Source organism: Salvelinus fontinalis, chromosome 5 (assembly GCF_029448725.1).
Source record: "Salvelinus fontinalis isolate EN_2023a chromosome 5, ASM2944872v1, whole genome shotgun sequence".
Classification (NCBI taxonomy): Eukaryota; Metazoa; Chordata; class Actinopteri; order Salmoniformes; family Salmonidae; genus Salvelinus; species Salvelinus fontinalis.
Genome location: NC_074669.1, coordinates 1 through 109,338, shown reverse-complemented (window position 1 = coordinate 109,338; position 109,338 = coordinate 1). Strand labels below are relative to the sequence as shown.

General features: G+C 45.0%; 4 protein-coding genes and 1 non-coding gene across 10 annotated transcripts; 4 read left to right on the top strand and 1 right to left on the bottom strand.

Moving 5' to 3' along the window:
- Positions 1-9,818: 9,818 nt before the first annotated feature.
- Positions 9,819-30,614, top strand: LOC129854868 (transcription factor 12-like). 4 transcript variants are annotated; one of them, XM_055921994.1, is made up of 9 exons: positions 9,819-10,089; positions 16,288-16,494; positions 17,204-17,389; positions 19,320-19,463; positions 21,032-21,190; positions 25,393-25,625; positions 29,036-29,271; positions 30,035-30,199; positions 30,502-30,614. In XM_055921994.1, the coding sequence occupies exons 1-8, from the start codon at positions 10,018-10,020 to the stop codon at positions 30,184-30,186; spliced, it is 1,389 nt and encodes a 462-aa protein (XP_055777969.1). In that variant the 5' UTR covers positions 9,819-10,017; the 3' UTR covers positions 30,187-30,199; positions 30,502-30,614. The 4 variants fall into 4 exon arrangements, with proteins under 4 accessions (XP_055777969.1, XP_055777968.1, XP_055777966.1 ...); XM_055921993.1 differs by having other exon boundaries at positions 25,345-25,625; positions 29,039-29,271; XM_055921991.1 differs by having other exon boundaries at positions 25,345-25,625.
- Positions 30,615-31,211: 597 nt separating this feature from the next.
- Positions 31,212-61,712, top strand: LOC129854867 (cingulin-like protein 1). Of its 3 annotated transcripts, none has more exons than XM_055921989.1 (20): positions 31,212-32,746; positions 34,183-36,531; positions 36,798-36,910; positions 40,815-40,920; positions 43,861-43,965; positions 44,334-44,482; positions 45,211-45,355; positions 47,052-47,264; positions 47,844-47,951; positions 48,465-48,563; positions 48,681-48,785; positions 49,037-49,189; positions 49,546-49,716; positions 50,799-50,951; positions 54,564-54,653; positions 56,975-57,058; positions 57,256-57,380; positions 59,200-59,308; positions 60,169-60,354; positions 60,968-61,712. In XM_055921989.1, exons 2-19 carry the CDS (start codon positions 34,294-34,296, stop codon positions 60,334-60,336), a joined length of 4,434 nt encoding a protein of 1,477 aa, XP_055777964.1. In that variant the 5' UTR covers positions 31,212-32,746; positions 34,183-34,293; the 3' UTR covers positions 60,337-60,354; positions 60,968-61,712. The 3 variants fall into 3 exon arrangements, with proteins under 3 accessions (XP_055777964.1, XP_055777963.1, XP_055777965.1); XM_055921988.1 differs by having other exon boundaries at positions 31,212-33,410; XM_055921990.1 differs by having other exon boundaries at positions 31,212-33,410; positions 60,169-60,358.
- A 4,479-nt stretch (positions 61,713-66,191) lies between these two features.
- On the top strand, positions 66,192-66,355 carry LOC129856368 (U1 spliceosomal RNA). Its single transcript, XR_008759771.1, has one exon. It is a non-coding gene; the product is annotated as a U1 spliceosomal RNA (small nuclear RNA).
- A 2,547-nt stretch (positions 66,356-68,902) lies between these two features.
- On the top strand, positions 68,903-85,462 carry LOC129854866 (aquaporin-9-like). The gene is made up of 6 exons (XM_055921986.1): positions 68,903-69,247; positions 69,922-70,048; positions 71,421-71,558; positions 72,110-72,228; positions 78,536-78,753; positions 83,446-85,462. Exons 1-6 carry the CDS (start codon positions 69,146-69,148, stop codon positions 83,654-83,656), a joined length of 915 nt encoding a protein of 304 aa, XP_055777961.1. The 5' UTR covers positions 68,903-69,145; the 3' UTR covers positions 83,657-85,462.
- An 8,997-nt stretch (positions 85,463-94,459) lies between these two features.
- Positions 94,460-108,819, bottom strand: LOC129854865 (disintegrin and metalloproteinase domain-containing protein 10-like; the record flags this gene model as incomplete). Its single annotated transcript, XM_055921985.1, is given in 6 exon segments — positions 94,460-99,626; positions 100,758-100,884; positions 102,144-102,364; positions 103,666-103,777; positions 105,776-105,959; positions 108,669-108,819. Coding segments are annotated over 6 exon segments (1,028 nt in total), but the record flags the coding sequence as incomplete, so codon positions are not given.
- Positions 108,820-109,338: the final 519 nt, after the last annotated feature.

Sequence of the window (109,338 nt, the reverse complement as noted above, 5' to 3'; positions counted from 1 at the left end):
TGTGATACTCTGATATTGTGATACTGTGATGTTGTGATACTGTGGTATTGTGATACTCTGATATTGTGATACTCTGATATTGGATATCTTCATGATCATGCACATGATTTGGGCTTAACCAACTAGCCCTTTTTCATGCCTGCAGCAATTGCAAGTAATAGCCAGGACTGCGTAGAGACCAGGAGAAGGAGGAGAGAGGAGCCAGGACTGCATAGACCAGGAGAAGGAGAAGAAAAGAGAGAGGAGGTGTCACGACTTCAACCGAGGCAGGCTCTCCTTCCCGTTCGGGTGGCACTCGGCGGTCGTCGTCACCGGCCTACTAGCTGCTACTGACTCTTTTTCCTCCCCCTCCTTATGTGTTTATGGTTATCACCTGGTTTGAGGGATTTGGCAATCAGGGTGGCTTTATTAGTCAGCCAGCCTGTCTGCTTCTTTGTGCGGGATTGTTCGTCTGTTTCTTTGGATTTCGGGAGTGGTTCGTGTGTGTGTACTGGTTTTGTCTTCATGTTTGAAGACAGGTGTTTATTTGACACCCAGTAGTACGGTTTGGACATTGTTTGTTTACGAGTTGGGAATTAAAACTCAACCTATTGAAGCTCTGCTGTTCCTGCGTCTGATTCCACAAACACCCCGACACCTAGAGCGTTACAGGAGGAGAAAAGAGGAGTAGGAGAGAGGAGCCAGGACTGCATAGACCAGGAGAAGGAGAAGAAAAGAGAGAGGGGGAGAGAAGAGGAGCAGGAGAGAGGAGCCAGGACTGCATAGACCAGGAGAAGGAGAAGAAAAGAGAGAGGAGGAGAAAAGAGGAGTAGGAGAGAGGAGCCAGGACTGCATAGACCAGGAGAAGGAGAAGTAAAGAGAGAGGAGGAGAGAAGAGGAGCAGGAGAGAGGAGCCAGGACTGCATAGACCAGGAGAAGGAGAAGAAAAGAGAGAGGAGGAGAAGCAGGAGAGAGGAGTAGAGAGGAGCCAGGACTGCATAGACCAGGAGAAGGAGAAGAAAAGAGAGAGGAGGAGAGAAGAGGAGCAGGAGAGATGAGCCAGGACTGCATAGACCAGGAGAAGGAGAAGAAAAGACAGAGGAGGAGAAGCAGGAGAGAGGAGTAGAGAGGAGCCAGGACTGCATAGACCAGTAGAAGAGGAAGAAGACAGAGGAGGAGACGCAGGAGAGAGGAGTAGAGAGTAGCCAGGACTGCATAGACCAGTAGAAGGAGAAGAAAAGACAGAGGAGGAGAAGCAGGAGAGAGGAGTAGAGAGGAGCCAGGACTGCATAGACCAGTAGAAGGAGAAGAAAAGACAGAGGAGGAGAAGCAGTAGAGAGGAGTAGAGAGGTGCCAGGACTGCATGGACCAGGAGAAGGAGAAGAAAAGACAGAGGAGGAGAAGCAGGAGAGAGGAGCCAGGACTGCATGGGGACCAGATGGTGACATTCCACATGACCAAACTGATCACTCAGCCTGCGGTGACCCAGGTGCAGCACAGAACCCCCCCCCCCCCCCCCCCCCCCAACCCATCTCTAACCATCTACAGGGCACCGCTAACACATGGACACCACACCAATCATAACAGGGCACCCTGAAGCACTACTTTTTCCACAGTCTGCTTGTATGCTCGTGTGTGTGCGTGTTTGTGTGTGTGTGTGTGTGTGTGTGTCCTGCAGTGCCGTAGCTGATGACATCAGAGTTTCCCCTCCACTCTCCCACCAGAGATCACAATAACCAGAGTCTAAAAACCTCCAGGACAACAGAAAGGTGTGGGCTACAATAGGGAAGTGACATCATAGCCAGGGTCTCCCATAAAAATATAACCACGTTTCCACCCAGACAAAATATTTGAACTCAATGTTTGGATAAAAGCGTATGTTCAGTGGTATATACAGGTCATATATCGTTTTAATACCCGGGACAGGAATGTTGTTACTCGTCCTCCTTTCAGGACCCATTCAATTGAAACTAAAGCTTTTGTCCTCCACCCTGAAACTAAAGCTCTTCCACCCTGAAACTAAAGCTCTTCCACCCTGAAACTAAAGCTCTTCCACCATGAAACTAAAGCTCTTCCACCCTGAAACTATATCTGTTCCACCCTGAAACTATATCTGTTGTCCTCCACCCTGAAACTAAAGCTCCTCCACCCTGAAAGTAAAGCTCTTCCACCCTGAAACTAAAGCTTTCGTCTTCCACCCTGAAACTAAAGCTATTTTCCGCCAGCCTGAAACTAAAGCTATTTTCCTCCACCCTGAAACTAAAGCCCTTGTCCTCCACCCTGAAACTAAAGCCCTTGTCCTCCACCCTGAAACTAAAGCCCTTGTCCTCCACCCTGAAACTAAAGCCCTTGTCCTCCACCCTGAAACTAAAGCCCTTGTCCTCCACCCTGAAACTAAAGCTCTTGTCCTCCACCCTGAAACTAAAGCCCTTGTCCTCTACCCTGAAACTAAAGCTCTTTTCCTCCACCCTGGCCTGAGCCAAAACAGTAAATGACCCCAAAATATCCTCATCTACAAGACATTCCCTCTCCTTTAAGATCCAGTTAGTTAAAGCTAATGTTGACAACCAGAGACATGCACTGACCCAATGACCCGGTTTACAGAAGCAGTGTACGTACATGTGTTGCTTAGAAAGCTCAGGAGACTCAGGAGTTGGATTAAGACCGCAGGTGTGCGTCCCAAAGGGTGCTATGGGCCCTGGTCAAAAGTAGTGCACTATATAGGGAATAGGGTGCTATGGGCCCTGGTCAAAAGTAGTGCACTGTATAGAGAATAAGGTGCTATGTGCCCTGGTCAAGCAGTGCAATATATAGGGAATAGGGTGCTATGTGCCCTGGTCAAGTAGTTAACTGTGTAGGGAATAGGAACCACAAACCAGAGTAGGCAATAATGCTATAGACAGGCTTACTATACCTTGAATGGAACAGTGTTTAGGGGACATGAGAGGAGAGGAGGGTCCAGTAGACCTCGTGCTGCATGTAATGCCCTGGACCAGAGCTACGGTGGACCATATGTAACAGATGTGATTGTACTTCGTAACTCTTTATATATAAAGAAAGGAATGCCAGCCAGCGGTCCTAGTTGATCGGTAGTTTATTCGTATAAAAATACATTTTTATTGGTCGCCGAACACATATTTTACAGATGTTATCGCAGGTGCAGTGCAGCAATACCTGACAATGCCCTCTCCTTCCCCCTCCTCCGCCTTCTCTTTCTCCTCTTCCATCTCCTCCTTGGTGGTTAGCATGCAAGACAGAGGAGGTCAGAAAAAACATCATGTCAGAGATCTACAAGTTACCTCTTCCTCCCTACAAAAGTTACCACTTCCTACCTACAGAATCTTACGTTTTCCGCCCTACAGAAAGTTACCTCTGCCTCCCTACAGAAAGTCAGTGTTACAGAAGAGGCGCCTCCCTCCTCATCTTAATCTTCTTCGTCTTCCCCCTCCTCTTCTCCTCCTCCTCCTCCTAGGCTTCTACCAGTGTTGGGGAAGCTATTCTGAAATTATAGTTTTACCAAGCTGTAAATTACCTCACACTTCAAGAAGTTATGCTACACTAAAGCTACCATTAAGAAAAATATAGTTTACTTTGGAAAAAGTAGTTCACTACACATGTGAAAAAAATATCATACAGTACTTACACTACCGTTCAAAAGTTTGGGGTCACTTAGAAATGTTTTGTCCATTAAAATAACATAAAATTGATCGGAAATACAGTGTAGACATTGTTAATGTTGTAAATGACTATTGTAGCTGGAAACGGCTGATTTTTAATGGAATATCTATATTCTCAACATGAACAGTGAAGAGGCGACTCTAGGATATTGTCCTTCTAGGCAGAGTTCCTCTGTACAGTCTCAGTGTTCTCTTGCCCATCTTAATCTTTTCTTTTTATTGGCCAGTCTGAGATATGGCTTTTTCTTTGCATCTTCACTGTTGACATTGAGGCTGATGTTTTGTGGGTACTATTTAATGAAGCTGCCAGTTGAGGACTTGTGAGGCGTTTGTTTCTCAAACTAGACATTCTAATGTACTTGTCCTCTTGCTCAGTTGTGCACCGGGGCCTCCCACTCCTCGTTCTATTCAGGTTAGAGCCAGTTTGCGCTGTTCTGTGAAGGGAGTAGTACACAGCGTTGTACGAGATCTTCAGTTTCTTGGCAATTTCTCTCATGGAATAGCCTTAATTTCTCAGAACAAGAATAGACTGACAAGATTCAGAAGAAAGTCCTTTGTGTCTGGCCATTTGGAGCCTGTAATCAAACCCACAAATGCTGATGCTCGAGATACTGACCTAGCCTAAAGAAGGCCAGTTTTATGGCTTCTTTAACCAGTTTTCAGCTGTGCTAACATAATTGCAAAAGGGTTTTCTAATGATCAATTAGCCTTTTAAAATTATAAACTTGGATTAGCTAACACAACGTGCCATTGGAACACAGGAGTGATGGTTGCTGATAATGGGCCTCTGTATGCCTATGTAGATATTCCATAAAAAATCTGCCGTTTCCAGTTACAATAGTCATTTACAACATTAACAATGTCTACACTGTATTTCTGATTAATTTGATGTAATTTTAATGGACAAAAAAATGTGTTTTTCTTTCAAAAACAAGGACCTTTCTAAGTGACCCCAAACTTTTGAACGGTAGTGTACATCTGAAATGTCTGTAGTCAGATGTTAACAGAATGTAACGTAATTTATTTAACACAAAAACTATGTTTCAAATGAGAATTAGGCAGGTTTGATGCAGAAATAGAAAGGAAATTCTTGCCTATGTCAACCATATTTTTTCTGCAAATAAAGTAGTGTGTAGTTCCAGTAGTTAGCTACACCGCTACATGGTAAACAGTAGTGTGTAGTTGCAGTAGTTAGCTACACCGCTACATGGTAAACAGTAGTGTGTAGTTGCAGTAGTTAGCTACACCGCTACATGGTGAAACAGTAGTGTGTAGTTCCAGTAGTTAGCTACACCGCTACATGGTAAAACAGTAGTGTATAGTTCCAGTAGTTAGCTACACCACTACATGGTAAAACAGTAGTGTGTAGTTCCAGTAGTTAGCTACACCGCTACATGGTAAAACAGTAGTGTGTAGTTCCAGTAGTTAGCTACACCGCTACATGGTAAAACAGTAGTGTGTAGTTCCAGTAGTTAGCTACACCGCTACATGGTGAAACAGTAGTGTGTAGTTCCAGTAGTTAGCTACACCACACCATGGAAAAACAGTTATTAATTACTGAAAACACTACCAAGATTTGAATTTAATTCAACTTTCACCAAGTTACTGCAAAATGTAGTTCAGTTACTAGTAGTTTAGTTACTGAAAGTAGTTCTGGCTTCTACAGTAGGTCAACCTGCTTGCTAGCCCGGGCTAACATGCAGACAGTACTCACAGGGCACAAACTGGTTGACTCAACATTGTTTCCATGTCATTTAAAAAAAATGCGATGACGTTGAATTAACATGGAAAATTGGATTTGAAAAAAAAACATCAACGTAAAATAATTTGTGCAATTCTTTCTTCTTCTTCTTTATTTCACCCAATTTCACCTAATCCAATTACACGGTTCATGTTTTTTTCTTGATTTTTAGTTGAATTCACTTTAGTTGACAACTCAATCAAATTTAAATCAAAACTAAGAGCCAAAGAGATTAGAGATCACAGGAAAACCTGAAAACCTTACTTCCGGCGCCGACCGAGATGGCCGCCTCGCTTCGCGTTCCTAGGGAACTATGTAGTATTTTGTCGCTTTGAGGACAATACAGCGCCACTGACACGGCCCGCTACCAAAACCTGCGGCTCTCCTTCACTGCAGCCGAGGTGAGTAAAACATTTAAACGTGTTAACCCTCGCAAGGCTGCAGGCCCAGACGGCATTCCCAGCCGCGTCCTCAGAGCATGCGCAGAACAGCTGGCTGGTGTGTTTAAGGACATATTCAATCAATCTTTATCCCAGTCTGCTGTTCCCACATGCTTCAAGAGGGCCACCATTGTTCCTGTTCCCAAGAAAGCTAAGGTAACTGAGCTAAACGACTACCGCCCCGTAGCACTCACTTCCGCTATCATGAAGTGCTTTGAGAGACTAGTCAAGGACCATATCACCTCCACCCTACCTGACACCCTAGACCCACTCCAATTTGCTTACCGACCCAATAGGTCCACAGACGACGCAATCGCAACCACACTGCACACTGCCCTAACCCATCTGGACAAGAGGAATACTTATGTGAGAATGCTGTTCATCGACTACAGCTCAGCATTTAACACCATAGTACCCCCCAAACTCGTCATCAAGCTCGAGACCCTGGGTCTCGACCCCGCCCTGTGCAACTGGGTCCTGGACTTCCTGACGGGCCGCCCCCAGGTGGTGAGGGTAGGTAACAACATCTCCACCCCGCTGATCCTCAACACTGGGGCCCCACAAGGGTGCGTTCTGAGCCCTCTCCTGTACTCCCTGTTCACCCACGACTGCGTGGCCATGCACGCCTCCAACTCAATCATCAAGTTTGCGGACGACACTACAGTGGTAGGCTTGATTACCAACAACGACGAGACGGCCTACAGGGAGGAGGTGAGGGCCCTCGGAGTGTGGTGTCAGGAAAATAATCTCACACTCAATGTCAACAAAATAAAGGAGATGATTGTGGACTTCAGGAAACAGCAGAGGGAGCACCCCCCTATCCACATCGACGGGACAGTAGTGGAGAAGGTGGAAGGCTTTAACTTCCTCGGTGTACACATCACGGACAAACTGAATTGGTCCACCCACACAGACAGCGTTGTGAAGAAGGCGCAGCAGCGCCTCTTCAACCTCAGGAGGCTGAAGAAATTCGGCTTGTCACCGAAAGCACTCACAAACTTCTACAGATGCACAATCGAGAGCATCCTGTCGGGCTGTATCACCGCCTGGTACGGCAACTGCTCCACCCACAACCGTAAGGCTCTCCAGAGGGTAGTGAGGTCTGCACAACGCATCACCGGGGGCAAACTACCTGCCCTCCAGGACACCTACACCACCCGATGTCACAGAAAGGCCATAAAGATCATCAAGGACAACAACCACCCGAGCCACTGCCTGTTCACCCCGCTATCATCCAGAAGGCGAGGTCAGTACAGGTGCATCAAAGCAGGGACCGAGAGACTGAAAAACAGCTTCTATCTCAAGGCCATCAGACTGTTAATTAAACAGTCACCACTAACATTTAGTGGCCGCTGCGAACATACTGACTCAACTCTAGCCACTTTAACAATGGGAATTGATGGAATTATGTAAAAATGTATCACTAGCCACTTTAAACAATGCCACTTAATATAATGTTTACATACCCTACATTACTCATCTCATATGTATATGTATATACTGTACTGTATATCATCCACTGCATCTTGCCATCTTTATGTAACACATGTATCACTAGCCACTTTAAACAATGCCACTTAATATAATGTTTACATACCCTACATTACTCATCTCATATGTATATACTGTACTCTATATCATCTACTGCATCTTGCCATCTTTATGTAATACATGTATCACTAGCCACTTTAAACTATGCCACTTTATGTTTACATACCCTACATTACTCATCTCATATGTATATACTGTACTCTATACCATCTACTGCATCTTGCCTATGCCGTTCCGTGCCATCCCTCATTCATATATCTTTATGTACATATTCTTTATCCCTTTACACTTGTGTGTATAAGGTAGTAGTTGTGGAATTGTTAGGTTAGATTACTTGTTGGTTATTACTGCATTGTCGTAACTAGAAGCACAAGCATTTCGCTACACTCACATTAACATCTGCTAACCATGTGTATTTGACAAATACATTTGATTTGATTAGATTAGATTTGGTTGGGTGGCATTTACTCAGTGCTTTAGCACCCAATCCTGAGAGCAACTTTATAAATATCGTTACTCCAGACAGCAACTTTATGAATGACCTTACTCCAAACAGCCTTAGTGAGGAGGAACTTACCCAGCCACACGTGTCTAGAAGTTAAGAACTCACGCCAGGCATGTCTGATTTGGGAATATGGGTCAGACAGTCAGGGGAGGGAGAGAAGGGAAGACGCTAATGTACAAGAGGTGTTTTTTTAGGGTGTGATTAGTTAGGAGTGTGTTTAGTGAGGGATGTGTTTAGTGAGGAGTGTGTTTAGTTAGGAGTGTGTTTAGTTAGGGTGTGTTTAGTGAGGGGTGTGTTTAGTTAGGAGTGTGTTTAGTTAGGAGTGTGTTTAGTGAGGGATGTGTTTAGTGAGGCGTGTGTTTAGTGAGGGGTGTGTTTAGTGAGGAGTGTGATTAGTTAGGAGTGTGTTGAGTTAGGGTGTGTTTAGTGAGGCGTGTGTTTAGTGAGGGGTGTGATTAGTTAGGGTGTGTTTAGTGAGGGGTGTGTTTAGTTAGGAGTGTGTTGAGTTAGGGTGTGTTTGGTTAGAGTTAGGAGTGTGTTTAGTGAGGGTGTGTTTAGTTAGGAGTGTGTTTAGTTAGGAGTGTGTTTAGTGAGGAGTGTGTTTAGTGAGGGGTGTGTTTAGTGAGGAGTGTGATTAGTTAGGAGTGTGTTGAGTTAGGGTGTGTTTGGTTAGAGTTAGGAGTGTGTTTAGTTAGGAGTGTGTTTAGTTAGGAGTGTGTTTAGTTAGGAGTGTGTTTAGTTATGAGTGTGTTTAGTGAGGAGTGTGTTTAGTTAGGAGTGTGATTAGTGAGGGTGTGTTTAGTTATGAGTGTGTTTAGTGAGGAGTGTGTTTAGTTATGAGTGTGATTAGTTAGGAGTGTGTTTAGTTAGGGTGTGTTTAGTGAGGAGTGTGTTTAGTTAGGAGTGTGATTAGTTAGGGTGTGTTTGGTTAGAGTTAGGAGTGTGTTTAGTTAGGGTGTGTTTGGTTAGGAGTGTGATTAGTTAGGGTGTGTTTAGTTAGGAGTGTGTTTAGTTAGGAGTGTGTTTAGTTAGGAGTGTGTTTAGTGAGGAGTGTGTTTAGTGAGGAGTGTGATTAGTGAGGAGTGTGTTTGGTTAGGAGTGTGTTTAGTGAAGAGTGTTTTTAGTTAGGAGTGTGATTAGTTAGGGGTGTGTTTAGTTAGGAGTGTGATTAGTTAGGGGTGTGTTTAGTGAGGAGTGTGATTAGTAAGGAGTGTGTTTAGTTATGAGTGTGTTTAGTTAGGGTGTGTTTAGTGAGGAGTGTGTTTAGTTAGGAGTGTGATTAGTTAGGGTGTGTTTGGTTAGAGTTAGGAGTGTGTTTAGTTAGGGTGTGTTTGGTTAGGAGTGTGATTAGTTAGGGTGTGTTTAGTTAGGAGTGTGTTTAGTTAGGAGTGTGTTTAGTGAGGAGTGTGTTTAGTGAGGAGTGTGTTTAGTGAGGGTGTGTTTGGTTAGAGTTAAGAGTGTGTTAAGTTTGGAGTGTGTTTAGTTAGGAGTGTGTTTGGTTAGAGTTAGGAGTGTGTTTAGTTAGGGTGTGTTTAGTTAGGGTGTGTTTAGTTAGGAGTGTGTTTGGTTAGAGTTAGGAGTGTGTTTAGTGAGGAGTGTGTTTAGTTAGGGGTGTGTTTAGTTAGGGTGTGTTTAGTTAGGAGTGTGTTTGGTTAGAGTTAGGAGTGTGTTTAGTTGAGGTGTGTTTGAAGGGAATCCCTGTCTGCTCTGCCTTTTTTAATCAGTTATTTTGAAGTTCACTCACTCCTATTGTTTGAAAGACACCCTATTATATAGTAGTAAACCAACGGGTTACTAGATATGTAGGTAGCGTGTGTGACTGTGACTGTGTGTGTACTAATGGAACCTCCCCAATCCCTCCCTAAATCACCCCTCACCAATTCCTGGAATGGACCAGCCCTCATTTGCATAAGTTGTCTGTGACAGAGTAGTTAAGCGAGCTGCAGGGTAAAGGGTCAGAAGAGGAGGAGGAGTGTATGTTGACTACAGAGCATATGAACAGAGACTGGAGCTGTGGACTCACAGGTCTATACTGAGACACTACTGACTACTGGAGTCTATACTACAGGACTACGGACACACTGCTGAAACTACTGGACTGTTGGTCTGAAACTGAACAGAATCATGTACTGCGCTTCCTATCCGGTCTCTTCCGGGACCACCAGCAATAACCTGATGTATTGCTACATCAAATCGGTGAGTGTGTTCCCCGCTCTAGATAAAAAAAAAACGGGTGCACCGGTCGGCATACTGTCTTTGTGAATGATTGGATGTAATTAGATGTTCTTCTATTATCTCTCCTTGATATTTACTATAGCAGGAGGCATTCAACTCTGACCCTACGAGGTCCGGGGTCTGCTGCTTTTCTGTTCTACTTGATAATCAATTTCACCCACCTGGTGTCCCAAGTCTAAATCAGTCCCTGATTAGAGGGGGAACAATGAAAAAAATTGCATTGGAACTGGCTTGGAGGTCCAGAGTTGAGTTTGAAGGTCCTATAGGAATATAAATAAACAGACATCTCTACATAGTTCTTTTTAATGGATGTACACTCCGTTATCTCGATATACTCTCCGTTATCTTGATATACTCTCTGTTATCTTGATATACTCTCCGTTTTCTTGATATACTCTCCGTTATCGTGATATACTCTCCGTTATTGTGATATACTCTCCGTTATCGTGATATACTCTCCGTTATCGTGATATACTCTCCGTTATCTTGATATACACTCCATTATCTTGACATACACTCCGTTATCTTGATATACTCTCCGTTATCGTGATATACTCTCCGTTATCTTGATATACTCTCCGTTATCGTGATATACTCTCCATGATCTATTCTCTGTCACGTGTTATCTTCATTATCCTCATATACACATAAGACATGGAATAAGGCATAGATCATTTAAATACATTATCCATATGTTCACTATCGATGTAATAACACCTTATCGTAGAATAGTACAGTATTGACGCATCAAAGTAAACCTACTCTATCCACTGTGTGTACTAGCTAGTCCTTCATCTGTTTCTATTTTATTGTCATTTATCACACCAGGGAGTCCATGCAGACTACATTCTATACCAGCACAGGAACAGACCCTTTGATATACAGCTACCCAAAAGTTATTGCAGCAACCATGTGTTTGAGTGTTTTAAGGGTTAGGAATGGGCACATATGGCTGTGTGTGTGTGGGAAGGGATATTACTGTATGGTGAGTGGGTTTGGGACTCTGTGTGCTATTCAGTCAGTGTTGTCGGTGTTTATTAATTAATTTTGGGAAAGTTCCCAAGTTTATGAATTTCGATGTACAAATTATTTTGATTTCTTTGATCATCTTTAATGCATACTGAAGTGACATTGACCATTTTACTCTTGGCTGTGTGGTCAGTGAGTTCAGTAACGCACATCAATGATCAATACACTGTGTTAATGATCAAGATTCCTCTTTCAGTTCAGACAGACCTGAGAACACAACACATATCATTCTAATTTTTTACCGTCTACCATTTTTTTGACGTGAAGCAGATTGCTGCTCTGATCTCTATTTGATTTAACCCGTAGTCTGTTTTAACACGGGTCCCTATACGGATCATTATCAGGCGCTATCAAAGACTGCTTTGATCTCTGGGAGAGTAACTAACTAGAACCAGACGTTCGTACTAGACGCAGACGGGCAAATTGACTGCATGTGGCTAGAGTTGGATGTGGTGTTACTATAGAGCAGAGGCAAATTGAATAGTTGGTCAATATTACACTCATTTCAATCTTCCTGTATATGATTGAAAGTATATTTAGAGTGTAAAATGTGGTCTTGTCCTCTTTTATTGTCTTCATAATATATTTAAGCCATTTAGTTTTTGTTGCTATCAGAGATGCTAGCATAACACAGAACTATTTAGTTTTTGTTGCTATCAGAGATGCTAACGGAACACAGAACTATTTCGTTTTTGTTGCTATCAGAGATGCTAATGGAACACAGAACTATTTCGTTTTTGTTGCTATCAGAGATGCTAACGGAACACAGAACTATGAACATGTCTCATATACTATGTGTCTGTCTTCCTTCAATTGTGTTCTTCACATATGGAGAGTCTCTAATCTTTAATGATGCCGTTATTGATGGTTAGTAAATCAATGCAGTACTAGAAGAGAACACCATGTTGACGGTTTATGTATGCGTTTTTCAGGGTGTGTGTCGAGGGGGATTTATTGGGGGACAGCGGGGGACAGCGAGGGTGTGCTGGGGCGGGGGTGTGGCCATTATTAACGGGTCGCCTACTACGTCCAAGGAGTGCGCGAGTGTGTGTGTGTGTGTGTGTGTGTGTGTGTGTTATTAACGGGTTGCCTGCTCCGTCCCATAGTAAGGAGTACAATTGGCTTTATCCTGTACCATATGCTACCCATGGAGGTTTAGACAGGGCTAGTGTGTGTGTGTGTGTGTGTGTGTGTGTGTGTGTGTGTGTGTGTGTGTGTGTGTGTGTGTGTGTGTGTGTGTGTGTGTGTGTGTGTGTGTGTGTGTGTGTGTGTGTGTGTGTGTCTGTGTGTGTGTGTGTCTGTGTGTGTGTGTGTCCTGCAGTGCCGTAGCTGATGACATCAGAGTTGTGTGTGTGTGAGTGAAACAGGGTTGGCGACGGCAGGGGCTCCTATATTTGGCCTGTTCCCACTATCACCACAGGACTCGTACCAGCCAGGGTTACGGCTAGAGTTGTGTGTATGTGTGGGAAGGGGAGTTGTGTGTATGGTGTGTGTGTGTGTGTGGGGGGGGGGGGGTTGTGTGTATGGTGTGTGTGTTGGGGGGAGGGGGGTTGTGTGTATGGTGTGTGTGTGTGTGGGGGGGAGTTGTGTGTATGGTGTGTGTGTGTGGGGGAGGGGGGTTGTGTGTATGGTGTGTGTGTGGGGGGGAGTTGTGTGTATGGTGTGTGTGTGTGGTGGGGAGTTGTGTGTAGGGTGTGTGTGGGGGGGGAGTTGTGTGTATGGTGTGTGTGTGGGGGCGAGGGTGGTTGTGTGTATGGGGGGAGGGGAGTTGTGTGTAGGGTGTGTGTGTGTGGGGGGAGGGAGGTGTGTGTATGGTGTGTGTGTGTGTATGGTGTGTGTGTGTGTATGGTGTGGGGGCGGGGGTTGTGTGTATGGTGTGTGTGATCATGTTCAACAGAGTCTTTAAGGGGCCAGTCTGCTTTACAGTGCGTTGTCGTCGGGGTAACAATGGTGGGTGTGTAGGTGGGTGGGTGTTTCATTTCACATCCTACAATGATACTGTGGTTCATTCTCATTTTTTATTAATATAAAAAGTATTATTATATTATAATTTCCCTGGCAGTTCTTTTCTAGGTGATACAAAAGTATCATACCCCATTACATCTGTGGTCCTGTGGTGAGGTCCTGTGGTCAGGTCCTGTGGTGTGGTCCTGTGGTGTGGTCCTGTGGTCAGATCCTGTGGTGTGGTCCTGTGGTGTGGTCCTGTGGTGTGGTCCTGTGGTGTGGTCCTGTGGTGTGGTCCTGTGGTCAGATCCTGTGGTGTGGTCCTGTGGTGAGGTCCTGTGGTGAGGTCCTGTGGTGAGGTCCTGTGGTGTGGTCCTGTGGTGTGGTCCTGTGGTCAGATCCTGTGGTGTGGTCCTGTGGTGTGGTCCTGTGGTGTGGTCCTGTGGTCAGATCCTGTGGTGTGGTCCTGTGGTCAGATCCTGTGGTGTGGTCCTGTGGTGTGGTCCTGTGGTGTGGTCCTGTGGTGTGATCCTCTGGTGTGGTCCTGTGGTCAGATCCTGTGGTGTGGTCCTTTGGTGTGGTCCTGTGGTGTGGTCCTCTGGTGTTGTCCTGTGGTGTGGTCCTGGGATCAGATCCTGTGGTGTGGTCCTGTGGTGTGGTCCTGTGGTGTTAAAAAAAGTGTCAAACAAATCAAAATATATTTCATATTTGAGATTCTTCAAAGTAGCCACCCTTTGCCTTGTTGACAGCTTTATCAAGTTTAAAATCAAATCAAGTTTATTTTATATAGCCCTTCGTACATCAGCTAATATCTCGAAGTGCTGTACAGAAACCCAGCCTAAAACCCCAAACAGCAAGCAATGCAGGTGTAGAAGCACTAGAGGGATATCTTCAACCACCAACTTACCATCCCGAGACAAGGCCGAGTATAGCCCACAAAGATCTCCACCACAGCACAAACCAAGGGGGGGGCGCCAACCCAGACAGGAAGATCACGTCAGTAACTCAACCCACTCAAGTGACGCACCCCTCCTAGGGACGGCATGAAAGAGCACCAGTAAGCCAGTGACTCCCCTGTAATAGGGTTAGAGGCAGAGAATCCCAGTGGAGGGATTTTACACACTGTTGGCATTCTCTCAACCAGCTTAATGAGGAATACTTTTCCAACAGTCTTGAAGGACTTCCCACATATGCTGAGCACTTTTTGGCTGCTTTCCCTTCACTCTGTGGTCCAACTCATCTCAAACCATCTCAATTGGGTTGAGATCGGTTTATTGTGGAGGCCAGGTCATCTGATGCAGCACTCCGTCACTCTCCTTCTTGGTCAAATAGCTCTTACACAGCCTGGAGGTATGTTGGGTCCTGTTGAAAAACAAATGATAGTCTCACTAAGTGCAAACCAGATGGGATGGCGTATCACTGCAGAATTCTGTGGTAGCCATGCTGGTTAAGTATGCCTTGAATTCTAAATAAATCACAGACAGTATCACCAGCAAAGCACCCCCACACCACCACCTCCATGCTTCACGGTGGGAAACACACATGTGGAGATCCTCCGTTCCCCTACTCTGCGTCTCACAAAGACACAACGATTGGAACCAAAAATCTCAAATTTTGACTCATCAGACCAAAGGACAGATTTCCACCAGTCTAATGTCCATTACTCATGTTTCTTGGCCCAAGCAAGTCTCTTCTTATTGGTGTCCTTTAGTAATGGTTTCTTTGCAGCAATTCGACCATGAAGGCCTGACTCACGCAGTCTCCTCTGAACAGTTGATGTTAAGATGTGTCTGTTACTTGAACTCTGTGAAGCATTTATTTGGGCTGCAACTTCTGAGGCTGGTAACTCTAATGAACTTATCCTCTGCAGCAGTGGTAACTCTGGGTCTTCCTTTCCTGTGGCGGTCCTCATGAGAGACAGTTTCATCATAGCGCCTGATGGTTTTTGCGACTGCACTTGAAGAAACTTTTAAAGTGCTTGAAATGTTTTGCATTTACTGACCTTCATGTCTTAAAGTAATGATTCGTTTTTCTTTGCTTATTTGAACTGTTCTTGACATAATATTTACTTGGTATTTTACCAATTAGGGCTGTCTTCTGTATACCATTCCTACCTTATCACAACACAACTGATTGGCTCAAATGCATTAAGAAGGAAAAACATTCCACAAATTAACAAGGCACACCTGTTAATTGAAATGCATTCCAGGTGACTACCTCATGAAGCTGGTTGAGAGAATGCCAATAGTGTGCACAGCTGTCATTAAGGCAAAGGATGGCTACTTTGAAGAATCTCAAATTTAAAAGATATTTTGATTTGTTTAACACTTTTTTGGTTACTACTTGATTCCATTTGTGTTATTTCATAGTTTTGATGTCTTCACTATGAAGAGAATAGTAGAAAATAAAGAAAAACCCTTGAATGACTAGGTGTGTCCAAACGTTTGACTGATACTGTATATTCACATGCATTCATAGGCTTTACTGTATATATATTTATACCCACTATTTATACCTACAAAACATTAGGAGCACCTTCATAGTATTGAGTTGCACACTCCCCCTTTTGCCCTCAGAACAGCCTCAATTCGTTGGGGCATTGACTCTACAAGGTATTGAAAGCATTCCACAGGGATGCTGGCCCATGTTGACTCCAATGCTTCCCACAGTTGTGTCAAATTGGCTGGATGTCCTTTGGGTGGTGGACCATTCTTGATACACACGGGAAACTGTTGAGCGTGAAAAACCCAGCGGCGTTGCAATTCTTGACTCAAACCGGTGCGCCTGGCACCTACCATACTCCGTTCAAAGGAGCATAAATATTTTGTCTTGCCCATTCACCCACTGAATGGCACACATGCACAATCCATGTCTCAATTGTCTCAAGGCTTAAAAATCCTTCTTTAACCCGTCTTCTCCGCTTCATCTACACTGATTGAAGTGGATTTAGCGAGTGACATCAATAAGGGATCATAGCTTTCCCCTGTATTCACCTGGTCAGTGTATGTCATGGAAAGAGAAGGTTTTGTCCACAGTGTGTACTGTATGTCTGGTCTCTAGTCTCTACTAGGTCAATGATCGCTTCCAGTGACGAGGAAGAGTCACTTTTTGAAGTCATTGTTTCAGTATTATAGATGTTTACTTCACAATCTTTAATTTAGCTGTTTTTCCCCCTCTTCTTCTCAGGTTTACGATCAATCTCCAAGTCACCACGACCTCAACCTTGACTCCTCCTCACACCCCTCCTCCTGTGGCGAACAACAGGGGATTAACAGTTCACCTGACATGTGGAACTCCAATGGAATGAACCAGGCTGGCTATGGAGGAATGGGAGGGGCCTCAGCCCACCAATCAGGAAGCTACAGTAACCTGCAACCATCACACAATCACCTGGTAAGTGTCTAGTTCATTTGTCATATGATAAAACATAGTACATATTAAAAAGTAAGAAAGTTTGGGACAAATATGTAAAAATATACTGTATATACAGTGAGTGTACAAACATTAGGAACACCTTTCTATTATTGAGTTGCACCTCCCCCTTTTGTTTTCAGAACAGCCTCAATTCATCAGGTCATGGACTCTACAAGGTGTTGAAAGCGTTCCACAGGGATGCTGGCCCATGTTGACTCCAATGCTTCACACAGTTGTGTCAAGTTGGCTGGATGTGCTTTAGGTGGTAGACCATTCTTGATAGACACAAGAAACTGTTGAATGTGAAAAACCCAGCAGCGTTGCAGTTCTTGACTCACTCAAACCGGTGTGCCTGGTACCTACTACCATACCCCGTTCAAAGGCACTTCAATATTTTGTCTTGCCCATTCACCCTCTGAATGGCACACATACACAATCCATATCTCAATTGTCTCAAGGCTTAAAAATCATTCCTTACCTGTCTCCTCCCCTTCATCCACACTGAAGTGGATGTAACAAGTGACATCAATAAAGGATCATAGCTTTCACCTGGATTCACCTCTTCAGTCTATGTCATGGAAAGAGCAGGTGTTCATAATGTTTTGTCCACTCAGTCTATATGTACTGTACTCTGCTGCACCGTCACCAAGACAAATGTAACATGTGTATGTGTTTGATTGCTTTGCAGGTCTATTCTCCCCATTCAGTCTCACCTGTAGAGGTGAACAGGGGTCTTCCTCCTATGTCTACCTTCCACCGTAGCAACCCTGCTTCATCTCACTCCCTGTCAGCCAACAGCTCAGAGAACACCACAGGAAACCCCTCTACAGGATGGTCTCAGACCGGAGCAACCCTGGGGAAAGCACTGGCTTCTGTATGTACTGGGACTACTTACAAAGCCAACTTCAAAGTGAAACCACGATGATCAATAGGGAAATGTCCCTAGAACAAACCACTGTGTATTATTATCAACCCAGCCCTGGGCCATGGTGCTGGACTGTTTATTGGCCATCTGTCCAACCAGTAAAATATTATTGAGTCAGCTCGGGTTACGAGCCATGCTACAAGGCCTGAGGTGGTGGATATAAAACCACACAGAGAAATTACAAGTTGTGCTTTTAAAATGATGCATGGAGTTGCTACTCACGGTCCTCTACCCCTCCTCTACCCCTCCTCTACCCCTCCTCTATCCCACCTCTATCCCACCTCTACCCCTCTAATCCTCCTCTATCCCCCCCTCCTCTATCTTTCCTCTATCCCCCCTCTACCCCTCCTCTCCCCCTCTAATCCTCCTCTGCCCCTCCTCTATCCCTCCTCTATCCCACCTCTACCCCTCCTCTACCCCTCCTCTATCCCTCCTCTATCCCACCTCTACCCCTCCTCTATTCCTCCTCTCCCCCTCCTCTATCCTTCCTCTCCCCCTCCTCTATCCCTCCTCTCCCCCTCCTCTATCCTTCCTCTCCCCCTCCTCTATCCCTCCTCTAACCCTCCTCTCCCCCTCCCCCTCCTCCTCTATCCCACCTCTACCCCTCCTCTATTCCTCCTCTCCCCCTCCTCTACCCCTCCTCTACCCCTCCTCTATCCCTCCTCTATCCCACCTCTACCCCTCCTCTATTCCTCCTCTCCCCCTCCTCTATCCTTCCTCTCCCCCTCCTCTAACCCTCCTCTCCCCCTCCTATCCCCCTTCTCTATCCCTCCTCTACCCCCCCTCCTCTATCTTTCCTCTATCCCCCTCTCTACCCCTCCTCCTCCCCCTCTATCCCTCCTCTCCCCCTCCTCTCCCCCTCCTCTATCCCTCCTCTATCCCACCTCTACCCCTCCTCTATCCCTCCTCTCCCCCTCCTCTCCCCCTCCTCTATCCTTCCTCTCCCCCTCCTCTAACCCCTCTCCCCCTCCCCCTCCTATCCCCCTTCTCTATCCCTCCTCTACCCCCCCTCCTCTATCTTTCCTCTATCCCCCTCTCTACCCCTCCTCTCCCCCTCTATTCCTCCTCTACCCCTCCTCTATCCCCCCTCTACCCCTCCTCTATCCCTCCTCTACCCCTCCTCTATCCCTCCTCTAACCCTCCTCTATCCCTCCCCCTCCTCTACCCCTCCTCTATCCCTCCTCTAACCCTCCTCTATCCCTCCCCCTCCTCTACCCCTCCTCTATCCCTCCTCTACCCCTCCTCTATCCCTCCTCTATTCCTCCTCCTCTACCCCTCCTCTATCTTTCCTCTACCCCTTCTCTACTTCTCCTTTCCCCCTCCTGTATCCCCCCTCTACCCCTCCTCTGTCCCCATCCTCTATCCCTCCTCTAACCCTCCTCTGTCCCCCCCATTCTCTATCCCTCCTCTAACCCTCCTCTATCCCTCCCCATTCTCTATCCCTCCTCTACCCCTCCTCTATCCCCCCTCCTCTATCCCTCCTATATCCCTCCTCTATCCCCTCTCCTCTATCCCTCCTATCCCTCCTCTACCCCTCCTCTATCTCTCTTCTACCCCTCCTCTACCCCTCCTTTCCCCCTCCTCTATCCCTCCCCCTCCTCTATCCCTCCCCCTCCTCTATCCCTCCCATCCTCTATCCCTCCTCTACCCCACCTCTATCCCTCCCCGTCCTCTGTCCCTCCTCTACCCCTTCTCTATCCCTCCTCTACCCCTCCTCTATCCCTCCCCGTCCTCTGTCCCTTCTCTACCCCTCCTCTACCCCTCCTCTATCCCTCCCCGTCCTCTGTCCCTTCTCTACCCCTCCTCTACCCCTCCCCATCCTCTGTCCCTCCTCTACCCCTCCTCTATCTCCCCCTTTTACTCCTCTGTCTGTGTTCAGATGTATTCTCCTGGCTACACTAGCGTCAGTGAAAACTCCTCCACACCAGAGAGGTCTCCATCTCCACACACAGGGTCTGCAACGGGTCCCCCAGCTAACCAAGCCTCTCTCTCCTCCAGCTACCAGGCCTCACCTATATCACTGGTAAGGACATGGAGCTCTGTGACACGTCTTTGTTTGATAAGTTTTGATAGGTCACAAAGAATGTTCAAATACTGTACCCACACATTCTATCATTGATTTTTGTCTGCTGGAGTCACATTTTATCTAAATGCTGCTGTCTTTGAATTGATCCAACTCATTAAATACAGAAATGTCCCTTTTTCAGGACCTGAGATCCTTCGTAAAAATCCAAATAACTTCACAGATCTTCATTGTAAAGGTTTTAAACACTGTTTCCCTTGCTTGTTCAATGAACCATAAACAATTAATGAACATGCACCTGTGGAACGGTCGTTAAGACACTAACAGCTTACAGATGGTCGGCAATTAAGGTCACAGTTATGAAAACTTAGGACACTAAAAGAGGCCTTTCTACTGACTCTGAAAAATACCAAAAGAAAGATGCTCAGGGTCCCTGCTCATCTGTGTCCGAAAGTGCCTTAGGCATACTGCAAGGAGGCATGAGGACTGTAGATGTGGCCAGGGCAATACATTGCAATGTCTGTACTGTGAGATGTCTAAGACAGCGCTACAGGGAGACAGGATGGACAGCTGATTGTCCTCGCAGTGGCAGACCACGTGTAACAACACCTGCACAGGATCGGTACATCCGAACATCACACCCGCGGGTGTGATGTTCGGAGTTACACCAGGAACGCACAATCCCTCCATCAGTGCAATAGGCTGACAGAGGCTGGACTGAGGGCTTGTAGGCCTGTTGTAAGGCAGGTCCTCACCAGACATCACAGGCAACAACGTCGCCTATGGGCACAAACCCACCGTTGCTGGACCAGACAGGACTGGCAAAAAGTGCTCTTCACTGACAAGTCGCGGTTTTGTCTCACCAGGGGTGATGGTCTGATTCGTGTTTATCGTTGAAGGAATGAGCATTACACCGAGGCCTGTACTCTGTCCGGGAACTTGCAAGTGCCTCGGTGGAAGAGTGGGGTAACATCTCATAGCAATAACTGGCAAATCTGGCGCAGTCCATGAGGAGGTTTTGCACTGCAGTACTTAATGCAGCTGGTGGCCACACCAGATGCTGACTGTTACTTTTGATTTAGACCCCCCCCCCCCCCTTTGTTCAGGGACACATTTTTCCATTTCTGTTAGTCAAATGTCTGTGGAACGTGTTCAGTTTATGTCTCAGTTGTTGAATCTTGTTATGTTCATACAAATATTTACACATGTTAAGTTTGCTGAAAATAAACGCAGTTGACAGTGAGAGGACGTTTCTTTTTTTGCTGAGTTAATCTTATTATATTATAGCCTCAAGCACTGCAATGTTTCATTCTCAGCATGATAATAACACCCCCCTCTCTCTCTCTCTCCTCTCTCCTCTCCTCTCTCTCTCTCCTCTCTCTCTCTCTCTCTCTCCTCTCTCTCTTTCCTCTCTCTCCTCTCTCTCTCTCCTCTCCTCTCTCTCCTCTCCTCTCTCTCTCTCTCCCCTCTCTCTCTCTCCTCTCTCTCTCTCTCTCTCTCTCTCTCTCTCTCCCCTCTCTCTCTCTCTCTCCTCTCTCTCTCCTCTCCGCTCTCTCCTCTCTCTCTAGTCTCCGTTGGAGGATCGTCTAGACAGACTGGATGATGTGATCTATGTGCTGCGTAACCATGCGGCAGGACCCATCCCCGGCCTGCCCTCTGACATCCACAGCCTGTTAAACCAGGCTAACCTTGGACACAGACCCACCATGGCACATGACACAGCCATGGTGAGACCCATTCATTACTTTGTGAAAGTGTTTCAGATTGTGCCTGTTTTATGTATGGGAAGCGTATAGGGAAAGGCTATTGGTGTGTGTGTGTGGGTGCAGGGTTGGGTAGGCTACTTTCTAAATGTAATCCGTTACAGTTACTAGTTACCGGTCCAAAATTGTAATCAGTAACGTAACTTTTGGATTACCCAAACTCAGTAACGTAATATGATTACTTTCAGTTACTTTTGGCTTACATTCCGTTAACAGGCATTAGAAGAAGTCAAACCGGATCCATTAAAATCCTCTGGTGTGTTGTCATAGGGACTTGACTTGTGGTCAGACTCAGGTGGAAAAAAACTCAATGCTGAATTGAATGTCATTGAGAAAACAGAAAACAGCAATCTGTGTGTGTGTGTCTGTGTGTGTCTGTGTGTGTCTGTGTGTGTACCCTGCCATCACTGCTCTACAAATCAAACCAGACACATGTCATTTTGACATATTTTCCATAAATCAAATCAAATTGTATTTGTCACATGTGCCTAATACAACCGTGAAATGCCTACTTACAAGCCCTTAATTAACCAACAATGCAGTTTCACGAAATAGAGTTAAGAAAATATTTACTGGATGTCAGGAAGCTTGGCCCCAGTGATGTCCTGGGCCATACGCACTACCCTCTGTAGTGCCTTATGGTCCAATGTCGAGCATTTTCATACCAGGCGGTGATGCAACCAATCAGGATGCTCTCGATGGTGCACCTGTAGAACTTTTTAAGGATCTGGGGACCCATGTCAAATCTTTTCAGTCTTCTGATGGGGAAAAGGTGTTGTCGTGCTCGCTTCACGACTGTCTTGGTGTGTTTGGACCATGATAGTTTGTTGATGTGGACACCAAGGAACTTGAAGCTCTCGACCCGCTCCACTACAGCCCTGTCAATGTTAATTGTGGGCTGTTCATCCCTCCTTTTCCTGTAGTTCACGATCAGCTCCTTTGTTTTGCTCACATTGAGGGAGAGTTTGTTGTCCTGGCACCACACTGCCAGGTCTCTGACCTCCTCCCTATAGCCTGTCTCATCGTTGTCTGTGATCAGGCCTACCACTGTTGTGTTGTCAGCAAACTTAATGATGGTGTTGAAGTTGTGCTGGGCCACGCCGTCGTGGGTGAACAGGGAGTACAGGAGGGGACTAAGCACGCACCCCTGAGGGGCCCCAGTGTTGAGGATCAGCATGGCAGATGTGTTGTTGCCTATCCTTAACACCTGGGGGCGGCCCATCAGGAAGTCCAGCATCCAGTTGCAGAGGGAGGTGTTTAGTCCCAGGGTCCTTAGCTTAGTGATGAGCTTTGTGGGCATTATTGTGTTGAACACTGAGCTGTAGTCAATGAACAGCATTCTCACATAAGTGTTCCTTTTGTCCAGCTGAGAAATGGCAGTGTGGAGTGCAATTGAGATGGCATCATCTGTGGATCTGTTGGGGCGGTATGCGAATTGGAGTGGGTCTAGGGTTTCTGGGATGATGGTGTTGATGTGAGTCATGAACAGTCTTTCAGGCTACAGACATGAGTGCTACGGAGCAGTAATCATTTAGGCAGGTTACCTTCGCTTTCTTGGGCACAGGGACTATGGTGGTCTGCTTGAAACATGTAGGTATTACAGACTCGGTCAGGGAGAGGTTGAAAATGTCAGTGAAGACACTTGCCAGTTGGTCAGCGCATGCTCTGAGTACATGTCCTGGTAATCCATCTGGCCCCGCGACCTTGTGAATGTTGACTTGTTTAAAGGTCTTGCTCACATCGGCTACGGAGAGCATGATCACACAGTCGTTTGGGACAGCTGGTGCTCTCATACATGTGTCAGTGTTGCTTACCTCGAAGCGAGCATAAAAGGCATTTAGCTCGCCTGGTAGGCTTGCGTCACTGGGTAGCTCGCGGCTGGCTTTCCCTTTGTACTCCGTAATAGTTTGCAAGCCCTGCCACATCTGATGACCGTCAGAGCCGGTGTAGTAGGATTCACTCTTAGTCCTGTACTGACGCTTTGCCTGGTTCGTCTGAGGGCATAGCAGGATTTCTTAGAAGTGTCCGGATTAGTGTCCCGCTCCTTGAAAACGGAAACTCTATGGTACGGACAGTGCCGGCAATCCATGGCTTCTGGTTGGGATATGTATGCACGGTTACTGTGGGGACGACGTCGTAGATGCACTTATTGATGAAGCCGGTGACTGAGGTGGTATACTCCTCAATGCCATTGGATGAATCCCGGAACATATTCCAGTCTGTGCTAGCAAAACAGTCCTGTAGCGTAGCATCCGCGTCATCTGACCACTTCCGCCACTGGTACTTCCAGCTTAAGTTAAGCAGGAATCAGGAGGATAGAGTTATGGTTAGATTTGCCAAATGGAGGGCGGGGAGAGCTTTGTATGCATCTCTGTGTGTGGAGTAAAGGTGGTCTAGAGTTATTGTTCCTTTGGTTGCACATGTAACATGCTAGTAGAAATGAGGAAAATCGGATTTAAGCATGCCTGCATTAAAGTCCCCGGCCACTAGGAGAGCCACTTCTAGATGAGCATTTTCTTGTTTGCTTCTGGCCTTATACAGCTCGTTGAGTGCGGTCTTAGTATCAGCATCAGTTTGTGGTGGTAATTATTTATTATTATTTTTTTATTTTTTATTTGTATTTATTTTTCTCAATAAATAAATAAATAAATAAATAAATAAAAAATTATTATTATTATTAGACGGCTATGAATAATATTGATGAAAACTCTCTTGGTAGATAGTATGGTCTACAGCTTATCATGAGGTACTCTACCTCAGGCGAGCAATAGCTCGAGACTTCTTTAATATTAGACATTGCGCAACAGCAGTTATTGACAAACAGACACACGTCCCCACGCCTCGTCTTACCAGCCAGTTCTATATTATCCATGTCGTTGTTCAGCTACGACTCTGTGAAACCTAAGATATTACAGTTTTTAATGTCCCGTTGGTAGGATAGTCTCAAACTGAGAATATCCAGTTTATTCTCCTGTAATTGCACATTGGCCAATAGAACGAATGGTAGAGGAGGGTTACTCACTCGCCGACCAATTCTCACAAGCCACCCCGACCTCCGCCCCCTGTATTTCCGTATTTTCTTCACGCGAATGACAGGGATTTGGGTCTGGGGGAAGTAGTATATCCTTCACGTTGGATTCATTCAAGAAAAAAATCTTTGTCCAGTTCAAGGTGAGTAATCGCTGTTCTGATATCCAGAAGCTCTTTTCGGTCCTAAGAGACGGTAGCATTATGTACAAAATAAGTTACAAACAATGTGAAAAAAACAAACAAAATAACACAGTTGGTTAGGAGCCCGTAAAATGGCAGCCATTCCCTCCGGCGCCATTATCCTAACGGGAGGGTTAATGTTCTGGAAATAGAGAAAAATGGTGAACGCCACATTCAATTTAATTTGCTGCGGTCTTAAAAGTCGATCTATGTGTGGATACTGACCAGGTAACGATATGGACAAGGGGAAAGGGGAATGCCTCCACCATGGCACTTAGGTAGCAGTGTCAGAATTGCCTGGTATAGTAGAGCCAATAGAATGGTTTCCAAAAAGTAGCAAACCCTGCCCATCCGCAGATGTTGGTTTAGTTACCTTTTTGTCATTGGGGGTAGCGTCAAGGAAATGAAGGCAACGTATGTGTAATGTATGTATTTTTTATTGACCGTTTTCCCACTAAGTAGATGATAATAAAATACACTACATGGGCAACGGTCCTTCCGTGGGGAGCTCAAATTGAAACTTTTAATAAAACCTTTCATTGAATACAACCGCCCATTTTTTTCCTCATTTGGATTTGCTCGTACTACTTACTACATACACATAGAGTACCACAGTATGAGTCATAATACCCATTAAGAAAAAATAAGAGCTGAATATATTGATGAAAGTCACCTTGTCTGAGAGAGATTCACATTTTTATCTTTTAGTAATACAGCAGACGCTCTTATCTAGAGCTGCCAATGTTTGTCTATGGAGATTGTGTGGCTGTGTGCTCGATTTTATACTCCTGTCAACAACGGGTGTGGCTGAAATAGCCAAATCCACTAATTTGAAGGTATGTCCACATACTTTTGGCCATGTAGTGCATGTGTATATTTATTGCACCTATTCTCTTGTGTGTGTACAGGTAGAGGCTGTCAATCTGAACAACAACAACCACCACGCTGTGTTGCAGAATAAACATGGCCACTCCTTCCCAGCGGGTCTCCCTGCAGGACTAGGTGGCTTGGAACTGAAGTCGGAAGGTCTGGAGAAAGATGAGCAGTATGAGCTACATCACAGCCATCACAACCAGGGTCACAGCCACAGCCATCACAGCCAGGGTCACAGCCACAGCTCTGACTGCCACAGCCAGCGCTCCGACGAGGAGAGCGTGTCACACAAGACACAAGGAGACAGCATGACCAGGTGAGGACAGCAAAAATTGCTTTACGCTATCTCTCTTTGCCTCTAGCCTGATCCCAGATCAGCTTTATGCTATCTTTCTGCCTCTAGCCTGGTCCCAGATCAGCTTTATGCTATCTTTCTGCTTCTAGCCTGGTCCCAGATCAGCGTTATGCTATCTTTCTGCTTCTAGCCTGATCCCAGATCAGCTTTATGCTATCTTTCTGCCTCTAGCCTGATCCCAGATCAGCTTTATGCTATCTTTCTGCCTCTAGCCTGGTCCCAGATCAGCTTTATGCTATCTTTCTGCTTCTAGCCTGGTCCCAGATCAGCTTTATGCTATCTTTCTGCTTCTAGCCTGGTCCCAGATCAGCTTTATGCTATCTTTCTGCCTCTAGCCTGGTCCCAGATCAGCTTTATGCTATCTTTCTGCCTCTAGCCTGGTCCCAGATCAGCTTTATGCTATCTTTCTGCCTCTAGCCTGATCCCAGATCAGCTTTATGCTATCTTTCTGCCTCTAGCCTGGTCCCAGATCAGCTTTATGCTATCTCTCTTTGCCTCTAGCCTGATCCCAGATCAGCTTTATGCTATCTTTCTGCCTCTAGCCTGGTCCCAGATCAGCTTTATGCTATCTTTCTGCCTCTAGCCTGGTCCCAGATCAGCTTTATGCTATCTTTCTGCCTCTAGCCTGGTCCCAGATCAGCTTTATGCTATCTCTCTCTGCCTCTAGCCTGGTCCCAGATCAGCTTTATGCTATCTTTCTGCCTCTAGCCTGGTCCCAGATCAGCTTTATGCTATCTCTCTTTGCCTCTAGCCTGATCCCAGATCAGCTTTATGCTATCTTTCTGCCTCTAGCCTGGTCCCAGATCAGCTTTATGCTATCTTTCTGCCTCTAGCCTGGTCCCAGATCAGCTTTATGCTATCTTTCTGCCTCTAGCCTGATCCCAGATCAGCTTTATGCTATCTTTCTGCCTCTAGCCTGGTCCCAGATCAGCTTTATGCTATCTTTCTGCCTCTAGCCTGGTCCCAGATCAGCTTTATGCTATCTTTCTGCTTCTAGCCTGGTCCCAGATCAGCTTTATGCTATCTTTCTGCCTCTAGCCTGATCCCAGATCAGCTTTATGCTATCTTTCTGCCTCTAGCCTGATCCCAGATCAGCTTTATGCTATCTTTCTGCCTCTAGCCTGATCCCAGATCAGCTTTATGCTATCTTTCTGCTTCTAGCCTGGTCCCAGATCAGCTTTATGCTATCTTTCTGCCTCTAGCCTGGTCCCAGATCAGCTTTATGCTATCTTTCTGCCTCTAGCCTGATCCCAGATCAGCTTTATGCTATCTTTCTGCCTCTAGCCTGGTCCCAGATCAGCTTTATGCTATCTTTCTGCCTCTAGCCTGGTTCCAGATCAGCTTTATGCTATCTCTCTCTGCCTCTAGCCTGGTCCCAGATCAGCTTTATGCTATCTTTCTGCCTCTAGCCTGGTCCCAGATCAGCTTTATGCTATCTTTCTGCCTCTAGCCTGGTCCCAGATCAGCTTTATGCTATCTTTCTGCTTCTAGCCTGGTCCCAGATCAGCTTTATGCTATCTTTCTGCTTCTAGCCTGGTCCCAGATCAGCTTTATGCTATCTTTCTGCCTCTAGCCTGATCCCAGATCAGCTTTATGCTATCTTTCTGCCTCTAGCCTGGTCCCAGATCAGCTTTATGCTATCTCTCTCTGCCTCTAGCCTGGTCCCAGATCAGCTTTATGCTATCTTTCTGCCTCTAGCCTGATCCCAGATCAGCTTTATGCTATCTTTCTCTGCCTCTAGCCTGGTCCCAGATCAGCTTTATGCTATCTTTCTGCTTCTAGCCTGATCCCAGATCAGCTTTATGCTATCTTTCTGCCTCTAGCCTGATCCCAGATCAGCTTTATGCTATCTTTCTCTGCCTCTAGCCTGGTCCCAGATCAGCTTTATGCTATCTTTCTGCTTCTAGCCTGGTCCCAGATCAGCTTTATGCTATCTCTCTCTGCCGCTAGCCTGGTCCCAGATCAGCTTTATGCTATCTCTCTCTGCCTCTAGCCTGGTCCCAGATCAGCTTTATGCTATCTTTCTGCCTCTAGCCTGGTCCCAGATCAGCTTTATGCTAACTTTCTGCCTCTAGCCTGGTCCCAGATCAGCTTTATGCTATCTCTCTCTGCCTCTAGCCTGGTCCCAGATCAGCTTTATGCTATCTTTCTGCCTCTAGCCTGGTCCCAGATCAGCTTTATGCTATCTTTCTGCTTCTAGCCTGGTCCCAGATCAGCTTTATGCTATCTTTCTGCCTCTAGCCTGGTCCCAGATCAGCTTTATGCTATCTTTCTGCCTCTAGCCTGGTCCCAGATCAGCTTTATGCTATCTTTCTGCCTCTAGCCTGGTCCCAGATCAGCTTTATGCTATCTTTCTGCTTCTAGCCTGGTCCCAGATCAGCTTTATGCTATCTTTCTGCCTCTAGCCTGAACCCAGATCAGCTTTATGCTATCTTTCTGCCTCTAGCCTGGTCCCAGATCAGCTTTATGCTATCTTTCTGCCTCTAGCCTGGTCCCAGATCAGCTTTATGCTATCTTTCTGCCTCTAGCCTGGTCCCAGATCAGCTTTATGCTATCTCTCTCTGCCTCTAGCCTGGTCCCAGATCAGCTTTATGCTATCTTTCTGCCTCTAGCCTGATCCCAGATCAGCTTTATGCTATCTTTCTGCCTCTAGCCTGGTCCCAGATCAGCTTTATGCTATCTCTCTCTGCCTCTAGCCTGGTCCCAGATCAGCTTTATGCTATCTTTCTCTGCCTCTAGCCTGATCCCAGATCAGCTTTATGCTATCTTTCTGCCTCTAGCCTGATCCCAGATCAGCTTTATGCTATCTTTCTGCCTCTAGCCTGGTCCCAGATCAGCTTTATGCTATCTTTCTGCCTCTAGCCTGGTCCCAGATCAGCTTTATGCTATCTTTCTGCCCCTAGCCTGGTCCCAGATCAGCTTTATGCTATCTTTCTGCTTCTAGCCTGGTCCCAGATCAGCTTTATGCTATCTCTCTCTGCCTCTAGCCTGGTCCCAGATCAGCTTTATGCTATCTTTCTGCCTCTAGCCTGGTCCCAGATCAGTTTGTGCTGTCTTGTCAGAGTTGAAACAGATCTAGAACGAGGCTATTCTCCCTCTACCCAGCAGTGGAAATGGTTGTTATGATGTCATTTTAACCAGCTTTGCCTGCTGGCTGGGTAGCTCCCTATATATTTGTTTGAGTGGTAAAAACTGGTAATGAACTCAATATTCAACGCATTTTTGGGGGTGCAAGCATAATCAGAATTCCAACTCAACCCCCCCCCCCAAAAAAAGAAAAATCAAAAGTGTTCATATAATTCCCACCAGAGGGCGCCACATGGCAACTGCCAATTCTAATACTAACCCCCACTTTCTTTTCTCCCCTTCAGCAGCATCCATGAGGATGAGGACAACCTGAGTCCGGAGCAAAAGGCTGAGCGGGAACGAGAGCGCCGGATGGCCAATAACGCCCGCGAGCGCCTTCGTGTCCGTGACATCAACGAGGCGTTCAAAGAGCTGGGTCACATGACCCAGCTGCACCTGAAGAGCGAGAAGCCCCAGACCAAGCTGCTTGTTTTACACCAGGCCGTGGATGTAATACTTAGTCTAGAACAACAAGTCAGAGGTCAGTACTGCTACCATCTTGAACAGGTCTCTCTTGCAAAAAGAGATTATGTCTATTTCTTAATTCATCTTTCCTCGAATCTTTCCTCGAATCTTTCCTCGAATCTTTCCTCGAATCTTTCCTCGAATCTTTCCTCGAATCTTTCCTCGAATCTTTCCTCGTATCTTTCCTCGAATCTTTCCTCGAATCTTTCCTCGAAGGTCTGAGAAGAGGAACATTGTATTTTCTCCTCCAATAAGAGATTGAGAAGGAGATGTAGAAAAGACAGAAAGATACATTGAGATATAGTTATTATCTAAATAATCTGTATAAATAGAAGTTGAATGAGTACGTACTTCACTACAGTGGAACATGAATCGATGGGAGGGGCTGCGTAGAAGAGGATATGTCCTGGTTCCCTGTCTGGTCCATGGGACAGTACTAATGTTGATGTCCTGGTTCCCTGTCTGGTCCATGGGACAGTACTAATGTTGATGTCCTGGTTCCCTGTCTGGTCCATGGGACAGTACTAATGTTGATGTCCTGGTTCCCTGTCTGGTCCATGGGACAGTACTAATGTTGATGTCCTGGTTCCCTGTCTGGTCCATGGGACAGTACTAATGTTGATGTCCTGGTTCCCTGTCTGGTCCATGGGACAGTACTAATGTTGATGTCCTGGTTCCCTGTCGGGTCCATGGGACAGTACTAACGTTGATGTCCAGGTTCATTGTCTGGTCTATGGGACAGTCCTAACGTTGATGTCCGTGTGATCTGCTACCTCTAGAGCGTAACCTGAACCCTAAGACAGCCTGTCTGAGGAGGAGGGAGCAGGAGAAGATGTCAGCTGGGTTAACAGATGCCCAGGTCCTGCAGCAACACCAGGCATCACAACATCCTGGACTAGACGCTACCAACCCCATGGGCCATCATGTCTAAGCATCTAAAACAGGCACAGTACAAAGATCTCTCATTCTTCTCCTTCTTCTTCTTTTTTTGGCTGTTTAGGAAGCCCAATTCTAAAAAAATTTTTTTTTTTAAATGTCACTTTGATTGGTCTTTTGACCAATCAGATCAGGTCTTAAAATGATATGCTGTGAAAAGATCTGATGTGATTGGTGGAAAGAGATCAGATTTGGGCTGCCTGTCTAAACGCAGCTTTCTTCTTCTTCTATGAAAGCGTGTGTTGATCCAAGTTGATGTAATCTATATTGTGAGAAACGTTATCAACACATTTTTTCTTTCTTTCTACAGATGAAGTGTGTAGAAGGATCATCTCAAGATGGTGAAAGACCATCCAATGACATTCAGTGTTATCTCTGGGACCCAGTAGCGAAGAAACAGAAGGATTCTCGTGGGGGAGGAGGAGGGGGGGGGGGGGGGGGGGGGGGGGTTTAAAGTGTTGCAGGAGCTAATTAATCACGACAGTAGTGACAATTTCCTCCTGATCGACTTTCACTTGTGCCTAAACTTACTTGTAACCAGCAAATGATTTGTACAAAATGTTTTATATTCGTTAGTACGGTGAAAGAAAAATGTACAGTGAAAAAAACTAAAAAACAACAACAATACTGTCCTGTGTAAAACAATGTTTATTTCATTATTTTTTATTCTCCTCTGTCAGTATTGACCTCTTATAAGGCTCTGCATGGTCAATCCAACATCTGCAGTGGCCGTGCAGCATTTAGAGAAAGCATTGAGCTTTCATACTTGTTGCACTTCGTGGTGCTGTCATACGCATCCAATAAATTGGTCTGAACCGCACAATTCACAGTGATTCAGGGCTAATCTCTATAGGCATCCAGCTAATTTACAGAGCAACTGGCTAAATGAAAAGACAGGACCTTATCTCTACTGAGATGTTGGAGTCCGTTTCCCGGTGCTCGACATAGGAGCTCAGCCAAAATAGCATGAAGTAAAAAGGCTGCATCTCCATCCCGAATCTCCCCGTTGCCCCCCCCCCCCCCCCCCCCCCAGCAAAACTAGTCTACATTTAAGGCTATTGTTTATTTGTGTATTTCACACTATGTTGAGAAAAAAGTGCTTTGACTACCACCTCTGATGTCTGTATGCTAGCTATGTGTGTGTGCCAATCCAGCGTCCTTCTATCCCCAGCAGTCTTCATTCCATTGACCTCTTTACCCTTCTATCCCCATTACCTCCCCGATCTCTTTCCAGGAGTTCAAACTCATTTTTTGTGTCTTAGAAATCCCTAGACGAGGTATCATAAAGATGTTTTTTATTTGTGAACTTGTTCTGATAGCCTGTCGTCAAAATTCTACATTTTTTGTTGTCAAGGAAGTTGTCAAAGAAGTTAATTTGTGTTTATACAGGATGTACCGCCCCACTTACCGTCAACCAATCATGTCAATCTGGAGCTATACGGATCCCTTCGCATTGTTACAAAATTTGGGAGGCGCACGGTATCGCCATACGGAGCTCGATTTGCCCTCCTCGAGCCTCCAGAGGCACTGCAATTGAGTCAAACTCTCCATATTGAGACTCATGCCAGATCAAGCTTAAATTGGCTTTAAGGCTGAAACAAGGCTTGAAACCAATTTATGCTTGCTCCAGCAATATGAGCTGGAGGCCCCTTATGGAGGGTGTGACGCAATGGCGGAGGCTCCGGAGGCACGAGGAGGCTAAATCGATCTCCGTGCTCCTCCCAAATGTTTTGACGGAAGGTGAGGGCTGGAGGTCCTGCATAAACACAAACTCACTTCCTTGACAACTTCCTTCACAACAGCTCTACTCTGCTCCACGAAGTGATGTATGGCCACTGCAGATGTCGGCTTGACCATGCAGAGCCTTTTAGTTGTATGTACATGCTTGTGTTTAGGCAGAGTCAGATTTTTTGGAGCTAAGTGCACTTTTTGGTTAGGCTACAGATGGATTAATACTTAATTGTTCAATTTTTATAGAAAATATTGATTACTTTTTACTAACTTGCTGTAGTTTATCTTTTCTACAATTACTAATAACAAAATATCTGAATTACAGATTTGTAATTTTAACCCCCCCCCCCCCCCAAAAAAAAAAATCCGAAATATTTTGTGGTCATATATTTTACCAGACATTGTAAATAATGATACGCTAAACAAGCCACAACTTAGTGTATATTGGAGAATTCAATAACGGGGGATGTCTTTGTAAAACCCATACCTTTCTGGTATGTACAGTTATGTTGATGAGTGTCACCTATGTCATCTACAGGAAATGTAAAACATAAAAGTATTTCTTATTTTTTCCCTACATTTTTTTTTCTCAGAAAAGACATCCGGTATGTATTATTCGAGGAGTTAATGGTCATAATGATGATGATGATGATGATGAACACCCGCGCAATTTCTTGAATAGCTGAACAATTCCGCTAGGGGGAACACGTACTTGTGAATAGAGACTGGAATAGGGAGGGGGAATCCCGAGCGCCATACAACAGCTCCCACAACACTGGCACTTCAGCCAGGGCACTGCTTTTAACAGAACTGCGCGAATTTAGGTAAGACAATCACAAAGATTTTTGCGCACTGGGACACTTTTCTAAACTGTCTAACACCTGTTACTCAAACCAATTGCACAGTCAGTGATTTATAAAGTGATTCTCGTTTCGGCATTGTTTTATCGTTCAAGAACATCACGTTTGATCCGCTAGTAAAGGTAGTGGTGTTTTATTATCCGCTGGTAAAACTGCGTAGAGGATTATCCATGCATATCATATATCCTTTGTCTTTAATTACAATGGTACAAACAGAGGTTGATAAAGTACTTGTGAAGGATACACATTTTTGATATTGGTTAATAATTACAAAGGGTCTCCCGTGCGGTCTAAGGCACTGCATCTCCGTTTTTAAGGCGTCTGCACGGACACCTTGGTTCGAATCCAGGCTGTATCACAACCGGCCGTGATTGGGAGTGCCATAGGGCTTGGTACAATTGGCCCAGCGTCGTTCGGGTTTGGCCGGGGTAGGCCATCATTGTAAAAAATATTTTGTTCTCAACTGATTTGCCTAGTTAAATAAAGGTTAAATGTGAAAAATAAAAAATAAAAATTAGAGAACTGGGCAAAAACTGGATGAATCAAAGTTGTTTCCACGTCACCCAAAAAAAAAAATCAAAGTGGTGATGTTGAATCAATGTGGAAAACTTCGTGGATTTGCAAAAAGGTCAGTTTGTATTTTTTTCACCTAACTTTGAACCTAAATCCAATGACATGGTGACATTTTGTTGTTGAATTCACAATAGATGATAAATCAACCAAATGTAAATCAAAACTTGTTGAACTGACGTCTGTTGCCCGGTGCCCGGTGGGCTGTAACACGGGTAACAACTGTCACCTATATTAGAATACAGTACTTTTGCATGTTGTTTATTTCAATAACAATTTACATTGTTCTAAAACAAACGTGTGCTTTAGTTTTGTTCCGTAACTGATTTTCTCTCATAATCATATCATAAACTGTAGATGACAAAAGTCTGGTCGGAGTGTGTGTGTGTGTGTGTGTGTGTGGATGACGATAGTGTGGTTGGCGCGACCACGGCCAATGGTAGTCGTCATGCAGCACTAGTGTCCTGTATACAATAGTTACACTGTTAGCACACTGAATAAACTGTTTTCTATATCAATGTGCTGTGTGTTGATGTTGGTGTTTTCTCTCCCTCTCTCTCTGTGGCTAACTGGTTAGTGCAGCTGTCTGAGTGACATCAGATGCTCTTGGGATGTCATTGTTGTTAGTTGGTCCACATGACTAGTCTCTGTTTTGTAAACAGTCAGCTCATCCAGCTGATGCCATAGAAAGTGATGTATTTTTCCCTGGGGTTAAACTGTTGTAAAGACGGGTGGTTATTGGAGCCTCCAGGTTAAGAAGAGCCGTGGTAATGGTCAGTCAACTAATAATGCATCAGCCTCTAACGTGTTGTATTTGGCGTCTTTTATAGCTGTGAACCTCTTCAGTTCTGAGGGAGGTCCTCTGTTCATTTCAAGACTAGTGTGGACCCAGCAAACACACAACGTTGTCTTAACGTTGTCTCTAAGTTGACTCTCTATAAATGGAGTCTCACAGACATGGAGTGAGTGGCTCTTCTCCAGACTTCAGTAGAGTACAACAGGGCTACAACATGCAGCAGCCTAGGCCTGGTCCCAGAGGCAGCCCTCGACCTCACAGCGACAGCAGCAGCATGTTCGGGGTTAGGGTACAAGTCCAGGGGATTGAGGGTCTTCCTTACGTTGTATTGAACGGGGATAGTAGAGCAGCTCTGCCATCTGGTGGCCTGGAGAGCTACAGCAGGAACTGGGACCACCAGGAAGTGTTTGTCAACGCCCACAGTCAGTCTACAGAGTACACCTTCATGGTGAATGATGGGCGATCTTCATTCGGTAGTCCCAATGTGGAGCGATCTTCATTCGGTAGTCCCAATGTGGAGCGATCTTCATTCGGTAGTCCCAATGTGGAGCGATCTTCATTCGGTAGTCCCAATGTGGAGCGATCTTCATTCGGTAGTCCCAATGTGGAGCGATCTTCATTCGGTAGTCCCAATGTGGAGCGGTCTTCATTCGGTAGTCCCAATGTGGAGCGGTCTTCATTCGGTAGTCCCAATGTGGAGCGGTCTTCATTCGGTAGTCCCAATGTGGAGCGGTCTTCATTCGGTAGTCCCAATGTGGAGCGGTCTTCATTCGGTAGTCCCAATGTGGAGCGATCTTCATTCGGTAGTCCCAATGTGGAGCGATCTTCATTCGGTAGTCCCAATGTGGAGCGATCTTCATTCGGTAGTCCCAATGTGGAGCGATCTTCATTCGGTAGTCCCAATGTGGAGCGATCTTCATTCGGTAGTCCCAATGTGGAGCGATCTTCATTCGGTAGTCCCAATGTGGAGCGATCTTCATTCGGTAGTCCCAATGTGGAGCGGTCTTCATTCGGTAGTCCCAATGTGGAGCGGTCTTCATTCGGTAGTCCCAATGTGGAGCGGTCTTCATTCGGTAGTCCCAATGTGGAGCGGTCTTCATTCGGTAGTCCCAATGTGGAGCGGTCTTCATTCGGTAGTCCCAATGTGGAGCGATCTTCATTCGGTAGTCCCAATGTGGAGCGATCTTCATTCGGTAGTCCCAATGTGGAGCGATCTTCATTCGGTAGTCCCAATGTGGAGCGATCTTCATTCGGTAGTCCCAATGTGGAGCGATCTTCATTCGGTAGTCCCAATGTGGAGCGGTCTTCATTCGGTAGTACCAATGTTGAGCGCAGACTTCCCAACCACCAGAGGGAGTATGCTCGTGGAGGTGCTCTGACTGAGGTTATAGAGTCACAGAGGATTCCGCTGGCGTCCGCTGCATTCATGTTCGACTTCCAGGAGTCACATTTACAGCAGTCACAGAGGACCGTGCCGACATCTAACACGGTGTTGAACTTCCAGAGACACCCAGAGCTGCTGAAACCCTACAACCCAGACAGGAACAGCCTCAGCCCCCTCCTAGTCTCCACCCGAAGACTCTCTGTTCCCCCCACTCAGACAGCCTCTATACCTAGGCCGGGACATCTCACCAGGGATTTCCAGAGTGGGGCAGAGGCCACCCTGATCCAGGCAGGAGGGTCTAGACCAGGAGAAACCAGGATCCCTCTGCCTGCTGGGGGTGTAGAGAGGGCCCCCACCCCTGTCTCGGCCCCCACCCAGACCCAATGCCCAGGCCCTGCCCCTGTCTCAGCCCCCACCCAGACCCAATGCCCAGGCCCTGCCCCTGTCTCAGCCCCCACCCAGACCCCATGCCCAGGCCCTGCCCCTGTCTCAGCCCCAGCGCTCCACCACTCTTCTTTGGCCACCTTACTAAGCCCCCCAAACGAGGTCACCAACATCCCCAGAAGATCCCCAAACTCAGTGGACACAGAGCCCATCTCCTCCATAGGTAGCCTGATCAACCAGTTCGACAGCCCCCAACAGATGGGCCGAGCTGGGCCTAGGAGAGGGAGGATAGCCCCTGAGGACCGGAGGAGGTCACGTAGCGTGGACAGCAGACAACAGTGTCACTCATACCCATTGGACCCCTCCAGCCCTGCCTCGGTCATCAGAGTGGCCAGGGGAGAGAGACCATGCGGATCCACCAGCGCCCCAGGGTCACCTAAGGTGAGAGGGGCCAACGGACCCTCCACTGTGATGTTTAATAAACTACAGTGGGGGGAGAAGGAGCCTAGCGGGAGGTCATCCAGAGCAGTGAATGTGCTGTACGGAGTGGAGAAGACCTCCATGACCAGATCCAGGTCTCTCAACCACACGGAGGAGGAGGAGAGAGACATTCAGGTAAAGAGATTAGCTTTAGAGGTTTTACTCGGTTTAAAGAGTTTTTACTTGATTCCTTCTAGGGAGTTTTTCCCTTGCAACTGTGCCTTTGCTACTGTGCTTTTGCTTGCCCTTTGAGGGTCCCGGTTGGGTTACTGTAAAGCATTCTTTTTAACCTTTGTGAGGGTCCCGGTGTTGTTACTGTAAAGCATTCTTTTTAACCTTTGTGATCGATTGATTAATTGATTGATACACCTTGATATTCTTTTGTGTGTTCACTTAATCAGATCATCACTCCAGATCTTTTGGAAGGTGAGAGGGGTCAGCTCGAGGTCTCAATTGAACCACAACCAAATGAAGACACCACCAAAAGGATACTGTTCACTTACCTCAATGATGGGTGAGTAACACTGGACTAAATCAACCACTGAGTACTGTCATGATTCTTTTACCTGTTTAACCTTTACATGACCTGGAGGTTTTTTGAGGTGTGACATAACTTCCTTGGAAAGATGCCGGCTAGAATGTTTTCAACCAAAGAGGGTTGGGATCAATTCCGATCCCATTCCATTCCAACGAGGAGAATTGGAATTTCAGTTTACTTTTTGAATTGACTGAATTAAAATGGAACTTAATAATGATCCCCGATCCTGATCCGGAGTGACCATTACACATTCCTCATATCCTGCCTCTCATATCCTGCCTTTGATGATCTGAGGGAGAGAATGTGACATACAGTTGTTAGTCTGATAAAAGATTGCTGTTTCAGCTGTGTGTGTGTGTGTGTGTGTGTGTGTGTGTGTGTGTGTGTGTGTGTGTGTGTGTGTGTGTGTGTGTGTGTGTGTGTGTGTGTGTGTGTGTGTGTGTGTGTGTGTGTGCTTTTAGTCTGGCGTTATCATTCTCTCAAGGTCTTGAACGAACGTGAGGAAGCCTGAAAATGGAGGCTCTGTCAGGCTCTGTGTTTGTAGTACAAAGCTATATCCCTTTAATAAATGAAACACTAGTCACTTTAATAATGCCACTTTAATAATGTTTACATATCTTGCATTACTCATCTCGTATGTATATACTGTATTCTATACTATCTATTGCATCTTTGCCTATGCCGCTCTGTCATTGCTCATCCATATATTTATATATTCTTATTCCATTCCTTTACTTAGATTTGTGTGTATTAGGTAGTTGTTGTGGAATTGTTAGATATTGCTGCACTGTCGGGAACTAGAAGCACAAGCATTTCGCTACACTCGCAATAACATCTGCTAACCATGTGTATGTGACCAATAACATCTGCTAACCATGTGTTTGTGACCAATAACATCAGCTAACCATGTGTTTGTGACCAATAACATCTGCTAACCATGTGTATGGGACCAATAACATCTGCTAACCATGTGTATGTGACCAATAACATCTGCTAACCATGTGTATGTGGCCAATAACATCTGCTAACCATGTGTAGGTGACCAATACCATCTGCTAACCATGTGTTTGTGACCAATACAATTTAAATCATTATCTTACATACACAATATACCTGCAGATTTCTCACACACAGTATCTATATAAGTGGTATGCTGTTCTTTATGCTAGTTATATGACTGGGGTATGCTCGTTATATAACGGGTATGTTCTGTATGCTAGTTATATGACTGGGGTATGTTGTTCTGTATGCTAGTTATATGACTGGGGTATGCTGTTCTGTATGCTAGTTATATGACGGGTATGTTCTGTATGCTAGTTATATGACTGGGGTATGTTGTTCTGTATGCTAGTTATATGACTGGGGTATGTTGTTCTGTATGCTAGTTATATGACTGGGGTATGTTGTTCTGTATGCTAGTTATATGACTGGGGTATGTTGTTCTGTATGCTAGTTATATGACTGGGGTATGTTGTTCTGTATGCTAGTTATATGACTGGGGTATGCTAGTTATATGACGGGTATGTTCTGTATGCTATTTATATGACTGGGCTATGTTGTTCTGTATGCTAGTTATACGACTGGGGTATGTTCTGTATGCTAGTTATATGACTGGGGTATGTTGTTCTGTATGCTAGTTATATGACTGGGGTATGCTAGTTATATGACTGGGGTATGCTGTTCTGTATGCTAGTTATATGACTGGGGTATGCTAGTTATATGACTGGGGTATCAATCAAGTTTAAATCAAGTTTATTTTATATAGCCATTCGTACATTTTATATAGCCCTTCGTACAATATCTCGAAGTGCTGTACAGAAACCCAGCCTAAAACCCCAAACAGCAAGCAATGCAGGTGTAGAAGCACGGTGGCTAGGAAAAACTCCCTAGAAAGGCCAAAACCTAGGAAGAAACCTAGAGAGGAACCAGGCTATGAGGGCTGGCCAGTCCTCTTCTGGGGTATGTTGTTCTGTATGCTAGTTATATGACCGGTATGTTCTGTATGCTAGTTATATGACTGGGGTATGCTGTTCTGTATGCTAGTTATATCACTGGGGTATGCTAGTTATATGACGGTTATGTTCTGTATGCTAGTTATATGACTGGGGTATGCTGTTCTGTATGCTATTTATATGACTGGGCTATGTTGTTCTGTATGCTAGTTATACGACTGGGGTATGTTCTGTATGCTAGTTATATGACTGGGGTATGCTGTTCTGTATGCTAGTTATATGACTGGGGTATGCTAGTTATATGACTGGGGTATGCTGTTCTGTATGCTAGTTATATGACTGGGGTATGTTCTGTATGCTAGTTATATGACTGGGGTATGCTAGTTATATGACTGGGGTATGTTGTTCTGTATGCTAGTTATATGACTGGGGTATGTTGTTCTGTATGCTAGTTATATGACAGGTATGTTCTGTATGCTAGTTATATGACTGGGGTATGTTGTTCTGTATGCTAGTTATATGACTGGGGTATGTTGTTCTGTATGCTAGTTATATGACGGGTATGTTCTGTATGCTAGTTATATGACGGGTATGTTCTGTATGCTAGTTATATGACTGGGGTATGCTGTTCTGTATGCTAGTTATATGACTGGGGTATGTTGTTCTGTATGCTAGTTATATGACTGGTGTATGTTGTTCTGTATGCTAGTTATATGACTGGGGTATGCTGTTCTGTATGCTAGTTATATGACTGGGGTATGCTGTTCTGTATGCTAGTTATATGACTGGGGTATGTTGTTCTGTATGCTAGTTATATGACTGGGGTATGCTAGTTATATGACTGGGGTATGTTGTTCTGTATGCTAGTTATATGACTGGGGTATGCTAGTTATATGACTGGGGTATGCTAGTTATATGACTGGGGTATGCTAGTTATATGACTGGGGTATGCTAGTTATATGACTGGGGTATGCTAGTTATATGACAGGTATGTTCTGTATGCTAGTTATATGACTGGGGTATGTTGTTCTGTATGCTAGTTATATGACTGGGGTATGCTCGTTATATGACGGGTATGTTCTGTATGCTAGTTATATGACTGGGGTATGCTAGTTATATGACTGGGGTATGTTGTTCTGTATGCTAGTTATATGACTGGGGTATGCTAGTTATATGACTGGGGTATGCTAGTTATATGACTGGGGTATGCTAGTTATATGACTGGGGTATGTTGTTCTGTATGCTAGTTATATGACTGGGGTATGCTAGTTATATGACGGGTATGCTCTGTATGCTAGTTATATGACTGGTGTATGTTGTTCTGTATGCTAGTTATATGACTGGGGTATGCTAGTTATATGACGGGTATGTTCTGTATGCTAGTTATATGACTGGTGTATGTTGTTCTGTATGCTAGTTATATGACTGGGGTATGCTAGTTATATGACGGGTATGTTCTGTATGCTAGTTATATGACTGGTGTATGTTGTTCTGTATGCTAGTTATATGACTGGGGTATGCTAGTTATATGACGGGTATGTTCTGTATGCTAGTTATATGACTGGTGTATGTTGTTCTGTATGCTAGTTATATGACTGGGGTATGCTAGTTATATGACGGGTATGTTCTGTATGCTAGTTATATGACTGGTGTATGTTGTTCTGTATGCTAGTTAAATGACTGGGGTATGTTGTTCTGTATGCTAGTTATATGACTGGGGTATGCTAGTTATATGACAGGTATGTTCTGTATGCTAGTTATATGACGGGTATGTTCTGTATGCTAGTTATATGACTGGGGTATGCTAGTTATATGACTGGGGTATGTTGTTCTGTATGCTAGTTATGTGACTGGGGTATGCTAGTTTTGTGACTGGGGTATGCTGGTGTCATTGAAATCCATGTGTCTGGTTGTTGGTATTCCCTCAGGACTACTGAAAAAACCTCCATCACTGAGACGAAGGTGAACCTGGTATTTGACAGAGTCAACCAACTGAAGTGGAAGACTGCAGAGAACGTGGAGGAGGAGATCAGGGTAAGGTTGGATGACATAGCTCAGATGGATGGCTGTGCTGTCCTAGGGGATCCCCAGCCTAGACATGGTTCAGATGGATGGCTGTGCTGTCCTAGGGGATCCCCAGCCTAGACATGGTTCAGATGGATGGCTGTGCTGTCCTAGGGGATCCCCAGCCTAGACATGGTTCAGATGGATGGCTGTGCTGTCCTAGGGGATCCCCAGCCTAGACATGGCTCAGATGGATGGCTGTGCTGTCCTAGGGCAGGGGTGTCAAACTCAAATACCCAGTGGGCCAAAATGTAAAACCTGAACAAAGTCGCGGGCCAACATTGAACAAATGAACCTTTTAATATGGACCCAAACAAGTTTTGCTTTAACATTGAATATGGAACAAGCATCGCTTATTACCATACAATATATAATTTAATAGTGGAGACATGCAAAATCGAATTTCAAATGAAAAAACACATCAATGGCATTCAATTATTAAATAAATAAAATTTAAATAAAAATCGTATGCCTCTTTTCTATTTGCAGCCTTCTGATTTAAATACCAAAATAAACTTTTTCCACTGGCTAATAATTTTACAAATAAAATTATAATAAATCAATCAACCATTCAAGCCCATGCCTTGTAGCAAGAAAAAGTGCACAAAGAAAACGTTAATTATTGCACACTGATCTAATCTGATGTGCCCAAGCCAGATACCTGGCATCTCTTCTTGGATGCTAGTTCATCAATGTCTGGGCTCAGGCTCTGAGCTGAAGAAATCCTCAGTATCGAGCGAAGGTGTTCATCAGTCAGACGTCTCCTGTGAGTTGTTTTGGTCATCTTCATCGAGGAGAAAAGTTGCTCGCATAGATAAGTGCTGCCGAACATGGAGAGCATCTGAGCAGCTTGGGTGCGGAGCTGTTATAAAGTTAACTACCTGTGTTACTGTGGTCATAACATGTTCCATCTTTAGGGCTTTGGCACAAAGTGATTCCTGATGTATGATGCAGTGGTAAACAGTTAGCTCACCTGCACAGTTCTCTTCCTGCATCTTCTCCCGAACCATGCCCACCAGTCCACTCTTTTTACCGCACATCGCTGGCGCACCATCTGTCGTTAATCCAACGAGTTTATCCCACGGCAGCTTTATTTCAGTTACACATTTGGAAACCTCCTCAAAGATTTCCTTTCCTGTGGTTGTGCCATGTATTGATTTGAATCCCAATAGCTCCTCCGTAACACACAGATTTGAGTCCACTCCACAGATGAAGACTGACAGCTGAGCAGTATCAGATGCGTCGCAGCTCTCATCCACAGCGAGGGAGAACGCAACGAAATCTTTTCCCTTTTCCATCAGCTGGTCATACAGATTGGTGGCAAGATCACATGTGCAATCAGCTACTGTGTTCCTGCTCAGGCTCACGTTTGAAAATGCTTGCTTTTTCTCTGGGCATACGAGGTCACAAACTTTCATCATGCACTTTTTCACGAACTCTCCCTCATTAAAGGGCCGGGCTGATTTTGCGATCTCTGCTGCCACTATATAACTAGCCTTTACAGCAGCCTCACTTTGTGATGTGGCTTTTTTGAACATATTCTGTTGTGAAACCAAACTTCTTTTCATCTCCTCTACTTTCTGGCTCCTTTGAGTCATGTCCAGGTCCTTGTATTTGTCATTGTGTTTCGTTTCATAGTGTCGTCTAATGTTGTACTCCTTACTTACAGCCACGTTGACTCCACAAACAAGACAAACAGGTTTGTCTTTTACATATGTAAACAGATATTCTGCCTCCCACTTGTCCAGAAAGATCCTGTTTTCTGCCTTTCTTTTCGCCATTTTTGGGAAGGGATAGCGCGCTGACAGTTGTAGCGTCTATATTGCTATGACTACTGTCACAGAGGAGAGGGTGTTTCTGGGTCCTGTCCTGATTGGCGCGCGAAAACAACAGCAGAGCATTATGGGATTCGTAGTATTAGCGGTGAATGCGCTGTATAATACCGGCGGGCCAGCTCTAGTAGTAATTTGGTATTGTCAGAGTTTGACACCCATGCCCTAGGGGATCCCCAGCCCAGACATGGCTCAGGTGGATGGCTGCGATGCCCTAGGGGATCCCCAGCCCAGACATGGTTCAGGTGGATGGCTGCGCTGCCCTAGGGGATCCCCAGCCCAGACATGGCTCAGATGGATGGCTGCGATGCCCTAGGGGATCCCCAGCCCAGACATGGTTCAGATGGATTGCTGCACTGCCCTAGGGGATCCCCAGCCCAGACATGGTTCAGATGGATTGCTGCACTGCCCTAGGGGATCCCCAGGCCAGACATGGTTCAGATGGATGGCTGCGATGCCCTAGGGGATCCCCAGCCCAGACATGGCTCAGATGGATGGCTGCGATGCCCTAGGGGATCCCCAGCCCAGACATGGCTCAGATGGATGGCTGCGATGCCCTAGGGGATCCCCAGCCCAGACATGGTTCAGATGGATTGCTGCACTGCCCTAGGGGATCCCCAGCCCAGACATGGTTCAGATGGATGGCTGCGCTGCCCTAGGGGATCCCCAGCCCAGACATGGTTCAGATGGATTGCTGCACTGCCCTAGGGGATCCCCAGCCCAGACATGGCTCAGATGGATGGCTGCGATGCCCTAGGGGATCCCCAGCCCAGACATGGTTCAGATGGATGGCTGCGATGCCCTAGGGGATCCCCAGCCCAGACATGGTTCAGATGGATGGCTGCGCTGCCCTAGGGGATCCCCAGCCAAAACGTTTCAGAACCACTGCTGTAGTATACACAGATGGTTGAGACTTTCATATAGAGGCATTACAATCTTACGTGTTATACTAATACATTCATATCTGTGTAAATACCTATGTTTTTCCGTGTTGTATTTCAGTGTAAAGGAAAGTAAAGTACTGTGTCTGTCTGTGAGGCAGAAGCAGGTTGGTGATGTGTTGTTGGACCTGTTGTAGGACTATGCTGCTAAGGCCAAGGAGGCCAAGGAACTTCAGAAGACAGGAGCAGAGCTGGAGAGAGAGGTGTCACAGCTGAAGACACAGCTGGAGCATAAGACCATGGTGCAGTACAGTACAATACACAATATAGTACAATATACAGTACAATAAGGTGCGATACGATACAGTGCAGTACAATACACAGTACAGACTACATTACAGTACAGTATGATACAATACAGTGCAGTACAGTACAGTACAGTACGATACAATACAGTGCAGTACAGTATGATACAATACAGTGCAGTACAGTACGATATAGTACTTTTAGCAAGAGATTTGTACTTGTTTTCTCCTTATGTGCATGGAGTCCAGCTCGGACACGTTTATTCTCACTAGTACTGATTTTGCAGATGGCGTTATTTTTGTGGTGATCGTTACATGTGGTTATTTTTTACCTACTTTAGTTGAATGAACTGTGTGTCCTGCAGAGTGGTCGGAGTCTGGCGGAGGTGTGTTACAAGGCCCAGACATACATGAAGACCATTCAGGAGGAACTGGACAGGAGACAGGAAGAACTCTCCACGCTACGGGATAGGCTGGCTCAGATGGAGGCGGAGCTTGAGGTCGCCATAGAGGAGTAAGAACATTTCCACAAGTGCATAGGGTTCTAGAAGTCATTTTGGGGATTGTGTTTAGGACCATAATCCACCTTGATGATTATTATTAGTCCCTATCCCCTAAGAACTCCTGTAGCACACCAGTATCTCTACTTACACATCCTCATCTGCACATCTATCACTCCAGTGTTCATTTGCTAAATTGTAATTACTTCGCCACTATTGGCCTATTTATTTCCTTACCTCATTTGAACACACACTGTATACAATTTTTTTTCTATTGTGTTATTGACTGTATGTTTGTTCATTCCATGTGTAACTCTGTGTTGTTGTTTGTGATCGCACTGCTTTTGCTTAATCTTGGCCAGGTCGCAGTTGTAAATGAGAACTTGTTCTCAACTAGCCTACCTGGTTAAATAAAGGTGAAATAACTAGCCTACCTGGTTAAATAAAGGTGAAATAACTAGCCTACCTGGTTAAATAAAGGTGAAATAACTAGCCTACCTGGTTAAATAAAGGTGAAATAACTAGTCTACCTGGTTAAATAAAGGTGAAATAACTAGTCTACCTGGTTAAATAAAGGTGAAATTAAAAGGATCTGAAAGAATTGAACAGGTGTAAGCATTTCGCTAATTGCCTCACAACGTCTTGACATAGTATGGTTTCTCTGGTGCTCGGTAATATTAAATTCCCTATCGAATGCAAATAAGATTCTATTTCTATTCTGTTGTATTATTTCTATTGCCAGGCTAGTCCAGGTGAAGACTGAGCGAGAGCAGGGCCGCACAGAGATGAACGACCTTCAGCAGCAGCTGTCTGAGATGCATGATGAGCTGGACCTGGCTAAGAACACAACACAGGCAGACAGCACAGAGAAACAGCTCCTTCTAAAGGTAAGCACGGAGAAACAGCTCCTTCTAAAGGTAAACACAGAGAAACAGCTCCTTCTAAAGGTAAACACAGAGAAACCGCTCCTTCTGAAGGTAAACACAGAGAAACCGCTCCTTCTAAAGGTAAACACGGAGAAACCGCTCCTTCTAAAGGTTAACACGGAGAAACCGCTCCTTCTAAAGGTAAACATGGACAAACAGCTCCTTCTAAAGGTAAACACAGAGAAACCGCTCCTTCTAAAGGTAAACACAGAGAAACAGCTCCTTCTAAAGGTAAACACAGAGAAACAGCTCCTTCTAAAGGTAAACACAGAGAAACAGCTCCTTCTAAAGGTAAACACAGAGAAACCGCTCCTTCTAAAGGTAAACACAGAGAAACAGCTCCTTCTAAAGGTAAACACAGAGAAACAGCTCCTTCTAAAGGTAAACACAGAGAAACAGCTCCTTCTAAAGGTAAACAGCTCCTTCTAAAGGTAAACACAGAGAAACCGCTCCTTCTAAAGGTAAACACAGAGAAACAGCTCCTTCTAAAGGTAAACACGGAGAAACCGCTCCTTCTAAAGGTAAACACAGAGAAACAGCTCCTTCTAAAGGTAAACACGGAGAAACCGCTCCTTCTAAAGGTAAACAGCTCCTTCTAAAGGTAAACATGGAGAAACAGCTCCTTCTAAAGGTAAACACAGAGAAACCGCTCCTTCTAAAGGTAAACACAGAGAAACAGCTCCTTCTAAAGGTAAACACAGAGAAACAGCTCCTTCTAAAGGTAAACACAGAGAAACAGCTCCTTCTAAAGGTAAACAGCTCCTTCTAAAGGTAAACACAGAGAAACCGCTCCTTCTAAAGGTAAACAGCTCCTTCTAAAGGTAAACATAGAGAAACAGCTCCTTCTAAAGGTAAACACAGAGAAACAGCTCCTTCTAAAGGTAAGGGGGTGAATTGATATTCTTGCTCAAAACATTCAGTTTATTCCAAGTGTATACTTTGAGTTCAGACTATTGTATGTTTTTATAAATCGGGTTTCCTGGACCGAGATTAAGTCTAGTTCTGGACAACGACACACTTTCAGTGAAGATTCTCCCTTGATGATTTGTAATCCAGGTCTTAATCTGGGTCAGGAAACCTCCTTCTACCGTATTATACAAATTGTCTTTAATATGTACCTGTCTATAGTAGGATCTAGCCCAGCCATGTGACACACACAGACGCACATAATAATAATAAATAATAATTGATTATATTTAATATAGTGCTTTTCTACCAACTGAGGTTCTCAAAGCGCTTTACATAGTAGGAGGAAACTCACCTCATCCACCATCAATGTGTAGCACCCACCTCAGTGATGCACGGCGGCCATTTTGGTGCCAGGAACACTCACCACACAACAGCTATCGGTTGGAGAGGTTGAAGCACAGGGTTTGAGTTCGAATTACTGGATTATATCAATTAACTCAGTGTCTGTGTTAGGACCTGGTCCAGCTGGATTATATCAATTAACTCAGTGTCTGTGTTAGGACCTGGCCCAGCTGGATTATATCAATTAACTCCGTGTCTGTGTTAGGACCTGGTCCAGCTGGATTATATCAATTAACTCAGTGTCTGTGTTAGGACCTGGCCCAGCTGGATTATATCAATTAACTCAGTGTCTGTGTTAGGACCTGGTCCCGCTGGATTATATCAATTAACTCAGTGTCTGTGTTAGGACCTGGCCCAGGTGCGGTTGGACTTCCAGGAGCTCATTCAGGTACAGGAGGAGCAGGAGGTGCTGCTACACTGGAGGGAGAGGGAGCTGACCGCCCTGAAGGGAGCGCTGAACGAGGAGGTGGAGAGTCATGACAAGGAGCTGGGCATTATGAAGGAGGTGCGCGACAAGGAGGTGCAGAAGCTCCGAGAGGAAGTTGAGGAGGTGAAAGAGGTATTGAATTGAGATATGGGACATGCTACTGCTAGTAGAACTAGTGGTCTAAAGTACTTTAGTAAAAATACTTTAAAGTTCTACATAAGTAGTTTTTTTGGGTATCTGTACTTTACTTTACTATTTATATTTCTGCCAACTTTTACTTCACTACATTCCTAAAGAAAATAATGTACTTTTTACTCCGTACATTTTACCTGACACCCAAAAGTACTTGTTTAATTTTGAATGTTTAGTAGGACAGGAAAATGGTCCAATTTACACACTCATCAAGAGAACATCCCTGGTCATCCCTACTGCCTCTGATCTGGTGGACTCACTAAACACGCATGCTTCGTTTGTAAATGATGTCTGAGTGTTGGAGTGTGACCCTGGCTGTACGTAAATTGAAAAAAAAGAACGTAGAACGTGATTGAGTGACTGAGTGTCCCAAGTGGCTATAAATATTTACATTTGTCATATTAGTTGACTTTGAGTTTCAATGTGTTGGCATGCAGAAGGTTGTGAGTTTGATCCTAGGTTTTTTCTACTAATATTCCACCCATCCCCTGTGTATACTACCTCCTCTCTCCCTGCTAGAGTAACACAGTGCTGAGCCAGGACAAGAGGGAGATGGAGGAGGAGAGAGGGGAGGCACGGGGACAGGTGATTCAGCTGATGCAGGAGAGGGAGGAACTGAGGGGACAGGTACTGCAGATGGATGTACTACAGTACCCATAATGCTCTATACTACAGAACCCATAATGATCCTTAAGAAATACAAATAATGAGGTACTACAATACCCATAATGCTCTATACTACAGAACCCACAATGATCATTAAGAAATATAAATAATGAGGTACTACAATACCCATAATGCTCTATACTACAGAAGCCATAATGCTCTATACTACAGAACCCATAATGATGTACTACAATACCCATAATGCTCTATACTATAGAACCCATGATATACTTCAATACCCATAATGTTCTATATTACAGAACCCATAATGATGTACTACAATACCCACAATGCTCTATACTACAGAACCCAAAATGATGTGCTACAATACCCATAATGCTCTGTACAATATATCCAGAAAAACATATCAGGGTCCGTATTCATAAAATATCTCAGAGCAGGAGTACTGATCTAGGATCAGTTGCCTCTTGTCCATTTGATGTGATGGTGTGTCCCGTCTCCTCACTAACCAAGGTGGAGGAGCTGGAAAGCAGGGTGGAGCAGCTTAACATCGTCATCAAGGACTCCAAAACCCTGCAGAGACAGCTGGTGAAATGCATAGAGCAACTCAAGGTGAGGTAGAGAGAGATAAAGAAAGCACACAAAATATAGACTGAATGAATTTAGATGTTCTGTGAAAATGCATGGCCGGGTATTGAAGGTATATTTATTACAGATGTGATTCCACAGAGGGAGAAACGGCAGGTTGAGGAGACTCTAGTGGAGGTGAGGGAGAAGGAAGAGGAGATGTCCCAGGCAAACAAAGCCCTTCTCGTACGTCTGGAGAATGTACAGGTGAGTGGATACAAGGACCGTACAGGTCGTACTGTATCTCAGGTGCTGGAGTCAATGGAATATACCGTATTCAGAACTCGCTGGTAAACATCTCCTTAGCACAGAGTACGTCCAACTTCGAAAACATGTTGTTGTGGTAGTTCTGCCACACAATCACACAGTACATTCTCTCTGTGTGTGTGTGTGTGTGTGTGTGTGTGTGTGTGTGTGTGTGTGTGTGTGTGTGTGTGTGTGTGTGTGTGTGCCCACAGAGCGAGATGACCCAGCTGAACCACCAGCACAGGGAGGTGAAGGAGAGGCTGAAGGAGGAGAGGAGAAGAACAGAGGAGTTGAAGAGGATAAAGAGTGATCTGGACGAGGAGAGGAGACTGCAGAACAGCACTGTGGAGGAACTGCAGAAGGAGGTGAGGCAGGGAGAGAGAGAGAGAGAGGGGCTAGGTCATAGGTCACTGAGAAGAACACTGTGTTTCTATGCGGAGGAGCTGAAGATTTTATCGACCTCCACTTTATTGGTTGCCATCCTAGAGAGCTGCTGGGTTTTTAAATAGTTATAATAGTCATGCATTACCCTGGAGTTGTCACCAGTTCAAATGATAGGGGGGTTGTATGAATTTTCTTTAAAACCTGTATCTATCATGGGGGGGAATGTTAAATGAATACCATTCAGTCTATCTTAATCTTCCATCTCTCTCTCTGCCCTCCCTCTCTTCCCCCCCCCCCCTCTCTGTCTCTCTCTCTCGCCCCCCCCTCCTCCCTCCAGATGAGTACTATAGTAGAGGGCTGTGAGGCGTCCACTGAGAAGCTCCAGCTCCAGGTTGATGAAGTCAGAGAGAAGAGCCACTCCGCTCTGTCTGAGCTCCAACAACAGCTGCAGGAAAAGGGAGTGGAGCTGGAGAAATCCCGACAGACCGCCAGAAAACTGCAGGAAGAGGTGTGGCACACATTTTCCCCCCCTGATGAGTCACCAATGGATGGATCATATTCTCTGATATGATCTCTGATTATACTCTGTCTCTCGCTCGCTCGCTCTCTATTCAATTCAACTTTCTCTCGGTCCTTCTCTCTTTCTCTCTCTCTCACGCTCTCTCTCGGTCTCTCTCTTTCTGTCTCATGCTTTAGAGATAAGGAGGTGAGGAGTGATTCTAGAGATAAATCTGTCTCTTTCTCTCGGTCTCTCACGCTCTCTCTCTGTCTTTTTCTCTCGGGTCTCTCTCTTTCTGTCTCTCACGCTCTCTCTCGGTCTCTTTCTCTCTCTCGGTCTCTTTCTCTCTCTCTGTCTCTTTCTCACGCTCTCTCTCTTTCTGTCTCTCATGCTTCAGAGATAAGGAGCTGAGCAGTCATTCTAGAGCTAAAGCTGCCTCTTTCTGTCTCTCACGCTCTCTCTCTCGGTCTCTCTCTCTTTCTGTCTCTCACGCTTCAGAGATAAGGAGCTGAGCAGTGATTCTAGAGCTAAAAGGTTTATCAGGAGAGGAGACTGAAGTAAAGTTCAGCTGTAAACATGTTGAGATGAAGGCTATCCAAGACACTTTACCTGATGTTGATGTTCAACATGTTCTGTGTGTGTGTGTGTGTGGTGATCTATGTCGTGTGTTACATTCTGTGTGTGTTATTGTGTGTGTGTGATGTTCTATGTCGTGTGTGTGTGTGTGTGGTGATCTATGTTGTGTGTTACATTCTCTGTGTGTTATTGTGTGTGTGTGTGATGTTCTATGTCATGTGTTAAGATCTGTGTGCGTGTGTGATGTGTTATGTTCTATGTCATGTGTTATGTTATGGTGTGTGATGATCTATGGTGTGTGTGTGTGTGTGTGTGTGTGTGTTGTTCTATGTCCCTGAACCTGTCTCTGACTGTGTTTGAACCAGAGTTGTCTACCTATGTTCTGTGTGTGTGTTCAATATGTTCTGTGTGTTATATGATGTGTGTGTGTTCAATATGTTCTGTGTGTTTGTAATATAATGTGTGTGTGTGTGTTCAATATGTTCTGTGTGTTATAATATGATGTGTGTGTTCAGCTGCTTCCCCTGGAGCAGGGTCTGGAGCGGGGTCGTAGAGAGTGGGAGGAGGCCCAGCAGAGAGGCAGACAGCTGGAGAGGAAGGTGGAGGAGCTGGAGGAGAGGAACGCACACGCCCACGAGGACCACGCCCGACAGGTCAAACTCATGGAGGTAATGTTTCTGTGGAGGTAATGTGTGTGTGTGTGTGTGTGTGTGTGTGTGTGTGTGTGTGTGTGTGTGTGTGTGTGTGTGTGTGTGGGAGAGGAACACACACACCCAGGTGAACCACTCCCGACCGGTCCATCTCATGGAGGTACTGACTGACTGAACTCAAAATGTATAATTTTTTATAACCCTGTCATGCATCTTGGTAGAGCATTGCAGCGCCAGGATATTGGGTTCGATTCCCAGGATCACCCATACGTTAAAATGTATTCACGCATGACTGGAAGTCTCTTTTGGATAAAAGTGTCTGCTAAATTCTATATATTATATTTCACTAAAACATTTCTAGGATGGCCCAACCTCTTTCCCTCCTGGGTGCATAGTCAATATTCGACCTGACCTCAACTTCCCCCAAAATGCTTTGCTACAGGATAACTTACACAGTCACGCACAGTAAAAAACATTGGTAGGGCCTTTTTAAAATCTATAAGCCAATATGTATTCTGTATACAGTGATTCGCATTGGGGGCATTTATTTGACCATGGTACATGTTTTAAAACCCAATTTTTTTTAAATTCAAAAGTCACTTAAATATTAATCATTGTTAATGTTATTTTTCATATCACGAATGGTTATTGACATTTTTCTATTATTACTTGGGGGACTCGCTCTTTATGATCTATGCATAGTCACTTTACCCCTATCTATGTCACGCCCTGGCCTTAGTATTCTTTGTTTTCTTTATTATTTTAGTTAGGTCAGGGTGTGACATGGGGAATGTTTGTGTTTTGTCGGTTTTGGGTGGTTATATGGTAAAGGGGGTGTTGGGTGTAGTGTATGGGTTTGTGTTGAGTGTATGTGTCTAGCTGTGTCTATGTTGGGTGTAGTTGTCTAGGAAAGTCTATGGTTGCCTGAATCAGTTCCCAATTAGAGACAGCTGATTTCTGTTGTCTCTGATTGGGAGCCATATTTAAGGTAGCCATAGGCTTTCGTTTGATGTGGGTAATTGTCTATGGTGAACGTTTGTAGCATGTATGTGTGCGCTACGTTTTATTAGCTTCACGGGCGTTTATTGTTTTGGTTAGTTCGTAAGTGTTTTGTTTCGTTTTGCCTTCTTCTAAAATAAAAGAAGATGGCTTATTTTCCAAATGCTGCGTTTTGGTCCGTCAATCCTCCACACGATCGTGACAATCTACATGTACACATGACCTCCTATACCTCGACTAACCTGTACGGCCGCACATTGACTCGGTACCGGTACCGACTGTATATAGCCACGTTATTGTTTATTTTATTGTTACTTTTTTTCTACTTTAGTTTATTTACTAAATATTTTCTTAACTGCATTGTTGTTTACGGGCTTGTTGGTAAGCATTTCACGGTAAGGCGCACGTGACAAATAACATTTAATTTATTTAGAACATTTCCAAAATTCCGGAATTACTTTTTTTGTATTGCTGATCATGTGATCAGTTTGCAAATCAAATGCCCACTTGTGCTGCCACTGGACAGCAAAAAAAACAAGTAAGTTAACTTTTTTATTTATTGTCATTTTAAATGAGTTTGTAGTAGTTCAGTGTTGAGTTAGATTACATACTGTAGCTACCTCCAATTGTAATTTCAAATAATTATGGTGACCTTCACAGCAATTTGGTAGCTAACCAAAGTTTAGCTAGCTAGCAGGCTAAGCTAAATACAAATCCGCCTAGATACAGCCATGTCTCATAGCCACATCATGAAATTTGAAAATGAAAGGGGAATATAATAATACGAATTGAATGGAGTTTCCCATCCCTCCATTTAGAGTTTCTGGCGCAGCACAGACCTTATGCAGATGGTGTGACAAAGACATTTCCTAACAGACCTGCTAACTTTCTTTGTTGTTACTTTTAAGGTTGGAATCAGCCTACAGTACTTCCAGCAGGCTGATAGGCAAGAACCATTGGTCCACCAGCTCAGGGACAAGCTACACTATTCAGCCCTGTGTAATGTTCAATGTAATTACATTGCTGGATTTCATGTACTTGTATTGTTTTGTTTTTTAAATATACAAATAAAAGCAAATGTGTCATTTAAACATGTCTATAATGTTTTAGTTGTTAGTGATGAGGGGAGGTGAGCTGGAGGGGAGGTGAGCTGGAGGGGAGGTGAGCTGGAGGGGAGGTGAGCTGGAGGGGAGGTGAGCTGGAGGGGAGGTGAGCTGGAGGAGAGGTGAGCTGGAGGAGAGGTGAGCTGGAGGAGAGGTGAGCTGGAGGAGAGGTGAGCTGGAGGAGAGGTGAGCTGGAGGAGAGGTGAGCTGGAGGAGAGGTGAGCTGGAGGAGAGGTGAGCTGGAGGAGAGGTGAGCTGGAGGAGAGGTGAGCTGGAGGAGAGGTGAGCTGGAGGAGAGGTGAGCTGGAGGAGAGGTGAGCTGGAGGAGAGGTGAGCTGGAGGAGAGGTGAGCTGGAGGAGAGGTGAGCTGGAGGAGAGGTGAGCTGGAGGAGAGGTGAGCTGGAGGAGAGGTGAGCTGGAGGAGAGGTGAGCTGGAGGAGAGGTGAGCTGGAGGAGAGGTGAGCTGGAGGAGAGGTGAGCTGGAGGAGAGGTGAGCTGGAGGAGAGGTGAGCTGGAGGGGAGAGGTGAGCTGGAGGGGAGAGGTGAGCTGGAGGGGAGAGGTGAGCTGGAGGGGAGAGGTGAGCTGGGGGAGAGGTGAGCTGGAGGGGAGAGGTGAGCTGGAGGGGAGAGGTGAGCTGGAGGGGAGAGGTGAGCTGGAGGGGAGAGGTGAGCTGGAGGGGAGAGGTGAGCTGGAGGGGAGAGGTGAGCTGGAGGGGAGAGGTGAGCTGGAGGGGAGAGGTGAGCTGGAGGGGAGAGGTGAGCTGGAGGGGAGAGGTGAGCTGGAGGGGAGAGGTGAGCTGGAGGGGAGAGGTGAGCTGGAGGGGAGAGGTGAGCTGGAGGGGAGAGGTGAGCTGGAGGGGAGAGGTGAGCTGGAGGGGAGAGGTGAGCTGGAGGGGAGAGGTGAGCAGGAGGGGAGAGGTGAGCAGGAGGGGAGAGGTGAGCAGGAGGGGAGAGGTGAGCAGGAGGGGAGAGGTGAGGAGAGATGTGCTGGAGGGGAGGGGGTGAGGAAACCTAACCCTAACTAATGAATGACAAGTTTGATGTGTTAGTCCACCAGACCATTTGGGCCGGAAGTGTCTGGGAATGAGATTAGGTGTAATGTGACTAACATGACATCACTTTAGAGCGTATGACATCACTTTAGAGCGTATGACATCACTTTAGAGCATATGCAAATCACTTTAGAGCCTATGCCATCCTTCAGCACAACATGCTACCCTTTATAAAGCACACGTTTATAACATATTCGACATAGTGGGTTATAAACTTATGTCACATTTGACATTGGTGATTATGTCACACAGTTATGCCACAAATAATGAACCCTTTATAAAGCATGAAGTACGGTTATAGATGCTTTGTAACACATTTATGTAGTGCTTATGAAGCCTTTATAAGCTGAAAGTCATTTAAATGCGGGATGGTCCTAATACATAAAGGCACCTACACAAGGACTTCATAACACATTCATAACCCTTAAATAACACATTCATAAGCACTACATAAGTATTGCATGTCTCTTTCCCAGGGTGAGGTGAGCCATCTGGAATGTGATCTGAGTGAGGAGAGGAACAGTGCAGATCTCCTGATGGACAGAGTGGACCATGGGAAACAACAGGCCAGTACACACACACACACACACACACACACACACACACACACACACACACACACACACACACACACACACACACACACACACACACACACAGGGCCCTCCTCCACCAATGGCAGACAGCCAAGCATACAATGTAGACTGGGTCATAGAATCATGCTAGATGACTCAGACTTTACATTAACACATTTAGGTCTGAATGCTCACGTTTCCTGCTCTGCCTTTAGTTGCTGGCTAAGGAAGTTAAGAGATAAAAAAAAAAATTGTTCTCAAGTTTACTGAGTTTGTATACAGTATGTTTGTGAAATGCTGACACAACTGTGTGTGTGTTGGTGAAGTAGGCCATGGGAGCAGATCGGTTCAGACTAATTGACACAACTCTGTTTTGGTTTCCCCGAAAAGACAAAGAAGAGCTAACTATTCTGAGCAATGATGTCACCTATTATTTATTCTCCCTTTACTGGCCAGTTGGAGAGGGCGGTCTCTCACTGGCAGTAGAGGAGACAGTGTTTGGGTCCTGTCTGACTGGCAGTAGAGGATACAGCCTTTGGGTCCTGTCTGACTGGCAGTAGAGGATGCAGTCTTTGGGTCCTGTCTCACTGGCAGTAGAGGAGACAGTGTTTGGGTCCTGTCTCACTGGCAGAGGAGACAGTGTTTGGGTCCTGTCTGACTGGCAGTAGAGGAGACAGTGTTTGGGTCCTGTCTGACTGGCAGTAGAGAATACAGTGTTTGGGTCCTGTCTGACTGGCAGTAGAGGATACAGTGTTTGGGTCCTGTCTCACTGGCAGTAGAGGAGACAGTGTTTGGGTCCTGTCTGACTGGCAGTAGAGGAGACAGTGTTTGGGTCCTGTCTCACTGGCAGTAGAGGATACAGTGTTTGGGTCCTGTCTCACTGGCAGTAGAGGATACAGTGTTTGGGTCCTGTCTCACTGGCAGTAGAGGATACAGTGTTTGGGTCCTGTCTGACTGGCAGTAGCGGATACAGCCTTTGGGTCCTGTCTGACTGGCAGTAGAGGAGACAGTGTTTGGGTCCTGTCTGACTGGCAGTAGAGGATACAGCCTTTGGGTCCTGTCTGACTGGCAGGGGAGATGGTGTTTGGGTCTTGTCTCACTGGCAGAGGAGACGGTGTTTGAGTCCTGTCTGACTGGCAGTAGAGGAGACAGTGTTTGGGTCCTGTCTGACTGGCAGTAGAGGAGACAGTGTTTGGATCCTGTCTGACTGGCAGAGGAGACGGTGTTTGGGTCCTGTCTGACTGGCAGTAGAGGAGACAGTGTTTGGGTCCTGTCTGACTGGCAGTAGAGGATACAGCTTTTGGGTCCTGTCTGACTGGCAGTAGAGGAGACAGTGTTTGGGTCCTGTCTGACTGGCAGTAGCGGATACAGCCGTTGGGTCCTGTCGGACTGGCAGTAGAGGAGACAGTGTTTGGGTCCTGTCTGACTGGCAGTAGAGGATACAGCCTTTGGGTCCTGTCTGACTGGCAGTAGAGGATATAGCCTTTGGGTCCTGTCTGACTGGCAGTAAAGGAGACAGCGTTTGGGTCCTGTCTGACTGGCAGTAGAGGAGACAGCGTTTGGGTCCTGTCTGACTGGCAGTAGAGGAGACAGTGTTTGGGTCCTGTCTGACTGGCAGTAGAGGAGACAGTGTTTGGGTCCTGTCTGACTGGCAGTAGAGGATACAGCCTTTGGGTCCTGTCTGACTGGCAGTAGAGGATACAGCCTTTGGGTCCTGTCTGACTGGCAGTAGAGGATACAGCCTTTGGGTCCTGTCTGACTGGCAGTAGAGGATACAGCCTTTGGGTTCTGTCTGACTGGCAGTAGAGGATGCAGCCTTTGGGTCCTGTCTGACTGGCAGTAGAGGAGACAGTGTTTGGGTCCTGTCTGACTGGCAGTAGAGGAGACAGTGTTTGGGTCCTGTCTGACTGGCAGTAGAGGAGACAGTGTTTGGGTCCTGTCTGACTGGCAGTAGAGGAGACAGTGTTTGGGTCCTGTCTGACTGGCAGTAGAGGATACAGTGTTTGGGTCCTGTCTGACTGGCAGTAGAGGAGACGGTGTTTGGATACTGGAGATGAAAGTAAATGCATTATTCCCTTTGGTTTTGGTGAATGAACCATTACTGACAGCATCACTGTTTTGAAGATGGTCGTAGATTATTATTATTTTTTTACATGACGTCTTCTTCTGACGAGGGAGATTCTGACAGCGTCACTGTTTTTAATAACTGTCCATCAATGGACTGGGAGTGTCCCTTTCTCATGTGAAAGGTGTATTCATCAGTGTGTGTGTGTGTGTAGTGAATGTCTGTACATGGTTTTCTCTGCTGACAGATGGAGCTGATAAGAGTTGAGCTGCTGCAGGAGAGTGCAGTCAAACAGGACCTGGAGTGTGACAAGATCACTCTGGAGAGACAGGTACTGGACTTTCTCAATTTCTCCTCCTCACCGATCTCTCTTCACATGTAGTCCTCTCCATTGGTGGTTGAAGTTGCTGTATGTCACCCGCCTGAACCATTGGTGCTTAAACCTGCTTGTATATGGTACCCCCTGAATCATTCCCCATGCTTCCTGTCTCTTTTATATGTGCTCACCCTTTTGTTGTTCTCCTCCAGAATAAGGAGCTGAAGAGCAGGGTGTCTCATCTAGAGGGCTCCCAGAGGTCCAACCAGGATGTGGTGGTCTCCAGACTGGAGGGAAGGGTCCAGGAGCTCGAGGGGAGGCTGGCGGGAGAGGAGAGGTGAGATGGGCGGGAGAGGTAGAGGGGAGGCTGGATGGGTGAGGTAGAGGGGAGGCTGGCCCGAGAGGAGAGGTGAGATGGGCGGGAGAGGTAGAGGGGAGGCTGGATGGGTGAGGTAGAGGGGAGGCTGGCGGGAGAGGAGAGGTGAGATGGACGGGTGAGGTAGAGGGGAGGCTGGATGGGTGAGGTAGAGGGGAGGCTGGCGGGAGAGGAGAGGTGCGATGGAGGGGAGAGGTAGAGGGGAGGCTGGATGGGTGAGGTAGAGGGGAGGCTGGCGGGAGAGGAGAGGTGAGATGGAGGGGAGAGGTAGAGGGGAGGCTGGATGGGTGAGGTAGAGGGGAGGCTGGATGGGTGAGGTAGAGGGGAGGCTGGATGGGTGAGGTAGAGGGGAGGCTGGATGGGTGAGGTAGAGGGGAGGCTGGCGGGAGAGGAGAGGTGAGATGGACGGGAGAGGTAGAGGGGAGGCTGGATGGGTGAGGTAGAGGGGAGGCTGGCGGGAGAGGAGAGGTGAGATGGACGGGAGAGGTAGAGGGGAGGCTGGATGGGTGAGGTAGAGGGGAGGCTGGTGGGAGAGGAGAGGTGAGATGGACGGGAGAGGTAGAGGGGAGGCTGGATGGGTGAGGTAGAGGGGAGGCTGGCGGGAAAAGAGAGGTGAGATGGAGGGGAGAGGTGAGCAGGAGGGGAGGCTAGAGGGGAGAGGTGGAAAAGTGAGCTGGACGGGAGAGATGGAAAGGTGAGCTGGACGGGAGAGGTGGAAAGGTGAGCTGGAGGGGAGGCTGGAGGGGTGAGGTAGAGGGGTGAGTTAGAGGGGAGGCTGGAGGGGTGAGGTAGAGGGGAGGCTGGAGGGGTGAGGTAGAGGTAGTGGGGTGAGGTAGAGGGGAGGCTGGAGGGGTGAAGTAGAGGGGAGGGGTGAGGTAGAGGGGAGGCGGGAGGGGTGAGGTAGAGGGGAGGCGGGAGGGGTGAGGTAGAGGGGAGGCTGGAGGGGTGAGGTAGAGGTGGTGAGGTAGAGGGGTGAGGTGAGGTAGAGGGGAGGCTGACGGGGTGAGGTAGAGGGGTGAGGTGAGGTAGAGGTGAGGTAGAGGGGAGGCTGGAGGGGTAAGGTGAGGTAGAGGGGAGGCTGGAGGGGTGAGGTGCGCTGGAGGGGAGAGAAGAGATGAGCTGGAGGAGAGTCTGCCAGGAGAGTGGAGGTAGACGGGAGGCTGGAGGGAGAGGTGAGGTGAAGATGCCGCAAGGAGAGGGGAGGCTGGCGAGGATGCGAGTAGAGGGGAGCTGGAGGGGAGAGGAGAGTCTGCCAGGAGAGTGGAGGTGGACGGGAGGCTGGAGGGAGAGGTGAGGTGAAGATGCTGCAAGGAGAGGGGAGGCTGGTGTAGAGGAGAGCTGGAGGGTAGAGGAGAGCTGAGAGGTGAGGTAGAAGGGAGGGGGAGGTAGAGGGGAGGCTGGAGGGAGAGGAGAGCTGAGAGGTGAGGTGGAAGGGAGGGGGTGGTAGAGGGGAGGCTGGAGGGAGAGGAAAGCTGAGAGGTGAGATGTGAAAATAGTTGGTAGTGTGCTCAACCCTGGACTATTATGCTGGCAGTTAGATTCTTCCCTTGGTTTATAATGCTGAGGTTTAAATACATCACCGTCACTACAGCAATGACAAGGCATCTACGGTACAAGGGTTGAATGTTTAGATGGTGTTGAGGGCTATGATTGAGTGTAACAGGGTTGAATGTTTAGATTGTGTTGAGGGCTATGATTGAGTGTCTAACAGGTTTGAATATTTAGATGGTGTTGAGGGCTATGATGGAGTTTCTAACAGGGTTTCATATTTTCTTCTCAGAGACAACATCAACCTGCAACAAGCCAACAGGAAACTAGAGCGAAAAGTGAAGGAGATGACGATACAGGTGGACGATGAGCACATGTCTATACAGAACCAGAAAGACCAGGTAACATGGAAAACTTAGTCAAAATAATTACTTTAGCACTTTATTTGAACTGTAGGTCATAAGTGTTGTAATACAGTCATAATCCTGACATTACAAATGTCTCTGAATGTCAGGTGGCAAATTCAGATAAAGTGTTACAGGAAGACAAAATAATTCACATTCATTGTGGACTTTGCATTGGCCAATTCATAAAGATCCTAGCTGACGTACACCTCTTGTAGCTGACCCAGAATCTGAAGTACTAGACAAGTACTAATGAAGCCAACGTGAAATGGCTAGCTAGTAACGTTCAATCGGTGACTTTACCCGCTCTTGAGACCTTGAAGTAGTTGTTTCGCCTTGCTCCACATGGACCGCAGCTTTTGTGGAACGATGGGTAATAATGCTTCGTGGGTATGATCAGAGGGTCCCTGGTTTGAGCCCAGGTTGGGGCAAGGAGAGGGACGGTAGCAACACTGTTACACTACAATGGACATACAGACAAACTTTAAAAACAACATCTATGAATTATAAAAAAACGATGTAGTCTAACTTCCTCTTCGTCAAGGGGCTAAAGACATAAGTTCTAATACAGCCATTACAGACACAACAATGGACATATACATTTACAACAACACATGATCAATAAATTATAACAACCAGGGATGAAATATAAGGATTTTGGGCACTGGCCAACCTGGCTAGTAGACTGCCATTTCTACTTGCCTGGATGATATTCAGGTTCAGAATTTGGGCCGTGAGTTGTTCTGAAAGACATAATTTTACTGGGCTAGTTTTGTACTTTTTCACTAGTCTGGTCTAAAAAAAAAAAGTACTAGCCCCGAGCCAGCTTTATTTCCATCCCCTCTCTCCTCTCCTAGCTGAACCAGAGGCTGAAGACTGTGAAGAGACAGATGGATGGGGCTGAGCAGGAGATAGAGCGACTGGAGAACTCGAAGAGGAAGTTACAGAGAGATCTGGATGAATGGATGGAGACCAATGAGCAGGTCCTCAGCCAGCTCAACACCCTGCGCTCGGAGATGAGCTGAGGTTGAATGCAACAATGTGTGGGTATCTATCTTTCCAGCATGTTCTCATAGACTAGATGTAAGATAGTAAACGTAAATCCGACACACTCAAATGAGTATGTTATGGTTACATAAGACCGAAGGTTACTTAAGACAAAATTGATTTGGTCGGGTTGGATGGGTGGGCGTATCACGCGAACATCTAGCACCATAGCGTTCGAATGTAATCAGGGACAACTTTAGCATTATAGCTAATTAGCAATGTTTCTACTACTTTTTAGCTACTTTGCAACTACTTAGCATGTTAGGTGTAAGGGTTAGGGGAAGGCTTAGCTAACTCCTAAACTTAACCCTGACCTTAACCCCTAGCCTAGCTAACGTTAGCATTAGCACTAGCTACCTACCTAATGTTAGCCACAACAAATTAGAATTTGTAACATATCATATGAAATGGATTATGGACATCCACCAATGAATACATACCATACAAAACGTAACATACACTAAATGGAGTGTCTCGTAAATTACGAACAGAATAATACGAAATAGTCTTGAGACCAGGTTGTTCTTTCATTTCACTTCAGTTTTTGTACACTGCACCTGCACTGTTGTCGTTTTTTATAAAGCTTCTCCTGCTCTTTTCCTTGTTCAGGCGCAAGCAGCAGAAATCAGCACCGCTCCTGATGATCCTTAAGGGTGTGGATGACATCAACACTGACTGACTGACTGACTGACTGACTGACTGACTTTTAGTACTCCTTGGTGACATGTTGTCATGCACTGACGACAGCGTGGTGGGGAAAAATACAAGCAGTCAAGTCACATATATCCTGATTCTCACAACGGGTCGGTAAATCACTGAGGACATGGGAATGAAAAGCACTACAGAAGTTTCTCATTAACGATATTTCACCTGTACAACTCAACTGTGGGCTCAACTGGTGATTTCATAACCCTTTGCTCTAGACTGACCTCTAGTGGTTATTCTAAAACTACAGAGTTCCATGCAGTTCCAGAAGAAAGATCACTAATAAAAAAGCCATGTTTTTTGTTTTTTTGCTTTTCACCAGGGGCACAACTTTCACTGGGGTCGGGGGTACATGTCCCCCCCACATTCTGAAATTACATTTTTTTCCTCCCAGTTTTATCATTGGAATGTGATACAAAACGAGGCACCTGTGTGCTTTAGGACCATGCAGACGCCTCCGAGCGGTCGGGGCAGGCTGTTTGGAGTGTTGATCTGACTGAAAAATATATATATGTAAAAATTCCCCCCCCCCCACTTCTAAAACCAAAGTTGGGCCCCTGCTTTTCACTATCATAAAGCAGTCAATAAACGTTATTGTGTGCTCCATAATTTTGTATTTGCATAATGTATTTAACCTATGAATAAATTACTGTAACGTTCCTGACCTGTTTTATGTTGTTTTTGTATGTGTTTATGGTCAGGGCGTGTGTTTTGGGTGGGCAGTCTATGTTTTCTGTTTCTATGTTGGTTTTGGGTTGCCTGGTATGGCTCTTAATTAGAGGCAGGTGGTTTGCGTTTTCCTCTAATTAAGAGTCATATTTAGGTAGGGTGTTCTCACTGTTTGTTTGTGGGTGATTGTCTTCCGTATCTGTGTTATGTTTGCACCATACGGGACTGTTTGGATGTTCGTTTCGTTTTGATGTAGTCTGTTCCTGTCCGTGAGTTGTATGTTTTAGTTAAGTAAGTTCATGTTCAGTTTTTCGTCTACGTCGTTTTCTTGTTTTGTATTTTGAAAGTGTTTTGTTTTCGTGTTGCCATCGTTGCAAATAAAGAGATGGCTTATTTCCCAAATGCTGCATTTTGGTCTGATGATCCTTCTCTCCTCTCCTCATCCGAGGAAGAGGAGAACGACAGTCCTTACAATTACGGTTATTTATTACTAAGTTGTGTGAAATTTAAGATTTGAAAGAAGGCTACGTATCTGCAAAGTTCAAAGGTACATCTCAGAATTTCTTATACAGTGTGGGACTTAGGCACGCACACACCCTCCCCCATTTCACACCTTACACGGAACCCAAACCGGCTGCGCACGTGCGCCATCGTACATAAATGTATTTTGTCCCCCTACACCAAACGCGATCATGACACGCAGGTTAAAATATCAAAACAAACTCTGAACCAATGACATTAATTTGGGGACAGGTCGAAAAGCATTAAACATGTATGGCAATTTAGCTCATCAGCTTGCACTTTCCAGCTAATTTGTCCTATTTAGCTAGCTTGCTGTTGCTAGCTAATCTGTCCTGGGATATAAACATTAGGTTGTTATTTTACATAAAATGCACAAGGTCCTCTACTCCGACAATTAAGCCACACACAAAAACAGTCAATCGAATCATTTCTAGTCATCTCTCCTCCTTCCAGGATTTTTCATTGTTTATCTTATATGGTGATTGGCATCTAAAATTTCATAGTATTACCACGTTAGTATAACCAATTAGGAGATGGCACGTGGGTACCTGCTTCTATAAACCAATGAGGAGATGGGAGAGACAGGACTTGCAGCGCGATCTGCGTCAAAGCGTAGTCAGGGTATTATGCATGCAATCCACGCCCATGGTTAGGAACCTCTCCTCATCTTTACTCTACCTGTAGCCATGCCAGTGGAATCAGGGGTAAGAGTAAACTACTTGTAACTCACAACTTGCTGATGTCGTTCATCTACACTATGGTATTATTTCTGTGGAATATTGTCTAAACCTGGCGTTTTGATAATGAACTGCGACAGTCTAATTAACTCGACCATGTGTAACAGTTTAGCTTCCGTCCCTCTCCTCGCCCCCCTACCTGGCCTCGAACCAGGAACCCTCTGCACACATCAACAACTGCCTCCCATGAAGCATCGTTACCTATCGCTCCACAAAAGCCGCGGCCCTTGCAGAGCAAGGGAAAAAACTACTTCAAGGTCTCAGAGCGAGCGACGTCACCGATTGAAACTATTAGCGAGCACCACCGCTAACTAGATAGCCATTTCACACCGGTTACACATGCAGCGGATTTGGAAGTTTGCAAAGGGAAAGCTAAAGATGGAGTGTAACTGGTTAATTCTACCACAAAACCGTGAACCAAGTAAGTTACAAAACTTCAATAATGGTAGTGTAACGACTCTGGGTTTATAAGCACGGATATCGACTGCCGCACGAGCATGCTTTTGCGGCACAGTCGATAGCACACCGGACTTCGGGCTGGAAGGTCGAGGGTTCGAGACCTGCTCCCTGCTGTTTCATTACAGTATTTCATGTACATTAAGAAGTTTCTCGTAGTGACTGAGTATACCGAATGGGAGGAGTAGGCATAGCCCGGAAAATACAATGTTTGGGTAAGTTTCTCTTGAGGATACATATTTAGATGGGAGTTGTCTACCCAACCCCCCAGCCTACCCAAAGGCCGACAGATGGTGATATTGAGTCGTTTTATATAACCATCCAAAGGGAATGTATGCAGCTAACTTATATATATATATATTTTTTTAAACATTTATTTAACCTTTATTTCAAATCTAATTTTCTTGGTCACATACACATGATTAGCAGATGTTATTGTGGGTGTACCAAAATGGCCTCCTCTTCCTAGTATCCTGATGGCTAGCTGAAAAGACGGGCTACACGGGCTACACGGCCTCCTCTTCCTAGTGTCCTGATGGCTAGCTGAAAAGACGGGCTACACGGCCTCCTCTTCCTCGTATCCTGATGGCTAGGCTGAAAAGACGGGCTACACAGCCTCCTCTTCCTAGTATCCTGATGGCTAGCTGAAAAGACGGGCTACACGGGCTACACGGCCTCCTCTTCCTCGTATCCTGATGGCTAGCTGAAAAGACGGGCTACACGGCCTCCTCTTCCTAGTGTCCTGATGGCTAGCTGAAAAGACGGGCTACACGGCCTCCTCTTCCTCGTATCCTGATGACTAGCTGAAAAGACGGGCTACACGGCCTCCTCTTCCTAGTATCCTGATGGCTAGCTGAAAAGACGGGCTACACGGGCTACACAGCCTCCTCTTCCTCGTATCCTGATGACTAGCTGAAAAGACAGGCTACAGGCCTCCTCTTCCTAGTATCCTGATGGCTAGCTGAAAAGACAGGCTACACGGCCTCCTCTTCCTCGTATCCTGATGACTAGCTGAAAAGACGGGCTACACGGCCTCCTCTTCCTCGTATCCTGATGACTAGCTGAAAAGACGGGCTACACGGCCTCCTCTTCCTAGTGTCCTGATGGCTAGCTGAAAAGACAGGCTACACGGCCTCCTCTTCCTCGTATCCTGATGGCTAATGTCAAATCGACAGAAATGGTCCAATTCACAAGAAAACATCCCTGGTCATCCCTACTGCTTCTAATCTGGCAGACTCACTTTTATTTTACTGTTATTTTACCAGGTAAGTTGACTGAGAACACATTCTCATTTACAGCACCAGTCTGGGGAATAGTTACAGGGGAGAGGGGGATGAATGAGCCAATTGTAAACTAGGGATTATTAGGTGACCATTTTGAGGGCCAGATTGGGAATTTAGCCAGGACACCGGGGTTAACACCCCTACTCTTACAATAAGTGCCATGGGATCTTTAATGACCTCAGAGTCAGGACACCCGTTTTTATTTATTTTACCAGGTAAGTTGACTGAGAACACGTTCTCATTTGCAGCAACGACCTGGGGAGTAGAGGGGGATGAATGAGCCAATTGTAAACGTTTTAACGTCCCACCCGAAAGACAGCACCCTACCTGGGGCATTGGGATATTTTTTAGACCAGAGGAAAGAGCACCTCCTACTGGCCCTCCAACACCACTTCCAGCAGCATCTGGTCTCCCATCCAGGGACTGACCAGGACCAACCCTGCTTAGCTTCAGAAGCACGCCAGCAGTGGGATGCAGGGTGGTATGCTGCTGGCAAAACACAAATGCTTTGTTTCTGAATAATGTCTGAGTGTTGGAGTGTGCTCCTGGCAATCCATAAATTAAGTTTGCTTAATATAAGGAATTTGAAATTATTAATACTTTTGATACTTGAGTATATTTAAATCCTGACTTTCACTTTTACTTGATTCATTTCCTATTAAGGCATCTTTACTCTTACTCAGGTATGACAATTGGGTACTTTTTCCACCACTGAACAATTGTAAAACTTTAGGAGTATCTTTATCCATTGTCCAACTGTTGCATTGATCAGAATTGTTTTTAAACCTTTTAATTAACAATTTCGATGACTCTTGCTAGATGCTCATTCATTTTTTCCCCCAGCAGGCTGTACACTTCTCTTGTATTATTTTTAGGGCGCAACTGACTTTCATTTTTAACAGTAAAATTCTTTCAGTTTACCAATTTGTTAGAGGTGGTGTGGTTGAACTACAATACTCTGTTATTCTAACGCTTTATCAGCCCTCCCTGTTTCAATGTGCCTGCATGGGTGGCTGTGTGCGACTGGGGAATGTGGCCACTAATGGTCTATAGTGGAATTGCAGTCTGGCTTTCGAAGACAAAAGAACCACGAGACGAAAAAAGCAAAATAAAATCACAAATTCCATTCACTTGGCTTTGTGTGTGTTTCAGAGTAGTTTTGGATCTACTCAGGGACATTTCTAATCATTTATTATAGTTTCAGCTATCAGACACGTTTAATAAAAATGTTTTTTAATGATAATTTATACAGAATTGCATCCTGGGAAAAGGGCGAAACACATCTTTTACGAGTAAAATAACAGTTCAAACGTGTTTTCACCTTTCCATCTACAAGCAGATAAAATAACACTGAACGTCCATTTCAATTATTTGCTTTTCTCTTAATAGCCGTGGTGCGTAAACCGTTAGCCTAAAACGTTCGCCCTGGAAAGACTATCCCACATTGATCGTGCACAACTCATACTTACCTGGCAAGGGAGACACCGTGATCAAGAAGGCGGTTCATCCAGGGCGAGGCTCAGCCATTGCACTCCGGCTGTGCTGACCCCTGCGAATTTCTCAAATGTGGAAATCTCGATTGCATAATTTCTGGTAGTGGGGGACTGCGTTCGCGCTCTCCCCTGATTTTATTGTACAAGTAAAGTTTTGATATGTCAATCTATAGCTTCATTACAATTACAGGTTGTCCTTTATATTTGGGAATTCTGCTTTGCGTGCTGAAATTGTCAGCCTCTTCCTGGTTTTAGCTTTTGTAGTAGGTCTGCTGTTTAGAGATCCAACAATCAACATAGCTTGTCGATGTCCATCTATTTGGTCGGTGCTGTATCTGATTAATGTGCTGTTTTCTACTGTTAAATACAACTGATTTTAGCATAATTAATACAAATTGTAGGCTGCTATGTTTGGTTCAATTTACTTGCTTTTGAGACTCAGTTTATTTTTTTAAAAACTTTATATACTTACTCATAATAAACTCAAAGCTTAGCAGGGTCGGGACAGGTTAGTACTTGGATGGGAGACTGTGTTAGAATGCACTGTAAACTTTTACTAATTTTGACCAGTAGGAGGCGCTGTGTCCCCGTTGTAACAGGCACACTTCTGCCAGATGGTGTACCGTCTCTGCTGCTGTGTGTTGTTTTCTAAGAACAATAACATACTGTTACTAACAATATGCTTTTAAAAATATTTGCAGCAGTTAACAACGTAAGTCACTGCAAAAGTATAATGTTGGAAAATCATAAAGTAAAACTAAATTATGTTACTGTTTGAAAGTATTAAAATGTTCTAATGTCATTATCCTTTTACCGCTCTCATCCAGAACTTTCAATATCTATTGAACTAATTTTAGCCCCAAAATGCCTATTTTTTTTTTACCCCCCTGGTCTCACTTTGAGACATGCTGAATGGGTGTAGACTAGTGACATGTAGGGGTGGAGGATGTGGGAGTGTCTAGTAGGGGTAGTGGATGTGGGAGTGTCTGGTAGGGGTGGAGGATGTGGGAGTGTCTGGTAGGGGTGGAGGATGTGGGAGTGTCTGGTAGGGGTGGAGGATGTGGGAGTGTCTAGTAGGGGTAGTGGATGGTAGGGGTGGAGGATGTGGGAGTGTCTGGTAGGGGTAGTGGATGTGGGAGTGTCTGGTAGGGGTGGAGGATGTGGGAGTGTCTAGTAGGGGTAGTGGATGTGGGAGTGTCTGGTAGGGGTAGTGGACGTGGGAGTGTCTGGTAGGGGTAGTGGACGTGGGAGTGTCTGGTAAGGGTAGTGGACGTGGGAGTGTCTGGTAAGGGTAGTGGACGTGGGAGTGTCTGGTAGGGGTAGTGGACGTGGGAGTGTCTGGTAGGGGTAGTGGACGTGGGAGTGTCTTGTAGGGGTAGAGGGAGTGTCTAGTAGGGGTAGTGGACGGGGGAGTGTCTGGTAGGGGTAGTGGACGTGGGAGTGTCTGGTAGGGGTAGTGGACGTGGGAGTGTCTGGTAGAGGTAGAGGACATGGGAGTGTCTGGTAGAGGTAGTGGGAGTGTCTGGTACGGGTAGAGGACATGGGAGTGTCTGGTAGGGGTAGTGGGAGTGTCTGGTAGAGGTAGTGGGTGTCTGGTAGAGGTAGTGGGAGTGTCTGGTACGGGTAGAGGACATGGGAGTGTCTGGTAGAGGTAGTGGGAGTGTCTGGTACGGGTAGAGGACATGGGAGTGTCTGGTAGGGGTAGAGGACGTGGGAGTGTCTGGTACGGGTAGTAGGAGTGTCTGGTAGAGGTAGTGGGAGTGTCTGGTAGGGGTAGAGGACGTGGGAGTGTCTGGTAGGGGTAGTGGGAGTGTCTGGTAGAGGTGGAGGACGTGGGAGTGTCTGGTAGGGATGGAGGACGTGGGAGTGTCTGGTAGGGATGGAGGACGTGGGAGTGTCTGGTAGAGGTAGAGGACGTGGGAGTGTCTGGTACGGGTAGAGGACATGGGAGTGTCTGGTAGAGGTAGTGGGAGTGTCTTGTAGGGGTAGAGGATGTGGGAGTGTCTGGTAGGGGTAGAGGATGTGGGAGTGTCTGGTAGGGGTAGTGGATGTGGGAGTGTCTGGTAGGGGTAGTGGATGTGGGAGTGTCTTGTAGGGGTAGAGGATGTGGGAGTGTCTGGTAGGGGTAGTGGACGTGGGAGTGTCTTGTAGGGGTAGAGGACGTGGGAGTGTCTGGTAGGGGTAGAGGATGTCGGAGTGTCTGGTAGGGGTAGAGGATGTGGGAGTGTCTGGTAGGGGTAGAGGACATGGGAGTGTCTGGTAGGGGTAGTGGGAGTGTCTGGTAGAGGTAGTGGGTGTCTGGCAGTGTAGTGGGAGTGTCTGGTACGGGTAGAGGACATGGGAGTGTCTGGTAGAGGTAGTGGGAGTGTCTGGTAGGGGTAGAGGACGTGGGAGTGTCTGGTAGGGGTAGAGGACGTGGGAGTGTCTGGTACGGGTAGTGGGAGTGTCTGGTAGAGGTAGTGGGAGTGTCTGGTAGGGGTAGTGGACGTGGGAGTGTCTTGTAGGGGTAGAGGACGTGGGAGTGTCTTGTAGGGGTAGAGGACGTGGGAGTGTCTTGTAGGGGTAGAGGACGTGGGAGTGTCTTGTAGGGGTAGAGGACATGTGAGTGTCTGGTAGGGGTAGAGGATGTGGGAGTGTCTTGTAGGGGTAGAGGACATGGGAGTGTCTTGTAGGGGTAGAGGACATGGGAGTGTCTGTTAGGGGTAGTGGATGTGGGAGTGTCTGGTAGGGGTAGAGGATGTGGGAGTGTCTGGTAGGGGTAGTGGACATGGGAGTGTCTTGTAGGGGTAGAGGACATGGGAGTGTCTGGTAGGGGTAGTGGACGTGGGAGTGTCTGGAGATGGTGGGAATCTAGCGATGCTCTAGAGACACTGAGACTGTTGGACAACTGTCAGTTTTGACAGCGCGTTGGCTCGGTGATACATGGAGATGAAACACAGGAGAACTATGAGGCAACGCTATGCTCTAAAACATGGGATACTCAAGGAGTTCCTGGCTGAGTTTCTGGGGACTTTTATCTTGGTTGTAAGTACTGCTGGTTTCATATTCAATATGTGTTTTGGTGAGAAATTGCCTTACAAGGGCAATTTGTAACCTCTCAATACCAGTTATCTTATTGAGCAATTACATAAAAAAATGTATGCTATTTCACATGATTACATTAGGATTATGATTCAATTAGGGGTAGGATTCTGATCAAATTAGGTTTAGATTAGTATTATTTTTTATTTAACTAGGCAAGTCAGTTAAGAACAAATCCTTATTTACAATGACGGCCTGCCCTGTTCAGGAGCAGAACGACAGATTTAGTCAGTTTGGGGATTCGATTTAGCAGCCTTTCAGTTACTGGCCCAACACTCTAACCTCTAGGCTACCTGCCACCCCAATTAGGTTAGGGTTAGAATTAAATTAGTGTTAGAATTATCATTAAATTAGGGTTAGGATTATGATTGGATTAGGGTTAGGATTATGATTGGATTAGGGTTAGGATTATGATTGGATTAGGGTTAGTAAAAATGAGTAAAGTGAGTAAAGTGTAATCAGAATTAATTAAAATTGTTACAAACTAAATGTAACTGATAGACGTTAATCCCATTCAGTACAATACTATTTGCTTGGCTAGACCCGGACTAACTCTCCTTCCCTCTCCCTCTCTTCCCTCTCTCTCTCCTCTTCCCTCTCCTCATCTCCTGTGTTAGTTGTTTGGCGTTGGGTCTGTTGCTCAGACGGTCCTGAGTCGTAATGCCATGGGGGAGACTCTCACCATCCATATAGGCTTCTCTGTAGGACTGATGATGGCAGTGTACGTGGCCGGAGGAGTGTCAGGTAATTATCATATCACATTATAATAATCACACTACAATTAAGTGCGTTTAAAAATATACTTAAAAAACATAAAAGCCTGTTCTGAAGCAACGGTGCATTTTTAATGTGACAAACTCTCTCTGCCATTTTGCCGGAGTTTAATGTTGCAGTAAAGCTGTATCAAAGATGTCTACCTCCCAGTGAAATTATCAGCCAACCCAATACATGGCTGAATGAGGTACAGACAAAAACAAAGATTCACAATGCATTTGTACTATTATGTAATGAATGGTGTTTTGTTATTAATTGGAGTTTGCAGGGATCAATGCCTTTTCAAATTAGATATTGGAATTCAGTTCAATCAATGAGGGATGCCATCTCAATTAAACCAATAGTTTTTTAAAAGTTCCTGGAACCTACTGTGTGTATACACACACACACACACACACACACACACACACACACACACACACACACACACACACACACACACACACACACACACACACACACACACACACACACACACACACACTCACTCTCACTCTCACTCTCACTCTGACTGGAGGCTTACTGAAGTGAAACGTTAAGACATTTGAATTGTTTGATGATAACATTGTAACACGAGGCATTTCCTTTAGAGTAATTTAGTTCATCTGACAACATAACCCCCCTGCCCCCTGTCAACAGTCATGTTGTCAGCTCACGTTCTAGACCGATGCAGAACGTGCCAGCTCCAGTTCACAGTTAATACATCTGAACTAGCGATTGATTTCTCACCCATAACCCTGCTTTGTTCCAGCCCCATCCAGGCCATTCATAACCCCGGGCAGTAAATGTCCTACAAACTCCATTGATCTTAGGCAGTGGCCTCTCTATGACAGACATCTATCTCGGCTCCAACACACTGCTAGGCTGATCGGGAATACAGCAAATAGTTCACAGAGAGGGATTGAAAAGGAGATTAATTGCGTACCAACAACAACAGTAACATCATGCAGGTTTAAGATCATGCTCATGCATTTTAAATATTGTGAAAAGAGACCGGGAGTATAGCTGGTCTTAGTATATGTCACTTAGCAGTAATTTCAGCCGCTGGAATTACGTTATAGTGAGAGCATATATCTGTAATATGTCTCTTCATCTAATAGTGTAGACGGCTATCTTTCCAACCTCCCCAACCTCTCTCCTCTTTCACTGGCTCATTCTCAATTCATCTTTCCATCCTTTCTCCTCGCTTCCTTCTCAAAACTTATTGGAGAAGAAGATCTTGAGGGGGAAGAACCTTTTTGACCTTCTTCAATATGGTTGAGAAGGAGGCAAGGAGATAGGATGGGGAGGAATCAGAAGGAAGAATCATTGAGATAGAGCCTGGCTCTCTCTTCTCTCCCAGGAGCCCATGTGAACCCTGCTGTCTCCTTGGCCATGGTGATCCTGGGAAAACTCAAGTTCTATAAGTTTCCCGTCTATGTCACCGCTCAGTTCCTTGGTGCTTTCGCTGGAGCTGCTGCAGTCTTTGGGCTGTATTATGGTGAGTAGTGTGGTCATGTCTGCATTCTGTTACACACATCAAAAGTAATAACAGGAGTTGAACAGTAGAATAAGCCAATAGAAAAGGGGAAATGTCTGCTCACTGTTTTTCTGCTCCCGGAATGCAATTATTTAATAAATGCTTACTGTGATACAACAAACAATACATTTCTGCATTCTGCTATCACCACGGTGATCTGTTGCTGCAGAGTTGTTGATGACCAAATGCCCATGGAACTGCACATGTTTAAAAGCCTTGGGGCGTATTGTAACAAATCAGGTCAACTGGCTTAACTCATATTTCCTGCCAAACAAACATATTTTACATGTTTGTTATGAACAACCAATGTTATGAACTTCTGTTATGAACTGTTGTTATGAACTGTTGTCATTTGCTCTGGAAGTACAGAAGCTGTCGCTATCCCGCTTTCTAACCAAGGTGGAATAGAAGATCGATTTTTGAAGCAAACGTCCATTGTCTTATCAATATGTGCTGTCATCTTCTGAATGGCTAAGTTTTGTTTTCTAACTGTGACATTGTCATCCATGTAGATGCGTTCATGGACTTCACCAATGGGATTTTATCAGTGACTGGTATTAACGCCACCGGTCACATCTTTGCCTCTTACCCTGCCAGGTCCCTAACCATCCTCGGAGGCCTCATAGACCAGGTAAGAGTGTGTGCGTGTGTGTGTTGCATCCTACTGTGCCAGGTCTCTGACCATCGTAGATGGCCTCATAGATCAGCTGAGACAAGGTCAAGGGTCACGATGAGAGAGACCAGGGGGTAGAGAGACCAGGGGAGACACCAGGGGAAGAGAGAGACCGGGGAGGGAGAGAGAGACCAGGGGGAGAGAGAGAGATCAGGGGGGGAGAGAGAGACCAGGGGAGGGAGGGAGAGAGACCAGGGGGTAGAGAGAGAGATCAGGGGGGGAGAGAGAGATCAGGGGGGAGAGAGAGACCAGGGGAGGGAGGGAGAGAGACCAGGGAGGGCGACCAAGGGGAGAGAGAGAGACCAGGGTGGGAGAGAGAGACCAGGGTGGGAGAGAGAGACCAGGGAGGGAGAGAGAGACCAGGGAGGGCGACCAGGGGGAGCGACCAGCATTATGTTCATTATGTTCTCTGAGGGACTACCTACCTACTACCTACACATTTTAGTTTTTTGTTGCAAAAAATGTCCGTTGCGTGCCTTAATGAACACCACCTAGGCAAACCAGGCGAGACAAAATCAAGGGGTTGAGAGGAGAGACGACCCCTCTGGTACTCCAGCCTGCTCTAGTTACCAGTAGTTACACAATGTTTTGTCAGAGTTAGGCCATTAAACCTTCACATCCCCAGATCTCTGGGACATGTTGCTGATGCAAATTGATTGTCCCACTTTCCTACACATCACATCCCCTCGTTAGCTGGGTTTTGGGGCCAATGACCCTTGTTCTGATGTTCACACTTACCTACTTAAAACACTTTAACATCAACACAGACACAACACAGTAACAATCACCATGGTGTTGCATCCTGTCTTAGACATTACGGTCTCCCAACAAACATAAAGAATAACATTATTCTCCCAACAAATATAAAGAATAACATCACCACTGAAGGATGTTACTTATAATGACTTTTCCCCCTAATAATAATGTGAAATTAACAGCTATACAGAAAGACTCATATGAAGTCCAAATTACAGAGGAGGAACAGTCTGGAAAAACTCCAGAGCTCGAGTTATAATAAACTTTTTGTTGGTGTACTCAAAGATCCACTATTTACGTGTTTTAACCACTCACATAAAATGGTAGATTATCAGACACTCAACAAGAAGGTCTGATTTCATTATTACTCAAACAGGATCACAGTGGGAAATATAAAGATCCAGTCCATTATTAAAAATATTGGAGGCCCCTTACACGTCAGTGTTGTGATGCAAAAATGTTAACAAAATGCAGGGCGCATAGAATTAAAAAGGTATTGTCGGATATTATTCATCCTAATCAGACAGGTTGTTTACATGGACGATACATTGGAGATAATATAAGACAAGTACTTGAAACAATAGAACACTATGAAACATTTGGGAAATCAGGCCTGGTATTCATAGCTAACTTTGAAAAGGCCTTTGATAAAGTACAACTAGAATTGATCTATTTTTATTTAGGAGAATCTCTTATACAATGGGTTAAAGTTATGTATAGTAACTCTAGGTGTAAAATAGTAAATAATGTCTACGTCTCAGAAAGTATTGAACTGTCAAAAGGACAAAAACAAGGTTGTACATTGTCTCAGTATATATTGGCTCTGGCCATCAGAATGTTAGCTATCAGAACCAACAATAATATCAAGGGGTTAAAAATCCAGGGCTTAAAAACAAAAGTGTCAATCTATGCCAGTGACTCAAGTTCTCTCTTAAATTTGGAATCTGGATCCCTGCACTGGATGCACAATCTCATTGAGAATCTGGAATATTTCTCTAACCTCTCTGGACTAAAACCTAATTATGATAAGTGTACCATATTACTTATGGCATCATTAAACTACACAACTTTTACATTACCCTGTAGTTTATCGATAAAATGGTCTGACGGTGAAGAAGACATACTTGGCATTCATATCCCGAAATATATAAATTAACTCACTACAACAAATTTCAATAGAAAGTTAGCTAAAAAATAAACAAGATCTTGCAACCATGGAGAGGGAAAATACCTGTATTTTATGGAAAATCACACTTCAGTCATATCACAGGTTATTTATTTATTTATGGTGCTTTTTTTTTAATTATATGAGCAAAAAATATTTAACTTGATTTGGAATGCCAACCAGACTAAATTAAACGTGCTTGTTTATATAATGAAAATGAGTTTCCCACTAAAAGCTTCAGTCATACAAATGTTTATATTTAAATATGAACTGGTTCTCCAGTAGACTAGTACGAATGGCTGCGACAGGAGAAAAGTGAGGATCAATCAACACCTTTGTAGTTACTCCACAATACTAACCTAAATGACAGAGTTAAATGAAGGAAGCCTGTACAGAATACAAATATTCCAAAACATGCATCCTGTTTGCAATAAGGCACTAAAGTAAAACTGCAAAAAAATATGGCAAAGAAATGAACTTCATGTCCTGAATACAAAGCGTTATGTTTGAGGCAAATCCAACGCAACACATCACTGAGTACCACTCTTCATATTTTCAAGCATAGTGGTGGCTGCATCATGTTATGGGTATGCTTGTCATCGTCAAGGGCTAGGGAGTTTTTTAGGATAAAAATAAACGGAATAGAGCTAAGCACAGGCAAAATCTTAGAGGAAAGCCTAGTTCTGTCTGCTTTCCAACATAAAATGGGAGACAAATTCAACTTTCAGCAGGACAATAACCTAAAACAAAAGGCCAAAGTTGGTTACCAATATGACATTGAATGCTCCTGAGTGGCCTAGTTACCGTTTTGACTTTAATCGGCTTGAAAATCTATGGTAAGACTTGGAAATGGCTGTCTAGCAATGATCAACAACTAACTTGATAGAGCTTGAAGAATTGTTTAATGTGCAAATATTGTACAATCCACGTGTGCAAAGCTGATTCAAACATGTACTGAGACTCAGGGGTGTATATACTTATGTAAATGAGATATTTCTGTATTTAATTTTCAATACATTTTAAAACATTTCTAAAAACATGTTTTCACTTTATCATTATGGGATGGGGTATTGTGTGTAGATGGGTGAATTTTTTAAATATATTTAATCCATTTTGAATTCAGGCTGTAACACAACCAAATGTGGAATAAGTCAAGAGGTTATGAATACTTTCTGAAGTCTCTGTGTACCAGCTTCATTTGAGAACCAAAATGTTGACAGCGGCGTCATACAGGCTGCAAAATAGGTGGGAAGAGATTTTCGATGTTCCGTTTTCATGGTACATCGTTTATGAATTGATACACAAAGCAACACTCAATTTAAACGATAATGTAACATTCTTGCCACCTACAGAATGTTATGTCCTGTATATGTGTAACGGGTGTGAAATGGCTAGCTAGTTAGCGGGTACGCGCTAATAGCGTTTCAATCAGTTACGTCACTTGCTCTGAAACCTAGAAGTAGTGTTGCCCCTTGCTCTGCAAGGGCCACGGCTTTAGGGGACGGTATAAAGTTATACTGTTACATATACAACCATTTATTTTAATTTTATTTATTTATCCCAGCTCTGCATATTTTGATGCAAAGAGACAGAATCATTAGATCACTTCTTTTGGTATTGTCCCCATGTAGCTTGTTTCTGGTCACAGGTTTAAGAGCGGCTGAAGAATCTATACAATTACATGAAACAAACCGTATAAATAGCACTGATTTTGAGATTTGGAAACCCAGAGTCAATCAATCAACAATATAATATACACACCGTTTGTAAAATATGAATCTTTAATATACAATCTGTAAATACTATGTGATTATAAAGGTTCAGAATTTATGTAAAACAGCACAGTTTAAAAATAAATATTGCAGATGGAGATCATAAGTCTGGTTTACGATGACAGGTGGGATGGGGCTGAGAGTAGCTTTATTATGATAGGTGGGATGGGGCTGAGAGTATCTTTACGATGATAGGTGGGATGGGCTGAGAGTAGCTTTACGATGATAGGTGGGATGGGCTGAGAGTAGCTTTATGATGATAGGTGGGATGGGCTGAGAGTAGCTTTACGATGATAGGTGGAATGGGCTGAGAGTAGCTTTACGATGATAGGTGGGATGGGCTGAGAGTAGCTTTACGATGATAGGTGGGATGGGCTGAGAGTAGCTTTACGATGATAGGTGGGATGGGCTGAGAGTAGCTTTACGATGATAGGTGGGATGGGCTAAGAGTAGCTTTATGATGATAGGTGGGATGGACTGAGAGTAGCTTTACGATGACAGGTGGGATGGGCTGAGAGTAACTTTACGGAGATAGGTGGGATGGGCTGAGAGTAGCTTTACGATGATAGGTGGGATGGACTGAGAGTAGCTTTACGATGACAGGTGGGATGGGCTGAGAGTAACTTTACAGAAATAGGTGGGATGGGCTGAGAGTAGCTTTACGATGACAGGTGGGATGGGCTGAGAGTAGCTTTACGATGACAGGTGGGATGGGCTGAGAGTAACTTTACGGAGATAGGTGGGATGGGCTGAGAGTAGCTTTACGATGACAGGTGGGATGGGCTGAGAGTAGCTTTACGATGACAGGTGGGATGGACTGAGAGTAACTTTACGGAGATAGGTGGGATGGGCTGAGAGTAGCTTTACAGAGATAGGTGGGATGGACTGAGAGTAGCTTTACAGAGATAGGTGGGATGTGCTGAAAGCAGGTGAGGGGTGGGTTTAAAAGGCCATGATCTGTAATAGTTAGGACCAAAAAATACTATACAGTGCAAACGGAAAGTATTCAGACCCCTTGACTTTTCCATATTTTGTTACGTTACAGTCTTATTGTAAAATGTTTTTTTAGAAATGTTAAGGTCCCCAAAATCACAGCGGCCTCCATTATTCTTAAACTGAGTAAGTTTGGAACCACCAAGACTCTTCCTAGAGCTGGTCGCCCGACCAAACTGAGCAATCGGGGGAGAAGGGCCTTGGTCAGGGAGGTGACCAAGAACCCTCTGGTCACTCTGACAGAGCACCAGAGATCCTCTGTGGAGATGGGAGAACCTTCCAGAAGGACAACCATCTCTGCAGCACTACACCAATCAGGCCTTTATGGTAGAGTGGCCAGACGGAAGCCACTCCTCAGTAAAAGGCACATGACAGCCCGCTTGGAGGCACCTAAAAGGCACCTAAAGGACTCTCAGAATATGAGAAACAAGATTATCTGATCTGATGTAACCAAGATTGAACTCTTTGACCTGAATGCCAAGGTTCACGTCTGGAGGAAACCTGGCACCATCCCTACGGTGAAGCACGGTGATGGCAGCAACATGCTGTGGGGATGTTTCAGTGGCAGGGACTGGGAGACTAGTCAGGATTGAGGGAAAGGTGAATGGAGCAAAGTACAGAGAGATCCTTGATGAAAACCTGCTCCAGAGCGCTCAGAACCTCAGACTGGGGCGAAGGTTCACCTTCCAACAGGACAATGACCTTAAGCACACAGCCAAGACAATGAAGGAGTGACTTCGGGACAAGTCTCTGAATGTCCTTGATTGTCATTTTATATTAATTCATTTTTTAGGCAAGTCAGTTAAAAAATTAGATATTATTTCCAATGACGACCTACCTCGGCCAAACCTGTACGACGCTGGGCCAATTGTGCGCCACCCTATGGGACTCCCAATCACAGCCGGATGTGATGCAGTCTGGATGAAGAATAACATTATGTTCTCCAAACAAATATAAAGAATAACATTTCAACAATTTTCTTTGTAACCTGCTGGAATATTAAAATAAATGAAAATATCACCAGGTATTACTGAATGTCCTTTTATTTAAATGATCAACTAGGGTCCATTTCCTTCCTGAATTGACTGAATTGAAATGTAATTGACCCAATGCTGTTGTCAACAATAAAATTATTTTTGAAATCATCTTGCCACAGAGATTCTAAACCCAGATGCGCAGCATTGAGAGATTTCCGGTAGTGTTTTCCGAAACAGACCAAGCAGACCCGGCCGGGGTTTTAGAAGGCAATGAGAGAAGTGAAAAGCTCTTCCTTAATTGTTGATTTTTTATTTTATTTTTTAATCTAAACGAACAACCAAGATTCAAGATGTCTTCAGTAATTGAACATGTTATTACTCCAACCTCGTGAGTGACAAGCTGATACGTTTTTATTTTAGTCAAAAACAACTTTATATCGAAGAAGTGCCTTTAATTTGACAGCCTTCACATGCACAGTTCCTCGTGAGATGACCGTTAGCTCCGATCACGTAGCTAGCCAACATCGCCATGACATCGCCGACAAGCGTGAACAGGGATTCGGGCCTATCTTCATACTGTATTCTTTGATTGTACTCTCCAGGCAGCGGGAACAGGCATGCTGGTGTTGTGTATCCTGGCCATCAACGATGGGAAGAACATCGGCGCCCCTAGGGGCATGGAGCCACTGTGCATCGGCCTGATCATCATGGCTATCGGGGTGTCCATGGGGCTGAACTGTGGGTACCCCCTCAACCCTGCCAGGGACCTGGGGCCACGGCTCTTTACTGCTGTAGCAGGCTGGGGCTGGGAGGTGTTCAGGTAACTCATAATATAATACTGTGTAATATAATATATGCGGCTAAGATTAGAGGTAAGTACCCCTTCAACCCTGCCAGACACCCGGGGCCACGGCACTTCACTGCAGTAGCAGACTGGGGAGTCTTCAGGTAGAAGGGTTCAGGTAACTCATATAGAAGTGTTCAGGTAACTCATATAGAAGTGTTCAGGTAACTCATATAGAAGGTAACTCATATAGAAGTGTTCAGGTAACTCATATAGAAGTGTTCGGGTAACTCATATAGAAGTATTCAGGTAACTCATATAGAAGTGTTCAGGTAACTCATATAGAAGTGTTCAGGTAACTCATATAGAAGTGTTCAGGTAACTCATATAGAAGTGTTCGGGTAACTCATATAGAAGTGTTCAGGTAACTCATATAGAAGTGTTCAGGTAACTCATATAGAAGTGTTCAGGTAACTCATATCGAAGTGTTCAGGTAACTCATATAGAAGTGTTCAGGTAACTCATATAGAAGTGTTCGGGTAACTCATATCGAAGTGTTCAGGTAACTCATATCGAAGTGTTCAGGTAACTCATGTTGATCAAAGACTAGACCAGTGTGTCACAAACTTCTAGTTCCACTTACTGGATCTATTCCAAAACTAGCTTGATTATTAGTTGACCGTTTTAATCAAATCGTCCTTTGATTGTCTGGTATTGATAGGTGAAAAAACAACCCTGTGTTGATTGGTGTTATATAACCTCATATGCACAGCAACACCTCACATCACATGCAGTCAATGTTAGCTAATTATCTGTTGTCATGCTCTGTGCTACCCCGTTGGGTTACTGCCTGCCTACTATTGAATTGAACTTTCAAAGCTTTGGAGCTTGGAAAGTAGACAGATTTAAATTATAAATGGTGCTGTAAAAAACGAACAGTTGTCCTTCTGGGTAATTCTGTGATGGTCGCATCTAGCCGCACTTATACTGCATTAGGAAAGTATTCAGACCCTTTGACTTTTTCCACATTTTATTACGCTACAGCATTTTTTTTTTACCATCAATCTCCACACAATACCCCATAATGACGAAGTGAAAACAGGTTTTTAGAAATGTTTGCAAATGTATTAAAAATAAACAGAAATGCTTTATTTACATAAGTATTCACACCCGTTGCTATGAGACGCGAAATTTTGCTCTGTTGCATCCCGTTGTCATTGATCATTCTTGAGATATTTCTACAACTTGATTGGAGTCCATCTGTGGTAAATTCAATTGATTGGACATGATTTGGAAAGGCACACACCTGTCTATATAAGGTCTCACAGTTGACAGTGCATGTCAGAGCAAAAACCAAGCCATGAGGGAGAAGGAATTTTCCATAGAGCTCCAAGACAGGATTGTGTCGAGGCACAAATCTGGGGAAGGGTACCAAAACATTTCTGCAGCATTGAAGGTCCCCAACAACACAGTGGCCTCCATCGTTCTTAAATTAAGGATCGGACCCTTTTTTTTCAATTTCCGCCGAAAATGACATACCCAAATCTAACTGTCTGTAGCTCAGGACCTGAAATAAGGACACATTTATGTATATTCTTGATACTGTAATGACCCTGGGTTTATAAGCGCGGAAATCGACTCTGCCGCACGAGCATGCTTTTGCCGCACAGTCGATAGCGCGCTGGACTTCGGGCTGGAAGGTTGAGGGCTCGAGACTTGCTCCCTGCCTGTTTCATTACAGTACTATTTGAAAGGAAACACTTTGAAGTTTGTGGAAATGTGAAATTAAGAGGAGAATTTAACACATTAGATCTGGTAAAAGATAATACAAACAAAAAAACATGATTTTTATATATATATATATATATATTTTTTTTTTTTCATCATCTTTGAAATGCAAGAGAAAGGCCATACATTCAGAAAGGAGTCTAAGTGTAATTTAGATTTTGGCCAACAGATGGCAGCATGGTGTGTGCAAAGTTTCAGACTGATCCAGTGAATAATTACATCACTACACAATATTTTGTCTGCCAGGAGTTTGCCCAAATGTGCCGAATTGGTCAACTGATACATTTTCAAGTATATACAGTTGAAGTCGGAAGTTTACATACACTTAGGTTGGAGTCATTAAAACTCGTTTTTCAACCACTCCACAAATTTCTTGTTAAGAAACTATAGTTTTGGCAAGTCGGTTAGGACATCTACTTTGTGCATGACACATGTAATTTTTCCAACAATTGTTTACAGACAGATTATTTCACTTATAATTCACTGTTTCACAATTCCAGTTGGTCAGAAGTTTACATACACTAAGTTGACTGTGCCCTTAAACAGCTTAGAGAATTCCAGTAAATGATGTCATGGCTTTAGAAGCTTCTGATAAATTATGTCAATTAGCCTGAGTCAATTGGAGGTGTACCTGTGGATGTATTTCAAGGCCTTCCTTCAAACTCAGTGCCTCTAAGCTTGACATCATGGGAAAATCAAAAGAAATCAGCCAAGACCTCAGAAAAACAATTGTAGACCTCCACAGGTCTGTTTCATCCTTCCAAACGCCTGAAGATACCACGTTCATCTGTACAAAGAATAGTACGCAAGTATAAACACCATAGGACCATGCAGCCGTCATACCGCTCAGGAAGGAGACGTGTTCTGTCTCCTGGAGATGAATGTACATTGGTGCGAAAGTGCAACTCAATCCCAGAACAACAGCAAAGGACCTTGTGAAGATGCTGGAGGAAACAGGTACAAAAGTATCTATATCCACAGTAAAACGAGTCCTATATCGACATAACCTGAAAGGCCACTCAGCAAGGAAGAAGCCACTGGTCCAAAACCTCCATAAAAAAGCCAGACTATGGTTTGCAACTGCACACGGGAACAAAGATCATACTTTTTGGAGAAATGTCCTCTGGTCTGATGAAACAAAAATAGAACTGTTTGGCCATAATGACCATTGTTATGTTTGGAGGAAAAAGGGGGAGGATTGCAGGCCGAAGAACAGCATCCCAACCGTGGAGCACGGGGGTGGCAGCATCATGTTGTGAGGGTGCTTTGCTGCAGGAGGGACTGGTGCACTTCACAAAATAGATGGCATCATGAGGGAGGAAAGTTATGTGAATATATTGAAGCAACATCTCAAGACATCAGTCAGGAAGTTAAAGCTTGGTTGCCAATGGGTCTTCCAAATGGACAATGACCCCAAACATACTTCCAAAGATGTGGCAAAATGGCTTAAGGACAACAAAGTCAAGGTATTGGAGTGGCCATCACAAAGCCCTGACCTCAATCCTATAGAAAAATTTGTGGGCAGAACTGAAAAAGCGTGTGCGAACAAGGAGGCCTACAAACCTAACTCAGTTACACCAGCTCTGTCAGGAGGAATGGGCCAAAATTCACCCAACTTATTGTGGGAAGCTTGTGGAAGGCTACCCGAAACGTTTGACCCAAGTTAAACAATTTAAAGGCAATGCTACCAAATACCAATTGAGTGTATGTAAACTTCTGACCCACTAGGAATGTGATGAAAGAAATAAAAGCTGAAATAAATCATTCTCTCAGCTATTATTTGGCTGAGGTGTATGTAAACTTCCGACTGTACATTCTACAGACCCTACTGAGTATTACCTACAATAGTTTCCAGAGTTCCTCTGTGGAAATGGGAGAACCTTCCAGAAGAACAACCATCTCTGCAGCACCACCAATAAGGCCTTTATGGTAGAGTAGCCAGATGGAAGTCACTCCTCAGTAAAAGGCACATGACAGCCCGCTTGGAGTTTGCCAAAGGCACCTAAAGGATTCTCAGACCATGAGAAACAAGATTCTCTGGTCTGATGAAACCAAGATTGAACACTTTGGTCTGAATGCAAAGTGTCACGTCTGGAGGAAACCTGGCCCCATCCCTACGGTGAAGCATGGTGGTGGCAGCATCATGCAGTGGGGATGTTTTTCAGTGGCAGGGACTGGGAGACTAGTCAGGATTGAGGGAAAGAAGAACAGAGCAAAGTACAGAGAGATCCTTGATGAAAACCTGCTCCAGAGTGCTCAGGACCTCAGACTGGGGAGAAGGTTCACCTTCCAACAGGACAATGACCCGAAGCACACAGCCAAGACAACGCAGGAGTGCCTTCGGGACAAGTCTCTGAATATCCTCGAGTGGCCCAGCGAAAGCCCGGACTTGAACACGATCGGATATCTCTGGAGAGACCTGAAAATAGCTGTGCAGTGATGCTCCCCATCCAACCTGACAAAGCTTCAGAGGATTTGCAGAGAAGAATGGGAGAAACTCCCAAAATACATGTGTGCCAAGCTTGTACCGTCATACCCAAAAAGACTCGAGGCTGTGATCACTGCCAAAGGTGCTTCAATCTACTTATGTAAACGTCATATTTCATATTTTTTATTTGTAATACATTTGCAAACATAAAATTAACAGTTTTTGCTTTGTCACTGTGGGGTATTGTGTGTAGATTGAGGGGGATAAAAACGATTTAATCCATTTTTAGAGTAAGGCTGTAACGTAACAAAATGTGGAAAGTCAAGGGGTCTGAATACTTTCCGAATGCACTGTACAAGGCTTAAGAAAGTATTTATAAGTGTGGCTCGACGCGTAACGGCATTATCCAGAAGGACAGCTGGATAATGTGTTCTTATACCTTCATCTATTGCATGTGTTATGTGTTCTTGTAATGTGTGTGTATATATGTGTGTGTGCCTACCTATACACAGCACGTCAGACTACTGGTGGTGGGTCCCGGTGGCGGGGCCGATGATAGGGGGCGTGGTCGGGGCCCTGGTTTACTTCCTGTTCATCGAGATGCATCACAAACAGCCTGAGAAACCCCACGAGGAGGAAGAGGAGGAGGACGAAGAGGAGGAAGAGGATCTGGAGGAGGACAGCAGTCTTAAGGACAAATATGAGATGATTACCATGAGTTAAAGAGTCAGAGAGATTCATTCACTTGTCAAGGACTATAAAAGAAACGTCCGTCTGTCTGGTTCAGATCAATGTTACTGTAAAGTCAATCAGGAGAGGAATGTCATGTTGGGAGACACACACACACACACACACACACACACACACACGACAGGACAGGCTTGCTCTCTCAGTGTGCTATGGTGAAATCCTGTGGTAGAGGGAGTAGAAGAGTTATAACCTGTTGTTACATGTCATAGCCTTTAGTAACCAGACCGGTATGCTACGTATGAGTGAATGATCAGAGTACGGTTTATAGCCTGTTGTTACATGTCATAGCCTTTAGTAACCAGACCGGTGTGCTACGTATGAGTGAACGATCAGAGTACGGTTTATAGCCTGTTGTTACATGTCACAGCCTTTAGTAACCAGACTGGTGTGCTACGTATGAGTGAACGATCAGAGTACGGTTTATAGCCTGTTGTTACATGTCATAGCCTTTAGTAACCAGACCGGTATGCTACGTATGAGTGAATGATCAGAGTACGGTTTATAGCCTGTTGTTACATGTCACAGCCTTTAGTAACCAGACCAGTATGCTACGTATGAGTGAACGATCAGAGTACGGTTTATAGCCTGTTGTTACATGTCACAGCCTTTAGTAACCAGACTGGTGTGCTACTTACGAGCGACTGATCACAGTACAAGGCCTTTTAGTCCGCTGCTGATGGGCGCTCCAATAGTCAGTCTACATGGAGAAACCCTGTCGAACAGGTTATTGCTACTGTTTAAATTGGTAAAGATACAGAATGGTTAGTTCATAATGATGTGCTTATATGTAGCAATCCGCAACACTGGAAAAGTAATATTATGTATATATAATATTTCGCCCTTTACGATTCCATTTGGACTACACCTCTGTCAGTTTTATGTAAATGAGATTCCATTTGGACTACACCTCTGTCAGTTTTATGTAAATGAGATTCCATTTGGACTACACCGCTGTCAGTTTTATGTAAATGAGATTCCATTTGGACTACACCTCTGCTAGTTTTATGTAAATGAGATTCCATTTGGACTACACCTCTGTCAGTTTTATGTAAATGAGATTCCATTTGGACTACACCTCTGTCAGTTTTATGTAAATGAGATTCCATTTGGACTACACCTCTGTCAGTTTTATGTAAATGAGATTCCATTTGGACTACACCGCTGTCAGTTTTATGTAAATGAGATTCCATTTGGACTACACCTCTGCTAGTTTTATGTAAATGAGATTCCATTTGGACTACACCTCTGTCAGTTTTATGTAAATGAGATTCCATTTGGACTACACCTCTGTCAGTTTTATGTAAATGAGATTCCATTTGGACTACACCTCTGTCAGTTTTATGTAAATGAGATTCTATTTGGACTACACCTCTGTCAGTTTTATGTAAATGAGGTTCATGCAGACAATTAACCCAGACCCATTTGATGACGTTTTTGTTGTTGTAGTAATGTCTGCGTTGTAATTGCAGAAGGTATAGCTTTAATGTAGGCTTTTATTGCAATTTTTGACCATACACTTCATACTCTGTGCACTGAAAGAGACCACGTGCGTATCTAAGGAAACCATGAGAAATAACAAATATAACAACAACTACTGTTACAATTCATGAATTTATGTATGACAGTTAAAAGTTTTGTTGCCATTGTATAATATTCAATTATTATGTTTGTTTATTGTTGTGCTTTTTCTGTTTTTGATTTTGTATTGTTGTCATGGAAATAGTATCCAAACTATTTCAATGTGACAAATGTATTCCTGTTTGTGTAAACAAATATTATTACTTGGATGCATAATAAAAAATATAAAAAATAAATGGTGTCTTGTATTTTTTAAGTAAAACTTGTTATCATGGCACCGAGGAGCAAAATAGCCTGGTCCCAGATCTGTTTGTGTTGTCTCGACAACTCCTTTGGGCCTTTACATGACAACAACTGTAGGAGTTAAATAGATATGGAACCAGGCTTGGCGCAAAACACACACTGATAAAGTTTGTTGGTAGAAAACCTGTTGCATAATGCCATCACTTTTGGCCATTCATTTATAACCAGACAGACTCATAAAGGCCCCTGTTCTGTAATGTGACAGAATAAACCACAATGATTCAATGGAGACCTCTATTTCAACATGGGCCTGGTGTACAAGGCACTACACAGGCTGGACGAGGCTCTAGTGTTCTTCCAAAGGACAGTCAGGAGTTATTCACTTTTAGAAAAAAGGGTTCCAAAAGGGTTCTTCGGCTGTCCCCATAGGACAACCCTTTTTGGTTCCATTTAGAACTCTTTTGGGTTCCATGTAGAACTCTCTATGTAAAGGGTTTTACATGGAACCCAAAAGGGTTCTACCTGGAACCAAAACGCCTTCTTCAAAGGGTTGTCCTATGGGGACAGCCGACAAACCGTTTCAGGGTCTAGATAACATCTTTTTTTTCTAAGAGTATATGAGGTATGCAGGCTGTGGATAGGTCTACGTCTGCCTCTCATACAAAGTATCATGGTAGGAGGGACTTTCTGTTCATTCCTTTGTTTATTGAATCTATAATATTACACTGCATTCAGGAAGTATTCAGACCCCTTGACCTTTTCCACATTTTGTTACGTTACAGCCTTATTCTAAAATTGATTAAATAAAAAAATACTCAATCTACACACAATATCCTATAATGACAAAACGAAAACAGGTATTTAGAAATATTAGCAAATGTATTAAAAATAAAAAAGAGAAAATACCCTATTTACGTATTCAGAATCTTTGCTATGAGTGTGTAAATTGAGCTCAGGTGATTCCTGTTTCCATTGATCATCCTTGAGATGTTTCTACAACTTCATTGGAGTTCACCTGGGATAAATTCGATTGATTGGACATGATTTGGAAAGGCACACACCTGTCTAAATAAGGTCCCATAATTGACAGTTGCATGTCAGAGCAAAAACCAAGCCATGAGGTTGAATGAATTGTCTGTAGCGCTCCGAGACAGGATTGTGTTGAGGCACAGATCTGGGGAAGGTTACCAAAAAATGTCTGCAGCTTTGAAGGTCCCCAAGAACACAGTGGTCTCCATCATTCTTAAATGGAAGAAGTTTGGAACTACCAAGACTCTTCCTAGAGCTGGTCGCCCGGCCAAACTGAGCAATTGGGGGAGAAGGGCCTTGGTCAGGGAGGTGACCAAGAACCCGCTGGTCACTCTGACAGAGCTCCAGAGTTCCTCTGTGGAGATGGGAGAACATTCCAGAAGGACAACCATCTCTGCGGTACTCCACCAATCAGGCCTTTATGGTAGAGTGGCCAGACAGAAGCCACTCATTAGTAAAAGGCACATGACAACCCGCTTGGAGTTTGCCAAAGGCACCTAAAGGACTCTCAGACCATGAGAAACAAAATTCTCTGGCCTCATGAAACCAAGATGTAACTATTTTTGGCCTGAATTTTTTTTTTTGCTTTGTCATTATGTGTAGATTGAGGATGAGGAAAAAACAATTTAATCGATTTTAGAATAAGGCTGTAACGTAACAAAATGTGGAAAAAGTGAAGGGGTCTGAGTACTTTCCGAAGGCACAATGTGCCCATATATCCTGGATGTGTCGACACATGGAATACAAAATGTGTCTGTATTGTGACCAGATTTCCCAGTCCTTTCCTTTATGCAAATCATTTCCACAGTTATTCTTTCAAAATATGATTCATTTATTGTAAGAAGGATACTGATGTAATCAGTCAATTTTAGAGCGCGTGAAAAATTATTATTTAAATGATTTCACTGTCCAGATCTGTCTACACTTGTACGATATCCAGACACAATTGTTTCTGACTACCTCTGGAGGTGGGCAGAATAATCTGATCAAATGAAAAATCACCCGCGGGCTGCCAGTTGGGGAACCCTGCTTTACTGGGTGGGAAGGCATCTGAGAGACGGGTTATAGAGCAGCTGCAGGGGTGTCTCCAGGACAGCAGAGAGGGAGTGACTGATGTCAGGCTGACAGGTATGGTACAGATCTGTTTCCAGTGGCGTCTATTCGTGGATGCCAAAGGGAAGCAAGGCTTCCCAATTATTTAAAAAAAGTAAATAAAATAATGTATCTTTCGTCTCTCTGTGTTTCATAATTTTCCTTGAATTCGCAAGAGGTTGAATGTATCTCACAGGAGAAAGTATCCGAGCGAGTGAAACAGCGGCCCTTTGTCTCTATACGTGTAGGTAGGCCATCTATCTGATGCTTTCTGATCAAACCATTAATTCATACATTGTTGTGCCCCTGGCCTGAGAGGATGGAAGTTCAATATGTAGCTAGTTGTAGAAGGCTAATGTTAACTAGCTAACGTTGCCCATGAATGGAAGTTAGGTTAGCGAGCAAGCAGTTTAGCCATGTAGGCTAGGACAACAACAAATACAAGTGTGTACTGTATGACAGAGTGATAGACCGTTTTGTCAACATGTAAGAGAGAAGGATGGCATTGGTTGGTGTTTCTCAACAAGTAGGGTGAGTCAACATGTTTTTCTATTTGCACGAACGCACACATACAGAAAACAGAAACATGGACAGCCACATCATATTTGGCGTACGGTGAGTGGACTAAATAGTTTTTGGTATCTTTTAGTCGTCACTGTATTAGACTCAGCAGAGGTGATTTGATAACGTTGAAATGGTGCTGGAATAGTGGAGGCAGATCCTGTTGTCTTTGCAACTCCATGATTCTAAATCAAAAGTTGGTTTAGTGATCTGAAAATGTTGGAAACATGAACTTGTTTGACCACGCTGTAGGTCATGTAACTGTCTGTTACTGTACATGCAATATGCTTTGTGGACTTCCTGGACAGGGGTTTGCTCTTCGGTTTTGTGATAAAACAAAAAGGTGTGGTTGAATTTATTCTACCACTGTGTCTTCTTACTGTCTCGGCCTTTAGGCCTGTATATCACGTTGTCAAGGCAAATGAAATAACTAGTTTATAGAGCAAACAATGTAATTACCACAACACATAGGTTGCAATATGGCTAACATGGCACCGCTACTGTCTGCTTCTTCTATTGCTTCTGCCCTGGTCAGATAACTTCATTACGGTACCCCCTGGTCAGTTCAGCCAGGCAAAGCTGTCATCAAGGCAAAGGGTGGCTACTTTGAAGAATCTCAAAAATAAAATATATTTAGATTTGTTTTAACACTTTTTTTGGTTACTACATGATTCCATACGTGTTATTTCATAGTTGTGATGTCTTCACTATTATTCTACAATGTAGAAAATAGTACAAATAAAGAAAAACCCTTGAATGAGTAGGTGTTCTAAAACTTTGTACTGGTAGTGTATATTTTAGTCATAGTTAGCCTGGTCCCATAACCTGACAGTCATAGTTAGCCTGGTTCCATAACCTGACAGTTATAGTTAGCCTGGTCCTATAACCTGACAGTCATAGTTAGCCTGGTCCCATAACCTGACAGTCATAGTTAGCCTGGTCCCATAACCTGACAGTTATAGTTAGCCTGGTCCCATAACCTGACAGTCATAGTTAGCCTGGTCCCATAACCTGACTGTCATAGTTAGCCTGATTCCATAACCTGACAGTTATAGTTAGCCTGGTCCTATAACCTGACAGTCATAGTTAGCCTGGTCCCATACTCTGACAGTCATAGTTAGCCTGGTCCCATAACCTGACAGTTATAGTTAGCCTGGTCCTATAACCTGACAGTCATAGTTAGCCTGGTCCCATAACCTGACAGTCATAGTTAGCCTGGTCCTATAACCTGACTGTCATAGTTAGCCTGGTCCTATAACCTGACAGTCATAGTTAGCCTGGTCCCATAACCTGACAGTCATAGTTAGCCTGGTTCCATAACCTGACAGTTATAGTTAGCCTGGTCCCATAACCAGGCTAACTATAGCCTGGTCCTATAATCTGACAGTCATAGTTAGCCTGGTCCCATAACCTGACAGTCATAGTTAGCCTGGTCCCATACTCTATTGTTATCCTGGATCTTGGTCTCAGAGGCTTTGAGATGTTCAGTGACAGATTTGAAGCCACTTTGGCCAGAAGAGATTTTCACACCATAATGTCACATTGGGGAGAGGCTTCGGTGTTGACTGTGCTTTTCCTATGAATATTGAACATTATTAGTATAATCACAATTATTATTCAGTTTTAAGTTGTATTAGTCGTATGTAACAGATACACATGGTATACATTGTCCAATGGTGCAGTGGTAGTATTTGGAGAGGACCACGGGGTTGGCATAACGAATTGATTCAGCCGGAAGTAGAGACGCTGTTGTGCCCTCTTGACAAGACTGATGGTGTTGTTGGTCCATTGACAAGTTCCTCAGTGATGTGGACGCCAAGGAACCTAAAACTCGTGCAAAGCCACGTAGTTGTGGCTGAACAGGGAGTACAGCAGAGGACACACCCCTGGGGGGCCCCTGTGTTAAGTCAGTGTGGAGGAGGTGATGTTGCCAATCCTCACTGTGGTCTGCCCGTCTGGACACCACCCTCTGCAACTGGATCCTAGACTTCCTCCAGGATCCAGTTTCAGGATCCAGTCCCTCTTGAGTTGCTGCTTGTAGGAGGGGAGTAGGAACAGAGAGCTATGATCTGATTGGCCGAAATGGGGGCGGGGGGCTTTGTATGCTTAACAGATGTTTGTGTATACATGGTCAAGCACGCTGTATGCTGTTGCTGATATTTGGAAAAAATGGTTTTAGATGGGCTTGGTTAAAGTCACCCACGACAATAAAGACTGCTTCCGGTTGAGAGGATTCTTGCTGGCTAATGTTCTTGTACAGTTCGCTGAGTACAGCCTTGATGTTGGCTTATATGCGGTATGTACACAGCTGTGATAATAACACACGTGAATTCCCTCAGCATATAGTGGGGTCAGTAATTAGCGTCAGAAACTCCAGGTCAGGTGAACAGGAGCTCACAATGTTTTCAACTTCACTACACCAGGAATTGCTTATGAGGAAACATACCCCTCCCCATGGACTCTTACCAGAAGCCGCCGTTCAATCCATTCGGGATATGGAGAAGCCGGTGTGGTTTTAATAGCAGAGTCGAGTGAACTGTCCATAAGACACATCTCAGGAAAAACTAAGACACAGCATTTCCTTGATGTCCCTCTGCGATTGAAGCCTTGTTCTGAGTTCACAAAGTTTATCTGGACATTAACCATCAGCACACTAGGAAGAGGAGGCCGTGTAGCCCGTCTTTTCAGCTAGTCATCAGGATACTAGGAAGAGGAGGCCGTGTAGCCTGTCTTTTCAGCTAGCCATCAGGATACTAGGAAGAGGAGGCTGTGTAGCCCGTCTTTTCAGCTAGCCATCAGGATACTAGGAAGAGGAGGCCGTGTAGCCTGTCTTTTCAGCTAGCCATCAGGATACTAGGAAGAGGAGGCCGTGTAGCCTGTCTTTTCAGCTAGTCATCAGGACACTAGGAAGAGGAGGCTGTGTAGCCCGTCTTTTCAGCTAGCCATCAGGATACTAGGAAGAGGAGGCCGTGTAGCCCATCTTTTCAGCCTAGCCATCAGGATACGAGGAAGAGGAGGCCGTGTAGCCCGTCTTTTCAGCTAGCCATCAGGATACTAGGAAGAGGAGGCCGTGTAGCCCGTCTTTTCAGCTAGCCATCAGGACACTAGGAAGAGGAGGCCGTGTAGCCCGTCTTTTCAGCTAGCCATCAGGATACTAGGAAGAGGAGGCCGTGTAGCCTGTCTTTTCAGCTAGTCATCAGGATACTAGGAAGAGGAGGCTGTGTAGCCCGTCTTTTCAGCTAGCCATCAGGATACTAGGAAGAGGAGGCCGTGTAGCCTGTCTTTTCAGCTAGCCATCAGGATACGAGGAAGAGGAGGCCGTGTAGCCTGTCTTTTCAGCCTAGCCATCAGGATACGAGGAAGAGGAGGCCGTGTAGCCCGTCTTTTCAGCTAGTCATCAGGATACTAGGAAGAGGAGGCCGTGTAGCCTGTCTTTTCAGCCTAGCCATCAGGATACTAGGAAGAGGAGGCCGTGTAGCCCGTCTTTTCAGCCTAGCTTGGAGTCCTCCTTTCCTTAATCTTCTTTGGTCGCCGGAGTTGCCTTAGGTCATCTTGGCCAGGAGCAACAGGTAAGCCCGCTGTGCAGGGAAAAAAAGGACTGGAAGGATTAGTTGTCTGACATAAGTAGCTGTTCATTCTTAGCCTGGGTACCAGTCAGTTTGTGATAAACTCCCTGTTCTCAGTGTCATATGCCAAACATTCATTACGACAGGAGTCTCATTTCTTAAAAGTGCTTTTGTTTCCACATTTCCGCTCCTCCGTTACCTTTTGATATTTTTGAAAAGCATACGAGGGGAGGACGGAGGAACGGACGCGAGTAGTCAAGCTAAAACCAATTGAGCTCCTCCCACAGAGTACAGGAAGTGGAAAGTTAAGCAGATCTGTATATCAGGCTAATTTGATCTGTGGAATATGGCCAGACCAGCACAGCCTACCTACACCAGTACATTAGATACATAATGGAAAGCTAGAGAGAGATACTGCTGCTCCTGCAGTTTATTGAACCTATACAACAGCACATACCACTGCACTGTAAGAGTATTGAGGATCTGTGTTGACAATCAACGACACACCACATGTCCTGACATGTGCTATCGCCCGGTGATTTCCATGGGAAACATACTGTATGGACACGATCCTATAAGGTTTCCGTAACATCATGATTTACAATACAAAACATTTTATTTATTTTTTATTTTTAAACGAGGCAAGTCAGTTAAGAACAAATTCTTATTTTCAATGATGGCCTAGGAACAGAACAGTGGGTTAACTGCCTTGTTCAGGGGCAGAACGACAGATTTTTACTTTGTCAGCTCGGGGATTCGATCTTGCAACCTTTCGGTTACTAATCCAACGCTCTAACCACTCTAACCACCTGCCGCCCCAGATATAGTACTTCATGAAAATCAAAACAAATTGTATTTGTCACATGCGCCAAATACAACAGGTGTTGCCTTACTGTGAAATGCTTACTTACAAGCCCTTAAACACTGCAGTGAGGCAATATTTGCTAAATAAACAAAAGTTTAAAAAAGTAACAAAAATAACCAGGCTATATACAGGGGGTACCGGTACCGAGTCAATGTGCGGGGGTACAGGTTAGTCGAGGTAATTAAGGTCATATGTACATGTAGATAGGGGCAGTGACTATGCATAGATAATAAACAGCGAGTAGCAGTCCGGGTAGCCATTTGATTGCCTGTTCAACAGGGGTAGAAGCTGTTAAGGAGCCTTTTGGACCTAGACTTAATGCTCCGGTACCGCTTGCCGTGCGGGAGCAGAGAGAACAGTCTATGACTAGGGTGGCTGGAGTCTTTGACCATTTTTAGGGCCTTCCTCTGACACCGCCTGTTATAGAGGTCCTGGATGGCAGGAAGCATGACCCAGTGATGTACTGGGCGGTACGCACTACCCTCTGTAGCGCCTTGCAGTCGGATGCTAAGCAGTTGCTATACCAGGCGGTGATGCAACCAGCCAGGATGCTCTCGATGGTGCAGCTGTAGAATCTTTTGAGGATCTGAGGACCCATGACAAATATTTTTCATGAGGGGGAATAGGTGTTGTTGTGCCCTCTCCACAACTGTCTTGGTGTGTTTGGACCATGATAGTGTGTTGGTGATGTGGACACCAAGGAACTTCAAACTCTCGACCCGCTCCACTACAGCCCCGTCGATGTGAATGGAAGTGTGCTCGGCCCTTCTTTTCCTGTAGTCCACGATCAACTAATGTCTTGATCACATTGAGGGAGAGGTTGTTGTCCTTGTACCACACTGCCTGGTCTCTGAACTCCTCCCTATAGGCTGTCTCATCGTTGTCAGTGATCATGCCTACCACCGGTGTGTCGTCGGAAAACTTAATGATGGTGTTGGAGTCGTGCTTGGCCACGCAGTCATGGGTGAACAGGGAGTACAGGAGGAGGCTAAGCACGCAACCCTAAGGGGCCCCCGTGTTGAGGATCAGCGTGGCAGATGTGTTGTTGCCTACCCTGATCACCTGGGGGCGACCTGTCAGGAAGTCCAGGATCCAGTTGCAGGAGGTGGTGTTAAGTCCCAGGGTCCTTAGCTTAGTGATGAGCTTTGAGGGCACTATGGTGTTCAACGCTGAGCTGTAGTCAATGAACAGCATTCTCACGTAGGTGTTCCTTTTGTCCAGGTGGGAAATGGCAGTGTGGGGTGCAATTGAGATGGCATAATCTGTGGATCTGTTGGTGCGGTATGCAAATTGGAGTGGGTCAAGGGTTTCTGGGATGATGGTGCTGATGTGAGCCATGACCAGCATTTCAAAGCACTTCATGGCTACAGACATGAGTGCTACAGGTCGGTAGTCATTTAGGCTGGTTATCTTGGTGTTCTTGGGCAAAGGGACTATGGTGGTCTGCTTGAAACATGTAGGTATTACAGACTCAGTCGGGGAGAGGTTGAAAATGTCAGTGAAGACACTTGCAAGTTGGTTTGTATTTATTTGATTATAGGCTAGAATAAACAAGAGTTAAATACCCTCTCTAAGATATGGATATCTAGGAGATCAATGTGGTTTTAGGGTTGAAAATATCTGGCCAGCTGCGCCCTATGACCAAATATAACAAGCCTATAACTAAATAAATACATACAGCAAGCAGACGAGGCCAAAACTACAACTGTATTCACACTGAAATACCATAGTCCAAACCTGAATTACTGGAGAGAAATTACTATAGAACACCAATAGAACTAAATAAAAAATATTATTCAAGTAATAGTTCTAAACAAATTTTATACAGTAAATCAAATCCAATTTATTTTGAACGAGTCTTTTAATTAATGCATTTAAAGTACTCCAAAAAAAATTACACAATACATTTTTTGAATTTCTTTAGTAAAAATGTTCAAAGTGAACAACAATGTTTGATACTGTATAAAACACAGTGAACATTAAAATCAGACAGTAGTTTTTTTACTTTTTAATCGTCGTGTGTTCTTTCGGGCCTAGATCTTCATTTCCCCTACAACATTTTTTCAACTCAATTTTGGACATTTCAGTTTTACGTTTAGAACCTTCTATATCATGAAGACCACGAAATTTAAAAAAAATAATTAAATAAAACCCAAACCATGCCACAGGATAACAGACTTAAATGAAATGAGAATGAAGGAAACATTTAAGTCCATCACACTGAATTTAGTTTTTTTTTTTTTTTACCATTTTCATGATGGTGGAGAATTAAAGTAAATTATATTTAAAACTAATCCCATTTCAACTAGCATAGATACGAAAATAACCCAGGAAAGGGAGGTTGGTAACACTTTATTTAAAGGGTAAGACATTATAACACATTCATAATCAGTGTGTAAGCATTTAATACATTATATCTACTATGAAATACTTATGTACTGGTTATGAATGTTTTATGTATGGTTTATGAATGTTATAAAATACTTACGTAGGTTCCCTTCAAAATCAAGTGTTACTCAGAAGGTTTTGAGAAGGGGATGTTTGGTTTCTGAACAGTTTTTCCTCGATTTCAAAATGTTAGATTTTTATCTTCAAATTAAAACTCTAAATTCTCCAAGTACTGTACAAGTTTACAGGGAAATATGTCTGGCTTAGTGTACTGTGAGAACATTGTGTGTGTGCTAGCTGGTCAGATATATATTTTTTAACGGCTTCCTTCTCTTCAGAAAAACTTCAGAATTTAGCATCCAGTCTCCCAGTTATTCAGCAATGTGAAATACAGGATTCAATGGAAAACAGACAAGCGCCTAAGTCCACAACAGAGTCCATTACCCTTTTCACAGTACCGAGCTGAACCGAGCCAAACCAAGTTATACTGCCCTGGCCTGGTTACACATTAAAACATAGTTGCTGGAACCATGCTGGAAATGGCCAAGAACAGTATGGTTGGGGGTCAGCATGATAGTGTTGAAAAGAACAGATTTGACCCAGAACAGTTGGGGGTCAGCATGATAGTGTTGAAAAGAACAGATTTGACCCAGAACAGTTGGGGGTCAGCATGATAGTGTTGAAAAGAACAGATTTGACCCAGAACAGTTGGGGGTCAGCATGATAGTGTTGAAAAGAACAGATTTGACCCAGAACAGTCTGGTTGGGGTTTAGCTTTGAAGTTGTTTACGTGATCTAGGCTATGTTCCAAATGTTGTTCCACATCAACCCAACCTACAGTCTTTGTAGTATTAAAAGGGCAGGAGTAAACACCTAGTACTACTGCCTCGTAGTCTCCATCTCCTCAAAAAAAACGGACACTTCTATCCAGGACCCACACATCTGTTTGTCTGGCCAACTCCTTTGCAAAATAAATCATAGTCAAATCACTGTTTGGCATGACAATTAACCATAGGAGTTGGCCAGACAGCAGTAGTAGGTCTGGGACCAGGCTTCCATTCAAACTAGTGCATGGCTTTTAGAGACCTTCCTACTGTTTTTTTCCTACATAAAAAGGTAATGATAAAAAAGATATGACTCGTTCATAAATGATATGACTCGTTCGCCCACAAGTACAAAGACATGTATGGCACACCAATGTTAATGTAAAAGCCCACAGTCTTCACCTCTGTAAAGGACACAATGGAGCAACACAAAAGGGTCATCTTCATTAGGGCACACAGCAGAAAACCATGTTCAAAACATTTTGTAACGAAAATTAAAGTTTTTTTTTTTAGACAAATCCAAGTAGGCCCTTCCGTGTTGCAGTCCGTTTTCTTCCGTTTGATGTATAATGAACCCAATCCAGGCATCCACACACATTGTTACAGGATGGAAGACCATTTAATCCAGATTCTAGCTCTATACATAGTGTTAGTTGGAAATAACTACTCACCCTGCTGTCTGTACTACAGACCTGACTAGTCAACCCCAGCTATCATTGGCAAGTTATCGGTTGTGATCAATTACGTAACAGACAATTTAGTACAGACCTTTGTCAAATCAACCGTAGTCATATTTAAAATTAAAATTTAAAAGATCATGACTCCATGCCCACATTGAAAATTAACAGTTTGATATCAATTGTACTCATTTTTTTTTAATCCATTCTGGAATTGTTTTTGTATATATTTTCCACACTCACGTAAACCTAGCAATTTGATACTATTAATGCACTCTGTACTAAAGTAAGTGTATGTCCGAAATGGCACCCTAAACCCTATATAGTGCACTACTTTTGACCAGGGTGCATAGGGCTAAATAGTGAATAGGGTGCCATTTTGAATGCGTGCCATAAAATGTCTCTTAAAAAAAACGCATCACTGACCTAATATAACAGGCAGAATCATCAGCTTTCCGTTAGTGGTTATTTGTTCTATTCTTCTGCATCAAAACATATCAAGAAAAAGAAGAAGTGTGTAAAAACTAAAAGTGAAGTTCCCTTTCCTTTCTTTCCCCTGATTCTTCTATCCCCAATCGTTACATCATGACGTGATCAGAACAAGTCGTTACATCGTGATGTCATCAGAACAAGTCGTTACATCGTGATGTCATCAGAACAAGTCGTTACATCGTGATGTCATCGTGACGTGGTCAGAACAAGTCATTACATCATGACGTGATCAGAACAAGTCGTTACATCATGTCATCATGACGTGATCAGAACAAGTCGTTACATCACGACGTGATCAGAACAAGTCGTTACATCATGATGTCATCATGACATGATCAGAACAAGTCGTTACATCACGACGTGATCAGAACAAGTTGTTACATCATGATGTCATTATGACGTGATCAGAACAAGTCGTTACATCATGACGTGATCAGAACAAGTCGTTACATCATGACGTGATCAGAACAAGTCGTTACATCATGACGTGATCAGAACAAGTCGTTACATCATGACGTGATCAGAACAAGTCGTTACATCATGTCATCATGACGTGGCCAGAACAAGTCATTAATCATGATGTCATCATGACGTGATCAGAACAAGTCGTTACATCATGACGTGGCCAGAACAAGTCGTTACATCATGATGTCATCATGACGTGATCAGAACAAGTCGTTACATCATAATGTCATCATGACGTGGTCAGAACAAGTCGTTACATCATGACAGGGCCAGAACAAGTTGTTACCAGATGAGATGAGGGAGATCTTGAACGTCACAAAAGGTCAAAGGTGAGAAGTAGTGGGAAATGATGGTGACCTTTTTGTTCAATCCTTGGACCCTAGCATCTAGCAACCAGACCCTAAACACAATGCCATAGAGAATTCCATCCATATGATTCCATCACTGCAAAAAAATAAGAACTTGATTGGTGAAATGCTGTCAATTTCCAACTACAGTGTCCAGTCCACAGAGAACTCACCCATTTACTATTCCAGATATCTTCATTTGTGTTACTGTCCTGAGAGTACAGTACTAACCAAAAAAACAGTAAAGAATCATACGTACATTTACAGTAGAAGAAATAGTTTAGTTTTTTTCACTTATGTTACACTGAAATCTGTACAATCACATGCAGAAGACAGTCAGTCTACATGGAAAAACCAAGAGAAGAGCTCCGTCTCTTTTCCCAGTTATGTTTGAAACGTCGTGTTGTACAGCATAAGTACAGCAAATCTCCTCCGAGTGTTTTTCACTTCACTTCCTGGCTAATATGGCTGACAAAACATTTCAACCAACCAGGAGCCAAGGATCACACGGGTGTTCTCACTCAAGAGGAGGTACTTTACAAATCGAAAGAAAAAAACATGACCGAAGGTAGTAAAGCTACACGTGATGAAACCAGTCAATTCCTCCACTCGTTGGCACTCCATTGAAAGAAAGAAAGATTTGGTGGGAAAAAGAGGCAGACCGAAGACTTACTGCATTGGAAATGGCCAATGGTCACTTCCACTCCACAAAAAAAGACAAAATGGTGGATGGTCACTTCCACTCCACAAAAAAGACAAAATGGTGGATGGTCACTTCCACTCCACAAAAAAAAAAAAAAAAAAATGGTGGATGGTCACTTCCACTCCACAAAAAAAAAAAAATGGTGGATGGTCACTTCCACTCCACAAAAAAGACAAAATGGTGGATGGTCACTTCCACTCCACAAAAAAGACAAAATGGTGGATGGTCACTTCCACTCTTCAAAAAAAAAAAGAAAAAAAATGGTGGATGGTCAAACAAAATGACTGATGGTGGATTCCACTGCACATCGAGAGCCACAGAAAACAAGACTGAAGAGGTCAGCCGTGCTGCAGGCTACAGTCAGTGGTGGTCGTTGGAGGGGGGGGGGTCCGTTTATTCTGACTTTCTCAACTCTGCTTTGTTTGTAGATGGAGGGTATGAGGATGGTAAACAACCAGTTAAGGCTGTTCTTTGGAAGGACTGAAGCAAGTGTTATATCCTACTGTTAGGTGTAAACCGGTGGGATTCCAACCCAGGTCCTCCCACGTGGCAACCCAACACCTTAACCATTAGACCAAGAGGAAATCCTAAAAAAAAACGTGTAAAAACTAAAGTGTGGTTCCCTTTCCCTTGATTCCATCGATCCTAATCAAGAAAAAAAGCTAAGAAAATCCTGTTGATCTAAACGGTCAGGACGTCAGATTCCCACCCTGAAGACCCGGATTAAAATCCCACAAATCGGTTCAAAGCCCAGTCCCACCAGTTACATAGATAGGCACGTGGAGGAGCCAAGGCAAGGAGCAGTCGATGGAGGGAGCAGCGGACCGAGCGGTCCCAACCCCGAGCGGTCCCAACCCCGAAGCCCCAGTGTCTCAACAGCTCAGCGTCTCATCTGACCCATCTGGTAGTTTTCTCTGGGCTGGCCCTGGCTGCGGTGGTGCCTCTGAGGCTGGGGCTGTGGCTGGGCCTGGCGTGAGGGCTGCTGCCGCTGGCCTCCGGAGACTGGGTGGTGCTGGCCGTGATCTCCACCTCCGTGGTGGGACTGGGACTGGTGCACCTGGGCGTCTCGGGCGTCCCGGGCATGTTGCTGGGCTCTCCTCCTCTTTAACGTGCCTGGTATAGAGGGAGGGAGACAGATTAGTTTACAACCTATCAACAGCTCTTCTTTGTCTCGTCTGCTCCACTTCCCAAATTATTTGAAGGTTTGTAATGCACCCCAACAAAACAACCACAGAGGAAAACAAGACTAAGTAGGCAATAAGTCCATTGAAAAGACGTCTCGTATCTCCAGTGGTTAATATGGGAGAGCTGGGAGTGACGACAGACACCCACCTGGTAGTGGTTAATATGGGAGAGCTGGGAGTGACGACAGACACCCACCTGGTAGTGGTTAATATGGGAGAGCTGGGAGTGACGACAGACACCCACCTGGTAGTGGTTAATATGGGAGAGCTGGGAGTGACGACAGACACCCACCTGGTAGTGGTTAATATGGGAGAGCTGGGTGTGACGACAGACACTCACCTGGTAGTGGTTAATATGGGAGAGCTGGGGGTGACGACAGACACTCACCTGGTAGTGGTTAATATGGGAGAGCTGGGAGTGACGACAGACACCCACCTGGTAGTGGTTAATATGGGAGAGCTGGGAGTGACGACAGACACCCACCTGGTAGTGGTTAATATGGGAGAGCTGGGGGTGACGACAGACACTCACCTGGTAGTGGTTAATATGGGAGAGCTGGGGGTGACGACAGACACTCACCTGGTAGTGGTTAATATGGGAGAGCTGGGGGTGACGACAGACACTCACCTGGTAGTGGTTAATATGGGAGAGCTGGGTGTGACTACAGACACTCACCTGGTAGTGGTTAATATGGGAGAGCTGGGGGTGACGACAGACACTCACCTGGTAGTGGTTAATATGGGAGAGCTGGGTGTGACTACAGACACTCACCTGGTAGTGGTTAATATGGGAGAGCTGGGGGTGACGACAGACACTCACCTGGTAGTGGTTAATATGGGAGAGCTGGGGGTGACGACAGACACTCACCTGGTAGTGGTTAATTTGGGAGAGCTGGGGGTGACGACAGACACTCACCTGGTAGTGGTTAATATGGGAGAGCTGGGTGTGACTACAGACACTCACCTGGTAGTGGTTAATATGGGAGAGCTGGGGGTGACGACAGACACTCACCTGGTAGTGGTTAATATGGGAGAGCTGGGGGTGACGACAGACACTCACCTGGTAGTGGTTTGGGTGGGGGCAGTTTGGGATTGCTGGAAGGGGTGTGGACACTACAGATCTTAATGAAGCCAGCCATCAACATGATCAGAGCGATGCCCATCAACAACACTGCCCACCAGTGAGCCTGGAATTAGAACGGAAAACACAGATTACATTTAAGGGTATATAGTGACATCTACTGAAGTGGTTCCTACATTTTTTTATTTTTTTAAAACCGTGTCACACCTTAATGAGATAAACATTTCTGCGGCACAAAAACTTTCCCCAATTTTTTATTTTTTAAATGACTTCCATCTCATCTTGATCCATATTGCAAAGCACCTATTTTCTGTGACCAACACTGCCACACAGATGGAACCGCGTGACATTTCATGTATCATCTGAGCCGGTGCTCCCAAGTCAACATGGCATGTACATTCCACAGGTCACATTTATAAGTGAGTGTACAATAAAATAAAATAAATTAAAAAACAAGATTAGAATAAGTTTCGCGGTTTACGTGAGAGTTCCCAAAGGCATGCCAGTGTGTGCCACTTTACATCGGTTGAAAACCAAAATGGTCAGTTGACCAAATACCCTTTTCACACCAACCTGACCAGTACTAGGCTTGTGCTGATATCTCCTTTACTATATACAATACGGTGTATACAGAACCGGCCAGGGCAGTAGTGTGAAAATGGTATGATATTAAAATACAACGTGAGTCAAGCCAGCAACGACACATAACTATCATTTTAGATGTTCTCATAGAGCTCGGGGTTGAAGAGTCGGGTCAGTAAGCTACGTACCACTATCCACTCTGCAATGTTCTCATAGAGCTCGGGGTCAAAGAGTCAGGTCAGTAAGCTACGTACCACTATCCACTCTGCAATGTTCTCATAGAGCTCGGGGTCAAAGAGTCAGGTCAGTAAGCTACGTACCACTATCCACTCTGCAATGTTTTCATAGAGCTCGGGGTCGAAGAGTCGGGTCAGTAGGCTACGTACCACTATCCACTCTGCAATGTTCTCATAGAGCTCGGGGTTGAAGAGTCTGGTCAGTAAGCTACGTACCACTATCCACTCTGCAATGTTCTCATAGAGCTCGGGGTCAAAGAGTCAGGTCAGTAAGCTACGTACCACTATCCACTCTGCAATGTTCTCATAGAGCTCGGGGTCAAAGAGTCGGGTCAGTAAGCTACGTACCACTATCCACTCTGCAATGTTCTCATAGAGCTCGGGGTTGAAGAGTCAGGTCAGTAAGCTACGTACCACTATCCACTCTGCAATGTTCTCATAGAGCTCGGGGTTGAAGAGTCGGGTCAGTAAGCTACGTACCACTATCCACTCTGCAATGTTCTCATAGAGCTCGGGGTTGAAGAGTCTGGTCAGTAAGCTTACGTACCACTATCCACTCTGCAATGTTCTCATAGAGCTCGGGGTTGAAGATGGCCTTCTTCAGTCTGGCCAGAGGGCCGTCCGCGTCCACCAGCCGACACCTCATGAACACGTCACAGTAGCCCTTGAAGTCGTTGCAGGGAGACCCCGCGGGCAGCGTGGTGACTTTCTTATTGAAGAACCGGGCCAGCTTCTCTGAACCTGTACTGCTGCAGGTGTTGGGGTCCACTGCAACGTGAGAGAATCACAGGTGTCAATAATAATGTAATATTTTATAACACTATTCATTACACAAAGAATCTCGAAGAGCTTTAAACATTGTCTTACAATGTAGCTATCATATAAGCTGGCAAGTAAGGTTGAACAATTCAACAAAAAGTTCCTGTTTTTTTTCTCCAGAAATCCTTGATTGGAGGATTCCCAAAATCACGAGGGAATCCTCGAACTGGGAATCCTCCAACCGGGAATCCTCCAACCGGGAATCCTAAAACTGGGAATCCTCCAACTGGGAATCCTCCAACCGGGATTTCTGAAACACCCAGGAACATTTGAAAAGTATCTAGAATGTAGCTAAACCTGTAAAGGACATAATACAATTCCAATATAAGTCCTAAAACGACGTGAACGTCAGGAGGGGACTGTGAGGACGCGGTAACACGAGGGGACCGCGAGGACGCGGTAACAGGAGGGGACCGCGAGGACGCGGTAACAGGAGGGGACCGCGAGGACGCGGTAACAGGAGGGGACCGCGAGGACGCGGTAACAGGAGGGGACCGCGAGGACGCGGTAACAGGAGGGGACCGCGAGGACGCGGTAACAGGAGGGGACCGCGAGGACGCGGTAACAGGAGGGGACCGCGAGGATGCGGTAACAGGAGGGGACCGAGAGGACGTGGTGTCAGGAGGGGACCGTGAGGACGCGGTGTCAGGAGGGGACCGTGAAGATGTGGTAACAGGAGGGGACCGTGAAGACGCGGTAACAGGAGGGGACCGTGAGGACGTGGTGTCAAGATGGGACCGTGAGGACGTGGTAACAGGAGGGGACCGCGAGGACGTGGTAACAGGAGGGGACCGCGAGGACGTGGTGTCAGGATGGGACCGTGAGGACGTGGTAACAGGAGGGGACCGCGAGGACGCGGTAACAGGAGGGGACCGCGAGGACGCGGTAACAGGAGGGGACCGCGAGGACGCGGTAACAAGAGGGGACCGCGAGGACGTGGTAACAGGAGGGGACCGAGAGGACGCGGTGTCAGGAGGGGACCGAGAGGACGCAGTGTCAGGAGGGGACCGCGAGGACGCGGTAACAGAAGGGGACCGCGAGGACGCGGTAACAGGAGGGGACCGCGAGGATGCGGTGTCAGGAGGGGACCGTGAAGACGTGGTAACAGGAGGGGACCGTGAAGACGCGGTAACAGGAGGGGACCGTGAAGACGTGGTAACAGGAGGGGACCGTGAGGACGTGGTGTCAGGAGGGGACCGTGAGGACGTGGTGTCAGGAGGGGACCGTGAGGACGTGGTAACAGGACTCACTTTTCTCACTACAGCAAACGTGGCACAGCTCGTCAGTCTCGTCCTTGCCCTCCACGCTGGCACAGGTACAGACCTCCAGACCATACTTCTCACAGATGGAGCCAGAACAGCCCTGGAGGAGGAGCCAATAGAAGGGATGAGATATCATGTGACATTTTAGTCATTTATCCAAAGCGACTTACAGTTTAATGCATTTAGCTTAGCTAGGTGGGACAACCACATATCACATTTATAGTAAGTACATTTTTTCTCAATAAAGTAGCTAATGTCGTGGAAATATTGAATCAAATATTTCTTAGATACCGGAGCTTGTGAATTCAAACAGACTTTATTACAGAGAATAACAAAGCCGAGCAATTCCATGGAAGAACTGACTCTTCATTCTTAGTACTCGACTTTTATACAGTCTTACCCTTACATAACATCGTCACTCCACTGTATGAATCTTGTTGTCTTGCTTAGTTTCCATTCTCTTATTGTCTCAGACATTGGGGCATAGATTCTATTGGTGGCGTGACATGCACACTTCTACTGCAGGTCTAATGGTGCCTATAACCGATTAGCTAATGTTCCTGTCCAAAGATCTTCACAAGTTCCGGCCGATGTTATCCATGTATGAATAACCCATGTGCGTGTCCAGTAGCCTTTACAAGATCAGATATGGCCCAGGCCAGACACGTCTTGTCGGTCTACCTTGCTTCCTCCACACGGATTCTGCTTACGTTCTGATTTTTTTTAACATGTCTAATATTTCAACTTATATACATTCTTCTTTCTACTTCAAAGAGAACAGTATAGGTACTGAAAATCACCCGATGACTGGAAATTCTCTAATACTAAATCAGCAAAGTCAGTGCTAGTAGGAAAATACATCCCTTTTGATTTTCCTGTGAGGAAAATTCATATGTGGTGACTAATTGGACAAGACACAGATCAACATAGCAAACAACATTGACAGTAAACATGAGAAGCATTCCATTCTATCAGACATAAAAACAGTGCAGGTCAGAGCAGATTCTAGGCTGAGTTGAGGAGCCTGGTATACGTTGGCACAAAGCTAGATGATAGGTCTACACACTACAGTTAGCCAGGTATGTAACTACACACTATAGGTAGCCAGGAATTTAACTACATGTAGCCAGGTATTTAACAACAGGTAGCCAGGTATTTAACTACACGCTACAGGTAGACAGGTATTTAACTACAGGTAGACAGGTATTTAACTACAGGTAGCCAGGTATTTAACTACAGGTAGCCAGGTATTTAACTATAGGTAGCCAGGTATTTAACTATAGGTAGCCAGGTATTTAACTATAGGTAGCCAGGTATTTAACTATAGGTAGCCAGGTATTTAACTACATGTAGCCAGGTATTTAACTACAGGTAGCCAGGTATTTAACTACAGGTAGCCAGGTATTTAACTACAGGTAGCCAGGTATTTAACTACAGGTAGCCAGGTATTTAACTACAGGTAGCCAGGTATTTAACTACAGGTAGACATGTATTTAACTATAGGCAGCCAGGTATTTAACTACAGGTAGCCAGGTATTTAACTACAGGTAGCCAGGTATTTAACTACACACTACAGGCACCCAGGTATTTAACTACTGGTAGGCAGGTATTTAACTACAGGTACCCAGGTATTTAACTACAGGTACCCAGGTATTTAACTACAGGTAGCCAGGTATTTAACTACAGGTAGCCAGGTATTTAACTACACACTACAGGTAGCCAGGTATTTAACTACACACTACAGGTAGCCAGGTATTTAACTACACACTACAGGCACCCAGGTATTTAACTACAGGTACCCAGGTATTTAACTACAGGTAGCCAGGTATTTAACTACACACTACAGGTAGCCAGGTATTTAACTACACACTACAGGTAGCCAGGTATTTAACTACACACTACAGGTAGCCAGGTATTTAACTACACACTACAGGTAGCCAGGTATTTAACTACACACTACAGGTAGCCAGGTATTTAACTACACACTACAGGTAGCCAGGTATGTAACTACACACTACAGGTAGCCAGGTATTTAACTACACACTACAGGTAGCCAGGTAATTAACTACACACTACAGGTAGCCAGGTATCAACTCACCCCGTTGAGGCACACTTGAGTCTCTCCGTGGCAGGCGGTGAAGTTGGCCTTGGGTTCAGAGGTGGGGCACTGGGCCGTACCCCCGTTACACATGCCCTGATGAGCACACTCAGACTCCTCACGACACTTCTCATTACGGCCCTTATAGTAGCACTCAGGAGTACAGCACGGGCCCTGGCTAGGACTGGGGGAGGGAAAGATGAAAGGCTTCAATTTGTATTATGGAAAATACACTATTTGACAGAAATTAACAAAATGACAGAAATAAACCTCCACACACGTCAATTTTAGTAATTTAATTACAATGACATTTGTAAGAAACGAAGCGTCTTATTTCCTCAGTTTGAGTCCCTTAACTTCCTGGACCACTGCTACTCGGTCAGGTTAACTTCCTGGACCACTGCTACTCTGTCAGGTTAACTTCCTGGACCACTGCTACTCTTCCAGGTTAACTTCCTGGACCACTGCTACTCTTCCAGGTTAACTTCCTGGACCACTGCTACTCTGTCAGGTTAACTTCCTGGACCACTGCTACTCTTCCAGGTTAACTTCCTGGACCACTGCTACTCTGTCAGGTTAACTTCCTGGACCACAGCTACTCTGTCAGGTTAACTCCCTGGACCACAGCTACTCTTCCAGGTTAACTTCCTGGACCACAGCTACTCTGTCAGGTTAACTTCCTGGACCACTGCTACTCTTCCAGGTTAACTTCCTGGACCACAGCTACTCTGTCAGGTTAACTTCCTGGACCACTGCTACTCTGTCAGGTTAACTTCCTGGACCACTGCTACTCTTCCAGGTTAACTTCCTGGACCACAGCTACTCTGTCAGGTTAACTTCCTGGACCACTGCTACTCTGTCAGGTTAACTTCCTGGACCACAGCTACTCTTCCAGGTTAACTTCCTGGACCACAGCTACTCTTCCAGGTTAACTTCCTGGACCACTGCTACTCTGTCAGGTTAACTTCCTGGACCACAGCTACTCTTCCAGGTTAACTTCCTGGACCACAGCTACTCTGTCAGGTTAACTTCCTGGACCACAGCTACTCGGTCAGGTTAACTTCCTGGACCACAGCTACTCGGTCAGGTTAACTTCCTGGACCACTGCTACTCTGTCAGGTTAACTTCCTGGACCACTGCTACTCTGTCAGGTTAACTTCCTGGACCACTGCTACTCTTCCAGGTTAACTTCCTGGACCACAGCTACTCTGTCAGGTTAACTTCCTGGACCACAGCTACTCTGCCAGGTTAACTTCCTGGACCACAGCTACTCGGCCAGGTTAACTTCCTGAACCACAGCTACTCTTCCAGGTTAACTTCCTGGACCACAGCTACTCGGCCAGGTTAACTTCCTGGACCACAGCTACTCGGCCAGGTTAACTTCCTGGACCACAGCTACTCGGTCAGGTTAACTTCCTGGACCACTGCTACTCGGCCAGGTTAACTTCCTGAACCACAGCTACTCTTCCAGGTTAACTTCCTGGACCACAGCTACTCTGCCAGGTTAACTTCCTGAACCACAGCTACTCGGCCAGGTTAACTTCCTGGACCACAGCTACTCGGCCAGGTTAACTTCCTGGACCACAGCTACTCGGCCAGGTTAACTTCCTGGACCACAGCTACTCGGTCAGGTTAACTTCCTGGACCACTGCTACTCGGTCAGGTTAACTTCCTGGACCACAGCTACTCTGCCAGGTTAACTTCCTGGACCACTGCTACTCGGTCAGGTTAACTTCCTGGACCACTGCTACTCAGTCAGGTTATCTTCCTGAACCACTGCTACTCGGTCAGGTTAACTTCCTGGACCACTGCTGCTCTTCCAGGTTAACTTCCTGGACCACTGCTACTCGGTCAGGTTAACTTCCTGGACCACTGCTGCTCTGTCGGGTTAACTTCCTGGACCACTGCTGCTCTTCCAGGTTAACTTCCTGGACCACTGCTACTCGGTCAGGTTAACTTCCTGGACCACTGCTACTCAGTCAGGTTAACTTCCTGGACCACTGCTACTCAGTCAGGTTAACTTCCTGGACCACAGCTACTCTGTCAGGTTAACTTCCTGGACCACAGCTACTCTGCCAGGTTAACTTCCTGGACCACAGCTACTCTGTCAGGTTAACTTCCTGGAACACAGCTACTCGGTCAGGTTAACTTCCTGGACCACAGCTACTCTGTCAGGTTAACTTCCTGGACCACAGCTACTCTGTCAGGTTAACTTCCTGGACCACAGCTACTCGGTCAGGTTAACTTCCTGGACCACTGCTACTCGGTCAGGTTAACTTCCTGGACCACAGCTACTCGGCCAGGTTAACTTCCTGGACCACAGCTACTCGGCCAGGTTAACTTCCTGGACCACAGCTACTCGGCCAGGTTAACTTCCTGGACCACAGCTACTCGGCCAGGTTAACTTCCTGGACCACAGCTACTCTGTCAGGTTAACTTCCTGGACCACAGCTACTCGGTCAGGTTAACGTCCTGGACCACAGCTACTCGGTCAGGTTAACTTCCTGGACCACAGCTACTCTGTCAGGTTAACTTCCTGGACCACTGCTACTCTGTCTGGTTAACTTCCTGGACCACTGCTACTCTGTCAGGTTAACTTCCTGGACCACTGCTACTCTGTCAGGTTAACTTCCTGGACCACTGCTACTCTGTCAGGTTAACTTCCTGGACCACTGCTGCTCTGTCGGGTTAACTTCCTGGACCACTGCTGCTCTGTCGGGTTAACTTCCTGGACCACTGCTGCTCTGTCAGGTTAACTTCCTGGACCACTGCTGCTCTGTCAGGTTAACTTCCTGGACCACTGCTGCTCTGTCAGGTTAACTTCCTGGACCACTGCTACTCGGTCAGGTTAACTTCCTGGACCACAGCTACTCGGTCCGGTGGGCCATCTTACCTGCAGACTTTGTTGGGTTTTAGTTTACACTTCCTGTTGTCAGGCTGATCGGCGTCATAGCAACACTGGTCTCTGCACTGATCGCTGTATCCACAGTCACACTCCTCCCCTGGCTCCACTAACCCATTACCACAGATGGGCTGGCCTGACTCTGTAGGGGAGGGGGGCAGAAAGAACACATACACGTTACGAAATTACATTCAAAATAACACATTTGAACTTGAATACAGTGTAGAATTTCAGAAACGTTCCCAAAATTCCAAGGCTTTCCAGAAATCCTGGTTGAAGACAATTAACGGAATTCTACAACCAATCTTAAACTAATGTACTGACAAATTAGCTTCGAACACCATACACAGCAGTGGAAACGTACTGACAAATTAGCTTCGAACACCATACACAGCAGTGGCAACATACCGACAAATTAGCTTCGAACACCATACACAGCAGTGGAAACGTACTGACAAATTAGCTTCGAACACCATACACAGCAGTGGAAACGTACTGACAAATTAGCTTCGAACACCATACACAGCAGTGGAAACGTACTGACAAATTAGCTTCGAACACCATACACAGCAGTGGAAACATACCGACAAATTAGCTTCGAACACCATACACAGCAGTGGAAACGTACTGACAAATTAGCTTCGAACACCATACACAGCAG

Bases quoted from the DNA above. Each gene is read 5' to 3' on its own strand.
- LOC129854867 (XM_055921989.1), top strand. From the start codon at position 34,294: ATGGAGTCTCACAGACATGGAGTGAGTGGCTCTTCTCCAGACTTCAGT. The intron at 47,952-48,464 runs GTACTGCAGATG...TCACTAACCAAG, and splicing joins GGGAGGAACTGAGGGGACAG to GTGGAGGAGCTGGAAAGCAG. The intron at 57,381-59,199 runs GTGAGATGGGCG...TTTTCTTCTCAG, and splicing joins AGGCTGGCGGGAGAGGAGAG to AGACAACATCAACCTGCAAC.
- LOC129854868 (XM_055921991.1), top strand. From the start codon at position 10,018: ATGTACTGCGCTTCCTATCCGGTCTCTTCCGGGACCACCAGCAATAAC. The intron at 21,191-25,344 runs GTGAGACCCATT...GTGTGTGTACAG, and splicing joins TGGCACATGACACAGCCATG to GTAGAGGCTGTCAATCTGAA. The intron at 29,272-30,034 runs GTCAGTACTGCT...TGCTACCTCTAG, and splicing joins TCTAGAACAACAAGTCAGAG to AGCGTAACCTGAACCCTAAG.
- LOC129854866 (XM_055921986.1), top strand. From the start codon at position 69,146: ATGGAGATGAAACACAGGAGAACTATGAGGCAACGCTATGCTCTAAAA. The intron at 70,049-71,420 runs GTAATTATCATA...CTTCTCTCCCAG, and splicing joins CGTGGCCGGAGGAGTGTCAG to GAGCCCATGTGAACCCTGCT. The intron at 78,754-83,445 runs GTAACTCATAAT...ACCTATACACAG, and splicing joins TGGGGCTGGGAGGTGTTCAG to CACGTCAGACTACTGGTGGT.